At 48.9% G+C, this 109,765-nt stretch overlaps 2 protein-coding genes across 6 annotated transcripts; both read right to left on the bottom strand.

Moving 5' to 3' along the window:
* Positions 1 to 16,208: 16,208 nt before the first annotated feature.
* On the bottom strand, positions 16,209 to 63,878 carry ZBTB7A (zinc finger and BTB domain containing 7A). Of its 3 annotated transcripts, none has more exons than XM_044419026.1 (4): positions 63,787 to 63,878; positions 33,161 to 33,775; positions 32,568 to 33,130; positions 16,209 to 28,285 (listed from the first exon to the last, which is right to left on the bottom strand). In XM_044419026.1, exons 2-4 carry the CDS (start codon positions 33,758 to 33,760, stop codon positions 27,829 to 27,831), a joined length of 1,620 nt encoding a protein of 539 aa, XP_044274961.1. In that variant the 5' UTR covers positions 33,761 to 33,775; positions 63,787 to 63,878; the 3' UTR covers positions 16,209 to 27,828. The 3 variants fall into 3 exon arrangements, with proteins under 3 accessions (XP_044274961.1, XP_044274960.1, XP_044274959.1); XM_044419025.1 differs by lacking the exon at positions 63,787 to 63,878 and adding exons at positions 36,507 to 36,512; positions 39,558 to 39,562 and having other exon boundaries at positions 32,568 to 33,775; XM_044419024.1 differs by having other exon boundaries at positions 32,568 to 33,775.
* Positions 63,879 to 72,857: 8,979 nt separating this feature from the next.
* Positions 72,858 to 98,674, bottom strand: MAP2K2 (mitogen-activated protein kinase kinase 2). 3 transcript variants are annotated; one of them, XM_044419030.1, is made up of 11 exons: positions 98,362 to 98,674; positions 92,687 to 92,897; positions 92,077 to 92,223; positions 87,382 to 87,459; positions 86,602 to 86,653; positions 84,239 to 84,363; positions 82,747 to 82,960; positions 78,970 to 79,034; positions 77,695 to 77,756; positions 77,341 to 77,386; positions 72,858 to 76,589 (listed from the first exon to the last, which is right to left on the bottom strand). In XM_044419030.1, exons 1-11 carry the CDS (start codon positions 98,457 to 98,459, stop codon positions 76,479 to 76,481), a joined length of 1,209 nt encoding a protein of 402 aa, XP_044274965.1. In that variant the 5' UTR covers positions 98,460 to 98,674; the 3' UTR covers positions 72,858 to 76,478. The 3 variants fall into 3 exon arrangements, with proteins under 3 accessions (XP_044274965.1, XP_044274967.1, XP_044274966.1); XM_044419031.1 differs by lacking the exon at positions 78,970 to 79,034 and having other exon boundaries at positions 76,496 to 76,589; XM_044419032.1 differs by lacking the exons at positions 82,747 to 82,960; positions 84,239 to 84,363.
* Positions 98,675 to 109,765: the final 11,091 nt, after the last annotated feature.

The following is a 109,765-nucleotide window of genomic DNA, read 5'->3' as shown; positions in this document are numbered from 1 at the left end:
GGTCCCTGCAGGTAATAAACTCCTCTTTAAATTTACCAACTGGTCTCTGGTCTCATCTGCAAAACCGCGAGATACAACATCTATAATGCTTGATATCATTATATCTTTCAGGGCACAATTCTGTAAGTGCTTAGACAGAAAAATTTCTGCAGATCCTGCATGGTCCAGACAGTTGTTGAGTAAACTGTTAGCTTGTAATGACAAAAAATATTTTAAAAACTGGTTCACTCTTCTGAGGGCTGCTGCTAATCCAATGGTTTATAAAAGCCTATAAACTAACAACAACAATGCATTTTGAATTTGTTGGCAAGACATTCAGGGCCCCAAGTAGTACAGTGGCCGTATTCAGATCAAACTTCCTTGAGTTCACACCCTTTTTTGATGGACCATGCTTCTTTCTGCAGTCTTAGCAGGGTACGCAGCAGAACAGGCCTGGGTCCGCTCACAGATAGATGCTGTGGTGATTATCACATTTTGTGAATACTTATGAATTCACTCCCTGCAAATGACTTTGCTGAGCAGTTAAAAAAGGGAAACAAAAATGGTATATATAACCAGTTAAATAATGAAAGAAAACGCTTTGCAAACAAGAAACCATCTTTTTAAACCATATCAATCTAAGCAAGTGAACCCATCCAACAATTAAATATGCTCTAAGGGAATGATGATGGAGGCTGAAAACAACCCAATTAAAGAGATTTAGTCATTAAATGAAGCAATCTGTTAACTGCTAGATCAAGTTATTTATTAATCATTAGACATTTTTTAAATCACCTCCAGTTATGTGCAGAGATAGTCTTGTGCAGCTTGGTGCATACCCTTCAACCTATCGTTCAGTATTTGATCTGGAACAACCTATGTAAATAAGCACAGCTCCCATAATCCCCAACAGTATAGCCAGCATTATGGGAGTTGTAAGCCAGCCCATCCAAGTACCAGGTTTTGGAAGACTGCTGGAGAAATTTTAGCACTTGGTTCCAGCAGTGGGGTTTGACTTGCTGTCGTTGGCAAGACTTTAGGTGGTGTTCCTTGTGCTCAGGGCGTCTTTCTGGATGATGGCTGGGGAAGCAAGTAAGGTTCAGTTAGGGCTGCTCACACTGCAGGCTGGCTGTTTGTTGGTCTAGCTGCATGGCTCCAGCATGGCTCCAGCTCAAGGAAGGGTGAAGGCCTTGTCTGTTGCTTGTTCTGCAGCCCATGTGCTTGCAGAAGGGCCTAGGTTCTGGGCCTGACCCTTGAGTAGGGCTGGAAGAAGCAAACCAACCCTGGAGACCCCATGCCAGTCCATAATGCCAGTTCAAGCTACAGGAACCAGGCATGTAAATAATTTGCAGCAGCTTCCTGTGTTCTGATTTTTAAGCAGCCCTTTGTTCAGAACTGTGAGGACTGGAATCTTGCTTTATGGCTAGGCAGAAGACTGCAGCTTGGGGTGGAGTACCCACGAACGTGCAGGCTGGATCCCCAGCATTTCCCAATTGAGAAAGCCTCTGCCTGGAAACCCTGAAGAGTTTCCACTGAGCCAAGAAGAGGGTGGTTTTGCTCAGTGGAGCGCAGCGTCATAGATGTAGCTTTATTGGCAGCACGGGTGTTTGTATTTTAGAGTGCGATCCTTTGCCTCACAGCCTTGAAGGACACAGGCCTCCAAACACAGGAGCTCATGTGCATCCCATGCCCTAAATGAGGCAGTTACATTGGCCGTTTTCAGCAATTTTCAGCAAGAGAGGGAAGGGGATGGCCAAGAAGAACCAGAATAGGTAGATGGTCCCAGCCTCCTCCCACCCCATGCCTCCTCTTCCTCCACTGAGGCCCGTTGTGGGCTGGGAGGAGGACTGGAAGCAAGACTCCTTCCATGCCAGTTACAGGGTGCTTGGCCTTGGCCAATGCTTGCAGGGCCTTAAAACTGGGATTCCGAGGAATCCTTTGGCCTCCTGTGCAGTGCCATCCGATTGGGACTTAGGGGGTCTTGTTCTTTCCATGATTCTGAATTTGGCAGCCACCCAAGGGTGCACCCCCTGGCATGGATGCAGGAAGTGGGCCACCCCAGCCCTGCTTCCCTGGTCTCCTTCTGTGATGCTCCCCACCTCCTCCAGCTGCTGCCAACCTGCTGGCGAACCCTGGCTCAGAATTCCTCCACCGAAGGCGGATTAATCAATGTATTTATTAGGCTTACATGCCAAATCCTGCTAAAGCCAAGACTTTGCCAGATAAACAGACTGCTTTGCGGAGGGAGCCCGTTTGTGAAAACACAATTAGGAAGCCTGGTAATCTCCACTAATTACACGCTGGCCCTTGGGAGGGGCCCTCATTTGGCTGGCTCTGCACCAGGGCGGCCGGACCTCTCAGGACACTCTGGACTGGGGAGACCAGCCGGGACCAGCCACGTCCCAGGTTGCTTGACCCATGGAGGGTGCAGCGGGTGATGAGCAGAGGCCGCCCAGGATCCCCTTCACCATCGATTACCTCCTTTTTGATAAGGGAAAGCTGCTCCTGGAAGACCCAGAGCCGAGAGCTCAGCCGGAAGAAGCCAAAGGGAGCGAAGCAATGGAGGTGGACCCTCTCGGGCCGCAGGTGCCTCCCAGTCTTCTGGATAAGCCAAGCCAGTCCTACATCGCCCTCATCTCCACCGCCATCTTGTCTTCCCCGGAGAAGAAGCTCCTGCTTTCGGACATCTACCAGTGGATTATGGATAAATATCCATACTTCAAGAACAAGGTGAGTTCTGCAGGAGTGTTCATCCACCTGAGAAGCTGGAAGGGGAGGCTGGTGTTGAAGGCAGAGGTGCTTGGGCCATTTTCCAGAAGGGAAGAGCCTGTCTGGAGTTGTTCCTCTGCTTTGCTCTGGCACCCTCCTTGCTCTCCTGCCTCTCACTCTGGCCCTGACCCCCACGATTTTGAGGAGGAGGAGGAGGAGGAGGAGGAGGAGGAGGAGAAGATTCTGAGGCCCCCCAGCTCCTATTCAACACACAGGTAAGCAAGCAGTAGTCCTGAAGAGGAGGAAAGCCATTGTGACTGGTAGGAAAGGTGGTGAGAAGGGAGACTTACTGAGAGAGGGGCCATGGAAAGTCCTTTTGGTCCCGGGGCCCTCCAAGGCTCCCACACTCCTTGGCTGACTCCTGTGGGGCTCCCAGAGCCAGTCTCTTGACCCACACTGGAAGTTGTCCTCCCTGTCCCCACTTTTCTCTGCTTCCTTTGTGCAGCTTGGAAGTGATGCATGAGAACATCCCAAGAGCTGTGCCTAGTCCGGCCTTCTGCCCACAAAGTGGCCAACCATTTGCCCTGATGGAAAGCCCACAAGGAGGCCATGAGCGCAATCTTCGCTCCCGGTCTTGTTCCCCAGTATACTGCTTCTGTTACAGGAGGTAATATGTAGCCCTCCCAGCCATGCTTTGATAAACTTGCCCTCCAGGAATGTGCATAATCCCCTTTTTCAGCCACAGCTGGTTGCCATCTGAATCTTCCACCATGGAGCTTGTGAGGCCTGTGTTGCAATATCAGGAAAGAGGGGGGAGCTCCTCCCTAACCATTTGCCCCTAGAGGTGGGGGAGAAAGGAATTTGGCTGGCCATTGAACTCAGTCTAGGATCACACTTCTGAGACAAGGCTTGCATCAAAACTCCACCATCCATCAACATTCACACTTCGCCAATAGAAAAAAAAGCACCCATTTAGTGGGGAAATGGCATACGGAAATTGCCCATTAGGCAAAAATTGCTTACAGCAATGCCTGCATTAGGGGAAATTCATATAAAATGGTTGTTTCATGTTTGCCTGAAGTTTAAAAAAGGGTTCTCAGAGTGTGGGATAAATTGAACTTGAGACTGGAAAATTGTAAAAGAAAAAAAAAACTTAAGAGGGCAGCTTGGTTTGTCCATCCTCAGCTTCTTCACACCACGCATAGCCTTGGTTTGGGGAACGCCTTCCTGATCTAGCTGTGCCTGCTTGAACTTGTGAGCCACCTTAGGAGGGTGGTTACAAAAGGCATTCCATAAATCAGATCTGTCACCTCTCCCCTTTCCCACTAAGTGAAACGCCCCAGACTGCACAAGCTTTCTGCACCAGGGGGTTGCTCCAGCCCCGGGATCATTTTGAACGAACTTTTCTGCACCTTTCCTGGTTCCAAACACGTGACTGCAGGGCTCTCGTCTCACCCCTCCAAGAGTGTCTCAGTGGACAGCCACCATGCCCAAGTGCAGCGGTTCAGCCTTGCTGTTGAAATGTGGGTTATGGTGGTGTCTGAACCCCAATGAGATGACTGAGATAACAAACCACAGTTCACAATCCAACAATGAATCATGGCTTCTTTACCTGGGTTGTTTGTGTTGAACAAGCCATGGCTTGTTATTGTTACTGAACCCAGACAGCATAGTAAGCCATGCTTGGGGCACATGCTTGGACCTCAGTGTTTGAGCATGGGTTGTCATGTTGTCCAAACCCAGCTGATATCAATGGCCACGATCCAGAGAGACCGCTGGTTCCAACAACCCCATTCAAATCAGCCCTTTTTGCAGAAACTACAGCACTGGCATCCCACTTTATTTTAAGGGCAAGGGCTCCTGGTGCAAGAGGACTTCCCTTCCTTTTGGCTTAGGGAGGAGCAGCCCTGGTCCCACCTGCTGCTGCCCACTTGGCCGTTCCATGCTGCTGAGGAAGAAACCATGCCAGGGTCAGGGAGCTGCTAGTCCTCCTGAGGTGCTTGGATGCCACATCCCATCAGCCTCAGCCAGTGGTCAAGGAGGACGGGTGCTGTAGTCTGGCAACAGCAAGCTGGTCACTGCTGCCCAACCCCAGTGCCCAGTGAGGCAGCCCAACAAGGCAGCTCCCAACCCACATGACTCAGACGTGGACTGGAAGCACTTCTTTCGCTCTGGGAGCCTGTGCAAAGCCGCCTAGTTGCAAGGAGGACACGGCACTCTGCTCTGCCACAGCAGCTTTTCCCGTGCCTGTCTTCTCAGAGCGAGCCCTGCTATGTCCTTCGGGGTCCATTCACAGATTGCAGCCTTACCTGGGAACGAGGCCTTCACCTGTGCAGGCAAGGAGCATCCTAGCGTGGCATCACCTGGCATGCTGCCTCCCAGGAGCCACATTCCTTATCCAAGGGCCTCTTCCATAGGAGGCTTAAAAGGCCGTGAGCAGGCAGAAGGTCTTCTCAGTGTTGGCCCCCAGCTGCAGAGCATTCTTTCTGATGAGGCCCACCTGGCCCCAAGACTGTTACCTTTTTATGTCCCTGATGGAGACCTGCTTCTTCCCTGAATCATTTGACACCTATGAAGAAGTTGTAAACAAGTTCTGGATTTTTCTTGTGGATTGTTTGAAATTGTTTTAGATTCCCCCTACCACCACCCAGCCTTGAGTGGCATATTCATTAATGCACTTTAAAGGTTTTAATTTCTATAAGCTGCTCAGACTGCTTCCGCTGTAAGGTGTTGTAGAACTGCACGGGATGAAATGAAATCTGGCGTGTGTTTACACAAGAAAGAGTCCCACAACTTCTCTGGGATTTGCAGTCCCTTGGTCCCCATCTTTAATTCCAGCAGTAATTAAAGTAATTCCACATTTCCCACAACCTGGCCTCGACACAGCACAGTGCTTCAACCTGATACTTTTTCTGGGGCTTCATTCTAGCTACCTGAACCACCCTCAACTGCACTGCAGTGCATGATGGCCATTATTCCTTTAAGCCATCAGCAGAGCATGCTCACAGGCATGGTTCTGGGGGTGCCCGAGAGGCGGGGCTGCCTTGGAGGCCAATTCTGGGGAGCCCCACCCCCCCACGGTTGCCAGACTCCCCAAGCCCACCTACTGTGTCCCCTTCTTGCCCCGCAGGAGAAGAGCTGGCGCAACAGCGTGCGGCACAACCTCTCCCTGAATGAGTGTTTCGTCAAGGCGGGCCGCAGTGACAACGGGAAGGGCCATTTCTGGGCCATCCACCCGGCCAACCTGGAGGACTTCTCGAAGGGCGACTACCACCGGCGAAGAGCTCGGCGACGCATCCGGAGGTGAGCTGGTGGCAGGCTGGGCACGCCCGTCGCTCCACGCAAATCCTCTCCGATCTTCTCCCTGCCTGCCATATGCAGCGTAAACCGCCCTCCTCCTATCCTTTAATGGGCTCTATTAACCTGCCGGGCTCAGCGCTGCTCTCCAGGATAAGACCTTTAGTCCTTTAGGGCTGGCCTCAGTTTGACCTCTCTGGACCCCAGCAAGCCTCCCCACCACAGCTTGGCTTTCACTCTCCCCTTTTGGGGGAAAGGGCCCAGAGTCGGGGCAGCCACTGTGCTTCTGCTGCCAGTCGCAAGTCAGGATGGGCGACCCACAGCCGAACACCTTGGAGCTGGCAGCCACCTTTCATCAGTCTTCTCCAGTGGATCTGCTCCAGACTCCACCTGCCAGCCTGCTGGGGAGCAGTGTGTGTTGGGGGGAAGCATAAGAGAAAAAAAGGGTGCCTAAGAGAGAAAAGGGGGTCTCAGAAAGGGAACCAGGGAGAAAAGGGAGGGTCGGAGAGACAAGAGAAACTGGGATATCAGAAACAAAACTGAGGAGCGGGAAAAGGGGGTGGACCTGCCCATGCCTGCCCTGGCCCCACGGACACCCCTTTGCTTTGCCCCTGCTTGCACGTGGCCCCAAAACCCAAGAGGAGGCAGCACCCCCACAGGAGAAGTTTCCCTCCTGCTGCTGTCATCCCTCTTTGCCTTTCGAGCAGCCCTGGTAGAAGACATGCCCGTCCCGGTGCAGCATAACAGCTCCCCTTCTCTTCTTCCTCAGGATGGCCGTGAACTTTGGCTACTATGCCCCATGCGCCTTCTACGGATTCTGCTGCTCTCCGGGCCGCTTCTGCCTCTGCTGCCCCCGCCATGTCCAGCCCGGCCTCCCGGGCCCCTCTCTGCCTGGGCTCCCTCCTTTCCTTCTGCCCTCAGCAGTCCCCTGGCCTCACCCCTTCCTCCCCGCAGAGAAACCCCGGGCTGAGGAGCAGCTTGGTTGGGCAAGGTGCAGCCCATCACACCTGCGACTCACGCCGCTGCTGCCCCACACCAGTCTGTGACGTGGCCCAGGGCCGATGCCTTGGCTCCTCCAGAGTGGGGCCCATCTCACCCAGCCAGATGCTGGCTGGACCCTCCTTGCAGGCTACCTGGATCAAGGGACCCGGCAAGCCCACAGCCCTGGGGGGCAGACCATGGGCCAGTCCTCCAAGAAGTGAGCTTACTCTTAGAAATGGAGGCACCGGGATCCGAGCCCCAGTCCTTCCTCCCACAGAGCTGTGCTGTGCATCAAGCAGGGGCTGGACAAATGGCTCAGGGGAGCCCCCGAGGAAAGCCCTTTCTCCCCATGCCTCACCAGGATCCAGTGAACTGCCTTTCTCTACGAGAGCACTGTTTGCATGCCACCGTGAGGAGAAGTTGGAAGCATGTGGCCCTTCAAACCAAGGTGGGGGGATTTTTGTCCAGTCCTCCTTATGGGCCCAAGGCTTGGGGTGACATTCTAGCAGCAGGCAGGGTGGGAGCCAGCCGTGGGCTGGTCCAGAATGCAGGGCCGAGGGTATTGCACTGTAGTGCAGGGTCCTCCGGCTGCACCCTCCCCAACCCTGCTTTAACACGGTTGTCAGGTGGGAAGGCTCATCTAGCCATGCTTTCACACTTGCATTTGAGTGTGTTGACGCATCATGTTGACTCCATCTTTAATAGAGCCCCGAAAGGTAGGCTGCTCTTGCTACTCCCATATGATCAGCCGGGAAGCTGAGACTGGATGAGAACAACTCCAAAGATCTTTGCACATGTGCAGGTAGAAGGTGGGGATTCGGATGTCCACTTTCACGGTGAAATATCCTGAGAAGCTTCATTGCCCAGTGGACCAAATGCATTCTCTCTGATTCCAAATATGCTGGGTTAGGGTGAGTGTTTGGGGGCTTGGTGCTTTGCAATGGAGAGGAAAAGGCACTCTTGATATGCTCAGAAACAGGGTTCTCAAGGTTCAGACCTCATACCTCGGCACCAAAAACAAGTGCTGGGGCTTAACTCAAGCAAAGCCCCAGTACTTGGTTTTGAATCGTCTTCTCTGGGAGATGGAGCAGCAGGGGCTCTGGCAGGTGAAGCTGGGCCAGGCTTTTGGCTGGAACTTTTCAGAAGCTCTCCATGGAGCTGAACTTTACCTCCCGAACAGGCATACCACCATGGAGAGCTCTCACAAAGCTTGGACTGAAGCCCAGAATGGCCGTCCACACGAAACACACACAGCATGCAAAGGGGGGAATGCAGGGTGATGTGGGGTGTGCCCTTAGAGATAAAGGGTCAGTCCCTCTATGCTCCTCACCCCTGCCTTGGAAAGAGGAGTGGCACATGGGGGTTCGCATGTGCCTGGAATCCCAGACTAGAGATAACATACAGATTTCTCTTCCTTCCCAAGGCCAGGGCCCAGAGCCTGAGGAGTGTGCCCCTCCCTGCCAAGGAGGGATACGCTGCAACAATCTGTTGCAGATTCCATTTGTAAGATTATAGTTTCAAGTGACTGCAGTTCCCGAGAGAAAAGCACCTGTCCTTCCTCCTCTTAGTAACATAAATAAACTTGTCCTGGTCAACAATGGCCCTGCTTCTCTTTTGACACCGATCCATCTTTTTGATTTTATGTCCACTAGGCCCCGAAAATGAGCAAACACACAGAGCAGATGCAATGCAGACACTGATTTGCCTGATTGTCTAATCCCATATTTTTATTTAAAGCACAAACACACACAAACTTTGGCCTAATTGCTTGCCTGATAATTGTTCTTGATGCCCTTAATGAAAATCGCAGATCCAGGCCACTAAGTGGATTTCAGGGAGATAACGTTGCCTTATAATCCCACTGGATAAGCCTCCCTAAATCTCACAGCGGCCTCGAAAAATAGGAGGCTTATGACACAGCTGATCTGTGAACGATGGAGCTGCCCAGTGCGTCCAAAGGTGCGAAGGTGATGTAGCCACACCGTGTGTGCGTGTGTGTGTGTAGCTGTAACACAACCCCAGGAAAGCCAGAGAAGGATCAGATGGCTAGGACAGTCTTTCCCAATGATCTGCATGGTCAAATGGGCCAGAAAACTGTTTGCAGCTTTGAATTTTCCAGAATTTTTTGATGCCTTGTAGAAAGACTGACATCCATTGGTGCCCATCCAAAACTCATCCATGCACCAGGATGGCAATTGCTGAGGATTCTGGGATTTGCACAACCCACTCAGGGAGACACTTGCTGGACAAGGGCCAAGGTGGATGCCCAGTTTCTTGCCCCCGCCCTTCTGTGTAGCCTCTCCTCCCTCACCACATGTTTTCCTGGATTTGCCAAATCCCAGGGTAGCCCTTTGCACCCTGCAGGGTTAGTTTGGTGCTTACATGTTTTCCCCAAGGCTTGCAATGCTGGCAGTTATTTGGTGGGAACAAAAATTTTGATGAAGAGAGAAGGAGCAGAAAGACCATCACCAAGGGGCAGGAGGATTTTTCTAAAGCTGACATGACTCGTGCAAACTGGAAAACCACAAATGTACACCTTGCAGATGGCTAATGCTATACCATAGGCGTGAGAGAGGCTGAGAGGCCTCTGGCAGCATGATCATGAGTATAAAAGTGGAGCAGGTCTTTCCCACCTTAGAATGGGGCAGGAGGATGTCGGGCCGGACCCAGAGTCAGCCAGCCATTCGGTGGCTGGGATGCGTGCAAATGATTGACAGACTTCTTGCACATGGGAGCAGTCCAGGAAAAACCGCAAAGCAAACATCACCACCTGCCACTCAGAGGTCACTCTCTCTTGGCCACCCCTCCCCAAATTTTAACCACAACAATCCCCTCTTGTTGGTCTTGTCATCTTAACTCTGCCCTCCGTTTGCTATGATGCACCTGTGCAAAGTGCATTGGCCTACGGTGGTGTCCCCACCACAACTGCAACGTGGGGGGCCACAACTGCCCCACCCTGATAGCTCAGGATAGCGGAGGAGAAATGCTGGGCCAGCAAGATCAGTGGCCAAGTGCAGGGGTGCTGCCAAGCTGGGGAAAGAAGGGTGTGCCAGGCCAGGGACGGGAAGCCTGCCTCTGAGCTCAGTGGACTTGCTTCCTCCTTCTGCACTGATCCGTCTCTGCATGGGCATTTTTAACTCTAAGGGAATGTCAGCAAAATGCCTGGATTTGCATGAATCCATGCACTTCGGGCAAATTTATGCAATGTGTGCAAATCAGGGCATTTTGCATAAATCAGTACCCCATAAACACATTTGAGCATCATCGCCTGCTTGGTGCAAATTGGTATTCCAGTTTGTATAAATTGGCAGATTTTACACACAGTTCTTTAATGTATTTTCTCATTAAATGTGCAAATTGTGAGCCATCAGAGGTGGAGCTGCTCAAGCTGGTTCAACCCGAAGCATAATGAGCCGGTGCCAGGGAAATGCTGATGAACTGAAATCCAAGGGGCTAAACTGTGACAGTCCATCAGACATTCATCCCATTTTTGTATTCTGCACGCAGTCCTAAGCCAGAGGCCCAGCAACGGTCCTTCCCATTGTGGTGCTTTCCTGGAGTGTGAAGGCTGCCCCTCTTCGGCTCCTCATGCTCCCAAAAAGGGTTGGTGCCCCTGCCTCCCTGCAGTTCCCACTGTAGCAGCTAGACACACATGAGGGGACCTCATGTGGCTAATCCCGAGCTTTGCAACCTCCTGCGGTCCTGAGATTTTGGCTGGCAGCTCCCAGCATCCCTGAGCCTCAACTGTGCTGGCCGGGGCTGATGGGAGATGAAATCGAGAAGAGCGGGACAGCGCAGCTGAGAAAAGCAGGAGTAGTGCTGATTTATCTCTGTACTGACTGCTTTTATTACTACCTGTGACCATATCCACCAACAAGCCTGTGAGGATGTAGGGAAAGTGAGCCTGTTCCAGGGCAAAATCTGCAGCTGGAGCGACCCAGGCTGTTTCTGACCTGTTTTGGGACAGCCAGCAGGCGTAGTGGTGAGAGTGCTGGAATGGGACTGGGGAAGAGCCTGGTTGTAATCCACCTGTGGCCATGAAGCTCCCTTGCTGACTCTCAGTTTAACCTACCTCACAGGGCTGTTGTGAAGGAGGCTTATATAAGCCACCTTGATCTTGAAGGAAAAGAGGCAGTGTATCAATATAATAAATACATTGGAAAGTCTTCGCTGGAGGTGCACAGGCAGGGCCTGCTAGGAGTGCAGGTAGGCCAGAAGTGGGGTCTCATGCTGCTCCAGTGGCTGGGGATGATAGGTGGTACAGTCCAACATCTTGCAAGCTACAGGGCCCCCAGCTGTAGTGGCTGAGAGACCCAGCTGAGGATCAACAAACCACCTGTTGATATCTCACCTCTGCCTTGAACTTGTGAGGTGGCCTTAGGCAAGCTGCTCCCTCTGAGCCTCAGTTGCCCCCTCCCATTTGCAATGTGGTGGTGGAGGATAATGACCTGACTTAGCTTAAGGGGGCATTGAAAGGTGTACAAGTGCCAGGTAAGGAACATGAACTTGTGCCTCAGCAGGGTGGCTTTTCTGAGCCAGGTTCTGATCGCCTGCCGCCTGGTTTCCCTTGTGTCCTTTGATGTTGACCGGACTCTTGGCTCATTCTGTGGCACTGGGAGAACCGCCCCATGCATGTTCCCCTGATCCCGTTTGCCAGCAACTCACATGGCGCTTGGCACTATTCCATACAGCAGTGCTATCTAGTGGTCAGAGTGTGGGCTGGTACTCAGAAGACTCAGGCAAGAAGCTCCCAGGTGTCTTTGCACCAGTTTTAGACTCTCAGCCTAGCCTACCTCACTGAGTTGTTGTGAGGAGGAAATGGAGGAGATGGTTTCTGTAATCCACCTTGGGAGAGGAAAAAAAGGCAAGTTAGACATAGGTTACTATGTCATTATTATTTTCAGTTTATATTTCCTACTAGTTGAATCTTTCTAGGCAGTCCACACGCACATACACAGAGCAAGAAAATAAAAAGTAAAACAGTAACATCTAAACCATTTAAGCGTTGAAACTTTTGCAATAAGATGCTGGCTCTGACGAGAGAACTGGGCATCACCCTCGGAGGTGATGAGGGGAGGACAGTCTTAACTGGCGGCAAAAAGACGACAGCCTCAGCTCCAGGTGGGTCTCAGTGGGGAGGGCGTTCCAGAGAGGGCTGCCGGCTGAGTCTCCCCAGAGGTGTCCAGAAGAAGCCCTCCAGTATTGCTCGTGGTGGCTGGGTGGGCTCAGGTTCGGAGTGGCCAGTTCTGGTGCTACGTGCTGGGACCTTCTAGTCCCAGTTCCTAATCCAGCCACGGAAGAGTCTTCAGGGGCAGCCCCACGCAGGGTGCATTGCAGTAGTCTACTTGAGAGATTACCCAAGCATCAGTGACTGGTCCCAGGGCCACCAGCCAAAGCAGCTGGAAGGTTCTCTGAGCCACTGTGGCCTCTCAGGACAAAGACGACCCATGAGAACCCTAGAGTTACAAGCCTGTCCTTCAAAGGGAGTGCAAGCCCACCCAGATTGTCTTGACACCCTCCATCCGCTCCCCTGCCAATGGCATCACTCTTATGTCTGAACCGAGCTCCCGTTGGTTCTGACTCATTCCGTCCACTGTCCCAGCCGGGCACTGGCTTGGCCCATCCGCGGCTTCACCTGCTGGAGATGAAAAGGGGAAGCAGCTGCTTGTCATCCGCATGCTGAAGCCAACGGAACCCAAAGCTCCCGGGCTCAGCAGTCTCAAATAGTGCGAAATAGTGTGGGGGCCACCCCGATCCCCGAGGAACGCCCTGTGGGAGAATCCGCGTGGCCAAGCCACGCACCCCAAGCAGGCCCTCCGGAGCGGGCCGTCCAGGCACGAGTGGAACCGCCACAACGCAGCACCTCCCATGCATGGCTTGGACAGGCGCCCCAGAGGGAGAGCACAGGCGAGGCTGTCGGAAGCGGTTGAGCTTCCAGGAGGAACGGGGGCACATGCCGCCCTCTCATACTGGGGCATCCAATATGGCAGAGGTTCCACCTCTACTTCAGCCAGAGTTCCTGGACAGCACTTGCGCATGGGGGTGCAGAAGGCCTCCGGGGAATCCTGGCACAAATGAAGGTCTGGGGCAACAAACGCTTCCTCTGCCTTCTGCTCTCGCTGGCCATGGCCACCTCCCCCAGGAAGCAGCCCTCCCTCTCGCAGATGTTCAGCAATGGACCACCAGCCCTGCAGAGTTATGACTGTGTCTTCAAAGACTGATTAAGAAGGATTGGGGTCCCACTTGGGAAGCTCACCCATTAATCTTCCTGAAGCACCGTGGGAGGAAGGGGGGCAAATTCCCCCACCCAGGAGGAATTTCATTCATCCCCAAAGCCACCGAGGTGAGCCCGGCAAACAGGTTTCTACAGGCTGCATGAAGAGGCCTGCTGAACCAAAGTCCATCAAAACCTGCCATTCTCTCTTTCTCCCCACAAGCAACGAAATGTGTGTATGCAGCTGCAGGAAGAGGACAGCCACTCCCTTGTTCCCTCCCCAAAAGTAGACTGCTGCTGCCCATGGAGGCTCCACCTTTCTCCCCGGAACTTCACAGGCACTCCCTCTGCCTCCATGTTCCCAGCGAATGGGGCAGTCAGGCCCCTCTGCTTCGTGGGCTGCCAAATCATCACCATCTGCTCGCCAGTCCCTGCTGGGTGACAGCTTGGGGCCTGGCTAAGCGGCAATGCTAGCTTGGCGCTTTATCCGCTGCGAGTGCCAGCATTAGCAGGCCTCTTGGGCTGTAAGTTGCCCAAAAGGCGGATTAGAAGCAGCCCGTGTGCCTCCGATCCTGCACCGAGGCGCAGCTTAGTGCGACAAGAGCTAGCAAAGCCACTTTAAGGCCAGGGTGGAATACAGTCCAGAACAGTGTCCGATCCCATAGCAAGATGGGGCGTGCGGTACACTTCCAGAGCAAGGGGTCCGAAGTGGGGAAACAGCCGTCTGTCACCAAAGAAGGACCCTCCCCCTAAACGTTTCTTCACTCTCCATGGGACAAAGGCGGTAGAAGTTGTGCTCCTGCACCTTCAGACGCTTCTGGAGCGGTGCTGTCACAGGCTTTATCTGTGCAAGGCGCTCACACAACTGCATGGACATTCTGCATGAACAGCGACAGGCACTCCTGGCAGAGGGCTTTGGAATCCTTATGATAACCCTGCAAGGTAGGGAGAGGGGTGGAGGCTGAGAGGAAGTGCGGCTTAGGCAGCCCCTTCAGGAGTTCATGAAAAGGGGCAAGATTCAAACCGGGCTTGCTACTCTGCAAAGCGCAGCCCCTTTGCCAATAGGCTGGTGCTCGTTTCCTAAGAGTCACCCTTGCTGTCTTCCAGGGTGTGATGTACCCGCAGCAATAGGTCAACTTGAATTCACCCAGCAGCTACCGTAATTTTTAAAACAAGAAATCAACAACTTATTTTGCACTACACCCTATTAATGCTGAGATTGCCTGATTCCCATCATGACTTCTCAAAAAACAAAGATTTGCAAATATTTTAAAGGGAAGTAAACTGGCACGTCAAAAAAAAATTCTTAAAATACTCTGTCAACATTTAGTAGTTAAAATATTTTATTTATGCAAAAAAAGAGAAGCCTTCCTATTTTATCTAAAAGTTCTTCCTGCTGGCCTTGCAACCTTTCAGGATTCAAGAGCAACTACACAAAAGCTGGAAGCCCCCAGACCGTCAGCAGGTGGGGCAAGGCACCCACCAAAGTGGGGTGCAGAGCACTGATACCTCGAGAGATGACTGGGTAGGAGCAAGACTTCTGCCACAGCAGAGGACCAGTGTGAAAAGGAGTTGGCAGCTGAGGAACAGAGCTGGCTCCTGCCTTCCTTTTCTGCTGCTGAAGAGGAAGAGGACGGAGCCGCTTTCAGGATGGGGTGCTGCTGGGATGCATTGCAAGTGAGGGAGGTGGCCTGGTGAGCCAGTGGGAGGGGGAGTGCCAGCCTGGCCCAGGGCTGCGGCCGCTGAGTGCTGGGCCAGCTGACCCCTTTGAGGACATGAAAGGGTAGTTGGATTGCTTGTTCTTTGCTTCAGAGGGTTCAAGGAGAGCTGTGAGCACCAACTGTCAGTCCCTAGGTTTTGGAAACTGCAGGTCCAGGGATATAGGCACAGACGTCCTTGCCCTTTCTGCAGCTGCCATCACCCTTCTGGCTCATGTGGGGCCACCATGTGGCTACAGCACAACTGCAGCCAAGGAAGGCAGTGAGATGTGCAAAGAGTCAATTCGGAGCCACCAACTAGGAGCAGCTTTTGTATTCACAAAGGTGTTGCTGCTCAGCTTGTCAGGCCCTGTGAAGCCTTGCTTTTGGCTCCACCACCTCCCTCCCAGTGCCTCCCCATTCTGCTTCCATGGCACACATCCTGCCTTCGTACCCTGAGATCGCCTGTTCTGAAACAGAAATCTCCTGTCCTCTCTGGAAAGAGACTCGGCCAGGTTTCTGAATGACTCCCTGAACCCAGAGGGTTCTGGGCATCCAACCACACAGGCCTGCCTGTCTTGCCCTGCCCTGCCATAACTCACATTTGTATTTTATCTCCTCTTCTACAGCCTCCCTCCCAACCCCTTGGCATTAACAAACAGTAAGAGATGGCCTTCGCGGGTAAAGCCAAGTGCCTTGCTGGTATTTCAAGTTTTGCCACAAAGGCCTTCTTCGACCCTGTGCTGGGCAGGTTGTCACTGCTGAGCCCGTGTTCCACAAAACTCTCAGAGGGCAGATTTCCACAACCCAAATTTGGCACCTTGGGACAGGAGGTGGAGGTGCTGCAGAGAGATGTCCTATCTCAGCGTTACCAGTCTCCTCCTCTTCCCCCTCGGGCCCCCCAAAGCTTCTCCAAGCTTGTGCTCATGGCTGGCTGCAAAGGGCCAATTGCAACACAGATTCCCAATGATGTGGTCGGAACAATTTTCTGATATCGTATCTGGGAATCCAGCAATCTTGCAGCTGCCTAGATGGCCGAGAGATTGTTCACGAAGGCTTTACGCAACATATGATAACAATTCTAAAAGCAGTAGCTGCATCTCTGTAACAGAATAATCAAAATGTCTTCCAATTTCACCAGCAGTACCAATAGGCATGGGGCAGGATCTGCACCTATATAGCCGGGGGTCAGACTAGATGGTCCAGGAGACCCCTTCTGACTTGCTCTGTTTCTATGATTCTATATGTTAGATAAGGGGCACCAAATTCAAGCAATGTGAAAATAACTAACTAAATAGCACCCAGACAAGGAAATGAAGACAAAGCCAAGATTTGAGAGAAAAGAAATCTATTAGTGCAAAAAATTAACAGTTCTCTATTACAGTACAATATATGGAAAAAGGAACATACAATTGATTTGATTTTAGTCAACAACCAATCCTGAACAAGAGAAGAAAATCAAATGTAACTTCTTTTTCCTTTTGTGTGTGAATTTTCACTCTTTTTCTTAAACAGATGCAAAATATCTAGGGAAAGAGAAGCCTTTTCTTCTCTCAACCCTGAGCCTGAAGTTAGTGTTGTATACCGCAACATGTGTCCCCCTCCCCCAAATTTAGAAAAATCGGCATGAGAACCCTAAAGCCTCTCAGCTCCTCATTTCTTCCTGGATCTACATCTGTCAAAGCGGGGTGGGGGGATGTTTTCAAAGAGCTGTCAGGAAATACCTGTTGCTGATTTAGGGGGAAAAGGGAGGAAGAAGAAACTCTTAAGAAAGATGTCCACATTTCCCAGCAGAGGCAGTAAAAAAATACCTGCCCAAGTTCTTGGCTTTAGAGGACTCATCACCCCATATGGGAAGATTGAAGGGACAACCTTATAAAATAATTGCAGTGAAATGTGTATTGTGGGGCCAAGAGAGGAAACTGTTCCAACATAAATGTTTGCAGAAAAAGGAGATGACAGAGCACAGCAAGATAGCCATCTTCTCCGAATGCGTCTTTGCGTTTTTTAATTTTTAAAAAACTTTTTCAGGGGAAAGGAGAAATCTTGGATGAGAAAACCTTCACGTACCCCTGAAAGGAATGGCCAAGTTTGCAAACACTAAAAACAAAAAGCTCTTAGATATTTGCTGTATAAGTTATTGGTGCTGGATTATTGGAAGGGGGGGTCTTTGGGCAGAAAAAAGGGGTGCAGCTAAGGCGTCATTTTCCCTCTGGAACAGCAACATTTTGGGGACACCTGTAGCATTCTCCAAGAAGGCCAGCCTGGAGGTGTGGGGGTAGGGATAACTTTTCACACCAGTTTCAAGCTTGCCAAATTGCCCCACTTGTGAGCAAAGAACTCCCCCGAGAGCGGCCGTTTGGCGAAAGAATCAAGATGCAGGACAAACCTGCACGGAACTGATTTTGGGGCAAGTCTAACTTTGGAGAACGAACACGGTGCCCCCAGCTCCCAAGCTTTGCTCTGCAACTGGTTTCCTGTGAATCCGTCAGAGTGGCAGAAAAGAAGCCGTGACAATTGTTACGGCTGTGGAGATGCAAAAGTTGCTTGGATGGCTGGTCCAGGTAGTGGAATCATTAAGAAGAAAGAACCCAACCCTTGAGGAGAACTGGGGAGAAGCCCTGCTTAAGTCACTTTCAACAGAATTGTTGTCAATCCACACAGTTCAAGAGACAGCCACTCACATTTTTCTGGATGATTTGGCCTAAAACTACCATGCCTTATCCATGCTGGCTAGGGCTGATGGGAACTGTAGTCCAAAGCCACTGCAGAATTCCACTGGTAGAGTGAAGATTACTCTACCCCATCTCCCTTCCACCAATCCATCAATCCTTCTCTAACCCTGAATGTGAAGGCACCTTTTTTGCAATCCTTTCTCAGGAAAGCTTTTTAAGGAAAGGGTATCTGCACCCCTCACAAAGCCCACGAGCACACAAACGCTGCTCTGTGCACACGGTTTTGGATCACGCTTTGGCTTGCATCTCTTAACTGCTAGCTAAGGCTGGAGTGCTGTGTATCTGCCTCGCTTGAAGAGTCCCCTGGGCTGGAATGGTACTGGAGAACATGGGGTTCATTGGGCTGCGGCCACCAAGCAATCAAATCAGCTCAAAAGTAGGAAGAAGTGTAGCAGACAAATAGCACCGCCATGAAGAAAGGTCAATGCGTTTCCAGAAGAAACCTGACTGAGCAGAGCAAGACCAAGCTGGAGCAAAGTTGCGAGGCATCCCAGAATTGGGAGAACATGGCTTCCATCTTCCCCGTGCTGCTCACAGGGGCACATGGGAAAACCTAATAGCTCGCTTAGGAGCTAAGATTTTTGGCAAGAGTTTTTCCAGGTTAGGAAGTTATTTTCCCAGAGGAGGAGGAGGACAGCAGAGGGCTAGTCAATGACTCACGGTCTGGCTAGGAGCCAGGCCAAAATCAAAGCTTCCTCCTCCAGCACAATTCTGTTCCAGAGACTTGGGTAACTGAGGATGAATTGGAAGAGGTGGTGTAATTGTGGATGGCGTGGACTGGGCCAAGGAGGGAAAGACCACCCTATGACTGTGAGCTGAGTGAAGCAACGGGTGCTGCATTCTTACTCTCTTCCCTCAAACCTGCATGCCGGCATTGTCCATGCTGAAAGCGCTGGAGAGCTGCTCTTCAGAGCACTCCAGAAAAGGAGAATCGTGGTGATGGGGTCTGGAGTCCCACGTGTGGGACTGCAACAGGCGTTGTTGAGCAAGGCTGCCAGCAAGGGAGCACAGCAAATAGGGCGGAGGCCACGGTGGGCAACCCAGGCCTATGCACATCTGCACAGCAGTGACGTCCTGCTGAACTGGAGGGGACTTACTCGCATGCAAGGGTGCACTGGCCTGCAGGTGCAGTGGGCATTTCTCACTGCTCTGCCTTAGGAGGAGACCCCATGCCTTGCTGCCACCAGAAGCCCAAGGCCTGACCACACAACCTTAGCCACAGGTCTGACATGACATGGTGTCCTCCCAGTCACAAGAACTAGGATTTTGGCTGCAAAAGGTTTGCAACAGGTCCATGTCCCAGAAACCTGTCTGTTTTCAAATTAATAAAACAAAACAGGGAGGCCAATGGAACTGAGAGTCAATCCAGAAGCAGCTTTAAATGCACACTTAAGTAAGAAAATGGTGAGGGCTGGCTATCGGTCTTCCTTTTGTAAAAGCAACCACAGGGGGGGGGAAATCATGTCACACACCCCCCCCCCGACACGTCACCTCAGCTTAGAATGAATAAGGCATTTGTAATTTCATTTTCAAAGTAATGAATGATTTTAAAAATTGGGGCAAATGGCTTTGGGAAGGGAGCGATTTTTGGCAGGAAAACTGAATGAGGATTCCTTCCTGTGATCCTAGCCTGGCTGTGTTCTTGGAATGACAGATGCAGCCAGTCTTCAAGTACCTAATTTAGAAATGAGCTGAAAGTCATGTCTTGTTTTAAACCCTTACTTCTAAACGCATTCATGTGCTGCAGTTCTGTTAGGATCACCCAACTCTTGCTGCCAGTTGTGTTGGTGTACCAACCCAAACCCAGAGTACACAGATCTGATCTTGGACCGGCTGAGCATCCGCTTGCCTTGCCGCCCCTCCAGAATCCTCAGAAATACACTTTGGACACCTGGAAGGCATCTACTGTGTGATTTCTTTTGAAATCAGTTTGCTCAGGTCTTACCCAAAGCACTTTTCTGCACAGATTTTAGCTGGATCTGGTCAGCTTTCTTTCCAGAGGATGCCTCATGGGGATCAGTGCGAAAAGTTGACCTATGCAAAGGGAAATGGTCAACTTTTGCCACATCTACAGACTTTGGTCCAGATCCACTGGAGGGCACATGACCAGCTGCCCACCTCCAAGGAGTGCAGAGTGCTGCTTTCTAAAGGACTCTCGCAAGGTGCAGCCTTGCAAAAGTGATTCGTGAACTGACATGAAGGCTTGGAAGAAAACTGTTCAACTTCCCCACTGGGCAGTCTCATCTATGGGGGTTCATCCCCAAAGCAGCTCAGAACATCCAATTCTTTGAGCTTTAAGAGAACAACTAAACTATACTAAAATGAGAAAAATATGCTATCAACATTATGACAATCAAGTTACTTTTTAAAAGTGGGTCTTATATACAAGAATGAAGGAGCAGTTTCATCATTCAAATTATATATATGTTTATTTTATTTTTAAGCCCCTCCCCGCAAAAGTGCATTTTATATTATATATTTTTATATTTTATATTCTGTACTTGTCTCCCAAACCTCTCTTTTTTTAAAACCCCTAAATAAAGAATTATCAAACATACAATCTATGGAATGTCTTTTCTGTGCTTTTGCTCACCACACGTAACAACAGTAAATTAGTCATTTAAGGTTTGTTTTTGTGTTGTCTTTTTTTTAAGATGAATTTTTAGAGTGTTCTGGATAGATTATTCTCTTTATAGAACAATTAACAATATCAAGTATGGATAATATGATGTAGGAAAAGTGTCCCATCTGACATAATTTCTCCTTTATCTTCCTTGTATCAGAAAAAAATTGGTTTCTGATCGAGGGGACAAGAGAGTTTGCAAGACCCACTCCCAGAATAAATTTTAAACCCTCTTTGTACATCTATATTTTCATATACCATATATATATATTCTTTTCAGAAAACAAAGCTTCAGTAAAGCATTGTGTTAACATTCTCCATAAGACAAAAGGGATACTTTAAAAATCTAAGGAACGAATCTCAAATGGACAACTAACAGAATGTTCATTCATTCATATATATATATATACACACACACACACACACACACACACATACATACATATATATATATATATATAAACAAAACATTCCATCCCTGCTAAACAACACAGTAAGTGTTCCTCTTAACTTAAATAAAAATTCTGACATTTGCTGAAAATATAAATAGATCTCTATAGTAAAATTTTAAATAGCAGAGTTAGACTGCTTGAGTTGGAGAGGTGGACATGGGTGACCAGAAAAAACTTTAAAACTTTGGGTGCATCAAGAGAATCGAATTAACAATGGCTTGCATTACATGTGACAGGACAGAATTCTGCAGACGCTGAAGAATTGCACCATGCTTTTCTGGATGATGTCAGGAAGTTGCACGAAAGGTGGGATGAAAGCTCAAACAAAGCCTAGATCAGAAAGACCTGTCCCCTCCAGTGGTGAAAAACCTACCATGGATTTTGCCCCAGCCAACTTGAGTGGAGAGCAAAGGGAGAACAAAGAGAATCAGTTCCAAAGGGGAGTTTAAAAAGAGAAGGAACGAAGGAAGCCCCTTTGAGCAGAGAAAGATCCCTTTCTATACATCCGCGTGCGGCTTGCAACCTTCCCTGTCTTTATTTTGCCCAGGCAAAGCGCCTCCAGCTCATTCTAAAAAAAAGTGCAAGAGATTCTCCCCAATCCAATGGGTCAGCATTAGTGCAAAGAAGGAAAGTCCGTAATATCCTGAAAAAGCAGTGTCGCCGTCTTCTTATGCTTAAGGCTTTTTCGTGGGCTTGGGTTGTGGATAAAGTGGTACCGGTGCAAGCGCAGTCCAGAGCAAGGCCTCTCTTCTAAAGCTTCAAGGCGCAGCCAAGCAGTGGGTCAGAGGAACTGGCCAGCCACACGGCTCGGTTTGAGAATCTGCTTGTAATGCACAGGAACAAACTCTGGATGACAACCTGGCCCCTTTCTCATCTTCTACCTTTAGATCAAGAATTCCCGCCAGTGTTGGCTCTCTTGGAAAGAGGGAATGTGGAAGATCCAAGTTCCGTGGAATTCAAGGGTCTCTGATGATCCAACACTGGGGGGCAGTGGGGGAGACAGCGATCGGGTGGGCCTGGCCCACTAAAACCACATGTCCGCATGCGTGGAAGGAGGCCATCGTTGGAGCAGGAAGCATAGCGTACACTCCACTGTCACAACAAAAACCTGCGGTCCACCCTTCGCCCTTGGATATGAGAAGATGCCCTTGCCAGCAGCCGCCCCCATGCCTTGCCATGGGGACCCTGCAAACAAAGAGTCAGCCAGGAAGCCATACGCCGACTCGGAGACAAGCAAGAGCAGAGCGCAGGGCACCTGTGCTGTGCGGACACGCATGGCACTGTGCAGCTTCCAGCCGTCTTCGGTGCCACGCCGCCTTGCCTGCCCGCAACTGCCTCCCTAAACCTCAAACCCCTTTCTGCAATGGCAGAAGGCCCCTCAGAGGAAGCTGCTTTTGGGAAAAGGTGCAAACAGAAAGGTCAGTCACAGGATCAAAGGTAACGAGAGAGTTTGTGTGTCCTTCTAGGTCAGGGGCTCAACCAGGTAATGGGAAATGTTGCCCATCTCCTCCGTCCCACGTAGCGCCTTTTGATTTTTAGATCAAACCTTGCTGAGCACTGAGGGCCAAACAGTTTCTGGTACAACTCAGCTTATTTTCCAATAAAATCCCTCTCACTCCATTTGTAACCCCCAGTCCAGCCTCCAAGGGATGTCTCTCACCTGCAACATTTCTTGAATCTCCAATGGCACAAGGATGGTGGAAAAAGCAACCCCTCAAACCCCCCGCTCAAAAAAAAGGTGCAAGAGAAACCGACGTAGAAGACACACAGACCCGGACAAGAACAGCTTCAACCATTGACTGAAATTACACTGCTGACCGTTTTGGGGATCAAACTTTTGTGTCCTTTTTTAAAGTCAGTAAGGGAAATACATTTGTTTCTATTGTTCTTGCTGCGACAACATCATTTAGAAGCTTTTTTTTCTTCTTTTTCTTCCTGAAATGTGGTAAAAATCAACAGTTTCTTTGGCAACACTTTATCACAACCTGCATATTATTTTATTTTTATACAAAATAAAATAATAATTTAAAAAATAAAATCAAAATCCTTATATACAGTATGTGATTTGAGGAAGGGAACCCCCGCATGCGAGAGATTTCGTCTTTCGTTCATCACTTGTACAAAGGGGGATTAAGAAGGTTAAGGCAAAATGTCTCGTGACGTGACGGCCTCTCTACACGGAGAAGGTACACCATTTTTGCTCACTTTTGTTTTAGTGCAAACGCATCAAAGGCTTGTGTTAAAGTGTTGCCCACACACAGATGCTCGGAGCTTTAGCCCCGCTCCAAGAATCACGCACTGGATGCCAGTCCCCACCCTCAACCCTCCAATGGGGGGAATATTACAGACAAGATGCGGTATCTCTGACCAGAAACAGAAGGTGGGGGAGAGGGGCTGGGTCAAAGTTGCCTTAGAATTTAGGTTGGTTTTGTACCACTTATGGCTTCCCCAGGGTTGTCGGGAACCATAGTTCGGGAACGGTGCCCAGCGCTCACCCTTGTGAGTGCCCCTTTCCGCCTTTCCTGGGGGGCTCTTTGCATTTCCTGGGATTCCCTTGGATGATGCAAAACCAGCTTAAAGCTCCGTAGGACAGGTGTGGTGTGTGCAGGCGCCCTGGATCAGCCAGAAAGCCCTGCAGGGACTGACACGATACAGAGAAATGCTCAAGAGGGGAAACAGGGAGGGATAGGAAGGTGAGTGGGCACAGGGGCTTGTGGCCAGGTGGGCTGCGGTTTGTCCTACTGACACAGTGGAGGGCCTCGATTCAGGGCAGCCTCGACTGGTGGCTGAGAGTCAGCAAATCACCCTGGATGGGAACCCCTTTGGGGCCCACAAGAAGATCCAACAATGGCCAAACTGGTTTGCACCCTCCCACAGACACAGTCCTCTACTCCCACTCTGTCTCGTGCGGCTGCTTGGTGAGAGGACCAGCTCCCTCTGGGAGGACAGGTGGATTGCGTAGCTATGGGCAGGGGAGGCAAAGGAGAGCACAGACGGGCTGGATGTAGTCCGCTGTGATTTCTTACCAAGTTTGCAGTGTTCGGACTTGCTCTTGCTCACACAATAAGAAGACAACCCCCTAACGCTGAAGAACGAAAGATGAAAATAAGCTCAATTTTGCACCATGGCTCACTGCGAAGGCAGCAGGCCTGCAAGAGAATCTTCCTGTCTTTTTAAAGGGCTGCTAGGTGGCTTTGAGAGAAAGGGGAAGGGGAGGGAAGGGGGAAGGGAGGGGGGAGAGAGATTGAGAGAGAGAGATGCACACAAAACATGAACAGTTGTGGAGGCAGAGGCATTAAACAAACTGGAAGAGATACCACAACTTTTGGTTACAATAAAGAATCTCATTTAACTATCTATGTACAAAGTCCACACTAGTTTTTGCATATGCAATTGCTTAAGTCAGTGCTAAGCCGAGGGGGGGGGGGCGTTCCACATCCTTCTAAGTGTCCGGGACCTCCTTCAGCTCTCTATGCTGATGAAGGCAGGAAGGTCAAAAAGGGGCTGGGAAGATGAGCAATTCTGTCAACCAAATTCACTGATTCCTTTCAGAAAAAGTCCTCTTTTTTTTTTTTCTTTTTAGCTAGAAGCACAGCTTTAAAATGCGTGCAGCGGGGTAAGCAATTGTTGCCCCAGGGTTCCTCCTGGCCACAGGGAAACTGCCACAGAGACTTCTTGTTTCTGGCTTTGAAAATCATCATTATTGCGCAATAAAGAATCGGAGGGTCAGGAGAAAAGCTGGAGGGGAGAAAATGTCTCCAACACGAGCTGGAAATGCAAGAAGCGTCCAGTCGGCTTAAAAACAAGAAACGGAACCGGCAATGGAAGGTGCCCAAAAGCGAAACCAGATGCAAGCCATGCCTCAAAGCCCGTTTTACATTTCAGGTTTGAGTCTTGGGTGGAAGTGGAGTTGCACCACCCCTGGGGTGGGAGGTGATGGAGACCCAAGGTGTGAGGCGGTCTGTGATGGAGGTGGTCCCGGGACTGAAGGTGTGTCTGGAGGGTGGGAAACACGCAGGCCTGCACTGTTTGTCTAACACATGGAAAAACAAGAACCAAGAAAAACAATAACAGAACTGGGGGGAAATAAACCATACACAAAATAACCCCATGATTCCTGCTTAAAAATTCAAGCTTCCTTTTTTTATATTTTATGTTTTCTGAAGTGCAAATCACTTCCGAGGGTGTTTTTTTTCTTTCTAAATTTTGCTGTGTCACAGAATCTAATTAGCTCCGATCCTCCCTGTGTTTTTGTCTGTTTTGTTTGTTTCTGAAGTAATCTGCAAACCAAAATGGAGGGTTCCATTTAAGGTTTTTTTCCTCTCTTTCTCTCAAATATATAGATATCTATATACATATTTGTGTTTTTTTTCTCTTACAAAAATAAATTCAATTTTAGGAATTATTTTAATAAAAACAATAAAGCAACAATAAATTTCTTTCCGTAAAAGATGGTTTCAACGTGTAAACATATTCGGTTCTTTCTTTTTTTAATATATATATATATATATATATATATATATCTTTTAAATTAAGATAAAGTGATTTCAAAGTACCCGTTCCATTTCAAAGTGCTAAGACTTCTTTGTTTCTAATCTTATTTTTTGTGGTTTTTTATTGCTTTTTTCTGCATTAAATAAAGCATCCATCTCTTCCCACCCAACCCCCATCATTTTCGCTCCCTCACAAAACACACACACTCCCTGCTCAATTGCATTCAGCCAGTTTGCCTTTTTTAATATTTAAATTAAAAAAAATTTAAAAGTGCTTGCAAAACAACAACTACTAAATCTTTCTCTCTTTTTATCATTTTTAAAATGTGCATTTATAAAATCCTGAAATGGCTAAAAGGTGTCCTTTTATTATTTTTTTTTTAAGCTCAGGAGGGGACTGGGCTCTTCCGATAACCTTGGCTAACAGTTGCTTTCTCTGGATTGCTACTTCCATGTGGGGGGTGGGGGTGGCTCTCTGGGCTGCCACAGGAGAGAATGTGGATCACAAAGCTCTCCATGCGCCAAGCCCACACCCTTCCATGGAGGCAACGACGCCTTAAGAATTTGGGGCACTCTTTGAAAAAACACCCACCTTTGCTCTGGAAGGCTAAGCTAGGACCAACTCATGGGACACTGGGGCCAGGGAGAGGGAGAAGGGAAGGGCCACGGAGGCTGGTTGGGGTTGCTCACTGCTACCGCCTTTTTGCTTTCCCAGCTCATCCCACCCAGATGCTGTTTGACCATCTGAGGATAAGCCTTCCGCAGATGCTCCCATCTGGGGTGAAGCCTGAAGTGCTCCCGAGAGTCAAATCCCCCACCCCAGAGGAGGGACTGCAGCCCAACGGGGACAGCTCACCCTTTGGAAGTTTCCTCTTGGGGGCTCCATTCCACAAGGCTGCACAGTGCGGAGCGAGCGTCCTGGAGAGCTCTGAGCCAAACTCAGCCTTCACGAAAGCCAGCGCGGGCCGGGAAGACTTTACGGCAATTTGCAAGCTCCCTTCTCAGGAGGGCAGACATACCCTAACGGCTTAGGTAATTTCTTTAAGGCTGGGACTTTTCTACCCACCTAGACATGTACTTTCTCCAAAACAAATTCCTTTTGAGTTCTCTGCATGGAAGAAGACGCCCTTCAATTGGCTGGAACCAAACCATCCTCTTTTAGGGCAGCCCCAAAAATGGTTTAATCTGAACAGTTTTGCATGGCAGCTCCCTGAGTTTGGCTGCATTTGATAGCCCCTAGGCTACCTCAGGACAGGAAGGAGGTGAAATTCATCCACCAAGCAGCAGGTCTCCAGAGTGAGTCCTCGAACCAGCCCTGTGACCTGTGTCACCCGAAGGAAGCTACTTCAGGCAAATGGTTTCAAAGCAGTTTTGGAGGCCATGAAACACGTGCTGTGAGTTGTGGGGGTGGGGGGTGGGCCGGAGAGCATCCTCTTGCACAGAGACTGGTTTTGTAGGACTAACTTTGAAGGAAATGGCTTGACCTTCTAGCGGTACCATCCAGTGTGGCAGCCCAGAGGCCTTTGGATGTGGGATTTTTGGGCTCCCCTAACCCCACAAACCACTTGGATGGCAGAGTTGGGCTGCTCATGTCTTTTACCCCTGCATGGAGGGGGAGGCACTGCCAATATTCCCTGGCAAAGCTGTGCCCCCAGATTGCCCCCACCAGCTTCAAAGTCGCGTTTGCAACTCTGGAGCTGCAGCAAGAAGGCACGGAGGGACTGCTACATGCTCAAAGCTTCCAGTCTAGAGCACTTCCCAAGGCCACCACAGGGGCTCTGAATTCCTAGACAGGGGCAGGCAAATGGTGTCCTCCAGATGTTTTGGACAGCGACCCCATAACCCCAAGCATGGGCCACGCTGGCCAAGACCTGGAGAAGCTGGCTGAAAACATCGGGAGGATGCCCCACATGTAAGGGTGCTTCCTTTCCCATCTCCACAGTCTGAACCCACATATGCCCACTGCTCTGTGACTTATCTGGCAAGTCTGCACCCCGAATAGTTTGGATAACAGGTGGCTAGCGGGCCACCTGGGGACCTTCTGAGGGGCTGGGTGACAGGCATTTTTAACAAGATGCTGGAAATGATTTTCGAGCACCCTTACCATTTAATTAGAACTGAGGAAGGGGACGGACTTTCTTGGAAAATGCAGTGAATACTTCAGGCTTGTGGTGGGCGTCTGAGACAAAAGGAGTAAAATCTTTCCCCAAACTTCCTTACTTTCCTAAGCGTGCCAAGAAGCTGCCCTTCCTGGCTCTGTCCTTCTGGAACAGTCTGCTTTGCTAAAATAGACTACACTCTCCAAAATGTGTGTGTGTGTATATAGTTATAAAACTTAACAAACTGAACACTTGGAAGCTTCATTTCACACTTTAGCGGCATCTTCTCCCTCTCAGCCTCACCTCAAAATCGATCACTTTCTCATCTGTTTTCAAGGTTAGGGGGGAACCTGAAAATTAACCCATGGCTACAAGAGGTTACAATAAACTGGCTATTACGGGGACGAGCAAAAAACAGAGATATATTATAGACCTATAAGGCTAATTATTAGTTTGTTTTCTCAAAAAAGGGTGAGGAAACCATATTTTTCCAAAGGAACTGGAGGAAAGTTATAACTAGATTTTGTGACACCTGTTTTCTTTTTTGGTTTAGGAGAGTTCTTGCGTTTTGCCCTCAGACGAACCCCCCGCTACATTCAGACTTCCTGGCGCCGCGTCCGCGCTAGTGCTCTCCTCAAAGTGCTTGTCCAGCCCGTCCTGCAGGGTGGCGGCCTCGGGAGCGTCCGGGGCCTCTTCGCCGCCCGCCAGGCTTGCATCGTCTGGCTGAGCGGCTGGGGCAGGCGCGATGGCCACCTCTCTCACCCGGGGCTTGCGCCCCCGCCTGGAAGGGATCCCGTTGCAGCCGTCTTTCTTAAGGTGCCGGTGCAAGTGGTCAGATCGCACGAAAGTCTTGAAGCAGCTTTCGCACTGGTAGGGACGGAGGCCCGTGTGGACACGCATGTGGTTCTTCAGGTCGTAGTTGTGGGCGAAGGCCGCCCCACATTGCTGGCACAGGTAGGGCTTCTCACCAGTATGCTTCCTCATGTGCACCTTCAGCTTGTCCTGCCTGTGGGGGAAGGGAAGATCAGTCAGTCACTGGGGCCACATGACACCATCCAGCAGCCCAGAGGCGCTCGCTTCACCTGGTGCAGTTAACGATGCTGCAGCCGCTTTTGCCAGGCTCTCCAGCCCTTCCGTCTTAAGAACTGCACCGGTGCATTCTCTGGTGCTCCTGCCTCCCACCCCAGGTTCCTTTAAATGGGTGGATTTTACTGCATTTCACCCACCCAATGGTTCTGTTGGAGCACATCTGGCTGGGCCATTTAAGTGACCCAGAGAGCATCAGGCTAACGGGCAATGCAGAAATCAAACCAGCTATTCTGGGAACGGCTCCCCTTTGCCTGCCTGGCTGTCTCCCTCCCCAGCATCAGTGTTGCTTCTGATGCTGGAACAAGGGGGTTCAGTGCCAGGAGGTTTCTAATCAAAATGGGGCTACCAAAAAAACAAAACAAAACAAAAAACAAGGGCAGGACACTACATGCAAGTTGAGAAGCTTTCAGAACAACAAAAGGATTTTTTAAAAAAAGACCCTAAAGGGGTCACCTCAACAAAATAACAGAAGGAAAAGGAGACTTGGATGGTGGGAGAGAGCCAAGCAACCTTCCCCGACCTGGTGCTTCCCAGATGTGCTGAGAATGGCAGGGGGTAGCGAAGCCCATAATTCAGTCCATCTGGAAAGCAGCAGGCTGGAAAGGGATGGAGCAGCCTATCTAGGGAACACAGGATGCTGCCTTCCCCCAGGCTGGCCCAGGATTGCAGACACCACACAGCAGAGGAATTCTGCAGAGTTTCTGAGAGGGATTGTTCCTGGGGATGCTGGGATCAAAGCTGGGCCCTTCCACAATCATGGCTCGGCCCTACAGCTCAACTATGACCCTTGCCTTAAAAGCAAACAGTTCCAGTCCCCACAGTCCTGAGATGCAAATACAAACCCACCAGAGCCCGCAGCTTTCCAGGGTTCGGGACAGAACTTCTTACAAGCCTTGCAAGGGGCTGGGGCCCTCCACATGCAGGGCAAGGCCTCTGGACACTAAACTAAGTTGCAGCAGCAGCTCTGGCGGCACACGTGCTTTCAAAGGACGGCGGGGGGGTGGCCAGTGGAGGAGTCTGGGGGCTGCACAGGCAAGCCACCCTCAATTGTCTCCCACAAAGACATGATTTGTCAAAAAAAAAAAGTGGATATTTACACACCCTTAACCCTTTCCCCAGCTGTGGTTTGAATTCCAAAGTAGCTGGAGGGGGGGAGGTGGACTGGAGTTCCCTTTGGGGTCAGTGAAGGCCCTTCTCTCGCTTCTGCCCACCCCACAAACCACCCCCTCTCCTCCTCCTCCTGGCTCCACTGGGCAGGGGTTTGCAGCAGGTCCTGAGCCCGCTCCCAGGAGCTGCTGCAGGGTGTCCATCTCAGTTCACTCTCCACACAGGCAACCATTTTTCACGGCTGATGTCAGCTAAGGAAGGAAAGGTTGACCCCTCCCTACATGCTGGAGCCTTCCCACAACAAATGCCCCCACTGAGCCATGAACCGTAGAAACAGACGAGCTTGGAAACTTGTCCTCTAAGCTTAATTGCTTGGGCTGAGGGAGCTTATTCTCAGAAGGGGGGTGCAAGAGAAATGGGGGAAGGGGAGGCCAAGAGGCTGCAATTTGATTGGAATGAAAGAACACCTGTTTGGAATGACCTGGGTTGGGATAATTAACAGAAGGGAAAAAGATTTTCTTTGCGGGTGATTTGGATGGGAAATGAACTGGCTTTGGCTTCTGCAAAACTGTTGTGCAGTTATAGAGATCAGTGAAACCTTTGGGACTGATAGGGTAGGAAAGCTTTAAATAATTAAGTAAATAAATTGGCATATGCAGATTTGTGTCTGACAGACCTGGGCACCCCACACCCAGCTCTGCAGCCATTCCATCCTTGCACAAAGGGGAGTATGCTGAGGGGCCTCGTTCTGGGACGGAGAGGGTAGAGGAGGATGGCCCGAAGAAGGACAGGTGGGGGGCACACCCGTGTGCACTCCAGTGTCACGAGGGGCTGCTGGCCCCAAGGGGAATGCGGCCTTCTTTTAAGACACCGTGCGCAGCCCCAGAAATCACACCCTCTCCCTTCCCTAGTAGAATGAGACCCGGCACTCTTGCTCAGCTGTTCTGTGTGAGTTCAGCCACCAGTTTGGTGCTGCCCACCTGGCCTGCCCTCCTCCTCTCTGTTCTCTCCTCCTGGAGCTCACACCAGACAAGTGGGTGGAAATGCCCCCGTGTTACCTCCCTGGGGCCAGGCTCCAGGATTTGCAGGGAAGCTGCATTGTGCAGTCTGGGAGGCAGCCTCTCTTCCAGCTGAACTCGGCTCCTGAGCCTTGCAGAAAGCCTGGCAGAACCAGGATCCATGCTCAGCATTGCCCTGAAGGGTCGGCTGCCGGTCGGCATTCCACCCTGTTGCTTCCACTCACTCCTGGCTGTCCCCTTCCAGCCTGCAGCTGCTTGGAATCGAATCTGGGCCTTTTGCAGAAAAAGCAGGGGCTCTCCTGCCGAGCAAGGGTTCTCTCCCCAGCCTTGCTTCCCATGCAAGAACAAGCTACATTTCTAGTCCTCATGATTCTGAATGTTGGTATAAATAGCAGCATAAGAGACACCCAGCTAAGCTCACAAAACATGAGCCAGGAACAGCACTGGCTACCCACATACTATGGAAGTGCCTTTGGGTCCTGTTGCTGTTAAGCAAAGCCCTAACCAACCTGGGAGCAAGGCATCTCCCATAACAAGCCCTGAGGACTGTCCGGGGTGGTCTTGCCCACCACTCAATGAAGCTTCTGCAGTGAATGTGCCCTCCTTCCTGGCAGGACCTGCCCTTTGGCAAGCTCTCCCCACACTGCTCCTGAGGCAGGAGACAGGGATGTTCTGGACCCCTCCTGGCAAGTTTCTTGCTCACCTGTGCTCTCCCTGGCTCAAAATTAAATCAATCCTGCTTGTGCCTATTATTGGAATCAAAAAGGTTACTACTGTATTTTTTCCAAAAGATTATGATGGAAAGTTGCCTCTTTTTGGGTGAAAGTTATAATATGGATAAAAGTTGTATGAAAACGTTCTTTGATATTTTCTGATGTACACATACTTTTAAACTATCTGTTTGTATCTTGGGAGTCCACACTTGATCAAGGTAAATTGATTTTCCACTACTACAGTTCTGGAAAGATAAAAACTCATGTCCTATAATTAAATGAATTGAAGATTTAATTAAACTGTTGATGTATGAGATGCTACTCTTGAATAGATGCATATATGGCTATTTGGCCTGCTTTTAGTGAAGTGCATGTGTAATGAATACATTTAAATTAAGCTGCTATTTGGACATTAACATGGCAACATTTGTTAACAGGGAAGACTCCCTGAAGAAGACAATCATGCTGGGAAAGTGAAAGGCAGAAGAAGAGGAGGCGGACCAGCTCGGAGGTGGATGGACTCCACGAAGGAAGTCAAGCTTGGGTCCACAAAACCTGGGCAAGGCTGCCTGGGGGCTCAATGGAAGTGACTTAGCAGCACATAATATCAACAGCAGCTTTGGTAATGAGTGTTTTGTTTCTTGCTTCTCTGTCTTTCCTTGGCTGTTGGGTTCATTCATTACATTTTGTTTTGGTGAAATTCACCATCAAAAAAAAAAGAAAAAGAAAAAAGTGTATTTTTCAATGTTCTATGATATGATGCAGGAATGGGTGCCCTGGACACAAGTAGCAGCTGGGCAGTACCAGCACTGCCACAAAGACTTCTGCACATTTTTCTTCTTGAGAGAGAAGGGCCCTGAAAGAGACAAAGCCGTTCAACAAGCATGCATTTCACTACGCTTCACATTGCTGCCAAATATATACTGGGGTTAAAGCTGCAAAGAATGGAGGCTTCTCCAAAAGAGAAGAATAGTAGAAAAGCATAAAGAAAAAACTGACAGCCATTTCCAGGTAACAGTTGGGGTGGCACAGAGACTAGTTGGTTAGCAGGATGGAGAAACCCTCACAAGCCCTTCCTGAGAGGGGGTCACAAAGCTCCAGAAGGTGTGGGAGAATGTTTGGCAAGGAGCACCACGATCTGGGCTGCATCAGGGTGAGCAGAGCCCCTGCTTTGCATGCAGGAAGCCATGGGTCAACCACTGGTGGCATCCCCAGTGCAGCTGCAAAAACTCAACCCAGAATCCCAGAGCTGCAGGCTGGGATCCTGAGGAAGCCGAAACTCAGTACCAGGTACCACAGCTTGGGGCACTCCCGCTCTGTCCCCCTACCTCCTCTCCCCCACCCCATTCTGCCTGCTTACCTCGTAAACCGAACTTTGCAAATGTTACATTCGTAGGGCTTCTCGCCCGTGTGGGTCCGAATGTGGCGTGGAAGCTTGCCGGCCCCTTGGATCACCTTCTCGCAGATGGGGCACTTCTGGAATGCTTTCGCTCGGATCTTCTTCTCCACTTTCTGGGACCAGGACGGAAAGTCGCCGCCCTCTTGGGAAGTGCTAAAATATTTCAAGTAATAATCCATGACCCCGTCGCTCTCCTTGCGGTCCTCGTCGGCCAGTGGCTGGCGCCCCACGGAATTGATCATTTGCTGCAGGAGGGCGCTGGCGGCCAGGGTGTCCACTTCGCGGCCATCCACCTCCTCGCCCTCCCCTACCCCGGGGCCAAAGGCGGGGGAGTCCCTGGCCTCCTGGTGGTCCAGCTGAGCCGATCCCTCCTCCTCCCCCGCTGCTGCCTGCAGGTGGCGGACGCCAAATTGTCCATTCTGGGGAGGGGGGAACAGGCCGCCCTGGGCCGCCTCCTCCTCCTCCGGGTCCAGCCACATGGCGTGGTTGCTCTCAAGGTCGCCGTCCTTCGACTTTGGTCTGTCGCCGAGGGCGGCCTGCGCGGAGTAGAAGTCCATGCCGTTGCACTCCGCCTCGCCCTCGTCTTCCTGGCTGTGGAAGCCGAGCCTCTGCAGGTCCCGCAACTCTTGGTTGGTCCATGGAATGGTGCCCGGCGGGCCGTTGATGGGGTTACTCTGGAAGAACTCCAGGTATTCTTTTGCTCGGAGATGGTTCCTTTGATCAATTTGATCTACTGTATCCATCTGGTCGTGTTTGGCCAGAATCTTCCGGTCCAGGAGATCCGTGCAAACGTCCCTCACCGCCTGGATCTCCAGCAGCCTGGCGGCGTTGAGGATCTCGCCAACGCTTGAAGTGCTGACGGTCAGAGTGGCGGTGTAGGCGAACTCCAGCAGGGCCGCCAGGGCTTCGGCGCTCACAAAGTCTATTTCGTACACGTTCTGCTGGTCGACCACCAGCCCGGAGGTGAAGAGTTTCTTGAAGTACTGGCTGCAGGCGGCCAAGACGGAGCGGTGGGTGGGGAACTCCTGCCCGTCCACCAGGATCACCACGTCGCAGAGCAGCCCGTGGTTCCGCTGCTCGTTCAAGCTGCTCAGGATGTCGCTGCTGTGGTCAGGGAAGGGGATCCCAATGGGCCCGTCCACACCGCCCTCCATGTTGGCACCAGGGGGCTGTGGAGAGAGGCGACAAGGGGTCAGCCGACGGGGGCCCTTCCCGCCCCCTCTTGCCACTGCGCTGTAAGCCGGAGCATGGCCGGAGGCATCCGGGCATCCCCGGTGAAGCCAGGCCATGCCGGGGCTGGCCGAGCTTGGAAGGGAGACGCCCTGGGAACTGTCCAGCTGCCTTGAGGTCCCCGTGGGAGAAAGTGCGGGTAGGAGCATAATAACGAAATAAACAACCGGCAAAATGGTCTCCGTGCTGGGCCAGACTGGTTCTTACTCTGATCCCACATAGCAACATGTGAGAGCTCACAGGGTGACCTTGGGCCAGTCCCTCACTCCCAGCTGACCTACCTCACAGGGTTTTTATGAAGATAAAAGGGAGAGGAGGAGGAGCCTCTAAATAGCCTTGGATTTTTTTTTGTTTTGTTTTTGTTTTTGCAAGAGGAAGAAACAAAGGGGATAAACAGAGGCTATACATGTACTCTTGGTTTTGTAAGTCACCAAATCCTATACTTAAAAGCTGAAAATCTGCAATGCATAACACAAACTAGCGTATCTGACTTGGTGCAATCTGCCCCATTTTCTCTCTGAAGAGCTGGCTAAGGAGTAAGTCCTGACCTGCACCTCTTCACAAGCATGAGGCCTAGGAACTTCATCTGGATTTGCTTTTTAAACAGAGTGATCCCCCCCCCGCCCCACACACATCTGCGGCCACCCCGTTCTTTGAATTTAGGTGCATTTACATATTTCCTACTTGTCCAAAAGCAACCTGGCACATGGGCTAGAACCACCCTGTCATACTCATAATGACCAAGCAATACACAGACAGGAAAGACAGGCTCCACGCCCACTGCACAGTAACACACCAACATCACAGGAAGAAATTCTGGTTTACCCAACCGCACACAGAATGTGGGATGCATCAGCAGAGGATGTTTTGAAGGCCAGACAAGAAACATTCTGGTGAAACATCCCACTAAAGATACTCATGCAATTTTCCTTTAAGTGACCCATTAAACTTCTCATGCTGCTAGTCCTCATGCCCATCTTTCTCATCATGAAGGAACACAGGCTAGGTAGCAGAGTTGTTTTCTTATACTAAGGAAAACTTGATTCTAGATAAATTATGCCATGTTAGCATACTGACATGAGTTTTCCTGCCTTGTACATAATTTATTCAGCAAGTCTGGCTCTAAGAGTCTTGGGAGAGAAGCCACTGGGGTCAATCCATGTCTTCAGACACTTCTCTGGCTTCTGAAATTTCAACTGTTTCAAACACACCTTTGTAGCCTTAAGGACTAGGACCTTAATTCTGAGGTGGGGTTAAACAAACAAACAGACTGACTTCAAAACAGGGAGTTCAATTCTATGCCTAATATTGCAGCTTGTGCTTGCAAGTGCAAGAACAGCTTTCACATAGCCCTGACTGTAATTTAGGTAGCTGATTAAAACATCTCGTGCTGCCAATCCTCAAGAAAGTCATCCTCACTCCTAAGAGACCCCACTCTAAATTAAAGTTCTGTCACAGAAAAAGGAGGCATCCACACAAAAGCAGTGCAGCACTGGCTTAGACCAGGTTCTCTGAAGGAACGCCTTGCCCTATATGCACCTACCTGGACCCGAAGGTCATCTTCAGGGGTACTTCTCTGGGAGTCCCCAAAGGAATTAAGGAGGGTGGCTGCCAGAAGGGCCTTTTTGTATGTGACAGCCCAGCAATGAAATGAGTTCCCCAGAGAGGTGTGTCTGATACCAGGGACACCTCTCTATTTTTGGGGGGGACCAGGTAAAAGCCTTTTCGATTTCCCCAGTATCTTAACATAACTTTTTAACTTTAGTTTAATATTTCCTTTTAGCCTGTACTGCCGCTACATTGCGGTGCTGACTCAGTTGCGATTATCTTATGTTAATTCCTTTTTTTTATTTCTCTCTCTCTTGCTTGCTTGCTTGTGTTGACTTTTGTTAGCCACCCAGAGAGCCCTGGCTCTTGGGTGGCATGAAAATGGAATACTCAATCAATCAAAACTCTGGAGACACCTGTTTTTCCAGATAATTCCATAAGATCCAGGTAAGGTGAGCCACTGTTGTGTGTTGCTCTGCTTCCGGTGGCTTGCTGCAGACCCGCTGCAGGAGACGGAGCTGGCTCTGGGGCGCAAGCGGCCCCTCTGGCCGGGCCCTGGCTGGCCCTCCAGGGTCCCTGGAAAGGTCCTGCTGCCTTTGCAGGACCCGCAGTGAGGATGGCCACAACACTGCCTCCTTCTGAAGCGGGTACTGCAGACTGAGCAGACTCCAGACAGATGGAACACGCCACCCCAGTGGACCCAAGTCATCCAACCTGGCCCACCCTAAACGAGGTTGCAATCTGCAGCCCTCCTACGGGGCTCCCTACCAGGCAGGACGAGACGGGTGGAAAGACAGGGCCTCGTCAGTGGGGGCTCCCTGCTGGTGGAATGCTCTCCTGCAGAGGCTCACCTAGCACAGAGCATCTGGCCTCCAGGTGAAGGCCTCCTTATTCTTCCAGGCATTTTAAGAACTGCTTTTAGTCTGCTTTCCTGCCTCTGGATTTAAACTTTTGCCACAAGTTTTAATCTTATTTCTTGTCTGCTTCCATGATTCAATTTTAATGCACTATGTACTGCCTGGCAAGCTTTTGGCTTGGGGGTGGTTTCAAAACCCAGTAAATAAAATTCATGACACCAGAATTGAGAATTTTGGTTTGTTTGTTTTTTTGTTTAAATCCCACCTTCTTCTCTGACAAGTTCAACCAGGGCTTCTGTACATTCCTGTCTATTATCCACACACAGCCCTGTGAGGTAGGCCAGTCAAAAGCAGGGTGGGAAGGGAAGAGCTAGGTTCAGAAAACATGACACCCCCACTGAATAGCTGAACAGAGGTTGCCCTTAAACAGTGGGATATTGTTGAAATGCAGGTTATTGTGTGTTGACTGAACCCAACCATGCCAACAAGCCATGGTTTGTTACACATGAACAACATCGGGGTGGGACCCAATGGCCCTCTGGCCTCTTCCAACTTTACTTTCTATGATTCTATGAACATGGAATTCACAACACAACAAACTACACGTTTTCTTCATGGATTGTTTTTGACTCAATACACCACAATTTGTCAGTGCGGCTGGATTCAAACAGCTGAATAACCCACAGTTCAACAAACCATGGTTCAGTGGCAGCCCAAATTCAACCCTGGGTGTGAGTTATTTTGTCTGAAACCAGAGTTTGTATGAACACTAACAATCAACAGTTTACAGTCCCACAACAAACCATGAGCTCACTTCAGAGATCGTCTGAACCATGGTTCAACCATGGTTATTCAGGGCAGCTGGGTTCAGGCAACCCAAGAAAACATGAGACAACCCACACTCGACACACATGCAACCCCCGAGTGTGGATTACTGTACTGTCTGGACCACACCAGAATGCAACTGGCCCAAGATCATGCAAGGGAGGCAAGGTTTGCCAAAACCGAAATGCGAGCCCAGAGAACGTCTGACGCTTGCGATGCTGATTATGTTTGGTGTTTTTCTGAATGGTGCCCGACGAGGGGCACAGGGGCCTCCATGGGGGCAGGGGATGTAGGGGGGTCAGCCTCCCACTGTGGCTTGGGAGGAGAGAAGAACCGGCCCAGACAGTGTGGGGAAAGGGAGTCAGGTCACCGGACCCTGCAGAACAAGCCAGCTGGTGACGGGCGCCCGTTGGCACAAGACTCTTGCACAGGGCGGCAAGCGCACGGTCCCCAGGGAGGCAAGGACTGCACTGGATACCCACTGTGCCCAATCTCCTTCCTTACCTGGAAAGGGGAAGGGGACCCCCCCCCATGGCAGTACACCCCCTGCGCCCTGCTTTCTGCTTTTTAAAAGGCATCAACAGACTCTGCTAATCAATGTGGCCACCCCATTAATCGCAGCAGCCCTGACAGCATGAGACCGGCCAGCAGCTCAGATGGGACAGAAACAGGGAGACCCTCCCAGACCAGAGCAGTGAAGGGTGCAAGGCAGGACGGCTCTCACTGCACATAGGAATGCGGGCACCTTGGGAACGGGAAGGTTCCCACCCTATCCATGTCCTTCAATGACTACTATGTCAGGCCTACCTTACAGGACTGTTGTAAAAGAATTACTCACAGGGTTGTTGTTGTGAGGACAAGATGGAGAGCAGGAGGAGGAGAATGATGCAAACCTCTTTGAGTTTGTTGTAAGAAAAAAGCAGGATGCAAATCTCATAAATAAAAGGACGCCCTGGGCAAGGGGCTTTGGTTCCAACCCTGCTCCAGAAATCCTAAGCTGGGGTGCAACAGCCACCCGCTTCTTGCCTGAATCCCGCTCTTGGGCACACTGCCCCCAAGCAGCCTCATCCTCTTTCAGCCCAGGCACAAATGCAACAGCCCGAGTCCACTTTTGCTTTTCTGTGTGCCTTTTTAAATATAGCACATCTTGGAGTTTTTCGAGAGCCCTACTGGAGGCAGGCATTAATGTGCACCAATAACCGGTTCTGTTCTACCCAGGGGGCTCACCGTGGGAATCAGCCCCTCAAGTGTTCCTGGCAAAGGCTTCTGGTAAGCCCAAAACCCGAGGTTCTCTGGCAACAGTGAAAGCACCATGCCAGGACTGTAAGCTCTGGAGGGGCAAGGAGGGCTGCAGAGGCGTGTCCTGCCACAACTTTTGGGGACGGCTCTGTCTGCCCTCTGGGGAGCAGGGCCAGGCCTCCGGAGCTCCTCCAAGCGCAATCCGCCTCATTCGCAAATGCAAACATGTGTCATTCTTCAGATGGGGAAGACAGAATTTGGTTTGATGGTTCATTTGTTGTAAAGACAGGACCCAAATGCACTCCCCCCGCATTAGAAAGCGGGAGGCTTGAAAAATCAGAGAAAGGGGGTTGTTTTTTCCTAATTAAGTTGGGTTGGGGGAATTCAAGGAAAACACTTTTTTCCTCCCATTTCCCACTCCCACTGTGTCTTCACATCGCTATTGACCTGTTGGCACAGTGCAGGGGAAGGCATGGCAGGCTGGGGAACCACAGCAGATATCAAAGGAGGTGTTGGGGGAGGGGGCTTGCTCGCCCTGAAGCAAAGCTTAAAATGCGCATTTCTTTCAAAATGCATTATCAAAGGGCATTATTAGCGGCATCATTAAAGGGTTTTTCTAACAAATGCATTTGGAGATCAGGGATCAGAGAGGGGCACACCCAGATGCTTAATGAACTCAAAGCCAATTAACATTAATTATACATCCATAATTTCATTCCCCACCCCCCCACCCCCAGTTTTGGCCCATGTGCCCTAACCAGAACAGGTAATGGCTCAGAATGATGGAAGTTGTAGGCCATCACATCAGGTGGGGCTGCATCCAACAGGACACCCATGAGAGCGCCAGGATCCTGCTGGGTCCACACGGAGCAGTGCAAAGCTCGGCCCGGAGCGCGGGGAACCATCTGGATGGGTGCGCCCACTGCAGAGCGGCAGCAGGAGCACCAAACCAAAGTGGACCAAGCCGAGCCAAACCAGCACCTCGCTTCAAGGGCTAAAAGCCTTCTGCTATGTGGTCCCAGCGAGAGCCAGCGGGGTGCAGTGGTTAATGGCGTCAGGCTGTGTCTTACAAGAGCCACTCTCCCCAGAACTGCCCTGGCAAGTCCAGGCAAGTTCCCCCCCTGGGACCAGCCCTGGGCCACATGGGGACCTCTGCAAGGACAGTTGCTACAAGGGAGGACATGGCAGCCCCGCTGAAAGTCAGGCAAGGGCAGCCAAAGGGGCCAACATACTCCACGTGATTTGCTTCCACGGTCCAGAAGGGAGTCGGACCAGCCAGCATTCAGGACCACTCCCTCCGTGAGGTTCAGGCACCTTTGAAAGAAGGTGCCACTGGCCAGATGTCTGAGTTAGGCAGCGCCTGGTGGAGGGCAGTGCCTTGGTCCGGCATTGGCTGCAACACAGCCCAGGAATGGCAGGGAAGAGGGCCCCAGGCTCGCAAACAAATTAAATTCAATATTCCTCTGGAAAAGCCAAATACTCATAGAAAGGTAGCAGCTGAAACGTCTTTTCACCTCAGGCTTACAACAGCCCTTCAAGGTAGGCTAGCATTTCATCGCAAAAATGAGGACAGTCTGAAGGAAGCCCAACATGCCTGTGGTCTCCTAGCAAGAGCCTGGCTGAGCTCTGAAGGCAGGATCACTCAGCTGTCAACTCCGTCTCTTCAGTGGCCCCATCCACCCTGCAGGGAGGTGCTTAGGGAAAAACTCAGGAAAAAAGTAATTTTTCTCAAAAGTTTCCCCTAGGTCCCCATCTAGTACCCCCCCCCCAACTCTTTAAATGAATTTATAGTTCAGCCAATTTGAAGGACAACTGGGCAGAAAAGGCCATATAGAGATTGGGCAAATACAAGAAAAGTAGTGTACTTGAATCTACCTACACAGATTCACATGATCCAAATGCCCCAATTTAGTGACTTGGACAAATTTGTAAAATCCAACACACACAGCTGTCATGCAGACCAACTGTTTTGTTTGTGCATCTTCAGTGTTATTCGAAATTCTGCTTCTGTGATGGGGGCAGGGGAAGAAACAGGGAATTCTTCTGTCCCATTTTTAAAAAGTAAAACTCAAACTTCTGTGCTGGCCCATCCAGCCTTCATCAAAAACGAGCATTGTTCACTCTGAGCAGAAAGAGTGCTCTGGAAATTCACACAGCAGGTAGCTAATTTAAAAGAGTGGGCACACTGGTGAGTATCATGGACTGTCCCAGGGTAGCATCAGCCTGGCAGCTGGCCCCAAAGCGGAGATACCGGCTGGGCAATTTGCAGTGGTAGTCACAGAAGTTTCTCACGCTTCCAAAGGAGTTTGTTTGTTTGTTTGTTTGTTTGTTTGTTTATTTAGGGGACTTCTATGCCGCCCCATTCGCCAAAGCCTCGGGGCAGCTCACAAACCAGAAGCCCTGAAGGCTTGGGGCTCCAGCTGCGCTCACATGCACCCCAGCCCACAGCACGCCAATTTCCTGACTGGAAGCGGCTTGGAGCAAGCTCCTCTCCACTCATTCTTTGTACCTCTTGTTGGATTTCTCCGTGATCTGTCACGGTCTCTTATTTTCTGTATTTTAGGTATTTGTGGCCCAGGTTTCCCAAAAGAAATACACTAAAGCTTTCCACAAGATGCTTACAAATTCAATAAGTAATGGGAACTTGATGAAGAGTAGCTCAAAGCAGACAAGGAAAGTAGTGGAAAACCAGACATGGGAGACTAAACTGGCAACTCTGGTGCACGGGGGAATTAAGCCAGTGAGTTTTTGGTGTCAAAGTGACATCAAGGTAGGGATCAAACAATTCGCTGCACAGAAGGTCCTTTCTGTATTTACTCAGAGTCAACTGGTGGCAGATTTTCCAACAAGGATCTAAGAGATGGCTTTGATCATTAATTCACTTATGCACTTTATTTCTACACCAGTCCACAACCAAAGCTCTCTGGGTGGTTTACACAGTCCATAAAAATGGATGATGAAAGTACAATTAAAAATATCAGAAAACCAGAAAAAAACAAAAAGCTAAAACCAGATAATAAAAGACAAGAACAAGGAATAACGAAGAGAAAGACAGAGGGGAAAAGAAAAAGAGAGAGAAAGAGAGACTGTAAAACACCCGGAGATCCCCCTCAAGTCCCTGGATGGCCAAGAAAGTTGTTGAAAGTATCGGAGAAACTCAGGAAAAAAGAGGACAGATTCAGCCAGCTGGGCCACAGGGGGGATGGCCATTCCAGGTGGGGGAACTGAGAGAGCCCCCGCTTTGTTGCCATAAGTAGATGGCATACTAGCGGGAGTAGAGCTGACACCACTGGCACAGCAGGGAAGCACTAGTGAGCCATAAGAGCATCACAGCAAACACACCCAGCTGCATACTGGTAAGTCCCCAGTGGGCCGCTTGCCCTTGACATAAATGCAGAGGGTAGCCTTAGGTAAGCTGCCCCCTCTGAGCCTCAGACACTCTTTTCTCCCCTGCAGTGTGGCATGACATTGCTGGTTGTTTTAAGGACTGCAAACCTTACAACCTGCAATGAGGCACTCTTGTCAGCACACGAGAAATGTTGCAAGCAAAACACGGGACATGAGGAAGCAAGGCTATGTGGTATGGCCGCGTTTGGGGGCTGATGCACCCCGTGTCCAAAAGGATTAGAAAGTAGGCAGCCAAGGGGAGGCTAAAATGAGGACAAGGCAAGAGAAAGCCCACTGAGCCCCAGAGTGGTGTATTGGCTTCTGTGGGCATGGCAAAACCAGACTGCCCAGACAAACAGGTTACATGCATCTGCCTCAGAGGGAGGAAAGCAAAGCAGGGTTGGGCCAGGAAGCTGCTGCTCCAGCTGCCTTCGTCACCTGCCACAGGGCAGGCAAGAACAAAAGGGAAGGGGAGACATTCCATCACCTCAGCCAGGAGACCAGCAACATTGCGGTTTGTCCTTTCCACCCTAGCCAGTCATCCTCCAAGCCAGCATGAATCCAGGGCCTATGCCTGCATTTTTCCTCTATCACCCTCATCCCCTTTACTTTCATGTCATGACTTTTGTGGCCACAAGCCTGAAGGCTAGGATTGCATTATTACAGTTCGCTGCTGCGATTCAGGGGGACCAGGCACTAGGAGGACCTAATAGTCTGACCAGGTCCGAAAGGCAGATTTTCAAGGTATCTGCTCCATTTAGAACCACAAGGACTGGAATCTGCCCTCATTTTGGCAGGGGAGAACCACAGCATGGCATGCCCAGGTGAGGCTGGAAAAGCTCCTGTGTGAGACCCCAGTGGGCTGCTGCTGCAAGCCAGGCAGCATTTTGGTACCTCCTGGAAGCAAATACCAGTGAACGAGAGCATTATTTTGCCTTCCCCCTTTGTTTACGGGAAGTGGCTTCTTTTTAACTGGGGCAGAGAAGCCACAATTCATCCATGGGGGACTTTGGGTCTAATGAGAGACCAGTAGGGGGACACTACTGCTAGTTCAGGGGGTAGGGAAGGAGGCAAGGGGAATGAGAGGACTGCAAGCAAGACAGGCAGCCCGAGATGGAAGTGTGGAAGTGGAACAATTTCTCTGCGTTGCACAGTGCTAAGGCAGCTTGTGTGGAGTGCTCTTGCCCTCATCCCTGTTCTCTGATTGCTGAAATCCTTCAGCAGCAACTTTGCTGGCCCCCGAGATTTTAGAAGCTGTTGCTTCTACACTGTCAAGCATTCATTGCCACTTCCCTCCTCTTTCCTTGTGCATTGTGTCTTTTCAGGTTGGAAGCCTGCAGGCAGGGCCTGGCTTTGATTTACTGATGGATTGTAAAAGCACAGGGCCCTTTCTGGGAGCTGAGGAACACGATAATCATAGTGCAAATAGGATCCCCCTGCCATGAGGTCTAGAACCTTCAATAAAGAGATGCATACCTAGAGACTCTGCATGGACTGTACCCTTTGGCCAGTGACTGCAGCTGTTTTGTGCTCCTCCAGAGCATCATGTGCTTCAATCATGACTGGCAGGTGAACTGTGATTATGAAATGTAGTGGGGGGGGGGAGTCTGGCCACATTGCAGAGCTGTGGGGCTACAACTGAGGAGGCCCTGCTCCTACAGCAGCCAGCCTAGGTTGGATGTTAAGTTTGAGTCAAAAGCAGATCCTTTTACCAGCTCGTCTTGCACTGGGGAGGGCCATGCAAAAAATTTATTCTAGAATTTATTCTAATTGCATTTGTCAGGAGAGGAACACTTCATCCCACCCCCCTTTTAATCTGCTGCAAAACTTATTTCAGCACAATGCAGTGTACAGCAAGTGTAGAAACTTGTGCCCTCTTGGCTGGCAATTATCCTGGCAGCAGGGCTGTGGCAGGACAAGCCCCCACTGGCCACCCGGTCTCTTAAGGAGAGCAGACATCCAAGGGACCCTTGCCAGCTAGTGGGCCTCCCGCTCCCCTCCATTCCCTCCAAGGGTTATGGTTTCAGTGAGCCGCAAAACCACCTCAAAACCTTGGGGGCACAGGGCAAGGATTCCGCTGCCTGCCCGCCATGCCCACCCAGAAATGGCTGTGAGAAGCATGTGTGGATGGGTTAACCAGGTCGTGCTCCGTTTGGGAGAGCGCAGCCCTACTCAGTGTCAGCTGCCCGCACTGGCTTCCTCCAATTTAGTGGACAGTGCAGTTCGGGTTCACACATTCCAACACCCTGTGGCAGGGGGTCAGTCTGGCTCGTTTCAGGGCATGTTTGGACAAGAGTATGGGCTGTTGCTGCTGCTAAAACACGGGCTACTGCATTGTCTGAACCCAACCATGGTGAACAACACAACCTAACAACAATCCACGGTTTCCCAATGGAGGGTCCTGCTCATGTGGCTTGTTAGCAAAGTGGGGTTCAGATAATCCATGACCCTCATTTCCACCACAACCCATCCTGCAGCCTGAACCCAGGCAGTGGCTTGCTTGAAAGGGCGACAGGAATGCAAGGGGGGGTAAAACCTCCCCCCCGGGAGGGCTCCTGGCCATGACTTTTCTTTCATTTATTTATTTGCTTGTTTGTATGCAACTTTCATTTATTTGCTTGTCTGTATGCAGAGAATGAGGTGGCTAAAAAAAAGTAAGGAAAAAGCCTTCATTTTGTTAACTTTTGACAGTTTCCCTTTCCCTTTTTAATTTGTCACTCAAACCAGAGGCGGAAAAGCTGCTCTGGACTGGCCCTGGGGCCTAACGGGGGCTGTGGGCAGTTGCCCTTGCTGGGTGGTTCACACATGGGCCCACGGCTTGGCTGCGTGAGGAGGAGGAAGGGGCTGTACAGAGCAGGCAAGGGGCAGCCGGGCCTTTTAAGCGCCAGAGGAATAACGCTCAGCAGGGAAGCATGGACCAGCATCTCCATGCAGCAGGAACAAAGAGGGTTGCGCTTCCAGGGCCCCAGGAGAACATGCCTGCAGCGGGCTGGAGGGCGAAGAGGGAGACATGCTCAGCACCTTCCCGTCGGTCAGCAGCGGCGTGGCTTAGCGAGCGATTAAGCAGAGTGCCACGGCTTGTCTTCTGCGTGGCTTGTTGCAATGTGCAAAGCAGCCCCTTGGGGGTACAAGTGGAGACATGAACCGCAGGAGCTCCCTTTTGCCTGCGGCTTGCCTACCGACTCCTTCCCATGATTCCCCATGCCACGCAAGTCTGTCGGAGTTGCGGAGCCCTCTGCAAAACCAGCCATAGCTTGCTCGAGGGCTTCTGGGCAGGTCCAGAAGCATCCTTTGCTGGATTCGGCTGACATCAGTCAGTATGGAAGCGCGACACACGCAAGTGTTGTGCTCCCCCATCATGCAGAGCCCCCTCCCTGCTGAACCCTCATTTCCCAGTGGACTTTTGTCGTCATCAGCATGCAGCACCTGAGCTGGCTGTTAAAGGGAGCAATCAGTTTAGGGAGGTGATGCAGATGCTATGAGTGCTGGGGCCAAACCCCAGCTGCTGTGATCCTTCCCTACACCTTTGGAGAAGATGGCTTTATCTTTTAAATTCCTTCGCCACACGCACACAAATGAACGCAGTGCTCAGCCGCCACAGACCTGACCCTACTTCCCAGCAAACCGCTGTGTGATCACCTGGCAAGAGGCTGCAAAATGGTGTGTAGGAAGGGGGAGGTGGACGAAATGCGACGCAGGACCTTTCCCCCAGTGCTGAGGACTGGGGCTGTGGTGCACGCCATTATTACGTCCCTGCTCCTGCTGACGGAAGGGAACAAGCAACAGCTCACTGCTCAGGCATGATCTGCGAGCACAGCCTGAAGGGTGCCAAGCCGTCTGCCCCACGCTTACTCCCTGCAGGGTGCCAGGGGCTGCCCAAGGAAACCCTGGCCTAGGCCAGCCCAGCAAACTCGGGGCTGCACAGGATGGGAAAACCCCCGGCCACAGGAATGGGGGTTCAGCTCCGCCAAGGGGATTGCTTGCATGCAGGAGGCGGGACAGCAGTTCAGAGATACACGGCTGAGTAGCCCAAGTTGCAGAACCCTTAAGCCTTACCCCAGGTAAACAATTGCTGAAGTGCAGCCTGCGTAAGTTTGACATTGAGAGCAAAATACAGAGAGAAGGGAATGTTTCCCGCAATCACCCAGATGGCAGAGATGGAGAAGGAGAACATGGCAGTGGCCAACATTCCAGTGAAGGGCTTCTGGGCAGCCCTGCATTAGAGGGCTGTCCTCCATCAGAGGCAGGGTGCTTTGCAATGACTGCATGCACACCTCACTGATAAGGGCAACTACAAGTGGTGTGTTGCACTGCGCCAATGGAAAGCTTTTAAAAAAGAGAACAACACCCAGCATATATTTAGTATCTGGTTTTGGGCCAGTTAAATCCTTGAAGCCAATGGCATAACCCACACTTACACAGGTGCAGATCCCAGCGTCCAGTGGCACCTATGCCCAGGTAGGGGTACAGGACAGAGGCCACTGCTGTTGTGAGGATTACATGACACCACATAAGCCTCCTCACAACAGCAAAAAAGGCAGCACAGCAGAGGCGATGCAACAGCAGCACTGCTCGAGCTGGGGGCTTGAATGTGTGGTGTGCGTGGCAACAGTGAGAACTGTGCCCATTTCACAGACAGGAGGCGAGGGGAAGAGGGCCCCAGAGGAGAGCTAGCCTATCGCCTGCTAAATCACGTCCCCAAGGCCCAGTAGCGCAGCCTCTAAGTGTGGCCCCCCAAAGCCCCCAGTGGGAGGCCTGACAGCTCAGGATGTTGGGGGGAGGGGGGGAGGGGACGCCAGTATGACATATCCATTTAGACCCTCGACTGGGACTCAGGTTTTCTTCCACATGTGGCCCTGAGGCTTCTGTGCCACTTTGGCCCAGTTGCCAAGTCTCAGCCTAACCTACCTTGCAGGGTTGTTGTGCTTAGAAAAAAGGCAATGAAGGGGAGACACAATTGTGATGCAGCAAAAGGTGCCTGGGGTGGAGAAGGCAGCAGGGAGTAATTTCTCTCTTGCAATCCTAGGACCCAGCAGGGTCACCCCAGAAAGCAGATGGGGTGGGGGAGATTCAGGAGAGACTAAAGACAGATTTATTTGCCCAGCAGCGTGTCAGACCGCTGTGCTCACACCCACAGGATGCCATGAGGGCGGCCAATGCGGATGGCATGAAAGGCTGGTTGAAATCCTGCAAAAGACAGCTGCTAATTCTCGCAACTCTGTGCTCCATCCAGGATGAGAGGCAGGGTAGCTGGTGTACCAAACTCTGGACTCATCCAGCAGGCCCGTCCTTATGAGGGTAAAAGGGAGAGGAGGAGGAAGGCAATGCTCACTGCCCCATGCCCCCGGAGCAAGTAACACAGGATGCAAACACCCCAAACTAAGGAACAAAGCAGCATCACGCTGTTCTCCACGGCCTCTGCCATTTACAGGGCATGTGACTTCTACAGATGGAGGACTTGTGGGGGTCAGCCAAATGGCCAGGCGGGCAGAATGGAACAGCCCGATCTTTCTGTGGCCGGGGGATGCAAGGAGCTGCCAGACTCCCCACCCCCAGCCACCTGAGCATTGCAAAGGGTTGTGCTCTGAGCCGCCTAAGCCCAACTGTCTTTCCGAGGGGGAGGCAGGCTTCCAGCTTGTGCAATCAACTGTGCTTATTCACTAGAAACCGGAGTGCCATTCCACAAGTGCAGGAACATACACGCTTTGAATTAAAGACCCCCCCCACACACACACACACTTCGCACTCGTTGTTACCCCACACTTTCAGCAGCATTGCATTTTCCAGCCCAGTATCCTATTTCCTACACCCGACGGCCCCGCCACAGTACTCTTGGTTGTTGGCTGACTTTCCACACCATTATGCGAAGGCTTTTTTTCTTTTAACGAAGCGCGGAGCAGACCTGATGCAATGCCCTGAGCAGGGCACAGTGACATTGAGATGGATCGGTGTCCGAAGTGCCATGGGAGGCAAGAACACAATCCTGGAGGAAGTGAGGCAGTAAGAAATTCCTCGGAACTCGGCCCTGTTATTAGGAAGTCGCTCCCAACCACGCCCCCCTTCCCCTTCCTGCAAGGCAGAATCTGGGCAGGGGAAAGGGGCAAACCTATTTCCCTCTGCTTGTTGGGGCAGGAGAAAGCAAGAAGAATGGCAGGAGAAGCGCTGCCTGTAACTACAAGCCCGAGACAAACGTCTCCGCTCCATCCACCGGCTAAAGAGGAAACAAGAGAGCACCTATTCAACAGCCTGGCAGGCCTGAGCACTCCTCTGTAGCAGAGGGAAGCAGGCTTTGCTGGATCGGACCAAGGGCCCGTCTGACCAAGAGGCACGTGGCCTGGCTGGACCACTGGGCTGATGCAGAAGGTGTGGGCAAACATGGATTGACCATGCTTTGGACTCCCAAAGCCCAGGTTCCTGACCACTGGCTGCATTCCCTTGGGGCAGCCCCTTCGGGGAGATGCAGAGCACAGCAGCTGTGGCCCTTTTCTCCCTCTGCTCCTCCACATTTCCACTCCCCCACCTCTTTCCCCTCCCGAGATCAGGCATGGCATCCCCAAGCCCACCAGCAGCTGGGAAACAGGGGTAGGCGGGGGCATGCTGTGCCCAGCATGTGGGGCACCTGGGACAGTGGGCGGGCCCCTTGGAGAGGAGAAGGCCCAGCTGGTCTGGCCTGTTTTCAACTCCTGCTCTACTTTGTCCCTCCCCCCAGCACGCGGCTCTCAAGGGAGTCAAAGGACTGGCCTTCCCTCCATGGCCCCCTGGAGTCAGTAATCAGAGGGACCACGTGTGGCAAGCAGGATTTGGAACAAACCCACAACGAACTCAATGTGGGCCCCTGCCAGCCAAGGAAGCTGCCCTGGGGAGGGAGAGAGGCTTGCAGGCAGCAGGCAGACAAACACGGTGTTCCCTGCTGCCCTTCCTCCCTTGTGCGGGAGCAAGAGGGAGAACGAGAGCACACGGACCAAGCGGCCGGCCTCCCTGAGGAACGACCCTGGCAGACGTGTGGCTCCGAGGGGATGCAACATCAAACATGTCCCCCAGCAGGAAAAGGGTCATACAAGGGAGCAGTTTGCCTTTCTTTTCTGGAAAAGCAAACATGGTTATCTGGCTCATGCCATCAAAGGCCTGTTTCACTGGCCACACACATCAGTTCAGCACTGTCTCACTCGGTGCGGCTTCAGGGAGATGCCGGCTCGCTGGCCGGCCATTCCGGGAGCCCTGCAAGCAACACAGGTGCTTCACAGTGCTGCTCTGGATCAACAGATGGCTCCGGTTGGGCAACCCCAGATTCTTTGCACCTGCCTGCTAAAAAACACCAGCACAGCATTGTGATTGGTGCACCGGGCCTGGGCTTGGAAGACCCAAGTCCATGTCCCCACTCAGCCACATGACCCACTCACAGGGCAGCTCTGGGCAGAAGTGGACTCCTGGCTTAGACTCCCTTGGGCCATGCACACCTGCCAGGGTCCCATGCACGAGGGAGAAAGAGTGTGTATATGGCAGAGACATAAAGGAGGGCGAACTTGGCGTGCACTGAGGGGGGAACATACCCAGGCAAATGTGGGATACCTCCTTTAGAAGCCAGGTTGTGCGCTGTGTGAAGATCACAACTCCAAGGTCTCCCCGCAAGGGGGATGATGTGCTCAGCAGGGCATCAGGTGGGGGAAGGCCAGGTGCAGCTCCTGCACAGATGCTTTCGGTCTGGTGCAGACCAGGACCAGGAACTGGGGTGCTGTGCTGCAGTTCCTGCACGTGCCCTTCTGAGCAGGGGCAGGCGAGTGAGGGAAGCCCTGAAGGATGGAACTGCCCGCCACCAAGGTCTGCCCCGGCAGCCATGCGAACAGGCACTTCCAGGGCCAGCTTCTCATGCCTGATCCCAGCGACACGCCGAGACGAAAGATACAGTTAAGGTTGGGCTGAGCCGTCAAGTTCCATCTTGTCCCTGTTCTCGTTTTTCCACCACTGAGGCAGGCGTCCTCCCACATTTTACGCTTCTCCCCATCCCCTGCCATGCAGACCTGCAGAGGCACGCTCGTGTGCCCTGTTCGAAAGGGACGCGGCATACGCCTGGCCCCAGTGACGAGATCAGGGGTGCAGAACCTCAGGCCGGGGGGAGGGTTACGGCCTTCCTGCAGGGTCACTCCTACTTGCCGTCAGCCAATTCCTGCTTCTCTACATTTTCCCACCCCCTCTCATTCTGAAAGGTTGAAATGCTTTGACTAAGGCTGCCGGTGTGACTAAGAGCATGGAGCTAAAAGAGGCTGGAGCTCCGGGGTCACCTCTTCTCTTTGGCCCCACCCCTTCTGGACTCAGCCCCACCCACCATTGGGATGTAGGCTCAGAGAGCTGCTCTGGAATGGAATTTGGCCCTCCGGCTGAGTCGGAGGTTCTGCACTCTGGACTAACATGCATTCAGGTGCATTTTAGAAGAATACACCGTCTTCTCCAGGCATTTCCAGACATGCACATATTAAAAGAAAGCTGTGGCATTCCACAGAGTGCATCACAAGCTCAGAACAGTACAGATGTCTAGCTGTAAACTGTTCAATCTTGGGAGATACAGATCAGCTGAAAATCTCAATGAATTGATGTACTGATCGCCCCCTGCCCAAACTCCGCCTAACTTTGCTCTTGCTGTCCCTGTTCCTCTAATTTTCTTAATCATGAGCCTTCCAATCATCTAGAGAAATGCTCTTCTGCCATTCGCCCTGATTGGTTTGATAGCTCTGAACTCACTCAGTGCGTTCTGCCTCCTACACATGCAAGCCAACTCACACCACTGAAAACTCAGGAGTCAAGGCCTGGCCATTTCTTCCAAGGACCCCACCCAGATGAAGGTCAAGTCAAGATATGGCACTTCAGCCCTGGGTTCTCCAGAGAGGTGGTGCACCAGCTTCTCCTGTACTTGTTTCTATAGGCAGAGAAATGGGGCAGAGAGCAATGCAACTTGATTCCAAGGAACGGGGAGGGTGGTGCGTCTTCAGTGGAGGCAGCAACGTGTTCCCCCAGATGGATCTGCTGAGTTCTATGTCATCGGAACCCAAATGAGATTAGGGAAAAATGGCAAATAACTCCCAACAAACTGGAGGTTCTCTTCAAAGGCTGTACAACTGACGTGTACATTATCTATCTAGACTTCACCCACTTCTGACAAAGTGCCCCAAATTAGCAAAAAGTGGGCTGGATGGAACAATGGTCAGGTCGATCCTCAGCTGACTACTGAATTGGACTCATAGAGAGCTCATTAACAGCACCTTCTCAGATTGGGGTGAGGGAACAAGTGGGGTGCAGCAGGGTTCTTCAACATTTTAATTAATGAGGAGGAGGAGGAAGTACAGGGAAAGATAATTTGCAGATGACAAAACTGGGTGGAAGAGTCAAACCCAGGAAGACAGAGAAAGGATCCAGGGTGATCTTGACAGGCTAGAAGGTGAGGCTGAGAATTAAAGATTTATTTATTAAACACTTTTCTAACCCGGCCACTTCAAGTGTCTTTGGGTGGCTTACAGAAAAATGAGCAGAATAAAACAAACTCCACAGCATACTAAAACCCCAGTTAAAATCAATCAAACATTTAAAAAAACAGGAAAATAAAAAGGGGTTTGCCTCACTCCAGAAAGAATGTAATGTTGGTGCCAGGCAAACCTCTCTGGGGAGTGAATTCCACAATCAGGAGACCACCACCAAGAAGGCCGTTCTCTGGGTATTCACCCTCCTAACCTCCTTCAAGAAGGGCTCCTGGAGAAGGGCCTCTGCCTCAGGTCTCAAGGGGTGGGAGGGCACCTAGGGAAGAAGGCGCCCCTTCAGGTATCCCAGCCCCAAGCCGTTTAGGGCTTTATAGGGTCATCACCAGCACCTTAAATTGGGCCTGGACTTCAACTGGCAGTCAGTGTAACCAACAGAGGACCAGTATTGTATGTGAATACCGGCCAGTCCCCATTAACATCCTGGCAGCTCTATTCTGAGCCAACTGAAGCATCTGGACCATCTCAAAGGGCAGCCCCACACAGAGCGTGTTACAATAATCCAACCAGGAAGTTACCAGAGCATGGGTCACCATTGCAAGGCAATGCTCATCCAGGTAAGGATGCAGGTGGTGGATCAGCCGAAGCTGAAGAAAAGCGCTCCTCGCGACTGCTGCCACCTGGGACTCCACGGACAGCTCTGGGTTGAGACTAACAGAATGAAATTCAATAGGGAAAAATGCCAAGTCCCCCACCTAGGAAAAAGAACTCAAATGCATTGATACAAGATGGAGAATACTCAGTTCAACAATACTGCAAAAAAGAAGGATCTTGGAGTTGTTTTAGATCACAAGCCAACAATGTGATGGAGCTGCAAAAAGGACAAATGCTATTTTAGGTTGCATTAATAGAAGTATTGCTTCCAGATCCAGTGAAGTGCTAGTTCCCCTTTACTCAGCACTGGTTAGGCTCTGCCTGAAGTCCTGTGTCCCGTTCTGGGCAGCACATAAGAAAGAGGCAGAGAAACTAGAAAGGGTTCAGAAGAGGGTGATAAGGATAATTTGGGGAGTGGAAATAAAGCCCCGAGAGCAGAGATTGAGCGAGCGGGGCATGTTCAGCCTAGAGGATATGATAACACTCTACAAGCACTTGAAAGGCTATCACAAAGAGGAAGGACAAGAGCTCTTCTCGGTTATCCCAGATTGCAGGACATGGAATAAAGTACTTAAATTACGGGAAACCAGATTCCAGCTAGGTAACAGGAAAAACTTCCTCACTGTCAGAGCAGTTGCAACAATGGAACCCATGACCGAGGGAGGGGGTGGGCTCTCCCACACTGCAGGCATTCAAGATGCTGCTGGACAGCCCTCTGGGAGGGATGGTTGAACTGGGAGCCCACTCTGCAGGGGGTCTGACCAGATGGCCTTCTTGGCCCCTTCCAGCTCTACTGTTCTAGGATTCTGTGTTAGAGCAGTAAGATTCTGACATTACATTGCATGTCTCAACAAGAGCCTGCAGTTCAATAACCACCCACGTTCTGGGACTGAGTATGGACTGAGTGTGCCTTGTCAACCTGTGGAATATTGTTGAAATGTGGGTTGTTGTGTTCTCTGAACCTGAGATAAGAAACCATGGCAAACAACCCAGCATTCACACCTCAAAAACAGGCCATACCTTCTCTTCATGGGCTGTTGAGGTTTATAGCCCAGGGCTTGCTAGCATGGCTGAATTCAGACAAAACCATGAACCCAATCTTCATCAGGGAGTGCCCCCCCCCCCAAGGTCACTGGGGCAGTGTAGGGCTGGGTGGGTGAGGCTCACAGCCCCCACCTCCATTTACTTGCCCACCCCAGTCTACGGCAAGCAGCCAATGGGCCAATCAGAACATGCAAGGATCACGTAAAGAGGCGTGAGCAACCCTGGAGGCCACTGGGTCCCAGCACCTGCTCAGTGAGGACCCTGCCGCCAAAGCTTCACCATCGGAAGGCCCCCGGTGCTGGAACATGCCCGCCAAGGCCGGCTGTTCTGCTGTCCAGCCACTCGCCCCGTTAGGATGTCCCTTACATCTGCCCCCTGCTCAAGCAGACCTTCTGCCCTATTTGTGGGCCAGGTGGAATTGCCTTTCTCACAGGCAGGGCTCACCGTGGGCAGCAGAGCTAACATCTCCTTTCGAAGGGCCAAGACAGGGATGGTTGTGCTACCACTGTGAACGGCAACCCTGCTAGCAGCCTGGCTCCCATCCTACCACGCCCCGCACCAACTTTCTGGCGTGCTGTGCGGGAAGCGAGAGGAGATGGCCACCACATGGAGGAAACATCGCATGGGAACTGAAGAGCCTGCCAGTCCTGTGCACACACAAAAGTCCCAAACCCAGCCCAGGAGAATCTGGCGTTTCTTCTCCCTTTTCCTCCAAGCATCTCCTTATCTATCCAGGTGAACGAGAATGCCAAAAGGAAACGTGGGGTGGGGAACGTTTTGGGTCCTGCTGATATTGCAAGACCCCCATTTGTATCATTGTCTCCCCAAATCTGAGGGGGCTACAAAACCTCAAGACCACATGGTACTTTTGTTGTTGCATCTCTGCATACACTTTTGGTAGGCAGAAATGCAGCATGTAAGTACCTTTAATAAATATTCTGCATACAGACTGCCCAGCAGCTGGGTCTCCCCGGGCTTATCCTATACCCATGGCAGAGGTGTAAGGGGGGCACTGGAAAACAAGGCAAAGGTCTGGAATTCAAGGAAACTGGGGACAGGTCATGGATTTCACAAATGGCTCATTTAAGTTATTGCACGTAATTTGGAATCTGCTGATCTGTCTGAACATTTCCAAGCAATGTTGCAAGTTTACCCACAACGTTTACTAGGAGAATGATGCATTATTCTCCAGTGGTAAACCCATTCATGATATTCTGCTAGGGAAGAGAGAGGGCTGGGAGAGGCTAAGAGAAAATTGGATGTGGAAAATGGAACCAATCTGGTTAATGGCAGAAGTGGGAGAGAGACCCTCTGATGGATACACATTATGGGCAACGGGCTCGCTCACTCAGTGACAGGTTGGTTAAAAGCTGAGAACTGGAAAGAGGAAATACTGTGACAACTGGAGAATGACAACACCCCCACAAAATGCTAATGGATCTAACAGCCCAGTGCTATGAGTAGAATTTTGGTGCTGCCTGGGCTTCACTTCCTCCTGACTGGAGGTCCTGGCTTGCGGGTGGAGCACTGTGTTTGGACCACCGGCTAACCCTGTCCTTGCCACAGTACAGGGTGCAGCACCTTGGTGCCTGATGCGTAGGGCTCTTATGTAGTTCCCCCCACCCTCTTCCACTCTAAATGCTTGAATCATCTCCCCTAAGGCTTAGCTGCTGAAGCTTTAAGCCAACCTATGTTGGTCTCTTTGTTACTTTGGGCCTCATCCCCCCACCACTGGAACATGCCCCCCTAAGAATTTTTCCAAAGGAGAAGGAGTTTGCTCCTTCAGCTGAAAGTAGTTCTGCTCCACATGAGCAAATCGGTGCCAAAAGGGACCAGAGCAAGAGCGTTTACGCTTGTTGCAGCAGTGAACAGACAAGGGTCTCTCCAAGCTTCCAATTATCCACTAGAGGTATGTTAAATTCTTCCATAAAACCTTTTGATTTGCAGTCTTAAAAGAAACAAAAAACTTTTACCTGGCAGGTACTCCCTCAGCCTGCAAAGGCGGAAGACTGAAAAGAGGGCCACTCAATCAGAGGCACTTAACTTTTGCCTCCTCCCCTTCAAAACGCTCCTGATCCAGCTATGTGGCAAGACAGCAAACTCAGCTGCATGGGCTGTCAGAGTGGGAGCATACATTCTGTATAACACGAAGCACGTGAGCTAGACTTTCCTTTGCCTTCTCCATATCTTTGTGTTGACTTTCTCTACTTGGTTATCTTGTTTTTATTGATCTGAAAGCTCCTCTGAAAGCTCTTCAATTAGAGAGTAGCTTATTGGTGCTTCAAATGATGATGTTTACAGGTACAGTCAGTCCCTCAGCTGTTCAACAGACCTAAATTCAGCCATGAGACAACTTCTGATCTCAAAAGGTTCAACCAGGAATCCTGGCTTCCTGAAACAAGAGTTGTGTGCTGCTATCCAGCACCTCCCTTCATGAGTATAGGTGAACAAACTAGGATGAAAGAGGTTTGACTAATGGCCAAACCCAGACTGCTTAATTACACTAAACAAACCAGCATTTTAACCAGCTTTAAACCATGGTTTGTTGGTGGGTTATGAATCCTGGCTTCTTTTAAAGCACTGAATTATGATTATGGGTTTGGTGGGTAACACAAAGCTTGTGCTACCATATGAGTGGCTTTCATTGCAAAATCTGAGACAAAAACCCACCCTAGTGTAAAAGGATTAGTCTTTACTGCACACGTTATCTCACTGCTGAAATTAAGTTAAGGGGTCAATGAACTGCAGGCCTGCTCAACTCTACAGCCATATTTCAAGGAACTCCAGAAGATCATTTACTGGGCAATAGGTTCTCAAACTGCTTCTGCCACACCGAAGCCAATAAGTGAAATATTTAGGCACCTGAATGGATTTTAGGCACTAGGACAGCATGTGCTTCCCTCTCAGATTCTGGTGCCAGAACTTTTAAGGTATAAATTTATATGGTCAGGACATGCCACAAGCTGGTAACCAATGCTGGATTGCAAACTTTCTGATTCTCACTTAGGGTTCCATTAGTGCAACATCTTCCAGAAGTGACATGGTCCTATACTCTAGGATGGCCCACAAAATATGCTGAGAGAAAGCCTTTGGCATTAAAGGCATCTTCACACTGCTATTTTCAAGAGGGCTTTTAATCTGTAAACTCCTCTGCAAGTCAGCACTGTTCTTTAAAACAAACAGAAAGGACCATGGAAATCTGATGCGATACAAGGTCACAGTGTGCTCAGGTAAGGCACCTGAAGAACTCCACGACACGATGGACATACACCATCGTGTAGATATGACTGCACAAACTCTTGACTTGTGAAAGCCATCCTCAGATGACGCTTTTTGAGGATAAGCACACTAGGAAGCTAGGGCCGGGTCTTTTCCTGGCCCCCTACATTGACAGAACAACACCTTCCATTCCGGCACAACAAAACAGCCATGTCTCTAAAAGCAACACTCAGCTGAGAGGCAGAAAACACACATGTGTGGAGCCCACCACTGCGAGTTCACTTGGGCGGTGTCCCTTCACTCCTGCTTTTCCCAGAACAGGCTTGAACGGCAGCCAAAGCAATTATTAAAACAGGACTACTCCTTCCTATTGAGGCCTCGGCTTTATCTTTAAGCCCTTTCCAGAAAAAACCCAATTGCAGGTCAAAATACTACTATACTTAAGCCAAGTGCTGCATCTTCTACAAGGGCCAGTTCCTCCCCACACTTGACAATATTTCAGGAGGAAGTAAATCAGAAACTTAGAGTAGGCTATGACCCACTAACCGTCATATGATCAAATGCTTGCACTTTTAAAATTTTCATTCTGAGATTCTGCAGCTTCCCTAGGGCAGCCTTCCCACAACTCGCTGCCCTCTAAACCTGCAACTTCAAGCACTTCTATTAGTCATGTTGGCTTGGCTGGCAGAAACTGAAGTACGAAACATCTGGAGCGCTCCAGTGTGGGGAAAGGCTGCCCCAGAGAGAAAACCCAAATAGACCAAGATTTTGGGGCAAGGCGATGGAACTCGCCGGGATCATCTTGCCTTCCTTGGGTTTGGTGGTTCCAACAGCAGCCTCTGCAAAACCACCACCAATCAGTCCATCTGGACATCAGCCGCCCACCCGCTGCTCCTCTCTTCCGCATCTGCCCCCATGCACTGCAGTTCTTCTGAAGAGACTCTCTAGTCCAGGGTTCCTCAAACTTTTCCACCAGGGGACCAGTTGAAAGCTGCCGGTGCTGGATGCGGGCCGAAAAGGTGGTGCCGGCAGTGCGCAAGGGCCGGTGAGGGGGCGGGGGCAGGCATGGGGCAGTGTGTGCGGGTGGGTGCGCCCGTGGCAGGTCCAAATGGGCATGGCGGGCTGGATAAATGGGCATGGTGTGCCAGATGCAGACCCCGGGTCGTAGCTTGAGGACTCCTGCTCTAGTCTCCTCCTAAAGTCCTAAAAGCGTCCTTCTGGCGCATAGCGGAGGATTTCTGCAGAACTTCTCCTTCGGTTCTTTCCAGGGTTCTGCCGTTAGCACCACATTCTGGGACGTATGTGCACAAGTAAGCATGCAGGTTTACTTAGGCTGCCCAACTGGGGCAAATCAAGTTTTTGCATAGCTCGGATTGTCTTTTTCTGTCTTTAGCAACTTGGAAAGAGAAAAAGAGATGGCCATGTGGGCTCAAGAAACACTGCTGTGCTGGGGAAAGGAACCATACACCAAACTGTGAAGAACTGAATGCTGGATGTTTTGCAACTCTGAATTCCCTATGGGGGGTGGGGGTTGCCAGAACATCAGATGGACCTGCCAGATCAGATGAAGGCCCCCTCTTGTCCAGCTTGCTGCCCCTGAACGGCTGACCAGCTGCTCCCAGTAAGCCCTCAAGTAGGCCACAAGCATTCTGCTGCATGTCATATAGGGCAGAGCACTGCCCGACTGAAGGCAATAAAAACTAGGCAGTAAGAGATGCCCTTGCCTCCATGATCCTGCGTTTGCTTCTGTGACTCTCAACAACTGGACAGCTCAGCCCCTTTCCTAAAATGTACGCCAGTTTAGAATTCGCTGCTCCGCCTCGCTTGGCTCAGCACAGCCTTCCCTGGCCTGCAGCCTTCCAGATGTTTGTGAGTTCATTTCCCATCAGCCCCAGATACCATGGCCAATGGACCAGGAGTTGTAGTTTCAAACATCCAGGGTTGAGGAAGTCTGACCTTGTGCACAGGCTCAGCATCGGCTAATAGGAAAGATCCTCCAGGAACTCAAGCAGCACAGCTCAGGACTGGGCTCAGGACTGTGTCCACACTGATCAGCAGGGGTGGAAGCAGCTCTCTGGGTCTTCAGGTGGGCTTTTTCTACCTCAGTCCTGGTGGAGACGAGAGGAGGGAACCCAGGGCCACTGTCCTGCTCCACGTGGGACTTTGGCACTGCTCATATGCTGGCCCAACCAATGGAGAGAGAAAGCATAGGGCATGGCTGTCTTGCTGGAAGAATGTGCGGCACACAGATCAGCTCATGAGCCCAAGTCTCTCCAGGCAGACTCAGCAGGCAGACTCCAGGTGCTCAGCTCCAAGTGGTGGTGGTGGTGGGGGGGTAGTGATGGCAGCTGCAACCTGGCCCCATGATCTCAGGCTTCCTGGGCTCTCATGCATTAAGCAAAGCACAGCACCTGGCCCGGCCCAGCCCAGCCCAGCCGGGAGAATTCCCTGCTCCTACGTGCTCCCCAGAGCATTGGGGTTCAGAGGGCCCCACAGTGCAGCACAATGCAACCGCTTGGATTCAGTGCAGGCAGAGAGACACGGGTATGGAGGATATGGAAGGGTGGAGATCGGGGGATCAGCAACAATCCGTCTTTGAGCAACAGCCTCCTCCACTCTGAGCCTCCGTGCCAAAGGAACACAGGGAGGGGGAGAGCGAGCCAGCACAAATCTGCATGCTCTCCACTCCCCATGCTCCCTGTCGGAGCTACCGGGCTGCTCAGGCCACCCTGTGGGCCGACGTGCACCCTTTCCCAACCTCCAGCTCTCCGGGACTTCATGAGACAGGACCCCGCCCAGCTCCTCCTCCCTCACTGGCACTGGGAGGCGGGCAAGACCAAGCACGTTCCCGCCCAATCCAACACCGCCAGACACCCACCCCTTCCCAAATAGCCCCCGTCTTTAGAGATGTAGGGCCCCATCCTGTCTGCGCATCTCACTTCCCCCATGGCCCTCAGGACTATGACACTCATCCTTCTGACCACTAGTCATGCAGGCTAGGAGTTGATCTGCTACAGAATTTAATATGCTGCCTTTTGCAAGGAACCCAGGGGAGCAAAAACAGCCCTCCTCACAGCAACCCTGCAGGGTAGGTGAGGTGAGAGTCAAGGGCTGGCCTAAGCTGCCCAAGGAACTTCATGGCCAACTGCAGACTAGAATCCAGATTTCCTCACCCTAGTCCCACCTGAGCTTTGCCAACTGCCCAAGTTTCAGGAATGGATTCAGGCACCACTCCCTTCCCTGCCGGTTGCCTGTTTCCTGACTTTTAGGTGGGTTCCTGTCCCTGTTACTCCACACTCAAAAAAGTACTAAAAAGCTTGGGAGCAGGATACCTGAAGAAGCACCTGTTCCCATATGTATCTACACAGTCCCTACTGAGAGAGCCATCCTTTAAGCAGGTAAAGAGGATGGCAAACAGAAGAGGGGGCTTCTCAGTGGCTGCCCCGCATTTGTGGAATGGCCTTCTGAAAGTAGTTCGCCTGGCGCCATCTTTAGTCTTTTCAGCACCAGGCAAAAGCAGTCCTCTTCTCCAGACATTTTAACAACTGATTTTATATTTGGATGTTATTCATACTGTTTTTAGCTTTAATATATTTTAACTTATTATTATCTGACCACTCTCTGCTTTATTGTATGTTGTTTTTATTATTGTTATTTTAGATAATATCTGTTTAGAGGGTCTTCGGACTAGTATAGCAGAGCGTAAGTTGAATTATTATTAGTATTATAAATAAGCAGGCATTTTTGATTCATTGGCCCTGCCCCATTTGTTGTAAGCGCCATCACTAGAACATGCCCCAAGAGCTACTCTGCCAGCCCTTGAACAGGAAAAGATTCTGCAACTATGGTTTAAGGCTGTCCATCTGTCCACTGGCAGATTCCTTCCCTCCTGCCAATCCAGTGGGCCACCAGCTCTATGCCCAGGGAAGAGCTCCCATAAGCGGGGCATTTTTACACTGCCATAACAAAGGGCAACACAGACCCTGGTCCTCATTCCAGTGGCAGCACTTTTCCAGCTTCCTCAAATGATGCTGGGAAAGCAAAAATGGAGGGCTGTACTCAAAGCAAGGTCCAGGACAGAAAATAAGACACCAGTCCATTCACCAACTTAAACTACAGGATGGTGTTTCTAGTACTGAAAGAACCACCCATTCTTCTGACAGAATTCCCGTGCTGTCTAGAATAATTACTTATGCCATCCCCAGCCCACCAGGACCATCTCTTACACTGGCCCCAGCTTCATTGGCTGTCAAGGTAATCGTGTCTTCCATTCACTGCATACCCTCCCAAATGTTGTTAGATCAGTGCTCCCTTCAGCAATGGCTGTCCTGGCCAGGGTTGGTTGGAGCTGCAGCCCACACATTTCCCACCCAGCTTTAGACACGCTGCAGAATATACTGCAAGCTGCCAGTTGCACTTGTCCTGTTTGGACCACTTATCCTAAGGCAGCTTCCTAGGCTCCTAGCTCCATCAGCCTTTTACTGAGAATCACGAGGACTAGAATCTTTCTTATTCCTAAGGGAAGGCCATCACAAATTGGCAGAGGAACTTCTTCATGTCCAGGAAGTCTCTAGATCCCAGAAATTCCACAGAACCTCTACTTGTTAGTGATCTAGATGTTATCAGATCCATAGGGGACAGCCAGTTATGTTCCTTGTGACCCCTTCATGTGCCACTCCGACTGCTTCCACCATTCTCCCCACCTTAACCCCACCACCCCAATAATGTGCCATATGTACAGACCTTTTTAAGAGTGTTAAAAACCCTTCAGGTGGCTTATTTCCTCATGCATTCTCCCAACTATCCTGTAAGGTAAGCACAACCATTTTCTTCATACTGCATACAGGTAGGACAAGGAAAGTTTGCACAAGGATGACCTAACAAGTTTGATACAGTAGGCAAGATCTGAACGAGGAATTTTCTGGCACGGAACTACCTAGGCTAAGCCTCTTGGCATTACATGTAAAGAGTTTTGCAGGCATGCTCCCGGCAACCCTGACAACCACCCTGCAAGCTAGAGCAGTATCGCTGTCACTCTTTTGAAGAGGGTGAAGCAGAGACCAAAGGAGGCAATATCCAAACTGGGAGCTTCTTGGTTAACAGGTCAGCCTTTCAACCACTACACTGTATATCCACAAACGGACATCCACCATTTCCAGATCTAACAGATGAGTGGAATGGGGAAAAATCCAACTTTTCTTCGGATGTTCAGAAATGGTTATGATTTTTAAAGGCTTACCAATAATCACAGACTGCAAACTTCTTTACTTCCCTTTTTTTCCCCTGTATCCCTCCACCTTTTTCTTGTTCAACATTTAGCCTTATAGAGACTTAGAATCCAAAAGCTGGTTCAATTTTTATTTTTCTAAAGCAGATTCTGGAATAAAGGTATTATGCTATCACTGTGGTTGAAGCTCTCCCTTCCCATAGCTCGTCTAAAGCCACCTTGCAAATTCATTGCAGAAACCTAGATGAAAAGGAGTTCCAGAGTGATCCTGGACCAGGATTTGTCTCTTCCTCAGTCTAGCCCACTGAAAGGAGCTAACATGTAAGCAGGAGGGGAGATAATAACCATCGCAAACCCACCTGGAGGAAGGAACCGAAAATACACACGTTTTTAATGCGGGGACTTCCAGGTTCACAGCCTGCATTTGTTACCTGTTACATAGCTGCATCTACAGATGCATAAATGGGTCATCCAGAGTTACTAGCCCTCAGTACTAACCCCACCTAGCTAGGTAGTGTAAAGCTAGTTTTGGTCTTAAGAGGAAGAAGAAAAAAAGCCAGCTTTCCTTAATTTAAAAAACAAACAAACATCAGCTGTCAGCATTAAGCAGGCTTAATCTCACTAGGCTGATTTTCCCATTTGTGTGCCTGTTTTGGATGCACCCTATCTGCAGAAAGCAACTTCTTAAAGTTCAAATACATTACCAAGGACAGCACCTGCTAACAAAAGTAGCACTGACAAATATCCAGCGCCCACAATACACTGTTCTCTCACTGCTGCAGAAAACGCACTTCTTCATCCGGAGGCTCTCCTGGTGTACAAGGGGGTGACACCAGGACAAGGAAGCTCAAGGCCCCCTCAGCACGCTTGGGAGAGCTGGAGCTGCAGCAGCCGCCTCTCAGACCCTGCGCTGCCAGGCCGGGCTGTCAAATATTTTGCTCCCTCCACTTCACCGCCTCAGGCTCCCCCTCCTTCTCTCCCACCCCCTAATTCAGATCTGAGTTCAGCCCCACCCACCCAAATCCTCCCCCACCTACTCAAATGCAAACCTAACTCAGTCCTGCCCACGCACATTCCTTCCCGCCCCCAAGTCAGCCTTGCACGGACTCGACCCACCCAAATTCTCTCCCACCCACCCGCAAACCAAGCCCTTCAAACTCCAGTACCTGACCTCCCTGGCCAAGATCTGCCCCCTCAAACATCAGAAGCCTCCCCCTCTACGGACACACACAGCTTCCCGCCCCCGCAACACAAGTCGATTTCCCCCAGGGACCGCGAAAAGGACCCCGATGTCTCCAGCTCGCCTTCCTTGCCCTGCACAGCACCCAGCGGGGAGGCTGGGAAGAGAGGTAAAGCCAGGTTTAGTCCCGCCCGAGCCTCGCACTAGGCCTCGCATCCCCGGCCTTTCCTGGTCGCCGCGCCCGGGGACCCCACCTCTCCCCGGGGGAGGGGCTGCCGCTGGCCCCGCTCGAGCCCTTGGCTGCCTTCCCTTCCCCACCCCCACCCGGGTCCGCCATTGGCCCAAGCGAGGGCCAGAGGGGAAAAGACGCAGGCAGCCTCTCCATTGGCCGGCGCGGCCGCCCGTCAACACGCCTCCCGCGGAACCACCGGGCTGGCCTCGTCGCGGTGCACCTTGGGAGCCGTAGTTTCCGACTCCATTGCACCTGCAGACCCAACGCAGAGGAAGACTACAACTCCCAGGAAGCCAAGCAACATTTCCTCCCCTTAAGGCGCTCCTTGGACTTGCAAGCCCCCTCCCTTAAAAAAAAAACATATCCTGCCCCCCCCCCACTCACCCACCCCAGCAAGCCCTCGTACAACGTATGCACGCAGCAAAGAAATAGGGGTTTTGGAGGAAGGGGTGGAAAGTGATTTCCCCTCCACTTCCTTGCAATGCTTGCAGCAGCCCTGGAACTTCCTAAATGCAAAGAGAAATTCACTGCAAAAGCCTCCCACTGGGATTATCATACTAATTTTTTTTTTTTTTTTGTGGAGGGGATTTATTGCATGGCTTCAACTAACAGACATCCCCAATACACACCCAGCGAGGGGTTGCCTCCCCGCTCCTCTAACCCCTTTCACCTTCACCCTCTGCCCCAGCCCCCTCCCCAAACGCACCTCCAGACGGCCGAGTTTAACGTCAAATCCCTTTCCCTGGCCCGGAAAGCGCGACCACCCGCTACATGCCCTTTACTGCACTCTCCTCTGAATCGATCGATCTCTGTTACATGCATGCCGTTTCGAGCGCAGGTTACAGAACGGGGATGCCCAACAAGCAAAAAAGTTCGGATTACAATCATAATCATAATCACAATACAAGTCACAAACAGTTTAGAAAAGAGGAAGCAGCATTGCGAGCGTAGCAAAGGGCTCCCCCCACCTACCCCCCCTCGATACTCTCTTAAAAGGGGAGGGGGCAGATCCCACGGCCAGCACCCCGATCCCGAAACACGGAGAAGGAGCCCACCCCGATCCCGCAGCCTTACCTTGTTGGTCCTGAAGGTGTGGGGGCCAGGAGGAGGAAGGAGACGACTGGAGTTTGGAGTCCGTTCCTGAGCAGATCTACCAAGTCCTCCCTCCCTCCCTCTCTCCCTCTCTCTCTCTCTCTCTCCCTCCCTCCCTACTGTAACAGTAGTTGCAAAGCCCCGTATGATGCCGTGAACTCCCTTCCTGGTTCTTCTCAGGGTAAAAACGGGACCCTCCCTCCTCTTAAAGGTGCAGCTGCCGGCGCCAGGCCGGGGGAACCTGCTGGGGCCCGGCGACGCTGGCCCGGCGACGCTGACATGGGGCTGCAACTGGCTGGGCAGGTCCCTGTTTGCACGGCAGGCAGGCAGGCAGGCAGCAAGCAAGCAGGCAGGCAGGCAGGCGGGCGCGCAGGCGGGCGCGCAGGCAGGCAGGGAGGGAGGGCAGAGGCGAGGAGCAGGAAGGAGGGGAGGGGGAGGCGAGCGTGCAAAAGGGAGGGAAGTTGGGGCAGGGAGCACGCGAGGCAACCCCTCGCCCTCGCGGCCGGCAGGCGCTCCGGCGGGCAGGCGAGCGAGCGCGCGGGCTGCCACGTCTCGCCTCGGCTGGCACTGCGCGTCCGTGCCAAGGGCACACGCGCCCGGGTCGCTCCGCCGCGGGGTGGCCGCCCTCGCCCTCGTCCTCGCGCGGCCCGGCCCCACCCAGCCCAGCCCAGCCGGGCAAGGACCCTCCTGCTCCCGCCGCCGCGGCTCCCGCAGCCCGGCCGCCTCCCCGAGCCGTGGCTGCGATCCATGTTATCTAAGCCAGCGCAGGCGAGGCTGTGCGCGGCCGCTGCTCCTGGCGCGGGTTTGCAACCCAAAAAGAGGGCGCGGGCGAGAGGAGGAGGCCGCGCGAGCTCGCGCGCAGAGCTGGGGAGAGGCGGCCGCCGAGCGCTCGCTCCGGAGTAAGGACGGCGAGGGCGAGCCAAGCAGCAGGTGAACGGGCTCCATCCAGAAGCCGCGCTCGAGCAAGCTGGGGAGGGAGAGAGGCTGCCCGCCGTGCTGCCGCCGCTGCGCCTAGGAAAAGTTGCAAGAGGACCTCGTGGCACCCCGGCCGAGCAGAGGCGACCTCGTAAAGCCGCCGGCTGTGCCGTTTCCTCAAAGTTAATCTTCCTTTCGCTGCTTGTCTGCGTGCACGCGCGTAAACACGCATAGCGCCAATACACACACACGGTGGACGGGTCAGTTTTTCTTTTCCAGGGTGGGTTTTGTTCTCAGTACCTTTCGGTGGCACAGAGAAATTTAACAAACATGAGCACCATATTTTTTTTTGAATAGAGCCTCCTAGTTCTTCCCTAGGGAGGGCTCCAGGCTACCTACCGCAAGAATAAATCTGCAAAGGTGGTTTAGACAGGCAGAAACACGTGTGAGTGTGCGTATGCACACACGAGCTTTACAAAGACAATCAGTTCACCAGTTCTGCCGATTAAAATATACCCCGAGGGACTGGCCGGGATCACCTTTCAAGAGCAGGGGCGGTCAACTTCTAGGGGTCGGGGGCACACTAGCTCTCCCCCAAACTCACCGGGGGTTGCTTCCCAGCTCCACCGAAATTGCCGCTAAATTTGCCACTGTTGCGGCTGCAAAACAAAAGGCAAGTTTGCAAGTGAAGGCAGACTCACCTGAGGAGGGATCCGGGAGACAGTTCTGTGCAGCCCTGAGCACCTGGTTTTCCCTTGCAAAGCTGTTTCTCTTGGCTGTCCTGACAGCCAATTCGTAGGCAGCGGGAGGAATGTAAAGAACCGGCCTTGGTGACTGCGTGAGATCTGATCTTTGCTCCAAAGACCTCACTGAGACGTTAGAACTTGGGACTTACAGATTAATAGATTTATTTATTAGATTTATATTCCATTTTTCTTTGCAATGAAAGCAGTTTGCACCATTCTGCTCTTGCTGCTCTCAACAGCCACCCTGTGAGATAGGATAGGCAGAGAGGCCATGGCTGACCCAAATTCACCCTGTCAGCTCCGTGGCTGAGTCCGACTTCAACCTGGATTGCCTGAGTTCCCAGTACTATGCTCTGAACCACAACACAGTCCATAATTCTCTCAAGTGTAAAACGCAATTGCTGTTATTAAGCCAGTGTGGTATTAAGAGCAGCAGGAGGAGAATGATGTCACTTTAAATGCACTTTAAGTGCTGCTTTTTTTTAAGTGGAATGCAAATCTAATAAATATTTGTTGTGAATAGGGTACTTATTTATTTATTTAGAACATTTTTATGCGACTGGCATTTGCTGTCACAGCTGTAATAAGCCTGGCTGATCAGTTTAAGAGGATCTCTTACCTGCCTTTTAATCTCATTGAACTGAAATATAAGTAAATAATTTTATTTATTTATTTTTATTGTTTTTTATTGCATTATAAATAACGGCATTACCCAGTATTAGCCCTCCATAGAATAGGCTCCCTGAGGCAAGTGGGACTTAAGTGGATAGACACTGTGTTTGTCCAATTCATTTCAATGGGTCTACTCTATGCTGGAGACAACTTTCAGTCTGGCTATAGTTAAATGAGGAGCTGCTTCAACTCTGTGGCAATTCCAGACCCGGAACCAAACCAACTCATTACATTCCCGCATGCCATTCCTGCTTCCTCCTGCTGCAGCTTTCTCTTTCTCATGGGAGATGTCAAGGTTTGGAAGCCCCTGGAGGCCAGAAGGCATCTCTCACAGGGCAGGATTTGCCCACACTTCCCGTGTCTCCCCCATGTCAAAGTTGGGTCAGGGGCAGAGCCAGGGCAGGAGAAGTTCTTGGATCAAGACAAACCTGCCCCCAGCCTGGTCACTCATCATGGATTTTAATTGCTGCCGTATGGCATAATCCCTACACTGCTTTTCTTTTTAATCTCAGGTTGCTTTGGCAGGTGTCGCCGGACCTGGCTGCGCAGATGCCCAGCTTGGCTGCACAGGCTGCATTACAGTCAAGCACTCCACGTGGGGCTGCCCTGGAAGTCATCTTGGGAATGGCAACCCCAGTGGGAGGCTGGCACATGGGTGGGAGTCTCCCTTATTCCGTTTGGCATACCCTGCCAGCCTGGCTTGGGCCTTTCAGGTGCCGACTGGTTTGCAGCTGTGTTACCTAGAAGACCCCTTGCAGCGGCATGAGCCCCCCGAAATATTAAGACTTGGGGGTCAAAGCCTGCTGCATACCAAGACTCCCAGGGGACTGGACCTTCCTGCACACCTTTGGAACCCCCTGCGCATGGAAACACAGATGGACCTCTTCACTTTGATGATGTCCCAGGAGACCCCCCCCACCAACACTTTTTCCAGTCTGTATTTGCAGTTGAATGAAAGTTGCTTGCTACAGCTAGTAGCAAGTGTGGTTTAATTATTTAATTGTAATTTGCATGTTTGTGTATTTATGAATATGAGGACAGCGCACTCTGGAAAGCTGGTTAAAAAGCATAACAACGTTTAAAAAACCACAAAAGAATAAAATAATGATAAACAAATGAAGGAAATAATCCTAAATCAGTATAAGATAATAAATAAGAGTAATATATAAAATTTAATATACAATGAAATTATTATTAATGAAAATAAATATAAATACAAAATAAAACCATGATAAAATAATATAAATATGAAAAATAAATGAAATTATAAAATATAAAATTCAATCATCATCATAAACAAAGGAAATAATAATATCTAAGTAGGCCTTGTCCACACCGAGGGTTTCTGGTTCTGCAGCTGGGTTAAGCTGTGAAAGCGGGGTGCTTTGGGGCATCGTGAAGCAGCAGAGAAGTTCTCCAAGTTGAGTATTCCAGGAGCAGGTGAAGGCAGAGGTCTGCTCTCTGCCTCCAAAGAAGGAGAAGGGGGCAGAGCCTGTGCCCAGCCCCTGCTACGCTGCAGCTTCTTACTCAGCGACACCTATGGATAAGCCATGCATAAAAATCCTTGCCCCGAGGAGCTTACAAAACTGGTTCATGTTGTTGAAGGAGAGACTTGGGGCAACAGCCAAGAAGCAACAGCTGCTGGGTGGGTCACGAAAGGTTCTGCTGCTCATAGGTGCAGCAGACGTGGTCCTTGGAAAGGAGCTTCTTGTTTTCCTGCTTGCATTGCCCCTGAATGCACAATCATGAGCACTGCAGTCTGACTTATTTTAGGGAAAGGCCCATGACTTGAGAAGCGAGGTCTTGTTTTGATTCAGTTCCTGGCATCTCCATCACCCTGGAGGGAAGTGGCAAGTTTGGGGAAACCAGAAGAGAAGAACCTTTTCTTCTTTCTAGAGGACCATCTGACAGAGTTGAGTGCTGATGGTTGGCAGCGCCGAAGCTCTGTATGACTGGGACCCCATTTTTTCTCCCTACACAGCAAGTTGCCACAGAAGGAACTGATCATTCTTGCAGAAGAATGGAATTCAGCTTTTGAAATCCAGCGGAGGGTTGCCTGAGCCTACTCCTTTGGCGAAGAACCCTCATCTCACTCAATTCAAGGCAATAACATTTGTTTCAAGCTCATCTTTAGATCTACCAACCTCCCTTTTATTCTTTCAGTGTCATTGTTCGTCTCCTTTTTCTCTTCTCTGCTCTTCCCCTGCTTGCTCTGTAGGGCAGCATTGAACTGGGTTTCTGTTTTACTCTGGCATGAGCCACAGATGTATTTCTTCATCCATTTCTCTTCTTGACCCACTTCTCTTTCAGTTCCCATTTTTTGGAATTGTTACCTTATGACATTGGACCTTTGTTCTCCCACCCACAAGCTCTCTCCATCATAGTTTGCCCCTTGTGTGGTCTGTTCTTCTTTTGTTTTTTCCTTCTTCCATATTTTTGCCCATCTTTATGGGACCATCTTGTGAATGTGTACTCAGATATAGTCTGCTTTCGGTACAACGTACTCTCGGGGAAATGACTCTAGGATTGTGGCCTTGCTTATTCCACCAGCAGACTGTGCTCATTGTGGTAGACATCACTACCGCAAGGCACTGGGCACACCTGGCCAGCCAGGAGAAAAGCTGCAGAGGCTTCCAACACCTGGAGCAAGAGCAGCTAAGGGTAGGGAACATGGAAGGGGTTGATCACATTCGGCACGCTAAGGGATCATGGAAGAGGCTTTCTGCATAGTTGGGGGGCTAAGCGACAGGCCCTTGAGGCTCCCTTCTAAAGAGAAATGGGGGTCTGCGCACATGTGTTTATGGAATTTTGTACACATGCAAGGTCCCAATGCAGATACAAGAGTTTGTATACTCATGGCTGTGAGTATACAAGGTATGGCTGTGAGAGTTGGACCACAAGGAAGGGTGAGTGCTGAAGAACTGATGCTTTTGAATTGTGCTGTTGGAGGAGACTCCTGCGAGTCCCTTGGACTGCAAAGAAATCAAATCAGTCAATCCTAAAGGAAATCAATCCTGACTACTCTTTAGAAGGTCAGGTACTAAAGCTGAAGCTCAAGTATTTTGGCCACCCAATGAGAAGGAAGGACTCATTGGAGAAGCCCCTGATGTTAGGAATGATTGCAGGTGAAAGGAGAAGGGGATGGCAGAGGCTGAGGTGGCTGGATGGAATCACTGGGGAGGTGGGTGTGGGCTTGGGAGGACTCCGTGGGAGGTGGAGGAGAGGAGAGCCTGGAGGAATGTTGTCCATGGGGTTGCAAAGGGTTGGGCACAACTTGGTGACTAAACAACAGCAACAAGGTCCCGATGCAGCCTCAGAGCTGGAGTTTGGTGATGCAGGACACCTCTGGTGCCCCCCTTTGATGGGTTATTTCCATGCCCCATGCCAGTGTGATGAATGCGTAAGATTTACTAGGACACCTTCTGTGGCATGAAAGGTCTATGGGCCTTCCCTCTTGCAGCCAGAGCTGCTGTGCAGACAGCGAAGCAAGGGGCTATTTATTTATCACAAACATGTGCATCCTGTCCTTCCGCATAAGCGCTCAGGATATCTTACATAGTATAAAATTAAAAACATACAATAATAAAACCACAATTATTAAAAGCATATAAACTGAACATTAGCAACTAAAAGAATATGGAAGAAAAGTAGAAAATGCTCATGCTATGGAGGATGTTCATGTTAATTTGGGGTGGGGTCTCAGGGGCCGGATGACTGGGAGCAATGGGGTGGACTTGTGCCAAAGTTGACCACCTGTTTTAATTTCCTACCAAATTGGTAAGATATCGATCAAGGCTTGCAAGGAAGCTGAACATGATGGACAGATGTGTTTTGACCAACAAGGCAACCGCTTGTAAAATTCAGTGGCGTCACTGCTTTTAATCAGACTGTTGTGCAAAGTTTTATATTGTCTGAAGTCCTGAGGCTTTGTTTCAGTTTCTTATCTGTTTCTAACGAAAGTGTTCTGGCAGGTTTGTATTCTTCTGAACAATTGCTTTTAAGCCTGCACTGCACTGAGATTGCTTTGACGGAATTGTGGATTGTACTGAACGGCTCCACTTTCTAGATGGCGTTTGTTGCTAACATTTGCTACGTGTGTGAGCTGCTTTGTGAAGGGCTGCAACTTGGAAAAAGCAAGATATAAATACTGGCTTGCAGTGGTGGTGCTTGGTGCCAAAAAGATGTGAGGCTCAGGGCCACAAATATGCAAACGCTACTTTGCATGCACTTTGCGGTCTGTGCCCCTAAAGAACCCGTGGGGTCTCTCCTGGGTCCAGCTTGCCATTTGAGGGAAGCTGGAGAGCCCCGGCAATTTCAACTGCGGTGCTTTGCTGGGGTGGATGCCATCCCAACGGCTCCATGCACTTAACTTGCTTCTGGTTCACCTTATCTCACCCCCTCTCCCCTCTCTATTGCCCCCAGAGGTTGGTGGCTGAGTTCAGATGCAAACCTGGGTGCTGCTATGCCTGGACCATGCTGGCTTTGGGAATGAGCTTTTCTGTGGGCTTTCCTTCTTTTTGGCTTACATAAATTTGGGGTGCAGTCCTCTGGAGTTCTAGATGATCACACTTCTCCTCTTGGTTTTGCTCCATTTCCTCATACAGCTAAGCATTAGGTGGCTTCCTGGTTTTGTGCAATATTCTTCCCACCCCTCTCTAAAAGGCTTAAATGCCTTTCCTAAAAAGCAGTTAAGAGCCATAAGAGCAATTGAGAGCCAGTGTGGTGTAGTGGTTAAGAGCCTGGGACTGGGACTCAGAGGATCTGGGTTCTAGTCCCTGTTCAGCCCTGGAGCCAACTGGGTGGCTTTGGGCCAGTCACAGACTCTCAGCCCAACCTACCTCACAGGGTTGTTGTTGTGGGGATAAGATGGAGGAGGAGATGTAAGCTGCCTTGAGCCCTTTGTAGGAAAAAGGCAGGATATAAATCGAAAAATAAATAAATAAATTGGCAACAACATGCTGGCGTGTTTGGAGGGACATGGCCCTCAGGAGCTTCTCGGGAATGTAATTGGGCCCTTAGACTGGAACAGGTTCTGCATACCTGGAGTGAAGGCTTCACATATCCCATTTATTCTTGGAAAATGTTAATATTAAATATGGCAGAAAGCAACCCTCTAATCTTGCAGATTTCTCTTCTCATCCCTGTTTATTTAAAATATTTCTCAGATGCCTTTTCGGGGTAGGAGCACTCCCAAGTAGCAACAATATTCATAATAAAAGTGAAGTCATAAAACCAGTAGAGATTGCAAAGAGATATTAGAACAGAAATCATGCTTGCTTTCCCTAGGCTTTTATGTTTCCCTACGCCATGTGAGGGTGGCATTGCAAATGCTGTGGCATTAACTGTCCCTAGAATCATGAAGCAAGAGAGAAAATGTGGCATCAGAATAGGGCCCAAGTTGCTATTCCCACACAGCTTAGCTCAGTGGCGCTGGTTCTGCAAGCACCACTTGCGGAGGGGCCATCCTGGCCCAGCGGTGTGCAGACAAGGGTTTCTGTAAAGGGCCAGTGACGAGGGGGCTGAAGGGCTTGGAGGTCTCTTCTGGCTTGGGTATTCTGGCATGCCTGTTCGGATGTGCCTGGGCTGGATGGGTTCCGAGCATGAAAGGACACCCAGGGCCATCATATAACACAGGCTGGTTATATGCTCACCACAGCTCTCTGCAAGAATCACTGTTCAGGAAGCAGGCCAGCTCACCCCATGTCCTGGGCCCATCCCTCCCCCTCAGCCCAACCCAGCACCCAGTGTCACTGCCAGGGCAAGAGGAGGAGGGGAAAGTACTCTGTCTGCTTGCCCACTGCTGGAGCACGTTCTCCGCTTTGGAGGTGGCCTCACATGCCTGCTAGGTCCCCCTCCTGATCGTAAACAAGCCACCCTGCCTGCTGGCCCAATCCTGGTCCACATCCCCTCAAAGTCTTTGGGTCACAATCCCTCCACTGGGGCATGAGCCCACTGGGGCATGAGCCCACTGCCTGGCACTCTGCCTTGCCCACCTGACATTGGGTGTGGAGCCCAGTGTGGGAGGACGACCAGCCATGGTTCTGCACCTCTGGCACTTCCTTTCTCCAAGACCTGTCCTGTTCATTGCCCATTTTCCAGGAGCCAGCAGACCTGAATGTTTTCCATGCTGCTGTTGTGTGCTTACTTTGTGATTTCCTATTAATTTATAAGCAAAATATTTTGTCGTGTGCTACCCTGATCAGCTTTATTTTATCTATATTCCCACCTTCTTACCCAAAAAGGGTACTCAAGGTGGATAGCAATAAAAGTCAAATTAAAACACTGTTTAAAACTCAAACAGAATGGAAGAATCAGAAGGGGCCTATAATAAATTACATGATTTAAAATGTCCAGCAAAATCTGTCAAGTACAAAATCACTAGGCAGCAGACCAGAAAACCTGCCTGAATAAAGTTATATTTGCCTGCTAGAAGGAGAACTGAGGAGGAACCAACTGGAGCTCCAAAAGGTGGGAGCAGCTGCAAAGAAGGCCATGGCTATGTCCCTCAACCTGGTCAGGCTCACTCTGAAGCTGCTACTCATTTTGAAGCTACTCAAGCAGTCTGAGAGAGAGAGAGAGAGAGAGAGAGAGAGAGAGAGAGAGAGAGAGAGGAGGAGTGAGTGTACATATATATAGAGAGAGAGATATAGATATAGAGTTTATGGAGAAACAAGTCCAGAATCCTCACACAAGTTTACAAAGGGAAAAACAAAAACAGACTTTTAATGTAAAGTGCCATTTATTTTATCTCCCCATGATGAAAATATTTAGTTTCTTAAAAAAAAAATGCACCAAATGCTCACATTCTTCATAAACACTCCCCAAATAACCAAAGCGCCAGAACAAAAAAGCACAAAACATACCCAAATAAACTTTTGTGTAGAACATCTTACTAAATATTTTTTTAAAAATTAAATAAGAGGCAGATAAACATAAAATACAGCCCCTGCACGCACACACACACCCCAGCAAAAGCCTCACTGTTCATAACTGGATTGTGTCAAAATAAAAAGGTACAGGAATTAGATCTCATGATCCCACTAGTTCGTTGACAGCTTTAAAAATAAAAAAACTCAAAACACTGAGTATTATACATTCAAATCTTCAGGAGTTACCCCATTTGATAAAATACAATTGCACACAGAGTGGGGGAAATGAAATAAGCTGTTCGGAAGCCGGACTCCACCACATTCAGCAGGCCCACAAAACCAGGGATTCCTAGAACACTGCAGAATGCTGCTAGCTCTTAAGGGCCAACTCTGTGCACCCAAGCAGTACCTACAGATTTTCCTTTGGACATTCGAAAAATCAGAAGGTATTTCTTAGACTTCTCCGGCTGCTGGGGAGGAGAGAAACAGCAATGTCATGACCCATTTCTGTGAAGAGTCTGTGAAGCAAATTGACAAAGACGCAAATAACCTGGGCTGGGGTCCCTTCAGAAGCACATCTGCTCATTTTGCCCCAGGTGAAAAAAGAAAGACCTTCTAATGAAACCGTTTTTTTTTTCCTAACACCCAGCGAATCCGGATCATAATCAGCAGTGTAAATTGTCCTAGCAGAGGCCTTCCTTGCCCCCACATGTTCTTTCTAGAATTCTTAGGACTGCCAGACACGGCACGCTCTTGCGCCCTCCAAACACCCACCCCCACAAGGGTGAGGTCCTGCACGATACCTGATGGGATTTCTAGTCCAACCAATCTGGAGGGCACCAAGTAGGCAGAAAGTGAGCTCTTAAATTTAGTTAGCTACGGCAGGGGCTGGCAACCTCTGGCTCAGCTCCTTCCAAGGGGATGATTGGAGAGGAGCTAGCCAGGCCACCTACTCAAAGCAGGGCTGCAAAGAAAGCTGAAGGCATTGATGAGGTGTGGGCTGCAGCCCCTTAAGTTCACCCATGGAAGCTGGCTGAGCACCCCTTGATCAGGTACCTCCAAGGTAACAGGTGCAATGAGAAACAAGGGTGAAGCTTGCAGAACCCAAAGCAAAAACATCTACAGGCCTAAGCAACCGAAGGAGAGCTGGATGTCCCTGCTGTGAGACAAAGGCTTTCCCGCATATTCGGAACCCGAAGTCTACATCCCATAGATGCCCTTGGCCCTGCTGGCTCCCTGCAGAGCAGCAGCACGTGGCCTTCTGCTGGTGCCACCTGGATTCCATCCTATGGCTAAAAGGTGGCTCAGCGGATACACCCATGCCAACAATGTCCAAGAAGACCGTTCAACTGCTAAGAAAGTAAGAACTCCCATTTAGTTATTGGCATCTGCCAAACCTTTGGAAGATCTGGGAAGGCACTCCACAAGGTGTCCTCTGGGGACAGGGCAGAGGATGGTGCGCCTCCGCAAACCACATGGGAGACCTGCACCTTGCAACAGCCCTCCTAGAAGCGGACAAAGGCCACCAACCGTCATCACTTGCCAGGCTCTTTCCTGCAAGGTGCTGCACAGTCAGAACACACGTGGGCTTTGCTGCTGGCCAAACCTGCACAGAACATGGCAGCCAAGGTGCCAACCTTGCATGGGGACTTGGCTAGACTCAGCTCCATAAAAAGGCCGTGCATGGACCCTATCTTCTTCAGCCACCTGGTGGTGGCCGCTTTCACTTATTGGAATCAAAGTGACGGATGGGGTGCAAGAACCTGGCCCACTCTTCCAGACTTCTCAGAAGGACAGAGGGTCCACTGCTCAAAGGGCAGCAGGATGGGCAACAGCCGTCTTAGATCATCTCTAAGAGAACCCATTCTTGGATTTCGTGTTGTTTAAATGGGCAGAGAAAAGGCATTGATGTGTTTTGCCTCTGGGCTGCTAAAAACTGGCTGCCTTGGAAATCAGCAATGAATGCTGGTTAGGAAAATGTTTTGCCTAGGAGAAACAGAAAGGGTTTGCAGGCGGCATGAGAGAACACCTGGAAAAAGGAACTGGGTAGGTTCTGGAGATGGGGGAGGGTGCACTTTCTGGAAGGGGCACACCAGAAATCAGGCCTGCCACAAGCGGTCCTGCTCAGCGCACACACCCCGATGCAGGGTCAAGGGGCCTCCCTTTGACCCGCTTGTGGGCCAGAGGCAGGTTGGCTGATCAAGGCAGAGAAGAGAGCAGGTGTGAGGCGAGGATGCCACTCGTGTCACACTCGGGCTAAAGCAAGGGCAGGGCAAAGGCACTGCTGGAAGCAATGCAGAAACGAATGGTGGCTGGAGGCGTGTGTTTACCCAACATCAAAGAGAGCAGGGAGACAATGGCTGCAAGTCTTCACACCCCTTTGCTGGATCAAGAACTAGCAACAACCATTTCCACCCCTTAACTCCACTCAGCAATGCTCCTGAAGGACTCCTGCCCCGCCGCACCCCCCCACCCGCCTCTTCCATCTAAAGAATTAGTAACACATGTGATTTGAGAAGTGTAGAACTCTGCAGGGCTGATATGCCAAGCAGATAAAGGAAGAAAAGACACAGGCTTAAAAAATTCACCACTCTGAGGAAGTAGGTGTACCATTGCCAGCCCTATCAGACGTTGGGCAGGTGACCACAGAGCTCCTCCCCTGGTGCATAGCAATGTGCATAAATTTTGTGTGCATTAACAGCTGCACTTTTACACTCTAGGAGCGCCCCCACCCCCGTAACAAACACAAAATAAACAGAACGAACGATTTAACTTCCTTGTCAGAAGCCAAATGCAAAAACTAGGGCAGAAGAGAATAAAGGTGCATGGGAAGGAATTTACTGCTGGCTTCTTGCCCAAGCACAAACTTCCTCAATCTTGCAGCTCTCCTGCTATCTCCTCCAAGCAGAGACCAGGAAGCAAACAGGCCTGCATCCTCCAGTTCTGTGTCAGCCACGAGGCAATGCAATCCGGCCATCTGGCCCCCTTCACCCTGATCAATGCACACTCCTCTGTAGCCCTCTGTGAACCATCCTCACATGCACCCATAAATGTGACCCCACCCCCAGAATGTGCAACCAGTCACCCCCCCCACAGCAGCTTTCCCTTTCCCCCTCCCTTCCTGAAACCAACAATACAAATAAAAAGCAGCAGCAATGTTGTAACCCCGCCCCACCCCGCCCCAAGTCAGAAGCTCTGGAGAATGAGAGTTGCAGGAAGAGAAATGAAACCGAACGATGAAACCAAATGACGAAACAGGAACATAACGAAGCCAGCCAATTTCTGTTCTTGCTGTTGGATGATTGGGCAGTTTCCAAACCATAGGGCTTTGCCGTTCCAGAGCACAGAGTGAGAGGGAGGCGAAGAAAGGCGCTTCTTTCTTCTGCTGAAGGGCAACAAATGGTAGCAGACAAAGCAGGTGCATGAAAGAAGGGAAGGAAGAAAGGAAGGAAGAAGGCAGCTTGCTCGGTGGTCACATGGCAGTGCGGGTGGGCGTGCCAGGCTGGTTCAACCGCAGCGTCTTACATAGCCAGCCTGCGAAATCCACATCTTCCACCTCAGAACGTTTGATAAAGGCGTGATTCTGCAAGAGAGGAAGAAAGAAAAAGGTGTCATCATACTTGGTGTTGAGCGGCTGCGTTATCCAAAAGGTGTGATGGCAAAGAATTATGGGATGCTGGAGCAACTGTAAGGCAAGGGGGCACAGGAACAGAAGGGAGCAACTAACACCCCCAGCCACTTGAAAGCCACCACCTCCTCCACACCTGGCCTTGCTGGAGCTTCCTGGCTGCCTCCAACTCCTCCCTGAAAGTGGCTCTGGCCTTCCATGGAGGAGTTGCGTTCCGACTCCAGCTGCTTGGGGAAGAGCTAGTCGGATGCCACCCCTGAGCATCCTGAGTCTCTCAGGCAAAGGGCGCAGTCAAGAGAATGGCAGGTGGACATCCACCCAGGAGGTAAACCACTGAGGTGTATGTTCATAGGCCCCCCGTGTGCATTTGCAGCACGTCAGGTGTGCACCAGAAAGGTATGTGGTGGCTGAAACATCCCGTTTGCATGTTGTTTTTATATTTTCATCCCAGGATGGGTTTGAAGACAAAGTCTTCAAGGCTTGTGGAGCAGTGCTCACTCAAGTCTTAAAAGAGCCTGGAGGCAGGTGAGCTGAACTGGTTTGCTTCCCTCCAGCTAGGAAGACATAGAAGAAACAGGAAGGCAAACTCCAAACTGCCTGATTGATTCAGCCTAAAGAGTCTTGCTTTCTTGGGAGCACAGCTGAGATTTTCAATTTTATTGTGGCTCAGAGCATATACTTGGGTCTGAAGTGCTCCTCCACTTACCATCAGCATCTTTAGGTCTGCCCTTTCAGCAGGGTTTTTGATCAAGCTGAAAAACAGCAACAGTAACAATTACAACAACAGCAACCAGCATGAACAACAGGCACTGCCTGCAAGGGCAAGGTGTGATTCTTTGGGTCAAGGCGTGCCAGAACTTGGGCAAGCCAAGTGTTCGAACTCCAACCCCAGCCACATGGATCTCCCAAAACAGGGTCAGGCAGGAGTGGAAAGGTGCCAAATATCTGAGCCATGTGTATTTGGGAGAAGGAGGTCTCAAACAAAGGCTCTCTCCATCAGGCACCTTCTCCCCTACCATGCCAGGATCTTAGACTCCCTTCAACAGAAGGTAAGGCTTACCATTTATTTACAAACTCCTGGAAATCTTGAGTGAATACCCCTGTCGGCAGCTTTGGAGGTGGCTGGGAAAACAGGAGAGAAAAGGCACAAAGATTACACTTGAGAAAAGCCGCCTGGATGATTGATCAATGCCATGGAACATCTGAGCCTGTGGGATGGAAATTGAGGAATAAAAAGGGGTGAGGTGGCAATTAATTTATTAATAACCCAACTGCACTAAAACAAATTCTACTCTATCCATCTGCCTGATGTATTTTAATTGACTGCTGTGTTTTCATGATCAGTGCTGCCTATTTCATAACAGATTTTAAATGTTGCCAGCAGCCCCTAAGCCAAAGAAGAATCATACATGTAATTCAATGCAAGTTCAGAGGGAAAAAGGCTTACTGGGAGCTGTTGGCCCCCTTTCCATCTAAATCTGCATAGGATTGTGCCCCAAGTCAGTGGTGCCAGTCCGCAGTTTTCCTGCAGGTCTGCGGAGGGGCAACCTCCAGCTGGCTGTGTTCCACCACCTCTTCCTTGTTTGGCATCGTGCTTGTGGGGGGTGCACTGATGTTGCTGGGGGGGGGCAGAGAGGGGAGAGATGGCTTAGTGGGAGCCGGTTGGGAGCCACACTGCACCAATTTTAGTATTTCATTCTTTTGTTGGCATTTTTTGTTGCTTGGTTTCTGGTTTTGGGGGGGTTTTTTTGGAGAGAATTTTCTTTTCTTTTTTCTTTTCTGTCTCTCTTTCTTTTGGTATTGTGTTTAGAAACTAAAACACATAATACTGTATTAGGTGTAAGGTGCTTTTTGTTTCTGCCTCATTGGTCCCTGAGGTGGTTTTCCTGTTTTCATCAGTCCCCAGCTGTGGAAAAGTTGAAAACCATTGCCCTAAGTCACTGAGACTTCCAGATTTGCCTATCTCTTAAGATCCCCAAAACACTCTTAGGTGTTCCAGTGATAAAGAACTAAGCACTAGATAACTAGTGATTTAGACCATAAGCATGATGGGGCAGGAACTGTGTCAAGAGCCATTTCGTGCACTGCACCTTGTCTGTACAGGTGTGCTAGAAACAGTAAATAAGAATCCACCACAGGAAGGTTTAAAATGGTAATGCTCCCCACAGCATGCAGATCACTTTTTAAATGAAGAATCTTTTTAGGAGTGGAGCAGTCTATAAATGTTGCCACAAAATGACTGCAGTATGTTAATAAAACACATAACTCCTTCCTCACCCCTCTTCCTATTTTAAAGCTGCGAAGTAACGGTGACAAACCTCTTCCAGCCACTAACCTCATTAACAATGTAGTCCAGCAATTCAAAGATGGCCATTGCAGGTCGACTATCTATGCCATGTCCTGCAGTGTTGAAAGAACAGATGCAAGATGAAAAGCGATCTGCATGCGATGCATTAAAAAAAAGCAACAACCTAAAACAGCTTACATTTTTCCAAGGGACAAGCAAGACCCCAAGAATGCAAGCACAGCGAATCCAGTAAAATCACATGGTTCCTATATCAAAGCCAGGGTGGTGCAGTGGTTAAGAGTGTGGAACTGGGACTCAGTTGATCTGGGTTCTAGTCCCTGCTTGGCCATGGAGCCAACTGGGTGAGTTTGGACTGGTCACAGACTCTCAATCCAATCTACCTCACAGGATTGTTGTTGTGGGGAGCAGGAGAAAATGGTGTAAGTCACTTTGGTTTCATAAGAAAATGGCTAGATATAAATCTAATAAATAAAACAGCATGACAACTGAACCTGGTGTGGCTTTTGCATTGGATTCCCCCCATGCCCACTTTTGAAGCACTAGCCCATGGCTCTCAGTAGGGTTAAGACGTCTGAGCCAGGCAATGTTGTTCCAGCAGGCACTGTTCAAAGTGCTAAGGCACCTCGCTGGCAAAAGCAGGAGAAAAATCTGCTGGCTGCTCTTTACAATCTTGCTCATGTTATCAACTGCCTATTATATCTGAAAATGAGTAACTTTTCCACTTCCTCGCCTCCCTAGACAGCAACACCTTTTCTTTTCCCCCTGCTTTGGGGAGGGCTTGTGAAAAATTATTTTCTTCCCCACCCTTGGGGAGACTTGGGCAAATGTAATGTTTGTGTGTGTTTTTCTACCTTCAGGGAAATTTGTATGTATTCACATTTTTAAAATTTCTGCTGAAGAGCAGTGACTGCTGTACTAAAGCAGCATGGTTGAACTGCTTTAGAGGATCTGCCTTGGGATCTGCATGCATTTACCCACTCTGTTCCTGTTCTACTTCAAAATGTGTGCATGTGTTTAGTGGTCCCACTCACTCCTTTGCACACCTAGGCAACTAGCAAGGGGGACCAGTGGAGGGAAGTGAAAAGCACTAGGTGGGGGAGGAGACTCAAATGTGGCTGCCAGATGGAGGAGAGCAGTTTTACAGGTTGGCGTTATTTCAGTAGAATCGGAAACAGCCTGGGGTGGGAGGCCACATTTGCTAACAAGTGGAGGATAAGATTGACAAGGACTTTGACAAGAGCAGGGTTTGACTCAAAAGTAGACCAGTGGTCTTTCAGCCTTGGGCAAATTCCTGCATTCCTAAGAGTTCATTATCTTATTTCTTTTTCTGTGCTTGGCTGAGGAGATAAGAGAGCAGTTTCTCTTGGGAAGGACTCAAGTGCATAATGAAACTGGCAAGGCCATTGGTGGAGGGTGGGGTATGCTATGCTGAGCTCAGGCAGGCAGGCAATCTTGCAATCCTGCATAAGATACCATTCCCCCTCAAAAAAGTTTCCAATTGTGTTCCAACATTCAGAAAGATTCAGAAGCTTATAGGTCTCAGTTGATCTGATGCTCAGATTAAGAGTTCACCTGAGAGCTGGCAACTTTAGAACAGCAGCACAAATTGCATTGAGGAAGGAAATAAGGATTTCTAATGGAAAGGTCTCTAGGCTGTGTCAGAAGAACTGAGAGGGACTGTGGCAGAAACAAGCCATGGGAAACCACAGAGAGGGTAATAATCTGTTGGGAGTAACAGACAAGCCAACCACTCACCAGAACTTATTTGCTATGTGGCTTAGCATGATACACACACTCAGCCAATTCAGACTCTGACCTGGTTTATACAGCAGGGCCAGCTCACTGCGGGTTACTTAACCCTTAATGACCTGCTGCACCTGCTCTGTCCAGCTTTGTGTGTGACCCAACTGGGCTGAACTGACTCATGCTTTTGTTACTCAGCAAGCCTCTTTTTACTTACAATCTGTAACCCGCAATGACTGGATTTGGATAACATGGTGCCAACCCCAATTAAGGGTTGCTCAACTGAAATGGCAGTCATGCACCATGACTCATCCTGGGTTAAGTAACCCTTGAATAACCTTTGTTCTCAAAGGGTGCTGCCCACCTCTAGGGGCGGGGGTAACTGCCCAACAGGCAATGAGCCAATTCATGTGACTTGGCTGGTTCAATGGGAGCTAAATAACCCATCCATCAAGATCCTCCTTTGGAAAAGGGAGCCCACATTCCAGAGCTGTGCTGCTGAAGGGCTTCCCACCATCAAGCGCCTCATCACCTAGACCTGGTTTGTGCTGTCGGGATGGTGCAGGTTCCAGGACAGCAGGCATGGCAAGTCAAGCAGTGGGGAGGGAGCAGGGCACAGGTCTGCAACTGGTTAGACCAGCTCAACTTGAGATCCACCAAGCTGGGCGTGTCTCACCAGCCTCAAGAAGATAAGTGCTCTTCTGGATCAGGCCAAATGGGCCCATCTAAGCTGGACTTCTGCTCACATGGCAGTCAGCTTGCTGCCAGGGCAAAACAAAAATATGGACATGATTTAAAGAAATACCCAGAGCAATCTCTTTTGGAGAAATCAAACAAGGACAATCCACTGAAGCGGAGGAAAGTTTTGAACTTCTGTTTGCATCATGGATGAGAAAAGCTGACTCACTGAGCAGTTAAGCTTTGCAGAAATTTAACATGTGGCCCTTCAGGTGGTATACTGACTGACTTCCCTTTGGTCATTAGCGACTGTGGTTGATTTCTTTGCATTAGTCATTGCATATGACTGTGCTCAAATGAGCTGCGTGCATTACCAAGTTCATGAGTTGGGGTTGCTATGGTGTTTGTGCACAGTTTATCCTGATGCACCAGCTTCTTAGCTTGGCAGTAAATAAAGCCTCAAGACAGGTTAATTAGACCCATGTTCATGAGCATGTCTAGCAATGGCAAACCAGGAACTGCCATGTGTCTGGACAGAATGTTTTCCACTACTAGATATTGCGGTGAACGGGGAATGGAGACTTCAGCCATTCTTGCATTTCTAGCCCACCTTTTTGCACACAATCTGTAAGAAATCGCAAGTGGGAATTTGGAACTGAGCTTCTCTGCATATCTGGTTCAACACTAGGCCACCCTGGCTCATGCCTTACTTGGGAGGATCCTTGGGGCTTCCGAGAAGTCACTCTCGAGAGACAGACTAAGGAAGGAGCTCAGCTGCCAAGCCTCATCCTTGCATTGTTGCAAGTACTTTGGGGGTCACTGGACTTTCAGGTCACCAGACTCTAATTGAGTGGTGAAATGGTTGTAGTAAAGGCCAACTCCAGAGGAACATGGTTTCCATTAGACCCATGAGGACTCAGCTCCCGCTCGATGAACAATGCTCCCAGTCGTAACAATCATTTTGCCTTGACTGAAAGTCAGTGTGGAGGTCAGAATGTTAGTCTGGAGGCCTGGGAGAGTCAGGTTCTAGCTTCCATTCAACCATAATGCTCAGCTGGAAGACTTCAGGCGAGTCATGGGCTCTCAGTCTGACTACGTCAAGGGGCTGTTGTGAGAATAACAATAGTGTGGAAGAGAACTAGGTAAACTGCATTGGATTCCTTACAAGAAGAACAGGACAGGGTATAAACGCAATGCAGTGATGGCAACAAAGAAAAGGCACAGGGACTAGGAGAGGAATGGGGATTCTGATGGAACACCTGCCACTGTGACAAGGAGCACCTGATTTTCTGCTCGATTTGATCAAGCACCCAGCCTGGCCTTCAGAAACAAATGCTAGAGGTAGCAATCTGATTGTCAGTGCAGCTCCTGATCCAGCCCTACCGCTAATGGGCCGTCCAGGGGGCCTGGGCCGTGGCGAAATGCTGTGGGGTTCCCCTTCTGCCCCATCGACCATGGGGCGGCCAAATATCGCTTCCAGTTCCTTGGCATCTGGCGGGGGGATGGGGTACCTTCCGATCGACAGCTCCACCAGGGAGAGGCCCATGCTCCAGATATCAGACTGCACCGAGTAGTGAGTGCCTTGTAAACGCTCAGGCTGCAAGCAGGCAAAAGGGGGATTAGTGCAGCCTTGCCAGATTACATATGCACAGACATTACCAGCATCTCCACCCACCCACACATGTCCAATGCCAGCCATTTGCAGCACAGCAGGTAGAAGAAAACGGTAGCAGACTTTTCTGTTTACATAATCCCGTTTTTCCAAGCCAGTCAGCTAGAGATTTAATCAGAAAAAGTAAATGGCTTTTTACAAGCCTGGTCCTGGATCACTGGAAACTGCCAGAACACCTTTGATACTGGGAAGAATAGGAATAATGCAAAAATAAGTAGCATAACTGCAACTCCTATTAAAAAGGCAGACAAACTAGATAGCAAATCGTGTCCCCCCCTCCCAAGGGGAGAGAAGAAACTTATGACTGCAAATAATTACTGAAAAGCCCCTTTGTGTTGACTTTGCAGGCGCCATGCCTTGAGAAGTGAAACAGTGTCAGCAGTTCAGACCAGGAAGCTTAATGTCACAAATTAAATGGCCCACGCTATGACATTCACTAATACCAGTGGCACCTCCCACCAGCAGCAGGCAGAAAGCAGCACTCCTTTGTTGTATTCTAGACCACACACTGATGATTCTCTGGCTGCTGTGGAACTGCAACAAATGCTCCTACACAAACTATTGTGTGTCGGGGCGGGGTCTGTGTACAATATCTCTGAGAACAAAATGCTATCTTTACATGACCTTAACTTTATGCACTATCCAACCAGCTTAAGGCTGCTTACCTGCAATGGTTGGTAGCCAATTTATTAGAGCGCCTAGGCAAGCCCCCACCTGTACAACCTGGTGCCTTCCAGATGGGCTGGTCCTGCATTCCCCATTGTTGGAAGTGCTGGGCAACACATCTGCAGGGCACTTGGGCTGGCCCTAAGCTACTAATCGGCCCCGTTAACAAACAGCAGGTGGCAACATGGGGCCCCAGGGTGCTTATTTGACTTTGGCAAGAAAATGTTTAGAAGAAATGCCAGGACAGGATGACACAAGAATATGAACTATCAGTATGTTTCAAACAAACCACAGTACTTTTGTTTTCCACTGTCATGCACCCACAAAGGGCTCAAGCACCAAACATATCTATTGCATTAAGAGAACTACACTGTGCAAAGCACCTGGCAGCTGCAGCAGTGCACTGGCATTCCCACCACGAGTCCCACACATGCTGCCGCACCATTAACTGCCCTGTAGTCATGGGATAAGCTGTCGGTTCCCCACCCACACTGCTTCTCATAAAAATCAGTTATGGAGCAGAGCAAAGGGACATACAGACATATAGGATCGCGTGCCCACGAAGGAATTAGCCATGGAGTCAATGAGCTGGCCGCTGACCCCAAAATCACAGAGTTTGATCTCTCCCCGAGAATTCACCAAGATATTAGAAGGCTTCACATCTGCAAGAGGATTTTAGAAAAGTACAAAGGGAAACAATGAAAAGTGTGCTAGAGTCAACAATTTAAAACCGGGGTTGAATGATCCTCAATATCATATGCATTTACTGGGGTGTGCACTGGATTCTGTAAAAGCCTGAGTGGACTCAGCTTGCTTCAGTCCTGCTCTGGTGCTTCCCAAAGCAAAGGGGGTTCCTTCTGAAAATACTAGAATTGGAACCAGCAGAGACTTCATTAGTAACATATGATGCTCTGGAAGCACAGAGACCAAGTCTGATAAACAGCTTGGGACCTGGATACCTAAAGGAACGCCTTCTTCCATATTTGCCCTCCCGTCCCCTGAGATCGGCAGCAGAGGCCCTCCTCCGGGAACCCTCCGTGAAAGACAACAGGAGGCAAAGTACCCAGAGGACGGCCTTCTCTGCGGTGGCGCCCTGCCTATGGAATGCGCTCCCCAGAGAGGTTCACCAGGCACCGTCGTTATTTGTTTTTCGGCACCAGGCTGACCTTTTATTTCAACAATATTTTAATAATTTTTAATATTAGCTATATAGGTTTTAATCTGCAGCCAGGGTGGATCTGGATTTTATTTGTATTATGTTTTATTCTATTTTTCTTATTTATGTAAGCTGTCCTGAGGCTCTGCGAAAGGACGGCATACAAATATTCTAAATAAATAAATAAAGGCGCACCTTCCATCTGCATTCCTCTACAACACATACAAATATTCTAAATAAATAAATAAAGGAGCACCTTCCATCTGCATTACTTTACAACACAAAGAGGGAGGGAAGGAGGGACCACAATTGAGTGACTGATAAGTTCACCTTCCAGTAATAGGCCATAGTTTACCGGGGGCTTCCATCACCCTGGTTCAATTAAAATCTTGCACCTTCTGTTTCTCTCACATGTAGTTTGGAGTAGTGAGCAAAGTGATGGGCTCTTATGGGTGGGGCAGGGTCACATGGATGCAAGCTTGGTTTGAAAAATCTTGACCTGTGAGATACCTTTTGGTTTCTTAGTCATTCTGCACTGTCTGTATGTGGGATTAGGCAGTGTGTCTATTTCCCTGTATTAGGAAAAATAAATTGAATTGTGTTCTTGTTACCCTGCATGGGGCTTTTCCTGGGGTGGTGACAGTTGTACTATATTATCCCTCTATTTTTGTTTGTGTCTCTTGCTTTTTCTCATCAAGAACAAACAGTTCACCAAACTGTTGTTCCTTCTTTCCAAATAATTTCTATTCCTTTTAAGTGTGAATTTCTAATCTAGTTTGGTCCATTTGCCTTTCAGGGTGGATGAAAACCAGTTTTAAACAAAGGTAAATTGTTTGTAACATTTAGATTGATTTTTTTTAAAAAAATAATGAACTGATTTGTTTTTAACATTTTGGCAACTGTCTTAACAAGAATTGATACCCCAGTGACTAGATTTACAGAGAATGTGTTTAACCCAGGTGCACTAAGAACCCATGGTATGTTAAGCACTATCAAATCATGAGGTCACACCCCAGTAATAAACTATGGGGTCTCTTTGTGGCTAAAAGCATGGTCTGCTAGTGCAGCTGGGTTCACACAACACAACAATCCATTCAGTGACAACCTACAATTTAACCCAAACTCAGGGTTGTTCTGCTGTGTGTACAACCTCACTGTGTATAGTTTAGTTCAGTTTCTCAAATATGAGCATTTACACTGTTCCCAGAGAAAGGCCTTTTATTTTCACCTAATGAAAATAAAACAGTTCTAGTTTGCCCTGTAACTACCAAACCTGCTTCAGCCTATCAGTCATGGGAAATTCATTTTTTGCTTCCTACTTAGGATCTGTGAGGGCAAGCTGGGACCAAAACTGAGTGAAGCAAGGAGGAGAAATTCTGAAAAGAGATGAAATCTGCCTACATTCCCATAGGCTGCAAGGAATGTGGTAACAGCTTTTTAGTTCCCTATCCATTATTCACCTTTTGTTCCTGGTTTCATTCAGTGTATTTTATATTCTATCAGACATGTTGAAGTGGAACATTTCCCAAAGTATCAAATAAGGTCTTAGTAAAAGCTGGGGTTTGTGTGCACTCATTCACTAAGCAGAGGCAACATCTGATATCAGAAAATGCAAAACCAGTGTTCAGAGTATAATGCTGAGCAAGTCTACACAAATCCATTGCCCTTCTGTAATTTATTCTGATTGCAGAATCTGAGATCCCTTGATACAGGAATTTCATGCACACCTCTGGTTGTCTCTCACCTCTGTGCATGATCTGGTGCTTCTCTCGAAGATAAGCCAACCCTCGCAAAACCTGGGGAAGGAAGGCAGGGGCAGGGGAGGAGAAGAGAAAGGTCAAGACAAGGCAAAGATGTAGAAGATGGAAGATTTTGGGCAACTGAAGGTGTGCATGTGGAAGAAGAGCAGGCTTCTTTTAGAGCAGTAAGGCTCTGATCAAAACATCTTTCAAGCACAAACCTTTCTGAGTGTTGACCAATACAAGGGAAATATGAGTGCCTTATGGTTAACAGGGTGGTGTATAAACTGAATGAATGCATGACTGCTTCCTCTTCCCAAGCCTGGCTAGGTTCTTCCCAGTTTCCTAGCTGAGACAGAAATAACTGCCCCTCTTCTTTTCTGGAAGCCCTTGAATGATGCTTCACAAATCTTGTAGAGACTTGAGAATATGTCAGCAGGATGAACATTTCAGAAGCTCTCTTTCATGTGAAAGAAGGCAAGCTTCAGAATGATGTGGATGAGTATTTCAATTGTTATCATCTGCTTAGTTCGGAGGACTGAAGACAGGCAACAGTGGAGTCATTACCAAGGAATAGCTCATAATTTAACTCTATTGCTTCCAAGATATCCCTTTTGGTAAGCAGTTCATGAAAAAGTGGGAAGTAGTTTTCAGAGGTATAAAAACCAGACACCTCAGTATTTATATAATCTGTAGAAAGGTATATGAAGACAAGCCACTTTTCTGGAAGGTCTAGAATTACATCTCACCAGCTCTTTGTTAAAGGAAGGTGGCAGCACACTCACCGCAATGCTGACTTTCCCCAAGATTTCCTCAGGAATTCTCTTGGCTTCTTTCAGAACCTGGTCTAGGGAGCCTCCGTCCTAAATTCAGAGGAAAGATTAGCTGATACAGTGATAAAAATACAATGCCTAGCCATTCACAGCCAACACAACTGCAAACGCACTGTGTGTACCCAACTAAGCCTTCCCTGACTGGTGCTCTCCTTCTGTTGCAGTCTTCAATTTTCATTAGCCCTGGCTGCATAGCCCATAGTCCAGAATGCTAGAAGCTGTAGCCCAAAACAGGTTGGGTGCCAGGCTGGGGATAGACAGCTAGCTCCTTTCCTGCCTGACCATATGCAAGTGTTTATCTGCCACCACCCATCCACCCAACATGTTAGCAATAAAGGCTCTGTGAAGCCAATGAAGCAGATCTTTATTTCCCCAAAGTTTTTATTAACTGGCTAGGTATGCACTGCACCTTGGGATTTCTCCTCCTTTGATCTCTCCATATTTTTAAATCTCAGAGCATGTTGCAGTGTGTGCTCATGTGTACATGTGTGTTTTAAAAATGTAACTTTGGTCTGTAGTCTGTAATTTGACTGGAGAATCACAGCCACAGCCAACCAAGTACAGCCCAAATAAATAAGCTTTGAAATGTTAGGGGATGTGTACAGGCTCTGTCTGCCTTGGTATTTAGCAAACACCAATATTTTTGTATTATACAAGATGTCGTCAAAAGCTTTCTGCACTTTTATATTTATAAATATATTTTATATATATTTTTGTTGATGGCATTGAAAAGTTGGTATGACACTGGGAAAAATGCATCACAAAGGATGGTGACTATGTAGAAAAGTGATGCAATTTGTTTTTGAAATTCTTAATAGAAATTTAAAATGTGGAAACTTGTTGAAGAACCCTCTTATTTCTATGCTGCCCAATAACCAAAGCACCAAGCAGTTCACAAAACAAGACTCCAAACCATAGGAAGAGAGAGAGCAATAAAAAACACTTGCAAATTTTCAAAACAGAATAAACCAGAAAAAAAACCAAAGTTGCATAGCAGCAGCATACTAACACATTATTTTAAGCTGACGGACTGAAAGAGCCTGCCAGACTTCACCAGGGGCTGAAAATGGCACAATATAAGCATGTATCAGGCAAGACTCTCTGGAAAGGGCATGTCATCACTGGGGGCCAGCAGTGCAAAGGCCCTGTCCTTCTCTGTGGCTGTGGTCAGAATTTGGCATATGGGCAAAGTAGCCAAGGTTACATTCTTAACTCGTCAGAAATGACAGAGAGATACAGGAGAGGAAGTGGGCTCTTACAATTTGTGAGAGAAGTCATTTGGAAAGTGGGAGCTCTGCATGCATGCATGTTGCACTACATGCAAGAGATCCCAGATTCAGAGTTTGGCAACTTCAGCAGGGCTTGGAAAGCACTTGTCTGAAAACATGGAGTACTGCTGCCAGTTGGTGTTGGCTAAGCTAGATGGACTGATGATCTGACTCAGCTTATTCAGTGCCATCAATGCAGGAAAAGAAGACAATTCCAGCCCTGAGGAGTCTACAAATCTAGTCTGACAGAAGGGAAACCGAGGCAGGGAAGAGAAAGGGACAGTGTGCAGGTGTTTCTGCTACAGATGCTTAGGCTGTACAACCATGCAGTTATACAGTGGGGAAAATACAGAAAAGGGCAACTCAAATTATTAAAGTGGTCGTAGCTCTCCAAGGAAGAAAGGTTGTAACTGCTGCTTCGTTATAGCTTAGCAAAAAGGGTGAGGTGAGGAGACATGAGAAAGGTGTACAAAATGATGCTCAGCATGAAGGTGGAAAGGGAGAAAAATGTCATGTTAGAACATGATGGAGTGAGCCTAAATGCACAAGTTGCTGTGGAACATGGGTGGGAAAGTGTTGTTGCACTACTGCCTGCTTGCAGGCTTCCTGCTGGGGCAACTGACTGGCTGCTAAGTGAACAGAAGGCAAGATGACATGGACCCTTGGTCTGATCCAGAATTAGGGCTGTTATTCAGGTGTTGTGCATACAAGCAGTGCAGCCAATGCCAACCATATGCCCTCCAGACATTCTGGACTCACTTCCAAAATTCCCAGTCAACATAGATGGAAGCTTGCAGCTGGACATGAGAACAAAAAGGATGAGCATGCAACTAGCTCCATCAAGGAGCTGATATATGACAGTTTCCCATGTCTCTATGAAAAATACAGAAAAGGGCAACTCAGAACTGCCCTTCCCTAGTCTTTTGGCACATAAATGGCTTTACAAATCATGACTCATGACCACCATATGAGGCATTCCCAATGTGCAGGCAGAGAAATGGTACTAAATTAAAAGCCGAACAAAGGTTCTCAGGAAAAATTCCACCCCCCCCCCATCACCCTCCACACAAGCTGCTTTTTCAGTCAGACTCTTCTGCTCCACTTCCTTAAGGATGCTCACCTTAATTGAGTCTGGCAATCATGGGTACAATGCATTTGGACTATATTTTTTTCTGATACAGAATCCCCAGGGCTTGTGAATTGACTGAATGAATCACTGGATGGCAGCATCCTCCCAGCACTAACCCCAAAGGACTGCCACCTCCTCTCTGCTGGGATGCTTGCCTTGTCATGTGCTTTCAATGTCTCCCAAGGCATGCCTTCCACAGTGGGGACCTGACTGCTTTTCAAGAGCATTGGCCGAGGCTGCTTCGGATGACCTCGCTTTTGGCATCCAAGAACAAGGCTTTTTTTCCTGCTGTGCCATTTTGATTATATAATGCCCTCCTTAAATATGTCTGTGTGCTGGCATCCAAATTGGGACCTTTCACTTGCTGCAGGGGGAAAAAACCCTGCTTCTCTTTCAAGCTTTTAAAAGAGCAACTGCAGAACTATTTTTGTATATTGCCAATTCTGCAGATGCTGCTCCATTACCAATTTTAGCAGCTCTTAATGTTCTCTAATTTTTTAAAATAATTGCATAAGCTATGTCAGCAATTACTTTGGTCAAAAGGCAGGGCATGCATTTTAAATAAATTAAATAGATACCCCTGTGGCTAGAACCCAAGGACTACTGTTCTCTGCAGACCCCTACATGAACACCTCTCCAAGTTGGAGATATTTAAAACTGGTGGAGCCATTCTCAATCCTGCTGCCCTAAGATGGCAAGTCCACTTGTGGTAACTCCTTTTAATCTGCCTACAGCTCAACCATAAAACAGTCAGGGTTTGCAACAGTGTAGGTGGCCTGATTCACAACTTTTATTAAGCAGCCAGGAGACTGGCAAGATCAGGTCATCTTGCCATTTTGTCTTTGTTGTGACCAGCTGGCTGCCCCAAACAGGGCTAGAAGACAACTATTCTCTCTAGCCACGGCTCCCCAGCAAATGGGCTGCTTCTGATTCTGCTGTAAATTCCATAAAGCCAACATCAGTGACTCATCACCACTGAAACTTTACATATATTTCTCTGATTCCCTTTTAAAGTCACATAAGCCAGGGGCCATCCTAACACCCTGTGGCAACCCGTTGCACAAGTGCTGTCTTATGTACTTCTGATTGCCCTGAGTCCACGGCCAAGCCATGCTATTAGAAAAAACTAAAATAAAATCATGCACAAACCATTGAAAACACAGCAAACACGTATCAGTAAGATGTCATGGACTAAGTGAACAGCCCACAGAAGCACGTTCCACAGCTTCAAACAGGCAACTGAAGAAGTCCCAGTTCTTGCAGAGGTGGATTTTCCTCTTGAAGCTGAGCCTCCTGAGCTGATCATTACTCTTCAGGGGAGTTCATATGGGAACAACTCCTCCCACAAGAAACAGATTATTTTAGGGCTTTGGAGGTCACTACCAACATACTAAACTGAAACTTGCAGAAGATTGAAAGAAATGAGCATGTCTATCCCTGAGAAGACTAAGAGGAAATAGGATAGCACTCTGCAAGTACCTGAAAGGTTGTTACAATGAGGAAGGACAGGATCTCTGAAATAAGGGGCTCGAATTATAGGAAACCAGATTCTGGCTATGTATCTGGAAAAATTTCCTGACTCTTACAGCAATGTGGCAATGGAACCAGCGACCTAGGGAGGTTGTGGGCTTTCCCATCCTTGAGGCATTCAAGATGCAGCTGGGCAGCCATCTGAAAGAGATGGTCTGACTTGGGAGTACCGCACTGGGGAGGTGGTTGGACCCGATGGTCTTCTGACCCCTTCCAACTCTATCATTCTATGATTTCAAAACAGACACACTGTGCATGAGGCTGGCTCCTAGGAAGCACTGATGCCAGGCATTAGGAATGCAATGGCAAAAGATCACAGACAGGATAAAAGAAAAAGGGACATTCGGTGATCTATGAAGCTGAAAAGCAAGGCAGAAGAAGGTATATATTCAGGAGCAGCACATCTTTAATAGTGAAGATTGGAGCCTAAAGTGGAAGCAACAGGAAGTTAATGCAGAATCACCAATTAAAGATAAACTATCAGAATTACTATATATTCATTTCAATATACGCCAGTTTTACATGCACAGGTGGGCACTACAGAAGCTTTCTCCAACCGAATGCCCTCGAGACCTGCTGGACTTCAGCTCCTGTAGTGCTGTATAAGGGTAATGCTGGTTGCAGTATCTGGCTGGGAGAAGCTGAACAAGGAGTCAAAATGTGGCACTTTTCCCACAGCCCTTATCACAGAAGGAAGAGTCTGAGGAAACATAGCCTCACCATATGTTCCATGCAGATGCTGATCTCCCCATCACTGTAAAAGGCGCCATAGAAACCCACAATGTACGGGGAGTTGCACTCATGAAGCACCTGGAGCTCTCGGATGATCTGGTTCCGGATGGCAGGTTTGATCTCCAAGTGAATCAGCTGCACAAAGGAAGCAGGAGGAGGAAAAGTCAAGGGGTAAAGGGCACACGGAGGAGCTCCAAGAGGTATTTCACTATTGCTTCGCATGTCCTGCGGCTCAATGTAACTGAGTTGCACAGAGCCCTGTAGAGAAGCCAGGGCTCCAAGTATGCATGACACGCCCAGCAACTGTCCATAGGTCACAGCATAAAAGCAGAAATGGCTGGCATGATGCATGTGGCACATGCAACCTTTCCCACTCACCCTTGACAGCTTGTGGGCTGTCATTCCATGCAAACTGTAGGGGATGGGATAGAAAAGCTTTTAATGAATGTAGCCTCACTCGATGCCAGAGAACTCTCACCACGTCATATGTTTACTGCTGCAGCATTATCACCTCTTGCCCTTCCAGCTCACTACTGATGCCCTAAAATATTTGGTTACACTAGAAGAGACTTCATCCTCCTCCTTCCCCACACCTCACCTTCCGTGCCATGATTAGCCCTGAGGGTTTGTGTTGTACTTTGGTGACCACTCCGCCGTTCCCAGCACCCAGTTCCGAAATCCTCTCAAAGTCATCATCTTTCAGCTCTCCAACTTTGGCTTTCTGAGTGAGGAAAGCCTCCAACCGCTTCCTTTGCTGCTCATCCAGCTCCAGCTCTTCCAGTTTCTTCTGGAGGTCAACTAGATGTGCTCTGAAGAACAGAAGAAGGCAACTACTGGAGCTGCTAATAGTCCCACTGCATAAACCACCATTCAAGAAGTGCAGTTATTTGCAAGCTAGGTATCAAGTCATGTGGCCTGCACATAAACTACCAAGGGAATCCATTCCAAATCACCATGGCTCCCCAGTACCTGGTGTTGGAGACCTTAAATACTTCTTATTTCTGTACATAGCTGACTTCTAAATTATTGCTACTAGTTTGCAGGGATTAAGGCATACTCTCAGTGTGTTTAAAACTGTTCTTACAGGGATGTCACCAGCAAAGAGAAGGAATGTTGGTGACCTCTCTCTATTCTCTGAAGTAAACTAATTGCAGCAGAACTGCCTCATCCCGAATAATTGTGCAAAGGCCTTAAAAGTGATCTTACAGTATGTTCCTCCTGTATTCTGTTAAGCTTACGAGAGAAAAGCCTTTGTGTAAATTGATTTTTTTCCCCAAGAAGCAGATTACAACTCCATTTCCACCCTCCTGAGCTTTCTTGTCAGTTCTCATTCCCTACTTCCACTACTGTATGTTAGCCCTCATGGGCCACCTTCAAGATCTGATCCTTCAAAGCAGGTATCAGAACCAAACTGTGCTCTCTTTTCTGACACCTTGTGCTTTCTCCCAAGTACCCTATCAGAATGCCTGGTCTCTCATGCCTACATAACATAACCCTCCACCTTCCATCCCATCCTTGGTTCCCTTCCATCAGCATCTACTTTCACAAGCCTCTTGAAGCCCCATATAGTTATCAACCTGCCCCTTCCATCAATGTCTCAAGGCTGCCCTGTTTGTTCAACTGATAGTACTTCCCTCTCAACCCCCGCTCCATGCAAGCTGCCTCCTTTGCCCTTCATCCCCTCAGTGATTTTATGCGTAAGGACTGGGGAGGTCTTCTCTTCTTACCCTCATCTCAACATGCCCATTCCAGGCCTATGCATGGCTTCAGCAACTTTCTACATGTGGCTTCTGGCCAGCCAAGCCTAATCACTAGATAAAAGATAACCATGATGCAGATGAAAAACATATATAACATTAAATCATATGCAAAGTTTAGATGGGGGAAATATTCGAAGAATGGCCCTTACCACTGGAATGGCTCCTGAGATTCATTAAGTTAACTGCCTTCTGGACCTCTGGAATCTATACATATTTGCCTGATAAGCCCCACAAAATCCACAATGTAGAGCAGGGTGCAATGGGCTGGATTGTTGTTAATTCTCCTATTATTTTGACACTGTCATTTTTTCCTGTCTTTGTCATCTTGCTATTAACTGCCAATACTATTATCTGTTCCCATCTAACAGTTAGATAAATAAACACAACACCAGGACACCTTAAAGGCATCAGCATAAAATTAAAATAAAGCATTTTTCCAAAAAGAACACAAGCTAAGAAACTGAATGAGAATGACAGACAGTAACCTCCAAACCATGTCTGCAGTGGATCCCAGGGTTCTGTTCCTGAATGCTGCATCCTACACATCCCTCAGATTCCCCTAGGCTCCAACCTCCATACAGTATTCCTCCACCTAAACATCAAATGATCATGGCTCCACATTATGGCACATTTACTGCTCGTCATGCATTTCCCCACCTCAACAGTTTCCAGTGGATTGGCTACCCCTGGCCATGGTTAAAATGTCAGTTCCAACTCTGGCTTGCAGAGATAGACAAAGCAGGGTTCTGATCCAAACCCCATAATAAACTGAGGGGCTGGGCATCCCTAGGTTGTAACATTTCCCAGAGTTCCCTGTAACCACCCTTCTTTCCACATAAAATCCATTATGAACGTAGATAACATAATGCTCACCCTGCCACCCCCATCACTACATATTGTCCATCATCCCGCATATCTCCAGCTCTCCTATTCTGCCTGCCTCAGCCCTACACAGGGCTCCTCAAATCATTCCTCCCTTGCTCCAAGCCTCTTTCCACAGTTTTCCAGGGCTCCTAACTCACCATGCCTGACCACCAAATAGCTTACTAGATCCCTTGCTTCCCATGCATGGATAGTAAGTGTCTAATTCTGCCCACCCACATACTGTATTCTCCACTACCAATCACTCTCTGAACCAAAGATGTCATATCTCTTTTGCCTTTGCTCACCCCCATGTCCCACTGAAATCCCACTCCTCCTTCCACCCCTGCCTCACTCCCTCTTCCACCCAAGACCCCATTCCCCTCTTCACCACATAATCCCCAAATCTCCCATTCTATGTATACACCCCACGTCTTCTCACAGTTACCAGTTATCTTCTTATGCATTCCTATAACAACTTCCAATCTGTTAATTGCCCTCATGGTGCCATGCCCTACCTGTGTGGTACAGTGCTAAGGCAACCTTCACAACCTGGTGCTGTGCATAAGTGTAGGATTCCCAGCATTACTGGGCATTATGGGACTTGCAATTCAAATAATTTGGAGGGTTCCAAGTTGGGGAATGCTGCACCAAGGAGTCATTAGCCTACACACACACACACACACACACACACACACACACACACAGAGTCAGTCCATACAACTATTTCCACACAAACCACCCTCTCTTAGCATCTTTTAGTTCAGGGTTGCTGTAAAAACAAATTGGGGGTAGAAAGAAGCAGAAGAGAGAAAGGCAACCTCAATCCTTCAAGGAAAGGCAGGATAAAAGTGTAACTACATTACCGCTTTGTAACAAGTGCTGCTTGATATAACTGTTATTAATTTTAGCTATCACTTGCCCATCTTCGCCACACTCTGCAGCTTATTCTCCAGATGCTGCCATCATACATACATGCCACCTTTAAATGCTTTATGGCGCCCACACAAATTTTCACACTTCCACACAGCAAGATCCCTTGCTTTCCCAATTCTAGAACACTGAGCCATCCACCTACATCCTATTACTAATGTTATTAATCATGGCATAATTTCAACAGCAATGATCATGGCTATGTTAGCGTAGCACTTTTTCAACCCAGGTCCTCCCTCCCTCTAGCACCAACCCATTCCTTCCCCCAAACCTATTTCCAATTACAGATTCTGTCCCTGAAGGATTCAGTCCTTAAAAAACTATAGCTCCCAGCATTCCAGCATGGCTGACTGAGGAATGCTGGTGGTTGTACCTTTTTCTGTCTAAACTTGCATAAGACGGCATGGATGTCTCAGGTTCCCACATCTCCAGCTGCACTCTCACCCTAAGTGGATTGCCTCCTTCTTGGTTCCTCTTAGCATATAATAGCCATCCTACCCTATTCATAAAAATACAAAATTTCAACATGAACTGTTCTAATTGTAACAACAAAAAGAGGTACCCTTAAATTACCAATGCTAACTCAGCACAAACTCCACTCCCTTTTCCAGACCACCTCTCAACCTCCACTTCCATACAAGCCTCTTTTCTCAAGGCTGTAGACCTATGAGCACACATTTGGGAGTAATCTCCATTGAACGCAATCGGCCTTAAACATGGAGAAGGCTATGTTGTGCTCAGTGCCCTCACCTCTCTCTCATCCAGTGACACTCCCCACATAATCTGCCCTGGTTCATTCTGTGGAAACTTGTTTGTACTTTTATTTAGACTGTAACTTAGCACCATGTCAACTATATGAAACTGAATCCCCAATCCCACTTGGATTCACGTGCAGGGAAGTTCCAGTCTTGCTTTGATATAATGCCCCCTACTTTCTGCCTCACTGGATGCACGATGTACTGACATATAGGGGGCGGGAAGCATAGCTTTAGAAAAAAAGACTTGCTTTGTTAAATATACAGACCAAAACACAGTTGTGGTTTAGAAACACTCTTGTAGGCTGCCCAAGAGTCCCTTCAAGAACTAGAGAAAGGAGTACCAAAGATCCCCAAATAAAAGCTTCCTGCTTGCCCTTGCTGCCAACACCCATCCCACCCTATTCATGATAGTAAACAAATGATGGACAGCCCAAACTGTGCAGCTAATCATGTTCTCTCTCTTCACCTCTAGCAGATGCCTCCTGCGCACTGCTTCCCTGCTTTTCCATGCTCCCATAATACACACCAAATGCACCAATGGTACTACATGAAATGACAGTGGCACTAGGAACTCTGTCATCTCAAGCTCTCTTTTCCCCAAACCCCTCCCCAATCCCAAACATGGATCACCTTTTCAATGCTTTGTGTCTTCCCATCTCCTTTTCAGCTCCTTCCCCCATCTTCCTTTATGCCCCTTTTTGTTTCCCCGCTTACGTACATTCAACACCTATGACAAACAGGCACCTAATAATAGCATTTATAATATCAGTAATAGGACAATCTCAGCCACCTCATTTCACTGAGTCCTCACACTCCCATAACACCCACCTCAGCATAAAACCACCAATGCTGATGTGACAAAATGATTAACACTGCTAACAAAATTATGAACCTGATGTCAGCCCAACCCTCCTCTCTCCCACAGCTCTCCCCAATCAACCTTACACCTCTATGAAATACTGCATGTCCTCCCAGTCTTGCAGCTGCCTCTCCCTCAACTGCATGGCCTTATCAAGTACTTCATACCCTCCACAATGATCTTTCAACTGCCTCTCTCATCCATTCATCTCCTCTGAACATCCTACCCCCAACACTTAACACTGTTCAACTTTGAAACAGCAGCTTTTAAACATCGACACCTATTAGAATAATCTGCAAACTCTCACAGACCCTTCCTCACCTGTATGCACACATCTTATTTAAATACTCCAAGCATCCCCTGCATCACAACAATGGTGAGTCAGTGGACCAGGATTTGGCAGATTTGGGTTTGGTCCCCACTTGGCCATCAAGCTCTCTGCAGCTGTACCTGACTCTCAGTCTGCCCTACCTTGCAGAACTGTTGTTGCAAGGATTCATCCTGTTGTAGAGAATTATACAAGCTACCTAGGAACACTCACAAGAAAAAAGGCAAAATATACATATAGTAAATAAAGTAAAACATTTCTTTCCGCTACATTTTCCATGTTCATTGCTTCCTCCATACTTTCCAACTTCTACCATTCAACAACCCCAACCTCCAAATAATTTTTAAACGATCAACAGCAATGTGCATAAGTATCCTCAGCAACCCCCTTCCAATCCCATACATGAACCCCTTTAAATGCCTCTTATGTTCCCTCATAACTTTTGAACGCCTTCCCTTTGTTATATTCAACATTCACTGTAACCACCTAATACCCTCATTATTAACATCAGCAATCACAGCTGTCCCGCAGCCACGCAACTCCACCAACCTCTTTCTCTTCCTCCACACCTATAAATGGATTTCCTCCTTTAAAGTTATCACTTTTCCTGCCCCCCCCCCCCCCCCCCCCCCCCCTCCCCCCCCTCCCCCCCCCCCTCCCCCCCCCCACCTCCCCCCCCCCCCCCCCCCCCCCCCCCCAATAAGCCTTGCCTTCCTGATGCTGCCCCCGAGAATCCCTCCACACAGGTCCCTTCCTCCCGTCTCCGCCACTCACTCGGAGCCGTCGCCCTCCCCGCCAGTGGGGCTGGGCCCCTCCGCTATGGTGGGGGTAATGTTGAGGGCCGGCGGCACCAGCTTCCTTTTGGCCGGCATGACGGCGGCAAGGGTGGCAAGGAGGATGAAGGTGGCGGGCAATGCTCCGCTCCGTTCGGCCTCAGCGCGGGATCCGCCTCAGGAGGAGCCGAGACAGTAGCGCCGTCATCGCCCGGCTCGGCGCGCTACGCGAGGCCGAGGCTAGTCGTGAGGCCTACGGAACCTCCGAGCCCAGCCCTGATAGGAGGAAGACAGTAGAGCGAGTGAGGCCGGATAAAGAGAGGGGGAGTGGCTCGGCCGCTGGTGCGCGCGTGCCAGGCACGCCGCGATTGGCTGGTGCTTCGGGGCGCGCGTGAACCACAGACAACCTGGCCCCACGATTGGTTGGTGCTCTCGGAGAGGTAGAAACCGCCTCTCTTCACCACTACGCGAGGGATGCTCCGGGGCGTGCCCCTCCCCTGTGTATGGGGGTGCCCGAGCAAAGCGCAGTCCCTACTTCTTTTGAGATCATGCGATGCGGGTGGGAGAGGGAGAGAGTCCTCGAGGGCGGGGCGAGCGTGCTAGGGGAGACTGCTGTTGCAATTGGTCGGCTCTGGCTCCGCCTCAGCGGGAGGAATGTCTGGCACAGAGAAACGAGGGGAAACCTCGCGATAAGAGATCGCTCCCTTTCCCCACTCCCTTTTTCCCTGCAGGGGTCAAACTTTGCGCGAGGAGCAAAGACTGGCGCATGCGCATAGGGAAACTGGCGGGAAAGGGTTTGGCGCGCGTGAGGGAGAGACTGAGAGACGAAGGTGGGAGAATGGCCTCATCCTGAGGGAAAAGGCGACGTCTTTGCAGTGCCCCATAGAATTTACTTATCAATGTTTGTTTAATTAATGCTTCTGAGGGTGTGTAAAGTGCTTTCCTCCCCTCCCTTCTAGGAACCCTCAAAGTTAGGGGTTCTTAGAGGGGAGGGGAGGAAAGTAATGCAAAAAATGGGGAGAAAAACCACTGTTTTTTGATAGGTAGTGGAGTCTGCCTCAAAAATGTGAAATCATAATTGCAATTTACATCTAACATTGCTGTTGGTTAAGGTGCACGTTGTGGACAGGCAAAAGAGAATCTTAAGGGAAGGGAAAACAAGAAAATCCCTGGAAAAGAGTGGCAGGTGCAGAAGAACTTCGAAGATACTCTGCACCAATGGAAGCAGTGGAACTGAAACCACTTTCATTTATTCAAGTATGAGTCTGGAGGGCAGCCTGCTATGGAAGAACTGCAAGTTATGCCATGCAACACTGAACAAGAAGCTAATGGACAGCCAAGTATTAGCAATGATACCAAGGCTTGCAAGAACAAGAAGAATATTAGCTGTGGGATAGTCCCTGTTGGATGGGATGGAAACATGTCTGTCAGGAAGACCCATGGACTCCTCAGGCATGCAGTTTTCCTGGAGGACAGACTAATGATATAACTGAAAGGTTGCCAAGGCTCATAACAGCCCACTGACACATATCCCTTCCTTCGTATCCATGTGGGGAAAAATGACATTGCCAAATTGAGATGTGAAGAAATCACATCTGACTTGAAAGCTTTAGGGACAAAAGTCAAGAACTTTGGGGCCCATATAATTTTCAATTCATCCAGTTCTTGGAAAAGGAAAAGACATGGAAAGACGAATACTCCAAGGAGATGCCTGGCTATGAAGGTGGTGGTGATGTGAGCAATATGGATTCTGGAACCACAGACTACAGGCAAGGGCTGGGTTCACCTTACATGGACTGGAAAGAAGTTGTTTGACCACGGCATGAAGTTTATCAGGAGGGCTATAAACTGAATCTACAGAGGAGGGAGAAGTACACCTGTATGTAACAACAGACCAAGGCTTATGCACCACAGCAGAGGGAGCAGCTGTAACAGTGCCTGAAAACAGTCTTCCGAAAAAAATGTAGGAAGAAATGTAGGTATTCTTGATACTAACCAACAGGGAAGATGCAGTGGACAAAGTGCTAGCTATGGGAGCTCTGGAGGAAAGTGACCATCCGTTCGAGGGGGGTTCAACTATTCAGTGTGGTTGGCAAAATGAGAAAGGACAAAAGGCAGAAGTGCACAATTACTACTTGGGCTCACTCTTCTCCCAGAGGAATATCTATGATCTTCCTGATGAAAGCAAAGTACAAGCTAAAGGAGTAGGGTGGCAGCTCAAAATTTCTGGAATAGATTATAAAGTAGTCCATCTGCAAGCATCTTGAAAGCAATGCAGTGATTACTAGAATCAACATGGGTTTCTCAAGAACAAATCCTGCCAGTCAAATCTGCTGTCATTTTTGGACTGTATAACTTCCCTGATGAACTGTGGGAATGCTGTGGACATAATCTGTCTTGACTTCAGCAAAGCTTTTGAAAAAGTGTCCTATGATCTCCTGATTAGCAAACTAACTAACAGTGGGTTAGATGCAACAACAATCAGGTGGATCTCTAGTTAGCTATAGAATTAGACTTAAAGAGTACTCATCAATGCCCCTTCTCAAACTAGGGAATGGTAACAAGTGGGGTACTGCAGAGTTCAGTCCTGGGCCCAGTGTTCTTCAGCATTTTATTAATGCCTTAGATGACAAAGTGCAGGGAATGCCTATCACATGTGCAGATGGCACAAAACTTGGTGGGATTGCTAATACCCTGAAAGGAAGATTTGAAGTGATCTTGAAAGGTGGGAGTACTGGGCTAAAAACAATGAATTTAAATATGGACAAATGTCAAGTTCTTGACTCAACAATACTGCAAGTGAGAGGATCTTGGAATTGTTGTGGATCACAAGCTGAATATGAGTGGACAATGTGATGTGGCTGCAAAAAAGGCAAATGCTGTTTTAGTTTGCATTGATAGAAATAGGTAAAAGTAAAGGTTTCCCCTTGACATTAAGTCCAGTCATGCCTGACTCTAGAGGGTGGTACTCATCTCTGTTTCCTAGCCAAGGGAGCCAGCGTTTGTCTGCAGACAGTCTCCATGGTCATGTGGCCGGCATGGCTAAACACTGAAGTGCACAGAATGCTGTTACCTGTCCACCGAAGTGGTACCTTTTTATCTACTTGCATTTGCATGCTTTCGAACTGCAAGATTGGCAGGAGCTGGAACAGAGTAACAGGAACTCACCCCGTTGTGCAGATTCAAACCGGCAACCTTTCGATCAACCAGCCCAGCAGCACAGCAGTTTAAACCACTGCGCCACCTGCAGTCCCATTGATAGAAATATCACTTCCAAATCCTGTGAAATACTAGTTCCCCTTTACTCAGCACTGGTCAGGCCTCATGTGGAGTACTGTGTCCATTTTTGGGTACCACAGTTTGAAAAAGATGCAGACAAGCTGGAAAAAGTTTAGAGGAGGGCAACAAGGATGATTCAGGAACTGGAAACAAAGCCCTATGAGGAAAGATTGAGAGAACTGGACATATTCAAACGTGACTAGGCTCAGAATCCTGAATGCAACTTTTAAGCGGTTATCATAAAGAGGCAAAATAAACTATTACAGTGATCAGTGCAAAGAAATAGAAGAGAACAGGAAAATAAGAGACTGGAAGATCCAAGAAATCAATGGGAAATTCAAATCTAGATTAGGAATGTTAAAAGGCAAAAAAAGATAAACTATCTGACCAAGGGATAATAAAAAGAAGGTGGAAAATATATACAGAAAACTATACAGAAGAGAGGAAAGGATGACGGACTTCCTGAAAGAGAAATTCTATAAGAACTTGCAATAATAAAAAGGAAAGTGAAAGCTGATCTGAAAGCTCTTGGAAGGAACAAGGCACCTATAGTACACAGGATCCCAACAGAAATATTGCAAGCTGTAAAGAATGACTTGGTCCAAATCCTAACAAGAATATGTGAACAAATATGGAAAGCAAAACAATGTTCCATAGACTGGAAAAAGAATAGTAGCATAGTTGGAAGGGACCTAGAAGGTCATTGAATCTAACCCCCACTCCTACTCTGCTTCCAGCTGCATTCAGCTATCCAGCTGCAGGCCCATGCCTTTCTGGCTTATCAAAGGTGACTTGACATGCTAGCTTGATGTAAGCAGGAAATGTTCTCACTCCCTCCCCACCCCTCCCCCATGCACATTCCAGAACCCAGGAAAGAAGATTCAGAAGAATGCAGCAACCATAGGACCATTGCACTAATTTGTTATGCTAGCAAAGTGATGTTCAAGCTGTTGCAACAAAGAATAGTATCATATATGGAATGAGAAATGCCTGATATTTAACATGGATTCTGAAAAGGAAGCAGCACCAAAGACCATATCACAAATAGTCTTTGGCTACTGGTGCATATCAGTGATTACACAGAAGAACTATACAAGAAAGATCTTAACGTCCCTGATAACCACAATGGGGCAGTCACACACCTTGAGCCAGACATCCTGGAATGTGAAGTCAAATGAGCCTTAGGAAGTCTGAGCAACAACAAAGCTAGTGGAGGAGACAGTATTCCAGCCGAGCTATTCAAAATCCTAAAAGACATGCAGTTAAAGTGCTACACTCAATATGCCAGCAAATTTGGAAAACTCAGCAGTGGCCACAGGATTGGAAAACGTCAGTTTACATTCCAGTTTCAAAGAATGTTCAAATTACCACACCATTGCACTCATTTCACATGCTAGCAAAGTTATGCTCAAAATTCTACAAGCTAGGCTCCAGCAGTATGTGGACCGAGAACTATCAGAAGTACAGGCAGGGCTTTGAAGAGGCAGAGATCAAATTGCCAACATACGCTGGAGCATGGAAAAACTAGGGAGTTCCAGAAAAACATCTACAGTGGTACCTTGGCTCACAAATGTCTCAGTTCACGACCAAATCAGGTCACGAACAGAAATTTCATAAAAATTTTGCTGCAGGTCATGAATGCTGCATCAGGTGATCATGAGCCTGCCCACCTTCCCTGCACGGGCATGATCACGGTAGTGCTATGGGGTGGGGGAGATGGGCACGATTATGCCCGTGTTCCCTGCCTGAGCGCACCTGCGCCTGCCTCTCCCCCCGCACGCTCATGCCTGTCCCCTGCACATGCCTGCCCCACCATGCGCTTCCTCCTTCCCCCCTATTTACATTTACCCTTATGGGGAAATTTGACTCGGATCATGACCAATTTGGGTCACAACCAGAATCCTGGAATGGATTAAGTTCGTGAACCAAGGTACCACTGTACTTCTGCTTCATTGACTAGGCTAAAGCCTTTGTTTGTGTGGATCACAACAAATTGTGGCAAGTTCTTAAAGAGGCTGGTGTACCAGACCATCTTATTTGTCTGTTGAGAAACCTATATGCGGGTCAAGAAGCAACAGTGAGAACTGGACATGGAACCACTGATTGGTGTTGTACCTGACTCCCCAGGATCCTGACATAATAGAAATACCTATCAGCTTTCTCAGGGCATTCAGGATAGGCATGACTCCTCTAGGCCCCAGATAGGCATGACACGGCCAAACACTAGAATAATCAGCTGTCTCAGGGTATGCATGATAGGCTTAGCTCTCCTAAGCTCTAGCCCATTCAAATGACTAGTAACTGCCTCAGAGAATTCCCTCAGAAAATGGAAAAAGCTTACCAAAGACGTAATGGGCAAAGATTGCTTAGAAGGTGTAAATTAAAAGATAAAACTTACTGCTAAAATCTGCTTCTGTATATCTGCTTCTGCTTCTTGCTTAATTGCCGCTATGTGATTCTGTAACTCCCCATTGTCGCCATTGTTCTGATTTCTGCCAAAAACTGATTGTATTGTTTCCCATTTACCGAAAACTCACTGTGAAGCTATAAAAACCTCATTCAAACTCCACCCGGGACCGCATTCTAACCATGAATGTTGGTCCCTGCAAGAAATCTTGCAGGTAATAAATCTCCTCTTTACTTTACCATCCGGTCTCTGGTCTTGTCTGTAACACCGCGGGTACAACAATTGGTTCAAAATTGGGAAAGGAGTATGGCAAGGCTGTATATTGTCGCCCTGCCTATTTAACTTATATACAGAGCACATCATGAGAAAGGCCAGGCTAGATGAATCACAAGTTGGAATTAAGATTGCTGGGAGAAATATCAACAGCCTCAGATATGCAGATGATAGCACTCTCATGGCAGAAAGTAAAGAGGAACTAAAGAGCCTCTTGATGCGGGTGAAGGAGGAAAGCGCAAAATTTGGCTTTCCGGTCCATTCATTTCCTGACAAATAGATGGGGAAGAAATGGAGGTAGTGACAGATTTTATTTTCCTGGGATCCAAGATCACTGCAGACAGGGACTACAGCTGAGAAATTAAAAGACGCTTGCTCCTGGGGAGGAAAGCTATGGCAAATCTGGACAGCATACTAAAAAGCAGACATCACCCTGCCAACAAAAGTGCATATAGTCAAGGCGATGGTTTTCCCAGTTGCAATGTATGGCTGTGAAAGTTGGACCATAAGGAAGGCTGAGCGCCAAAGAATTGAGGCCGTTGAATTTTGTGGTGTGGGAGAAGACTCCTGCGGGTGAGTCCCTTGGACTGCAAGGAGATAAAACCAGTCAGAGATCAACCCTGACTGCTCTTTAGAAGGCCAGATACTGAAGATGAAGCTCAAATACTTTGGCCAGCTAATGAGAAGGAAGGACTCACTGGAGAAGACCCTAATGCTGGGAACAATTGATGGCAAAAGAAGGGGACTGCAGAAGAAGGTGAGAAGTCTGCAGATGGGCTCAATACAATAGCATTTGATTGCAGGTTATTAACATAATTATCTTGGGATTATTGTGAGTTTTGGCATGCAAATAAGGGTGATTACAATCCTGTTAACCTGGCAGCCTGACTAGTTCTTACTGATCTGCAAAACAATAGCCCTGGCAGCTTCTTGGGAGAAGCCAGCAAGTTCCACTTCTTAAAGTAACAGCAAGTGCCAAACAGTAATCTGGCTTGGAATGTTTGGGTGCTTCCTTGAGAAAGGGGGGTATAGGCATTTTATAACACAAAGTTATGTAAGCATCCCTTTTCTGCCAGGATTTAGCTGAATTTTCCCAACACTATGGATGTCCTGAAAGAAATGGGTGTGCCTCAGCTCTTGATTGTCCTGATGTATAACCTATATTGTGGACAAGAAGCTCCTGTTAGGACAGAATATGTAGAAACTGAATGGTCTCCCATAGCCAGAGGTGACAGACAAAGGTGTATTTTAGATCCCTATATGTTCAACATGTATGCAGAATGTATCATAATAAAATCTGGATTAGAATCAAAGGAGTGAAATTTGGCAGAAGACACATTAATAATTTAAGATATTTATTTATTTATTTATTTAAACCATTTCTATGCTGCCCCATTCGCAAAAAGCCTTGGGGCGGCTTACAACATAAATAAACAATTATATAATTAAACTAAAACCCCGGAAACATCTCAGCACGTACATAAAAACCCCAATAAATACAATGAATAAATTAACAATTAAAATAACTTTTAAATGTTGTACCTGACTCCCCAGGATCCTGACATAATAGAGATACCTATCAGCTTTCTCAGGGCATTCAGGATAGGCATGACTTCTCTAGGCTCCAGATAGGCATGACAAACAGTAGAATAATCAGCTGTCTCAGGGTATGCATGATAGGCTTAGCTCTCCTAAGCTGGAGCCCATTCAAATGACTAGTAACTGCCTCAGAGAATTCCCCTGGTAAGTGGAAAGAGCTTACCTACAATGTAATGGACAAAGATTGCTTAGAAGGTGTAAATTAAAAGATAAAGCTTACTGCTAACCAAATCTGCTTCTGTATATTGCTTGCTCATCTGCTTATGTGATTCTGTAACTCCCCATTGTCGCCATTGTTCTCATTCTTGTCAAAAACTGATTGTATTGTTCCCCATTTGCCGAAAGCGGATTGTGAAGGTATAAAGATCTCCTTCCAACTCTGTTCAAGCACCGCATTCTAACCATGAATGTTGGTCCCTGCAAGAAATCTTGCAGGTAATTAAACTCCTCTTTATTTTACCATCCGGTCTCTGGTCTCGTCTGTAACACCGCGGGTACAACATTAAATAAAAAGGTCTTGGCCTGGCACTGAAAAACAACGACGGCGCCAGGCGGACCTCTCTGGGGAGCGCATTCCATAGGTATGCAGATGATATCACTGGCAGAAAGCAGCAATGAAACAAGTTTTGATGAAAGTGAAAGAATTAAGTGCAAAAACAGGACTGCAGCTCAGCATTCAGGAAACTAAAACAATGACTACAGAAGAACTGCAGAACTTTACTGTCAACAATGAAGAGACTTAAATTGTGAAACATTGCATACACCCCATCAACTCCAATGGAGGCTGTAACCAAGGCATTTGCAGGGGACCTAAACTGGGAAGGGCAGCAGTGAAGAAAGAAAGATCATCAAGTGTAAGAACATTTCCGTGGAGACCAAGGTCAAAATTATCGATATTGGATTCCCAATCACTGTGTATGGGCATGAAAACTGGACAGTAAAGAAATCTGACAGGAAAAAAAATTGTGTTTGCAATATGGTGCAGGAGGAGTGCTTTGCAAATACCCTGAACTGACAGACAGATTAGTGGGTTCTTGATCAAATGATGCCAGAACTTTCCCTAGATGCAAAAATGACAAAACTGAGGGTGTCTTACTTTGGGCACTTCCCCTTTCTGGGGAAGATAATTATGCTAGGGAAAGTCAAAGGTGGAAGAGGAAGACTAAATATGAAAAGGATTGACTCCATAAGAGAAGCCACAGCCTTGAATTTGCAAGAACTAAGTTCTCTGTTGTCATAGATTGGACATTCATAGGATTGCCATAAGATGGAATTGACTTGACTGCACATAACAACCTTCACAACAAGGGCACAGTCCCATACCAATACCAAATAAAACCTAGCAGCAAGTGCAAAAATTTAAAAAAGAAAGGTACACTCCCATGCAAGTCTAGACATAATGCAAAGATTTCAAAAACAACAAAGATGCAATTCCATGCAATGGTAGATAAAAGGCCCACACCTCTCAGCTGTGCCTGGGAAATATAGGTCTCTTTTCTGATTGTACTTGCACAGGTTTGCTCCCTAAATCTATTATTTTGCTAATATTCTTAGTGTGCTCACCAAAGGTATAACTTGTAGCTTTTGAGATCTCCAGATCACTTCAGCAGGCATGATGTCATACAAAGGCAGATTATTTGGGGAAGGCAAAACAGAAGGAAAGAAACAGGATTTGATACAAAAGTCAGGATCAGGATGTGAAGATGAACTTAAATAGTCTTTAAGAGTCAGGAACCTGGTGACTTCTGTGTCAGTGAGGCTGCTGCTTCTTTGCAGCTTTTATTTGCAGGATAATGAACTCTATCCTGCCATATAGATTCATCACCATGGATAGCTTATATAAAACTCAAAATAAATGCTGTGACCAATAAGGAGCCCTGTTGCTATAGGATTTGCCAGGCTCCCTTGCCATCCAGTGGTCCTGAAATGGAATCAGGCATGTGGGGTGTTGCATGGAGACCACAATGTACATGTGCAATGAAGTAGCCTCATGCTTGATACATTGTTTTCTTTGTTATAAGCACCCCATCCATCTGCCAAGTCACTTAGTGTTGCTCACGGTCCCCATGGCAGCCAAACATTTCTCTGTCGCTTAAAATAGAATAGAACATGCATCTTTCATGCTCTTCTGAAAGACAGTAAGGGACTTGTTACAGGTTGGCTGGTGCATGTCCATGTGCTCTGTCTAACTCACATCTGCCTGAGTGAGAGAGTAACATGGCCAGGGTCATTTTTGTTGGATATGAAATTGACCTATTGCTTCTTTGACAGTTTAATGTGCATTTAGCTGCTAACTCCATGGAAAAGGCTATATATAGAAGCAGTGACTATACATAAGTAAGGGTGCAGTTTGACACATCTTTAGACAGGAAAAATGCCTACAAAGCTAAGAATTCTTCCAGATAGCCATGGGAGTTTCAGGACTTCTTCAATTCAAACACACACCAGAATACACTCTAAGCCCTGGTTTAAAGCTACATCATTTCAAATAATATATTTGCAGCTTCTCTGTGAAATGAGGAGAGGTACATGAAGCTTTTGATATTGTATTTTATTGCCATTTCTTGCAATGCAATCCTATACATGTGTACTCTGAAGGAAGACTCATTGTGTTAAGGGAAACTTACTTCCCAGTAAGTGTGTTTTAGATTACAGTCTTAAGGCACAGTCCTATGCGTGTTTAGAAAGAAAGAAAAAAAAACCCATACAACTCCCAACATTCCCTGGCTGTAGGACTTTTCTCTCTCTGAAGGACAGGATTACACTGTTAGATTCGGGAGGCACTAGTGATTCCTATGCCAGTTCACTCATTGCAGCTTTTCTTTTGAGCTTTATGAGATCTGTCTATAGTGATGCATGGTGGATGGATTTCAACCCCATGGATAAATCCTCTAACGTTCAGAATAAGAACTGCCATAGATAGGAGCTCCATTGACAGAGGTGTCACCAGCTTCCCTTGGTTAGATGCCTCTTTCAGCCAAATGGGAGGAAACATTCAAAGCTACTTAGAATAATGTTAAAACATGCAACATCTAAAACAGTCTATGCAACCATTACATTAAAGAATCAAATTTTTTTTTGGTAGTGACACTCCAACTTCGGAATCAGCACCCCAGAGAAGTTCACCTGGTGCCCCCTTTGTATTCTTGTTCCAGGCAAAGTCCTTTTTATTTTCCCAATATTTTAACTGTTAAATGATTTTAATGGTTTTTAAATTTTCTATCTGTTCATTGGTTGTGGTTATGAGCACATTACCATGACCCTGGGTTTAAGCAAGACCCAAGAGCCACAATATTGCCTCTGAGCCAGGCAGAGCAATTCTCTGGGGCACCATAAGATTTGTCATGTTCCCAAATCTGAGGTCAGAAAAGAGCGCCAACCTCAGGTCTGGGGATCCATGCTCAAAACTTCCTCCTGCTGCTTGCAGACAGTATCAAAAGAACAGAGCTGGCATCTTCTTCAAGCAATATTGGAGAAGGGACTGAGGGGTGCTCTGGAGGGATGAAATGGGGAAAAGACTGGCGGCACCAAGGCACAGTATGTCCTGGCAGTGCTGCAGCCTCCTTCTCTCCTCCTGCAAAGCATTGGGTAGCCAAAAACTGCTGGATGGCTGCTTTGCAGAGTTGCAGGCATAGTGACAGCACTTTTACCTCTGTACCCCTGCTGCCCAGCAAAGGATACCCATAAGCCTCCAAGTTACAGGCAACCTGATTAGATTGTACTCTGTCAGGCAGTGGAGCAAAAGCATCCCTTTGCCCTCAACGGAATACAAACATGAAGATTTAGATAGAACTTTTCATTTTGCAGCTTATACCTCCTCATTATCTCCATTTTGTTACAGTCAGCT

This window comes from Varanus komodoensis, unplaced genomic scaffold (genome assembly GCF_004798865.1).
Source record: "Varanus komodoensis strain SLA01 unplaced genomic scaffold, ASM479886v1 scaffold99, whole genome shotgun sequence".
Lineage (NCBI taxonomy): Eukaryota > Metazoa > Chordata > Lepidosauria > Squamata > Varanidae > Varanus > Varanus komodoensis.
Note: the sequence above shows the minus strand (reverse complement) of the source record. Positions and strands in the feature narration are given on the sequence as shown.

Bases quoted from the DNA above. Each gene is read 5' to 3' on its own strand.
- ZBTB7A (XM_044419024.1), bottom strand. From the start codon at position 33,760: ATGGAGGGCGGTGTGGACGGGCCCATTGGGATCCCCTTCCCTGACCAC. The intron at 28,286-32,567 runs GTAAGCAGGCAG...CTTCCCCCACAG, and splicing joins TGCAAAGTTCGGTTTACGAG to GCAGGACAAGCTGAAGGTGC.
- MAP2K2 (XM_044419030.1), bottom strand. From the start codon at position 98,459: ATGCCGGCCAAAAGGAAGCTGGTGCCGCCGGCCCTCAACATTACCCCC. The intron at 79,035-82,746 runs GTAGGGCTGGAT...TCAACACTGCAG, and splicing joins CCCTGGACGGCCCATTAGCG to GACATGGCATAGATAGTCGA. The intron at 76,590-77,340 runs GTAAGTGGAGGA...CCTCTCTTGCAG, and splicing joins CAGACCTAAAGATGCTGATG to AATCACGCCTTTATCAAACG.